Raw genomic sequence first — 144,179 nt, forward strand, 5'->3', positions numbered from 1 at the left:
TTAAAATGATCTTTGCATATATTTGGAAAAATAAAAATACTATTAAAATTTTAAAATACAGTAAAACAATGGGGACAAATAATTAGCATTCTTAAATGCTTACTATATATCAATTTGACTAGGTGAAAGAGGAGATTTTTTTGCCTCAATTGCTACTTAGTCTTAATTACTAAATGAGTATGGCTTCAATCAAAGTGAGCCCTGTCGAAGACCTTAGCTTAAAAAGACCAAGGTCTTCCCCATTGCATCCCATTGCAATTATGTAAAAATGATAGAGAGATAGATAAATATAAATATATAAATATATGAGAGAGAGAGAATTGTGTATACATAGATACAATGATGACATAGAAAGAATGACTTGGGAGTATTATCAAAGGGAATACACTAAGATTTAGGACTGGGAAAAGCTTCTTAAAGAAGATAAATCTTGAGCTACCCCTTGAAGTAAGCCAAGAGAAAGACTTGAAGACGTAGAGCATTGAAAATATAGGGAAATTCAATGAAAATGGACAAAGATAAAATAGCTTGTGCAAGGACCAACAAAGATGTTAGTGTCACCAGATTGAAGAATATATGTAAGAAGACTGGAAAGATAGAAAAAGGACACATTACAGAGGGTTTTAAATGTCAAGCAGAATCACAGACAAGAAAATAGACATGTTAAAGACATGTCACATGTAAAAAATAGAGATACAGTAAGTTCTGCTATAACACTTGTTTTGAAAATACATATACTAGGGAATAACAAGCATAATGCAATTTTTATTGCATTTTACATTACTTTACAGTAACTCACAAGCTGCAATTCCTTCAATATCCATTTCCACAATCAAACTTCACATCTTTTTCAAGATGAGTTGCCATGTTTACTGTGTATCTTTTGGTACAACAGGAACAACAGGAGAGGAGGAAGGTTGGTTTATATCATCCATTTCCTGCCCCTTCTGACAAGGTCTCCCATCCAAGCCTTTGTCAGCCTGGCCCCATGGCAACCAGGGAGAAGGCAGAATAGCAGCCCAAAGCTGCTGATGCTGCCACTATTTATTATAATATTCTTGTATTACTTGACCACAGTTCATGTATAAAACTATGCTACCATATTGTTTCCTAATTTTTTTGTGTGGCCCTGACTCCATTTTTCCATAAGTTTTGTGGTTTGTGTTACACAATTCAGCATAACACAGTGATATTTCAGTAGTTGAGTTCTAATAGTTCTAGCAGAAGTGACGGTGCTATAAATTGTTGTTGTTTTTCAATTGTTTTCAGTTATGTCCAATTCTTTGTGACCCCATATGGGGTTTTCACCGCAAAGAGTAGTTTTGCTATTTCCTTCTTCAGTGGTTTTAAAGCAAACAAAGGCTAAGTGACTAGCATGCAATTAGTGTGGATTTGAAGTAAAATTTGAACATAAGTTGTCCTCTCTCTAGTCACCATACTCTATTCACTGCATCACTTAGCGGCTTTATGTACTATGAATATATTGCTCAAATTTACTATAAAAGCAAACATTCTCTCCCCCACCCACCAAAAAAAAAAAAATCAGCCATTCTCATTTTTCTATCTAAGAATTTTGGAATCAACTTTGATTTTTCCCTCTTCTTGCTGATTGCATCCAATCAATCCTAATGCTTCTTTGCTACTTCAAAAGGCTCTCAGGAATGTGGTACATTTAAAACACATCCATGCCTTTTCATCCTATATAATTCTTGTTGATGTCATTTTATAAATCCCATAAAAAATGGAGAAGATGGAGATGATGACATATAGTGCATGAAAGAAGTCAACTAAAGCATTCCAATTCATGGACTTATTATACTAAGTTTCCTAATCTGAATTACTTATTTTGTATAAAGTGCTAATACTTGATGTCTTCATTATCTCTGATAGGTATTTTCAGCTAAGTTCTCTTTATTTTTGTTAAATCACTTATTTAAAAAAATATGTATGGCATGAAAGCATTGTTTAGAGGAAAGAAAAGAAACCCTTCTAAGTATAATCAATTCTGTGATACCTTCAACTTTCTTTTTTTTTTTTTTTTTTTAAATTTAATAGCCTTTTATTTACAGGATATATACATGGGTAACTTTACAGCATTAACAATTGCCAAACCTCTTGTTCCAATTTTTCATCTCTTACCCCCCCACCCCCTCCCCTAAATGGCAGGATGACCAGTAGATGTTAAATATATTAAAATATAACTTAGATACATAATAAGTATACATGACCAAAACATTATTTTGCTGTACAAAAAGAATCAGACTCTGAATTATTGTACAATTAGCTTGTGAAGGAAATCAAAAATGCAGGTGTGCATAAATATAGGGATTGGGAATTCAATGTAATGGTTTTTAGTCATCCCCCAGAGTTCTTTTTCTGGGTATAGCTGGTTCAGTTCATTACTGCTCCATTAGAAATGATTTGGTTGATCTTGTTGCTGAGGATGGCCTGATCCATCAGAACTGGTCATCATCTAGTATTGTTGTTGAAGTATATAATGATCTCCTGGTCCTGCTCATTTCACTCAGCATCAGTTCGTGTAAGTCTCTCCAGGCCTTTCTGAAATCATCCTGTTGGTCATTTCTTACAGAACAGTAATATTCCATAATTTTCATATACCACAATTTATTCAGCCATTCTCCAACTGATGGACATCCATTCAGTTTCCAGTTTCTAGCCACTACAAAAAGGGCTGCCACAAACATTCGTGCACATACAGGTCCCTTTCCCTTCTTTATAATCTCTTTGGGATATAATCCCAGTAGTAACACTGCTGGATCAAAGGGTATGCACAGTTTGATAACTTTTTGAGCATAGTTCCAAACTACTCTCCAAAATGGTTGGATTCGTTCACAACTCCACCAACAATGCATCAATGTCCCAGTTTTCCCGCATCCCCTCCAACAATCATCATTATTTTTTCCTGTCATCTTAGCCAATCTGACAGGTGTGTAGTGGTATCTTAGAGTTGTCTTAATTTGCATTTCTCTGATTAATAATGACTTGGAGCATCTTTTCATATGACTAGAAATAGTTTCAATTTCTTCATCTGAGAATTGTCTGTTCATATCCTTTGACCATTTTTCAATTGGAGAATGGCTTGATTTTTTATAAATTAGAGTTAATTCTCTATATATTTTGGAAATGAGGCCTTTATCAGAACCTTTGACTGTAAAAATATTTTCCCAGTTTATTGCTTCCCTTCTAATCTTGTCTGCATTAGTTTTGTTTGTACAAAAACTTTTCAGTTTGGTATAATCGAAATTTTCTATTTTGTGATCAGTAATGATCTCTAGTTCTGCTTTGGTCATAAAGACCTTCCCCTTCCACAGGTCTGAGAGGTAAACTATCCTATGTTCCTCTAATTTATTAATAATTTCATTCTTTATGCCTAGGTCATGAACCCATTTTGACCTTATCTTGGTGTACGGCGTTAAGTATGGATCAATGCCTAGTTTCAGCCATATTAGTTTCCAATTTTCCCAGCAATTTTTATCAAACAGTAAGTTCTTATCCCAAAAGCTGGGATCTTTGGGTTTGTCAAAGACTAGGTTGCTATATTTGTTGACTGTTTTATCCCTTGAACCTAATCTATTCCACTGATCAACTAATCTATTCCTTAGCCAATACCAAATAGTTTTGGTAACTGCTGCTCTATAATATAATTTTAGATCTGGTACAGCTAAGCCACCATCATTTGATTTTTTTTTCATTAATTCCCTTGAAATTCTTGACCTTTTGTTTTTCCATATGAACTTTGTTGTTATTTTTTCTAGGTCATTAAAATAGTTTTTTGGGAGTCTGATTGGTATAGCGCTAAATAAATAGATTAGTTTAGGTAATATTGTCATCTTTATTATATTTGCTCGCCCTATCCAAGAGCATTTAATATTTTTCCAATTGGTTAGATCAGACTTAATTTGTGTGAAAAGTGGTCTGTAATTTTGCTCATAAAGTTTCTGATTTTCCCTTGGCAGATAGATTCCTAAATATTTTATATTATCAGTAGTTACTTTAAATGGAATTTCTCTTTGTAACTCTGACTGTTGGATTTTGTTAGTGATATATAAGAATGCTGATGACTTATGTGGGTTTATTTTATAACCAGCAACTTTGCTAAAGTTGTGGATTATTTCTAATAACTTTTTAGCAGAATCTCTGGGGTTCTCTAAGTATACCATCATGTCATCGGCAAAGAGTGATAATTTGGCTTCCTCATTGCCTATTCTTATTCCTTTAATCTCTTTCTCAGCTCTTATTGCTATAGCTAGCGTTTCTAATACAATATTAAATAGTAACGGTGATAGTGGGCAACCTTGTTTCACTCCAGATCTTATTGGGAATGGTTGCAGTTTGTCTCCATTACATATGATGCTTACTGATGGTTTTAAATAGATGCTGCTGATTATTTTAAGGAAAAGTCCATTTATTCCTATACTCTCAAGTGTTTTTAATAGGAATGGATGTTGGATTTTATCAAATGCTTTTTCTGCATCTATTGAGATGATCATATGGTTTTTGTTAATTTGGTTATTAACATGGCCAATTATATTGATAGTTTTCCTAATATTGAACCAGCCCTGCATTCCTGGTATAAATCCTACTTGATCATAGTGTATTATCTTGGAGATGATTTTCTGTAGTCTTTTTGCTAATATCTTATTTAAGATTTTAGCATCAATATTCATTAGGGAGATTGGTCTATAATTTTCTTTCTCTGTTTTCAGCCTACCTGGTTTAGGTATCAGTACCATGTCTGTGTCATAGAAGGAATTTGGTAGGACTCCTTCATTCCCTATTTTATCAAATAATTTATATAGCATTGGGGCCAATTGTTCTTTAAATGTTTGGTAAAATTCACATGTAAATCCATCTGGTCCTGGGGATTTTTTCTTAGGGAGTTGTTTAATTGCCTGTTCTATTTCTTTTTCTGAAATGGGACTATTCAAGCAATTTACTTCCTCCTCTGTTAGTCTGGGAAGTCTATATTTTTGGAGGTAGTCATCCATTTCACTTAGGTTATCAAATTTATTGGCATAAAGTTGAGCAAAATAACTCCTTATTATTTCTCTAATTTCCTCTTCATTGGTGGAAAGTTCTCCCTTTTCATTTTTAAGACTACTAATTTCATTTTCCTCCCTCCTTTTTCTAATCAGATTTACCAAAGGCTTATCTATTTTATTGGCTTTTTCATAGAACCAACTCTTAGTTTTATTAATTAGTTCAATAGTTTTTTTACTTTCAATATTTTTAATTTCTCCTTTTAATTTTAGAATTTCCAATTTAGTATTTGATTGGGGGTTTTTAATTTGGTCTTTTTTTAGTTTTTTTAGTTGCAAGCCCAATTCATTAATCTTTTCTTTCTCTGTTTTATTCAAGTAAGCCTCTAAGGATATAAAATTCCCTCTTATTACCGCTTTGGCTGCATCCCACAAATTTTGGTATGATGTCTCATCATTGTCATTATCTTGAGTGAAATTATTAATTGTATCTATAATTTGCTGCTTCACCCAATCATTCTTTAAGATGAGATTGTTTAGTTTCCAATTACTTTTTGGTCTATTTCCCCCTAACTTTTTGTTGAATGTAGTTTTTATTGCATCATGATCTGAAAAGAAAGCATTTACTATTTCTGCTTTCTTGCATTTAATTTTGAGGTCTTTATGTCCTAATATATGGTCAATTTTTGAATAGGTTCCATGAACTGCTGAGAAGAAAGTATATTCCCTTCTATCTCCATTCAATTTTCTCCAAAGATCCAACATACCTAATTTTTCTAATATTCTATTTACTTCTTTAATTTCTTTCTTATTTGTTTTGTGGTTTGATTTGTCTAATTCTGAGAGTGCAAGGTTGAGATCTCCTACTATTACAGTTTTGTTGTCTATTTCTTCTTGCAACTCTCTTAACTTCTCCTTTAGGAAGTTGAGTGCCATACCACTTGGTGCATATATGTTTAATATTGATATTGCTTCGTTGTTTATGCTACCCTTTAGCAGGATGTAGTTTCCTTCCTTATCTCTTTTAATTAGATCAATTTTTACTTTTGCTTGATCTGAGATAAGGATGGCTACCCCTGCTTTTTTGACTTCACCTGAAGCATAATAGATTTTGCTCCAGCCTTTTACCTTTACTCTATATGTATCCCCCTGCTTTAAATGTGTTTCTTGTAAACAACATATTGTAGGGTTCTGACTTTTGATCCAGTCTGCTATCTGCCTCCTCTTTATGGGGGAGTTCATCCCATTCACATTTACGGTTAGAATTACTAAATCTGTATTTCCTGCCATCCTAATAACCCCAGATTGTGCTTTACTTATTCTTGCCTCCCCCAACCCTCTTTCCCCCTTTTAAACTTATGTACCCCTCTTGTATCACGATACTTATCCTCTTTATAATCCCTCCCTCCCCCCCTTTGAGTCTTTCCCCCTTCCTTCCCTTATTACTCTTTTTCTTTTCCCTTTTCCTCTCCCCCGTTTTTAATGAGGCGAGAGAGAATTTTCTCTAAAACAAATGTCAATTATTTTTCCTTTGAGCCAACTCTGATGAGAGTAAGATTCACACAATGTTCCTCCCCCTCTCTAAATTCCCTCAGATATGATAAGTTTCCTTAGCCTCTTTGTGGGATGTGGTTTCCCTCTTTTTATCCCTCCTTCCCACCTTATTCTGCCATCATCCCTTTTCCATATCTACTTCCCTTTTTTTATGTTATATCAGTACTATCAAATTTTACATGTATTTTTTTTGTATATCCACAACAGAAATACAATTCTCAAGAGTTATTTTTACCTTTTTCTGCATCTCTTGAGTTCTATTCTTGGAGATCAAATTTTTTGTTTAATTCTGGTTTTTTCTTCAGAAACAAATGGAATTCATTTGTTTCATTAAATGTCCATCTTCTTCCCTGGAAGAAAATGCTCAGCTTAGCTGGGTAGTTTATTCTTGGCTGCATCCCAAGTTCTTGTGCCTTTCGGAATATCATATTCCAGGCCCTTCGATACCTTCAACTTTCAAGCAAGAACTAGTAATTGTTGTAGTTTACGTTGGTTTTATTTTAGGAAGGAGATAAAATATCCTTAATATATATCCAAACACTTTAATCGAATGTGAATCTACTCATACTGTTAGCCTAAGAATACAAAAAGGAAAAACCAAATGTGTATTGCTCAAACTATGAATTACAGATGGATGGCTATTAACTTAGCTGATAGAGCCATAGACTTGTTGACTCTACCTCCTCAACATTTGCTGAATCTTCTCCATTCCCTTCCCACTGCCACTAACCTAATTTATATTTTCATCACAACTCCCATGGATTATTACAGGGTTCCATAACTTCTGACTCAGGCATCTGGATCAAATAGGGAAGGACTGAGGTGTTCTCCAGAATGCATTTGTCATTGACTATGTATGTGACCCAGATTCAGCACTAGCAAAAGCTTTAGTCCTTTCTCTGTCCTCAGAAAATATAATATAATAGAGGGGAACACAAAGACACTTAAGAATAAGAGACCCACACACACACACACAGTAGGGTCATATTTGTCTGCAATATCCAGGTATCACTTGACTCACTGTCATTCTCATCTCCTGAAACAAAAACCCCTTCATCCCAATACAAGAGGCCAATTAACAAACACCACCTAGAACTTCTGGTTCTCTCTGATTTATTTCTGTTGAAATTGCTTCCAGTTGTTGCTTCCCACTCCTACAATTCAGCTGCCCTGGTTTGCACAGAGTGATTAGGGACTACTAACAAATTATTATAAGCTCCTGAAGGTTTTTCCTGCCTCCAGTCTCTCTTTACTTCAAGCTAACCATTATATATCAGCCCATATAATCTTGAAACACATTGCTCTAATCATGTCATTACTCTGCTCAAAAACCTTCTATGGCTTCCCATTGCTTACTAAGTAAAGTGCAAATTGCCTTAAATTGGAATACAAAAATATTTTTTCTATAATATGACTCCAAACTTTCTCATTCTTATATCACTATCCTCCAGACATCCTATGTGTTTTCAGTCTATCTTATCTTTGTGAATTTATTCATGCTGTTAGTACTAACTCTGCTGTTAACTTTCTGTGGAATCCTGAGCAAAGTCTCCATTTCTTCATTGGTAAAACACAGTTGATAAAATATTTGCCTTACCCTACTCAAAGAATAAAATTAGACCAAAAAAAAAGTGAGATGCAGAATAGGTCAGTGGATAAAAAACTATCCTTGAAGTCAGAAAAATGTTTTCAAATCCCTTCTATCTCTGAAATATACTGTATGACTATAGACAATTAAGTAACAATGTCACAGAACCCCAGAAACTAAATTGTAGATATATTGCTAGTCTGTATCAATAAATGAAGTTTCCCTCTATCAATGAAATAAAAAGTCTGGACTAAAATAATGTTCCTATTCAGTCATTTCAGTCAAGTCCAAGATTCTTGGGGACCCCACTTGGGATTTTCTTGGCAAAATACAGGAATGGTTTGCCATTTCCTTCTCCAGTTCATTTTACAAATGAGGAACTGAGGCAAACAGGGTTCAATGACTTGTCCAAGATCACACAGTCAGGAAAGCTGGATTTGGACACTGGTTTATGAGTCTCCAGGCCTGGCACTCAATGAGCCACCACCTATCTAGTTCCCCTTCAATGGTAACAATAGTAATAAGAATATGAAATAGATAATATAATTAAAAAGAACTTTTGAAAATTATATAGCATAGAAATATAAGATATTTTACAGATAATTCTGGTTCATTGAATGGAAAGGATTATTGGTAGACCTTTTTAATACAGAGCTTATGCTAATACAGTTTGCTTTCATACCTACTGGGATCCACAAATACAATGAGTGGTATTGAGTGGAGTAAAAAGAACTGTGTGCGTTTGAACCTTATCTCTTTTTGTTTGACAAGAGTAAGTCACTTAATGTCTCTGGGTCTTATCCTTATCCTTATCTAAAGTGAAAGTGCTAGACTAGATACCCCCAGAAGTCCCTTCAAACTCTGAGATTCTATGACCCTCTAATCTCTTCTTACTTCCTTCTCAGTCTATTGAAAATTTTCCTTTTCATTATTCAGGAAGTGTCTCTTTTTTGAAATCTTTCTTACACCCTTCCCTCATCTCATATGGAAGTGATCTTTCCTCCTGGAATTTTTCATAGTGTTTTTATATAAATTTCTTCTCTGCCCTTATTTCTCAATTTATATTATAGTAATTTGCGTTCATACCTTATCTTCATGCTTCTTAAGGGTTAGGACTATTCTGTTTTTAATTATAGCCTATATAAAGCTCTGAATATTTTTATTCCACCTTCTATTCCCATTCATAAATTGGATCCTCAGTCAGATTTGAACTCAAAAAGCTGACTTTCTGGCCCTAAATTCAGCATTTTATTCACTATACTAATAGCTGTACCCTACCCAGGATATAAGAATGAAACTGAGGAGTTATGGTGATTGTTTTCATGCTCAAGCTCCAATTCTGGTGTATTCCTTCTCAAAGTCATTGCCAGTGATTACTGTCCCAATATTATCTTAGCAGTTGATATCTACTTGATATTATAAACAAGCAATTAACATCAATTAACTTTTACAAATGGATATTGATTGAAAAGGTGCCTTTCATTTCCAAGAAGAGGATCAATGACATCACCTGTGACATCTTGTAAATTGGATTTAAATGAAGCAGAGATGCACAAAGTATTCAGCTTTATTTTTTCTTCCTAAGTGATTGAAGTCTAGTAGAAAGACAAAAGTCAGGATGACTGGCAATGGCCCAGAACACACTGGATGAACATGGCATCTTTGTTGTCTGAACAAGCTCTAGAACTCCACAGCACTTGCTTCAGCCACCCTCATGGCCATTGGAACAAACTGTTCTCATCTACCCATTCCACTGGTGGAAGTTTTCACATGCTTCAAGTAGACATATTCCTAAATTGTCAATAGGTTTGAGGCTTGCCAGTTAACCTCAACTTGGCTTAATCTGTTTGCACAGATGGTTTTATTGGCCTCTGTGCATACTACAACTTCTTGGAACTTGGAATCACAGAGTTGTGTGAAAGTGGACATCAAAGGAAAATGAGCAGACCTGAAAAGTACTAGACAAACCCTCATTCTAGAGGTACTAGTTCTCCCTGAACATCTTATATAACCGAACCACCCTCTACCCTCCTTAGCCATGGTCTCTGGAGACAGTGGGCTTTCAGAAGAAAGGAAACTGTCGCTCTTTGTCAAACACTATGTCCTCTGCTGGAGCATATGATTGCTTTTGATCACCTCTCTCAGATCACTATTTCAATAAAGCCTCAGTCACCATATTTCACTCTACTCTCCAAGCATCTTTGCCTCAACAATCACCTTCAGCCTTTCAAATGTCCCACCCAGTTCTTGAACTAAAATCAAATCAATTCTGCCTTTGTTCCTGGATAGGCTCTAATAAGGAGCTCACTACTATCTTCATAACTCCTAACCAAAGTGTTCCTCCTCAGCCAGCACTTAAGGAGACTCTCTTTAGTAAATAAATTGTCCACCCCAGAATATAACCTCCTTGAGGGGAGGTACTATCTCAACTTTTGTATTTATACCTTTTAGTGTTTGTCACACAATAAGCATTTAATAAACGATTTTTTTATTCACTAATTTTCTCTTGCTTCTCCTATTAGCTTGACCACTCCTTCTTCCACATCCACATCCCACCTATACAGAGGCAGGAAAGGTAAACTGGGTACAATATGAGAAAAGTTTAAATGCTAAACTGAGCTTAAATAACAGGGAAGTGACATGGTTAGAATGGCTTCAGAATATAAACCTGGCAGTTGGGTCAAGTATGGATTGGAAGTCAGAGGAGGGAAGAAGAAAGACCAACTAGAAATCTATTATAACAAATGAGAAGTGATAAGAACACAAACTAGGGTGTTGATTTAATCAATAACAAAATGTGAACTCAAAAGAAATTTAAGATGAGAAAAAGTAGGGAACCAAAAGATGACTTGTAGACCTTAATGATAAGAATGAAAGAGAGGTCTGAAAGGATTAGTCTGAGGGGAGAGATAATACGTTATGTTTTAGAGATGTTGTAGTCACTCATATGTATACATTTACATCTCACCTTTTCACTCACCTTATGGTCACCCCAACTTGCCTTCTTTCTGTTCCTCACACACAACATACCATTACTCATCTCTATGCCTTTGTTATATATTCTCCCCTTATTTGAGTCTTTTTGAATGCTACCTTTCTTAAAGTTCAGCTCATATACCTCCTACAGCTCATATACCTTTCCTGATCTCTTATCCTCAGCTGTAATTGTCCTCCATCCTCCCAAAAAACTGTATTTACTTTGAGTATATTTTATATGTGTTATAGTCTATAAATATATGCTACAAGTTAAAAGCAATGAGGAACTCTGAAATAAAAAACTAAATAATATCATCAAAGAATTGCATGATAGGAAAGGAAGATGGACTGACTCCATGGCAAGATGACAGGACAGTCAACCTGCTATAACCTTTGCAAAATCAGGAGAAGCTGAAGAAAAGCTTCAATTGGGGTGAAACTCTAAACCTCTTTTTTTTGCTTGTTTCAATTTTATTTTCAATTCTGTATTCTCCCCTTCTCTTTGTCCACCCAATGAGAAGACAAGAAAAACAAAACTATTACAAACATGTATGGTTGTGCAAAACAAATAACTACATTAGCTTTGGGAAAGGAAGGAAGGAAGGAAACAGAATAAATGTAGATATCAGAAGGAGCACAAGTAGACAGGAAGGGGAAAAAGGAATAGAGGAAGAAAAGAAGGAAGGTGGGGAACTATTAGTGTGGAAGTCAAACATGGTCAAGGTGTTAGTTGGTTTGCTGAACTGATGCATTCCCTCCATTCCCCCTCTTTATTTTTGTTCCAAGAAACTGCTGGCTAGAAAGGAAGGGATATATTTAGAAATGAAAGTAATATTTAAAAAAAAAAACTAAATTAGTTCGAGAAAAGAAGACTTAAAAGGGAACGCAGAACAGAATAAAAAAGAACAGAGTTCAGCAGCTTTGGGCATTATGCTTTCCGCAAAGCTTAGTGAACAATCTACTCTCCCTTTCTATTATATGGGACAGGCAGCCTTCCCACACTGCTTGGTGAGCAATGCCTGCTAAGGCTGAGGAAAGAGAAAAGCCCGCATGATTTTCTACAATTGCTAAATTCTGTCAGCAGATCCTTCCTACAACATTATTACCTATTGCTTAATTAGATGTTATACTTTGCAATCGAGATTTTGAAATGTACATAGTAAGTGTTCAATATTTCTTTAATGTCTTCTAATTTACAAAGGACTTGATATACATTGGGTATTTAGTAATACTACAACATGAAAATAATGTGTATTTATAAATATTTGAAGTTTTTTTTTTATTTCCCCATTCTTTTTTTTTATATCTACAGTGACAAGTATATTATATAAAACCATAATAAAAAATCTTCATTAAGAAGTAGTAACACCAACAAAGCCCAGCAGGAAGAGATAGAGAAAATCTATTTAAAATAAATTTGAACAATTTAAAATACTTAGACATCTATCTGCCAAGGCAAATCTAGAAATGCAATTATAAAACATTTCTTACATAAATAAAGTCAGATCTAAACGATTGAAAAAATATCAATCACTCATAGATAGGCCAAGTCAATATAATAAAAATGACAATTCTGCATAAATAATGTACTTATTCAGTGCCATACGAATAAAACTACCAAAGAAAAACTCTCTGATGGAGCTAGAAAAAATAACAACAAAATTCATCTGGAAGAACAAGAGGTCAAGAATATAAAGGGAATTAATGAAAAAAAAATTACAAGGGAAGGTGGCCTACCACTATCAAATCTCAAACCATATTATAAAGCTGTAATCATCAAAACTATCTGGTACTGGTTAAAAAATAGTGGTAGATAATTGAATAGACTTGATACACAAAGTAACCCAGTATTTTATATAACCAAAGACCCTGGCTTTGGGGATAAAAACTCATTATCAGGCAAAAATTGCTGGGAAAACTAGAAAACAATATAACACAAACTAGGTATAGAGCAATATTTCACACTGTATACCAAATTAAGATCAAAAAGGGTACATGATTTAAACATAAAGGATGATAAATTAGATAAGCATGGAATACCACTTAGACCTATGGGAAGGAAAAGAATTCATGATCAAACAAGTGATAGAGAGCACTACAAAATGTAAAATAGATATTTTTGATGATATTAAAAAGTTTCTGTACAAACAAAACCAATGCAACCAAGATTAGAAAGAAAGCTGGTAAACAATCTTTGCAACAGGTATCTCTGATAAAGGCCTTGATTCTCAAAAATATAGAGAATTGAGACAGAATATAAGCCAATCCCCAATTGACAAATGGTTAAAAGGCAGTTTTCAAATGAAGAAGCCAAAGCTAACAATAGGCATCTGAAGAAGTTCTATAAATCACTTTTGATTAGAGAAATATAAATTTTAAAAAGCTCTGAGATACCTCCTTAGATTGGCCAATATGTCAAAAAAGGAAAGTGATAAATGTTGGCCATAATGTGAGAAAATGGGGATACTAATGCATTGTTGATGGAGTTGTGAATTGAACCAACCATTCTGGAGAACAATTTGGAACTATGCCCAAAGGGCATCCAAATTGTGCATGCCCTTTGATCAGCAACACCACTACTAGGTCTGTATCCCAAAGAGATCAAAGAAAAGGAAAAGGACCTATATGTGCAAAAATATTTATAACAGTCATTTTTGTGGTGGCAAAATATTGGAAATTGAGGGGATATGCATCAGTTGGGGAATGGCTAAACAAGCTATAGTATATGAATGTAATGGAGTACTATTGTGTTATAAGAAATGATGAGCAGCATATCTAAACTATATTAGGTTACTTGCGGTCTTGGAGAGAGAAGAGATGAGAAAGGGAAGGAGAAAAATTTGGAACATAAAGCCTTAGAAACATGATTGTTGAAAGCTATCTTTACATGTATTTGGAAAAATAAAATACTATTGAAAATGTTAAAAAGAAAAGAAATGATAATCAGGGTGGTTTCAAAAAAAACCCTAGAAAGACTTACATGAACTGATGCAAAGTGAAGTAAGTAGAACCAAGAGAACATTGTACACAATAATCTTGCTATTATTATATAATTATAAGATTATATAATGGACCAACTGTGAATGACTCAGCTCTTTTTAGCAACACATTGATCCAAGAAAAGTACAGAGGACTCATGAAGGAAAATGCTATCCATAACCAGATAAAGAACTAATAAATTTGAAATACAGATTGAAGTATTTCTTTCATTTATTTTATTACTTCTTATGGTCCCCCTCCCCACCTTTTGATCTGTTTCTTCTTTTACAATTGCAACTAATATGGAAATATGTTTTATAAAACTATACATATACATATATCAAACGGCCCACCCTCTTCAGAAAAGGGAAGAAAAGAGAATGAAGAAAAATTTGGAAATCAAAATCTTATAAAAATGAATGCAGCTGCATGGTATAGTAGATAGAGTGCCAACCCTGGAGTCAGGAGGACCTGAGTTCAAATTTGACCTCAGACACTTATACTTCCTAGCTGTGTGACCCTGGGCAAGTCACTTAACCCCAATTGCTTCAGAAAAAAAATGCTAAAAATTGTCTTGACATGGAACTAAGGGAAAAATAAAATACTATTTTTAAAAATCCCATTTAGAAATTAACTTTTATTATAATCTAAAAAATTTATCTTCTCTCCCATTCTTTTGTATAGCTTTATTCTGGACTCAAACTGAGATTTCAATTTTTTGTATATTATCCCACGGTAGCTCTTAGGACTTTTGGGGGGGAAAGCAAATGCCCTGAAGACCCTACTCCAGTTATAATTGACTAAAATATTTCTTTTGATATAGTCTATTAGTCTACAGAACTGGATTCAGAAAGCCCAGGTTTCAATGCTGGCACTTATCCTGTATGATCTTGAATAAAGTCAGTTTCCCTATTCCTTACTCATTAGGAAAACTCCTCTTCCATTCAGTATCTTCTGGCTTTCATTACAATTTACTTATAAAATGTAAGGTATAAAATTTTAATCAGACAATTAATTAATCAGTAGTAATAAAGCAGATTAATATCAATACATCTGACATGTACCTTCCCAATTCAGGGATCCATTACATTTTTTGCATCAACCCTTTAAAAAAAGATAGCAGAAAATTAACAACAACAAAAACAAAAATCAGAGTTCAGATCCTAGGGCTCTAGGGTCCAAATAGAGAAGGGTTAAGGATGCTCACCTAATCCTTTTCTCTAAAAAAGCAAACAAAAAAAAAAAATAAGCAGACCTTATGGTGGTCCAACTTCAAAGTGATACCCAGAGGAACTTCAAATACTCTAATGGGCTCTCCCAAAAGTAGCATGAGCTACTTAAGCAAAATAGCATCCAAAATTGGCATCAGTTCCAGTGGGATAAAATCTGAGAGGATTTCCCTCACTACAAGAAGCCAGTTAACTGTTTATCACAAGCCACCAATGACAGAGAGATGAAAAATACAAGATTTTTCATGCAGATATTCAGTCAGTAGGCATTTATCAAATATTTATTATGTTTCAAGCACTATACTAGGCACTAGGGATACAAAGAAAGGCTAAAACATGATCCCTATATTCAAGGAACTCTCATTCTAGTAGGAAGACAGTGTACAAAAAGTCTCCTTCAAAAGATCAGATTTTAGTTGAATCTTTAAAGAATTTAGGGAAGCCAAAAGATGGACGTAAGGCAGGAGGCCTTTCCAGTCATGGAGACAGCTAGTGAAACAGAAGGTAATAAGGGTAAGGAGCATCCCATTTAAAGAACAGTAAGAAGATCAGTATCATTGGATCTTCCTTTGGAGGGACAGAAAGTGTAAGAATGCAGGAAAGGGAGGAAGAAGCCAGGTTGTGAAGGTCTTCAAAATCAAATGTAAGATTTTCTTTTTAATCCAGGGTAAAAAGCCAGTGGAGTTCATTAAATTGGAAAAGAGTGTAATATGGTCAGAATTGCACTTTAGGAAAATCACTTTGGCAGCTGAATGAATGATAGATTAGAGTAAGAAAAGATCTGAAACAAAAGACCAACTATAAGGTTATTTCAATAGTTAAGATGCAAGGTGATAAGGACCTGCACCAGGGCTGCAATATATGAATCAAAAGGTAAGTATATGAGAGCTACTGTGAAGGTGCAGATAAATAAGTAATGAAAGATGTCATATAAAGGTAGCAATGGAAACAGTTTGAAAATTGGGGGTAGAGGTTAGTTGAGTATAAATGAAGAATCAAAAATGTCAAAAAGGTTGCCAGCAGAAACTAGGCATAGACCCATACTTAACACCATACACCAACATAAGATCAAAATGGGTTCATGATCTAGGCACAAAGAATGAGATTATAAATTAATTAGAAGAACATAGGATAGTTTACCTCTCAGACCTGTGGAGGAAGAAGGAATTTGTGAAGAAAGAACAAGAGATCATTATTGATCACAAAATGGAAAATTTCAATTATATTAAGTTAAAAGGCTTTTGTACAAATAAAACTGATGTGGACAGGATTAGAAGGAAAGCAATAAACTGGGAAAACATTTTTACAGCTAAAGGTTCTGATAAAGGCCTCATCTCTGAAATACATAGAGAATTGACTAATTTATTAAAAAATTCAAACCATTCTCCAAACTGATAAATAGTCAAAGGATATAAACAGACAATTTTCAAATGAAGAAACTGAAACTATTCTAGTCATATGAAAAGGTGTTCCAAATCACTGTTGATCAGAGAAATGCAAATTAAGACAACTCTGAGATATCACTACACACCTCTCAGATTGGCTAAGATGACAGGAAAAGATAACAATAAATATTGGAGGGAATGTGGGAAAACTGGGACACTGATGCATTGTTGGTGGAGTTGTGAACAGATCCAACCATTCTGGAGAGCAATCTGGAATTATGCCCAAAAAGTTATCAAACTGTGCATACCCTTTGATCTACCCATGTTACTACTGAGCTTATATCCCCAAGAGATCTTAAAGAAGGGAAGGGGACCTGTATGTGCACGAATGTTTGTGGCAGGTCTCTTTGTAGTGGCTAGAAACTGGAAAACGAATGGATGCCCATCAATTGGAGAATGGATGAATAAATTATGGTATATGAAAATTATAGAATATTATTGTTCTATAAGAAATGACCAGCAGGATGAATACAGAGAGGCTTGGAGAGACCTACATGAACTGAGGCTAAGTGAAATGAGCAGAACCAGAAGATCATTATACACTTCAACAACAATACTACATAATGATCAGTTCTGATGGATGTGGCTCTCTTCAACAATGAGAGGATACAAATCAGTTCCAATTGATCTGTACCAGCCACACCCAAAGAAAGAACACTGGTAAATGAGTATGGACCACAACATAACATTTCCACTCTTTCTGTTACTGTTTGCTTGCATTTTTGTTTTCTTCTCAGATTATTTTTACCTTCTTTCTAAATCCGATCTTTCTTGTGCAACAAGATAACTGTATAAATATGTATACATATATTTCATTTAACATATACTTTAACATTTTTAGCATGTATTGTACTACCTGCCATCTAGGGCAGGGGTTGGGGGAAGGAGGGTTTAAGTTGGAACAGAAGGTTTTACAAGGGTCAATGCTGAAAAATTACCTATGCATATGTTTTGTATATAAAAGCTATAATAAAAATTTAAAAAAAAAAAAGGTTGCTAGCTTGGACAACCGAAAAGAATTGTGTTCTTGGTAACAATCGGGAAAATTCACATGAGAGAATAGTTTAGGGGGAAAGATAAGTGGGCATCCAGTGTAAAATTTATATGAGGAAATTAGTGTTGTGAGACTGAAGCTCAGAAAAGAGGTTACAGCCAGATAAATAAATGTGACAATGTTTTAAACAGAATGATAACTGAACCCATAGGAAATGATGGGATTTTCCAGGTGAGAATATCTAGAGAAAAGAGAATCCAGATCAGTGTCATGTGTGCTACTCATGGTTAGCAAGCAGGAGCTTGATGAAAATCTAGTAATTAAACTGAGGAGTGGTTAGACATGTAGAACTAGGAGATAGGAGTGTTCCAAAAATCTACATTTAAGAGAACATCATGAAGAAGAGATTCAGCAGTGTGAAAGAAAGGATTAAGGAAATGAGGGCTAAGAAAAGGCTATTAGATTTAGCAATTAAGAGATCATTAGTAATTTAAGAAAGAGGGATTTCAGTTGAAAAAAAGATGGAAGCTGGATTGTAGGGGATTGAGAGATAGAGAGAAGAGAAAATGGAGGCACTAATTGTAGATTAGCTTTCTCAAGGGGTTTAGCCTTTATGGGGAGGAAAGATTCAGGATCTCTATCAGGATAGTAGGATCAAAGGAGGGTTTTTTGTTTTTGTTTTGTTTTTGAAGGGTAGGAGAGTTTGTAGGCAGCACAGACACAGCCAGTAGATAGCAAGAGACTGAAGATTGAAGATTAGTGGGAGAGAGGATAATAGAAGGTAAAATCTGCAAGATTAGAAGATAAAAGGTGAATGTAGTGGGATTTCCCTTGGCTAGAAGAAAAGTTACCTCTTCATGTGAGAGAGAGGTGATGGAGGAGGTAGTGAAGGAAAACAAATGAATGACATGAAATGAGGAGAAGAGAAGAAAAAGCTCTCATATCAATTTTGTTCAGTAAAGTATGAGGACTCAACTGAAAGAAGGTGGGGAGGGATGCTATGGGAGTCTGGAAGTGGAATGAAAAGGTTTGGAATGATCACTATATTAGTGGGATAATGAATCAAAGAATTGTCCAAGGATTCCCTTTTCTATAGTGAAGACCCAGATGAGACTATATAACATACATTTGTAGTGAACTTCACATGGCTTTGTGATTTTCTTCAGCTCTTTTCAGCAGCACATGAATAGGCATTTTAGATGTAAATTGTGGGAGTAATCTAATGTTGGGGTTAGGCAAAGCATGATCAGCATTGGGGCAAGAAGGCAAGGGATTTGATTGTAGAGGATAGTATAATATTAAAATCATTCACCAAGAGGTCAAGATAAGAAAGTAAAAATAATGTAGTCAAGATAGGACATGCCAGTTCAATCATTTCAGTTCTGTCTGATTCTTTATGGCCACATTTGGAGTTTTTTGGGGATTAGAGTGGTTTGCCATTTCCTTCTCCAGAGAGCAAAGCAGAAGCAGCAAGTAAATCTGGAGCTGGACACTGGCAAGCAGAGGGGAGAGGGAAATGGGAGCAAAAGAGCAGTTATAATGAGAAGATCATGAAGAGGAATAACTATTGAAGAATGAATCTAGGCAGAGTTTCAGTGGTTGGAGAAAAGTCATTTGAGGAATGAAGGTGATTAGATGATTCTTCCTTGAAATCCAACCTCAGAGTAGAAGGTGATATTCTATCTTGTGAGATGCAGGAGATCTCTTCCCAACAGGCAAAGATATGACCTGAAAGACAGAAGGCAGGAGCTAACATCTGGGAGTGGGGGCTCATCCAAAAATTGCCTCCAGAATACAAGGAAAGAATGGAAGACAAAGTATTAGTTAGAAGCAAGGTATTATTTTCCAAATTCCTATCCCCATGTTCAAATTCTGAACCCTTCTAAATTCACCTGCATTTCCATCATGTGAATGGATATATATGTATATTTATTTATTAGTCATGATCAAGCCCTAGAATTCTGTTATGAGTATCAATAGCATATTACACTTAAAAAAAAAAAAAGGTAAAGGCACATATCAAAATAGAAGCTTGTAATTTCATAATGTTTTGCTTCCCTTCAGTCAGCATGATTGGGAAATGGAGTATCCTACTTAAGTAATGATTGTGGTTAATAGAACTGCCATATTAGCCACTTATGCAAGGAAATATAAAAGATGTAGGGTTGAATCATTATTGAATGCTGGGCTTGGAATTAAGGAAGACCTGAGTTCAAAGTCAGATTCAAACACTCCCTAGCTATATAACTTTAGGCAATTTACTTAATATCCTTCTCAGTTTCCTCACCTGTAAAATGTATACACACACACACACACACATATAATAGCACCTGCTTCCAAGAATGATGGTTGTAGTGAGAATAAAATAAGATAATATTTTTTGTTTTAATTTTATTTTAATAGTATATTATTTTTCCAATTACATGTAAAAATTGTTTTCAATAGTCACTTTTATAAGATTTTTAGTTTCAATTTTTTTTTCTCCATTCCTTCCTTGCTTTCCTTCTCCCCAAGATAGCAAATATGAGACCATATTTGTTTATTTATTTGTTTTTGGCTGAGGCAATTAGGGTTAAGTGACTTACCCAGGATCACACAACTAGGAAGTGTTAAGTATCTATGGCTGCATTTGAACTCAGGTCTTCATAATATTTGTAAAGCATCTACCACAATGCTTGGCCACACACACACACACACACACACACACACACACATATATACACACATAGTGTGTGTGTGTGTGTGTGTGTGTGTATGTGTGTAATAAGGTAATAATAATAATAATATGTATATATATGTATATATACATATTATTATTATTATTAAAGTGCTAGATTTGGAGCTTTATCACCTGCAGAACACTAGACATCTCTTTTTTAAAAGTTTTTTATCTTCAAAATATATGTATACATAGTTTTTAACATTTACTCTTGTAAAACCTTGTGTTCCAAATTTTTTTCTCCCTCTTTCCCCCCCCACCTCTTCCCTTAGATGGAAGTAATCCAACATATGTTAAACATATGCAATCTTTATCAAGGGAATTAATGAAAACAAAAAAAAAAAAGGATGGTGGCTTAGCAGTACCAAACCTAAAACTATATTATAAAACAACAGTCATCAAAACATTTGGTACTGACTAAGAAACAGAGTGGTAGGTCAGTGGAATAGATTAGATACACAAGACACAATAATCAAAACCTATAGCAATCTAGTATTTGATAAACCCCCAAACTCCAGCTTCTGGAATAAGAACTCACTATTTGACAAAAATTGCTGGGAAAACTAGAAAATAATATGTTAGAAACTCAACATAGACCTACATCTCACAATCCATAACAAAATAAGATCAAAATGGATTCATAATTTGGGCATAAAGCATGACACCATAAACAAATTAGGAAAAGAAAAGATAATTTACCATCAGATCTTTTGGAGAAGGGAGGAATTTATGACCAAAGAAGAACTAGAAAACATAATGAAAGGCAAAATGGACAATTTTGATTATATTAAATTTAAAAGTTTTTCACAAACAACATGAAGAGAAACAAGGAATTAAACAAGGAAATTAAAAAGGAAGTACAAAGCTGGGAAAAAGTCTTTACAGCCAGTATTTCTGATAAAGATCTCATTTATAAAAAATATAAAGAATTGTGTCAAATTTATAAAAATACACATCATTCCCAAATTGATAAATTGTCAAAGGATATGAACAATTTTCAGATGATGAAATTAAATCCATTATATGAAAAATGCTCTAAAATGCTTTAAATCACTATTGATTAGAAAAATGCAAATTAAAATAACTCTGAGATACTATCTCACACCTCTCAAATTGGCTAAAATGACAGGAAAAGATAATGATAAATGTTGGAGAGGATGTGGGAAAATTATTGATGGAGTTGTGAACTGATCCAACCATTTTGGAGAGCAATCTGGAACAATGCCCAAAGGGCTATAAAACTGTACCTACCCTTTGACCCAGCAGTGCCATTACTGGGTCTGTATCCCAAAGAAACCATAAAAAGAGGGAAAATGACCCCACATGTGTGAAAATGTTTAGAGCAGCTTTTTTTGTGGTAGCAAAGAATTGGAAAAGGAGTGGACTCATCAATTGGGGAATGGCTAAACAAGTTGTGGTACATGAAGATACTATAAATAAAAAATGATAAACAAACTGATTTTAGAAAGGCCTGAAAAGATTTACATTTACTGATGCTAAGCAAAACAAACAGAACCAGGAATACATTATACACAGTAACAGCAAGAATGTGTGATGATCAATTATAAAAGGCTTGGTTCTTCTCAGTGGTTCAGTGATTCAAAGGAATCCCAATAGACTTTGGAGAGAAAATGCCATTTGCAATCAGAGAAAGAATTAAGAAGACTGAATGTAAATCAACACAAGCTATCTTCATTTCTTTTTTCTGGGTTTATTTGTTTGTTTGTTTTTATCTTTCCCATGGTTTTTCCTGTTTGTTCTGATTTTTCTCTCCCAACATAATTCATGAAACAATGTATATTAAAAATAAATAAACTAAAACAAAAATTGTCTTAATTTGCATTTCTCTGATCATAAATTTAAGTCAATTCTCTATATAATTTAGATATAAAAATTTATTCCCAGTTTATTGCTTTCTTTCTAATCTTGGACTGGACATTTCTTAACATCTTTGAGCCTCAATTTTCTTATCTGTAAAATTAGGTTCTTTTTCATCAAAATACCTTGCAGTAAACAAAATCCAGGTATTGAATATTTCCATTTTTAGTTTCCTTAAAAATTGGAGTTCAGTGCTGGATGCAAATTAAATACCATGGATCTTCAAAATGTTCCTTGTTTCACAATTTTCAAAAAAGAATGAGATCATCAAAGCCTACTTCGTTCATAGAGGAAAGGGGAAAATAGAATAAGGGAATAACCATTTATTGAGTACCTAATATAAGTGAGACATTGTCCAGAGTAACACATTTTAATTTTTTTAAAGAGTGTATTTTTGAGGTTTAAAAGCACTATTTAAAATAACTAACCTGAATAATTACTGCATAAATGCAAATATGAAAAAATCAACCAGAGCAAAAATATGAATACAGGAGATTCTCTAAAATAACTAGTACTCTAGATTCTAGATTCAGTTTAGTTCCTTAGTTTACTTCTTTCGTTCTAATCTTTATTTGCATGTTTGTTTGTTTTTTTAATGAATACCTTAAGTAATAGATTAGAATGATATGAAACAGATCCCACCCTTAAGGAGTTTTTCTCCCTACTTTTATTCTATCCTCAAATCCATCCTCTAGAAGACTATCAAATTGATATCATTTAAGTAAAGGTTTTACTGTATCTTTCTTCTGCTCAAGAAGAGTCTATAATTCCCTATTTGGTTTCATCTCATCTTTCTTGAGAATATATTACTTCTCCTTGTTTCCTACACAGTGATTGGCAAAAGAAAATTGTAACTGCTAGTTGGGGGAATGGGAGAGAAAGAAAAAAAAAGAGTTTGATTTATCCTATGGTTGATTTAGAGCTGTTTTTAGAGAGCAGTAATTCTCAAAGTATGGTCTGGGGACCCTTCGGGGATCATGAGATCATTTTAGGGGGTTCTTGAGGCAAATTATATTGTTATAATAATACTAAGACTGCTGAATTTTCAAACATGATAAATATCAATGGATATAACACATAAAAACAGAAGTTCTTAAAAGGAAAAGATCCTTAATTTCTAAGAGTGTTAAGAGGTTCTGAGATCAAAAAGTCTTAGGACTGTGGTAAGGAGAAAAAAAAAAAAGGCTTCCTTTTAGGACTTTATTTAGATTCTGAGAAACTTTCCTGGAGTCCAGGAGTTTGTCTCTAGCACAATCAGCCACTGGTTTATAACAGTAAAGTAGTACATGGCCTAAATATCTGATTAACTCAGCTCTCCTGAGCTAGCTTCCAGACCAGTGCATGCTATATAGCATTAGAGCAAACAAATTAATATTCACTCAAAGCTTTTTATCTTGGGCTGGGGGAAGTTTATATGTATGAAATGGATTGAAGGCTGGAATAGGATCCATTCCATAGCATAACATGTTATCTCCAAATTCTTATGAATGAAGAGAAAAGGAAAGTTGATGTAGACTTAGCAATTAAAGATGAGGGACAAGTCAAAAATGATCTTGATTTTATTCACCTAAGTGACTGAAAGAACTAAATGAAGAATTTTAAAGGCAGAGTGAGTGAAGTGTAAATGATGAGTTTAATTTTAGACTGTGAAATTTGAAGTATCAAAGACCTATCTCCTTTGAGACAGTAAGTTGACAATGGAACAGGGAGAGATGGTAGAACTGAATATGTTTGTAACTCATCTCAGTAGAGATAATGAGTTCATGCAAGCAAATGAGATCATTCAAATTATAGAGAGTGAATGGTAGAGGAAGGGTAGAGAACCTGGCTTGCTCAGACTAGAGATCAATCAAGTCAATGAAAGGGAAAGCTAAATGCCAAACAACAAGCTAAAAGTTGGGGATACAAAAGCAAGAATGAGATAATTCCTGCCCTACATTAGTTTACATTAAAAGTTTGAGATTGATGGCCTAGAAAGTGTATTTTGGTTTAGAAACTCTAGAAAGTGGTGAGTAGGGCCTTAGGAAAGCAAATTAACACACCCTTTCCTATAGCAAAGACAATAGTGATTTAATTAGGGTTAAAGAACTAAATTGGGGAGGTAGAGACAGGGGCTGAGGCACAATGTTGAAAGCAAAAAGAGGCTTTCTTTAAAGTAAAGCTTTAAAGTGCAGCTTAAATGTACAAGATCTTATGATGAATTTGTTAATAAGGACAGTTCTGACCCCAAGATGTGCTCCAGAGGTATGTTTCCCACAAAAACTGAGGAATAATCAGATAAGTAAAAGCAGGAGAAATATTTCCATAGATGCAGAGGTTAGGGAAAATGCTAGAGAACAGAGTGGATGGCTAACTGTGGAAAGGTGAAGAAAGATTCCTATTCCAAGCATAGGAAACTGTATACAAAGCTATGGAGGGAAAATATAACATAAGATAAAGTAGCTATTTGATTGCTATAGGTTTTTTGCTAACAGACTCTGCATATTATCTTTTTATTCCCTTAGAATATATTATTTTAAATTATAACCATTTGCATACATGTTATCTCCCTACTAGACTATAATAAACTTCCTTAAGGCAGGGACAATGTCTTTTCTAAATGTTGTATTGCTCAGCACCTAACACAAAATTCCATATACAGTAAAGGCTTTCTAAAAAATATTTTATTTGTTTTCATCAGTCAAGATCCAATTTCTCAACCTCCTACCTCAACACCATTCTCTATCGAGCATGCAAGAAAAACAAAACCCACTACAAACATATATAGTCAATTAAATTTCCACTTTGGCATGACCAAGAAAGAATTTGTCTCCTTGTGTATTCTGAATCCTTCACCTCTCTATCAGGATATGAGTAGCATGTTTCATCAATAGTCCTCTGGAATCAAAGTTGGTCATAATATTGATAACAGTTCAGCACAATAGTATTCTAACATATTTACATACCATAATTTATTTATCCATTGATGAACATGTTTATATCATATATATGTATACATATACATACATATTTGTGCTTGCATATATACATATATATTTCTTATATTTCATAACTTGTTCATTCCCCAAATGATGGATACCCATACTTTGCTACCTCAAAAAAAAACTATAAATATTTTTGTACATACTTTGGACTAGACAGCTAGGTAGTTTAAATGTATAGAGTACTAGATCTGGAGTCAGGAGGACTTAAGTTCAAATCTGATCTCAGGCACTTACTAGGGGTGTGACCCTAGGGAAGTCATTTAACGCTGTTCCAGTTTCCTCATCTGTAAAATGAGCTGGAGAAGGAAATGGCAAATTACTCCAGTATTTTTTGCCAAAAACAAAAACAACAAAACAAAAAATGGAGTTATGGACAGGACTGATAGGACTCCACAACAATGAGCAAGACTGATCCCTCCCTTAATCTAGCCTTGCTCTAATTCTCCTTCTTCCCTTCTTTTTTCCTCCTATTTTCCTGTTGAGTGAAATGTATTTCTGTACCCAACTTTTTTTTGTACCCAACTCTTAAGAGTGAGTGAGTGTTTCTGTGTGTGTGTGTGTGTGTGTGTGTGTGTGTGTGTGTATTCTTCCTCCTTTTGACCAGTTCAAATGTGAGGGAAATTAAGGTTGTCAGCTGACTCCCATCCCTCTTCATTTGTTTAGATGTCTACTTGTGCATCTTGATTATGATAAATAATGTTCCCAACTTTCCTCTCCCTCCCCTATATAATATATATAGGATATACTGTAACCTATTTAACATATATAAGACTGTCATCCTGATGTATGCTCTTCATACTCTTTCCTTCCCTTCTTTTCTCAAAATCATCAAAACATAATAGAACCACTCTAGGCTTTGTCTAACTGGGATCACTCTATGAACTTTGATAATGATAGTTCTAAAGGCACACATGTATCAATCATCTCCTCAGATTAGAATGTTAGTGGTTTATTCCTTGTTCAATCTTTTATCATTGTTAATTCATGTTTAACATTTTGTTTCTCTTTACTGTTGTGTTTCAACATTAAAGTTTCTCTGCAACTCTGGTCTTTTCATCAAGAATGCAGGGAAGTCAGGTTATTTTTTACCTTCTGAATCTAATTCTTCTTGTGCAACAAGAGATCTGTATGGTTCTGCACACATATATTGTATCTAGGATATACTATAACACATTTAACATATATAAGACTGCCTGTCATCTAAAAGGGGGTGGAGGGAGGGAAGTGAAAAGTCGGAACAGAAGTGAGTGCAAGGGATAATGTTGTAAAAAATTACCCATGCATATGTACTGCCAATAAAAAGTTACAATTAAAAAAAAAAAAGAATGCAGGGAAGTCTTCTATTTCATTAAAGGACAGATTTCCCTTTGAATGGAAAATGTCATCTGCATTCAGAGAAAGAACTATGTGGATTGAAGCATACTGTTTTCAACTTTTTCTTCTTTTTTTTTTCTTATGGTTTTTCCCTTTTGCTCTGATTTCTCCCAACATGACTCATATGGAAATAAGTTTTTAAAAATGAATATATATATATATATATATATATCCTAAAAAAATTAAATTAAAAAAAAATTTTAAGACCTTTTTCCCTCTATCCCTGAAGGATCATAGTCCATTTTGCTAAGTTATTTTTGGCTATAAGCCCGTATCCTTTGCATTGGAATATTGTATACCAAGTTCTCTGAACATTTATAATAGTGGCTGCTAAATTATTGTTGATTTTTATCTTTCTGTCTGCTTACAGTATTTTTTCTTTTGCCTAGAAGTTGTGCATTTTGGCCATGATATTCCTAGGAATTTCCATTCTAGGCTTTCTTTTTGGAAGTGACCGGTATTTTCTTTTTGTTGTTGTTGTTGTGAGTGACTTTTTATTTATTTTTTTATAATAGCTTTTTATTGATGGAGCATATGCATGGTAATTTTTCTTTTTTTTTTTAATTATAGCTTTTTATTTACAAGATATATGCATGGGTAATTTTTCAGCATTGACAATTGCCAAACCTTCTGTTCCAATTTTTCCCCTCCTTCCCCCCACCCCTTCCCCCAGAAGGCAGGTTGACCAATATATGTTAAATATGTTAAAATATAAGTTAAATACAATATATGTATACATGTCCATACAGTTATTTTGCTGTACAAAAAGAATTGGACTTTGAAATAATGTACAATTAACCTGTGAAGGAAAATGCAGGTAGACAAAAATAAAGGGATTGGGAATTCTATGTAGTGGTTCATAGTCATCTCCCAGAGTTCTTTCTCTGGGTGTAGCTGGTTCAATTCATTATTGCTCCATTGGAACTGATTTGGTTCATCTCATTGCTGAAGATGGCCAAGTCCATCAGAACTGATCATCATATAGTATTGTTGTTGAAGTATATAATGATCTCCTGGTTCTGCTCATTTCACTCAGCATCAGTTCATGTAAGTCTCTCCAAGCCTTTCTGAAATCATCCTGCTGGTCATTTCTTACCAAACAATAATAATATTCCATAATATTCATATAACAATTTATTCAGCCATTCTCCAATTGATGGGCATCGACTCAGTTTCCAGTTTCTGGCCACTATAAAGAGGGCTGCCACAAACATTCAGGCACATACAGGTCCCTTTCCCTTCTTTATGATCTCTTTGGGGTATAAGCCCAGTAGAAACACTGCTGGATCAAAGGGTATGCACAGTTTGATAACTTTTTGAGCATAGTTCCAAATTGCTCTCCAGAATGGTTGGATGTATTCACAATTCCACCAACAATGTATTAGTGTCCCTGTTTTCCTACATCCCCTTCTAACATTCCGCATTATCTTTCCCTGTCAGTCTAGCCAGTCTGTGTAGTGGTATCTCAGAGTTGTCTTAATTTGCATTTCTCTCATTAATAATAGCTTGGAGCATCTTTTCATATGGCTACAAATAGTTTTAATTTCTTTGTCTGAGAATTGTCTGTTCATATTCTTTGACCATTTATCAATTGGAGAATGGCTTGATTTCTTATAAATTAGAGTCATTTCTCTATATATTTTGGAAATGAGGCTTTTATCAGAACCTTTCACTGTAAAAATGTTTTGCATTGGTAATTTTTAAACATTGTCCCTTGCAATCATTTCTGTTCCAACTTTTCCCTTCCTTCCCTCCATCGCCTCCCCTAGATGGCAGGCAGTCTCATACATCTTAAACATGTTAAAGTATATTTTAAATACAATATATGTGTACATATTTATACAGTTCTCTTGTTGCACAAGAAAAATCGGATTTAGAAAAGTAAAAATAAACTGAGAAGAAAAACAAAAATGCAAGCAGTCCACATTCATTTCCCAGTGTTTTTCTCTATTCATCACTGATCAATTGGAACTGAAGTAGATCTTATCATTGCCAAAGATAGCCACTTCCATCGGAATTGATCCTCATATAGTATTGTTATTGAAGTGGTCTCCTGGTTCTGCTCATTTCACTTAGCATCAGTTCACGTAAGTCTCTCCAAACCTCTTTGTATTCATCCTGCTGGTCATTTTTTACAGAACAATAATATTCCATAACATTAATATACCACAATTTACCCAGCCATTCATTGAATGAACATCCATTTAATTTCCAGTTTCTAGCCACTATGAAAAGGGCTGCCACAAACATTTTTGCACATACGGGTCCCTTTCCCTTCTTTAATATTTCTTTGGGATATAAGCCTAATATAACACTGATGGATAACTTTTTGATGATAACTTTCTGAGCATAGTTCCAAATTGCTCTCCAGAATGGTTGGATCCATTCACAACTCCACCAACAATGCATCAGTATCCCAGTTTTCCCACTTCCTCTTTAACATTAATCATTATCTTATCCTGTCATCTTAGCCAATCTGACAGGTGTGTAGTGGTATCTCAGAGTTGTCTTAATTTGTATTTCTCTAATCAATAATGATTTGGAACACTCTTTCATATGAGTAGAAATAGTTTCAATTTCATCATCTGAAAATTGTCTGTTCATATCTGTTGACCATTTATCAACTGGAAAATGGCTTGATTTCTTATAAATTAGAATGACTAGTATTTTCTTTTTATTTCTTCTTTGCTCTCTGATTCTAAGAAATCTGGGCAGTTTTTCTTTAAGATTTAGTACAATTAAATCTATTAATTCCCTTCCTAATTCTTTCTTCCATAGCTCTAATAACTTTTCCATTTTTTTCTTCAAGAACTTTCATTCCATTAGTAAAAACAGTTTAACGCTTGTTTTATTTCTTCCAGGAAGAATTTATGCCCAGGCTATGTTTTGCTCTGATGCATTGCTTCTAAGTATTTTGGAGTCATTCTCTCCATCTATGTTTTTGTCTTGAGTATCTTTATGGTAATAAGCTACCATAATAGCTTATTATGGGTAAGGTTCTTGTTTGTTTGTTTTCCTATTCTTTCAACCTACCTTTTCACTTTCAATGTAATGTTAGGACTGGGCAATATCACACTTCTGGCGGAAAAGTCTGAGCAGGTCTTATCATTACTTTATTGGTATATTATTAAATGTTGTTCATTCCAAGATATTAGAGACAGACTGAAAACCTGCAAGTTTTCAGTACTTTCAAAATGGTTTGATCCAAAAAAAGACTGATTTCTTCACTACGTCACCCTACCTCATCCTACCCACTCTCAGAATTCAGCAAGTTCTTGACCTGGGTTTAGGTCTGTTCAAATATAAAGTTCTATTAAACTTTTTCCGCTATCAGCTAGTTCTATTGGCTCAAAATAGCAGAATTATAAATTTTGCTTCATGTCTGTGTTTCCTATATTGGTTATTCCTCAACATGCTGGTCTTGATGCTAGATCCTACTTTGAAGTTGGAGTCTGAGACACATCATTGGTGTTGCTGGCTATTGAACTTCCTTCTTTTTCTGTATTCTATTCAGGGTCTCTCTACCCAGGAATACCTTTACTGCCTATAGTTTTCCTTCTCCATCTACCCTGTATTTGTGACCTGGAAATAAATAGTTGACCATAAAGCTGCTAGTTGGCTTCTTTTCCCATCATCCTGATATGAGTCTGTGGATACACTAGGGCATGCCTCCTCTTCATTTAGTGTACCTCCCACAATAAAGATTTAATTTATCCTTGTTGAACTGTAATCTCTTCCATATCTCAAAAGTTAGGGGCATGGCATCCCTCCTGATCTGAAAAATCTGTATAAAAATTTTTGACCCTCCCTTCATACCAAAAAAGTCTGAATTTTTTTTCTTTTATAGGAAATTTACAGTACTTTATTATAAAATTTGGTTTGATATTATATAATACTATACACATATTTTATACATTTATGAGTTTCTAAACTTTTTTTCTGTCTCATCTGCTGGCCTTCTCATGTCATCTACAACTTCCATAAAACTCTTAAAAAATACCCATTTAATTTCCTACACTGACCTGCAGTAACAAAACAACAATGGGGAAAGTCACAATGTGGCAGGGATAACTGTATTATCTATTGAAAGAATTTATAGGAAGTCAAGTGTCAGCTCAATGAAGAGAAGAATTTAATAATTAAAACTATGTCAAACTGGAATGGATTGTCCCATGAGGTACTAAATTCCCTACTATAGTAAACTGTTCAATCAAATATTGAGTGACCTTTTGATAAGGATGTCTTTGGAGAAAATGACCTCTAATGTCATTTCTATGATTTTTTTCCTTAGGATTCTTTTCAACAGAAAGATTCTAGATGCAGCATATAGTAGGCTTCTTCAAATTATTTCTTAATAATCTCCACTAGAATTGTACTCTCAAGAGTCATCAAGGCATGGCTTCTCAAAGGCTTTGCCAGAAGAGTATAATTTCCGGCAGATCTTACTAAACTGAAATGCTAACTCTCCACTTTCTAGCTATGGTTCTAGTTGGTTTCACTTTCATGGAATGAAAACTCCTTGCCGACAGGGACTGTCTTTTTTTTTCTTATTTGTATACATAGCGCTTAATACAGTTTTTGGTAAGTAGTAGGTTCTTAGAAAAAGTTTATTGCATTGTTTTGTATTGTGGAATGGCTTGGGTGCCCATTAATGAACTATATATCTGTTATCCAATTACCATCCTAAATCAGGCTTATCTTTCTAACTCTTTCCATCTATCTCTCCTTTTCTGCCTCCCTTCCTTCCTCTTTCTCTTTTCCTCATTTACTTTCATCCTCTCTCTTTCCCTCTCTTCCTTACTTTGTTTCCCTTCTTTTTCTCCCTTCCTTTTTTTCCTTCTCTTCTTCCCTTCTCTCTTTCCTCCTTCCATCCCTCCCTTCCTTTCTATCTTCCTCTCTCCTCTCTTCTTTTTGCCCTTCTTCCTTCTCTCCTTTCCTTCTTAATTCTTCCTTTTGTCTCCCTTTCTCCCTCCCTCCTTTCCTTCCTTGAAGTATTAAGTATTTATAAACTTTTAATTTTGAAATTAAATATCTTTAAATGGACATTTTCATATTATAATAGAACAATAAAAGAAGATTGCACATGAACTAGAGAGTTCCATTGTATATATATTTCAAGAATAATAAATTCAGGATGTAGTTTTCTAAACTGTTCTGTTTGTCTATGTTTCCTTCTAGGATGAAGCTATTTAGAAACAAATTCAGTTAAGCCTAGTAAAATCTTTCATAGAACCTTAAATAAAATGCACTAATTTTAGCCAATTTAATTTTAGGATACTCATATTCAATAAGCAAATAAAAGATATTATCCTCATCCCTATCTTTACAAGTAGGCAAAACTTAACCTGGCAATCAGCACTTTGCCCCAGGATGCAGAATTTAGAGGATAGTATAGATTCACAGCCCTTTCTTAAAAAAAAAAAAAAAAAAAAAAGTAACTCTCTGCTCTCAGTTTCCCCATCCCAGCTACATACAGGCTCTAGTTTACTCAGAATTTCCCCAATTCTCCTATAGACATACCAATTAGTTAAACATTTAATTAATTCTTACTACTGCATATCAAGCCTTGTGCTAGGCTTTAGGAAGACAATGTAGGAGAGTCAGGACCATCCAACTGAAACTATCCAAAGTTTGTCTGAAGTCACCAATGATCTCTCAATTGCATTTTTAAAATGTTTTAACATTATTATTTTTTTTAATTTTGAATTCCAAATTCTTTCTCTCCCTCTCATCCCTCCTCCACCCATTAAGAAGGCAAGCAATAAGATATCAGTTATACGAGGTCATGCAAAGCAAATCCAATGATTTCTCAATCATCACATCTAATTGCTTTTTCCTCACTATTCATCCTTTTGACCTCTCTGAAACATTTAATAATGTCAGTTATCCTTTTCTCATGCATATAGGTTTGCCAGATGTAGCACTCTCCTGGCTCTACTCCTATCTATCACACCACTCCTTCTCAGTATTCTTTTTGGGATCTTCCTCCAGGTCACACCCACTAACCTTGGGTGTTTATCCCCAAACTTCAGTCTCCTATCAAGTCAAGTCAACAAGCATTTATTAAGTCCATAATATATATCTGGAACTTTGCTAAGTACTAGGGATACAAAGAAAAGGAAAATAGGTTTCTTACCTCAAGAAACTCACAGTCTAATAGAGAAGGCAATGTGCAAAAACTATGCACAAACAAACTACATACATGATAAACTGGAGATAATCAACTGAGGGAAGACATTGGAATTAACTGAGATCAGGAAAGGCTTCCTTTAAAAGGTTGAACTTTGACTAGGACATTCCAGACAGAGGGGACAGCCAGTAAATAATACTGGGAATAAGGAAATAAAAATTTCTTGTTCAAAGATCTCAAAGTATGTGGGGGTTGAGGAGAGGAAAGTATAAGAAGCCTAGAAAAATAGAAGGGGTTGTAAGGTTCTTATATTTGATTCTGGAGGTAATAAGGAGTCCTTATTACCCCAAATGGGGTCATGAAGAGTCAGGCAGGACTAAAAAAAAATGAGTGAACAAATTTGTTGAATAAGAAGATGACAAGATCACTTTAACTAGATCAATTTGATAAATAATTGAAAGATAGATTCAAGCAAGGATAGCCTCAAGGCAGGAAGGCCAATCAGTAGGTTATTGCAATAGCTCAGAGATGAGCTGTATAAGAGGACCCAAATCAGAGCCATGAGGACCACCTCAGGTCAACAGATGTAATCTAAAGGAAGATGCAGCAAAGGAGGCCGAGGACTGGTCAGATCCATAGAAAAAGAGCCAAGAGAGATTAGAGTCATTAAAACTTAGAGAAAAGAGGGATGAGTGATCAATACGCCAAAACTACAGAAAAGTCTAGAAAGACGAGGACTGAGAAAAGGCCTTTACATTTGGCAATTAAGAGATCACTGATAACTTTAGAGATAAATAATTCACGTGGATGATGATGCTGGAAGCCAAGTTTCAGAAGATTTAGAATCTAGAGAGAGGTAATAAAGTAGAATTGTAGACTATGGTCTCAAGGAAATTAGCCATTAAAGACAGGAAAGAGATATAGAATGATAGCTAGCAGGGTTGGAAAGATGAAATGATGATGGTTTTCCAAGGATGAAAATACATGGGTATGATTATAGGCAACAAGTATTCAGGAAGTAAATAGGGAGAGAAGGAAAATATGAGTATTAATGGTAGAAAATGTACTCTGTTAGAGAAACAGGATGGAATAAGTCACATGTAGAGGAGTTTATCTTGGCAAGGAAAAGGGCCACCTCTTCATATGAGACAGTGGTGAAGATGGAGATAATGGAGGAAGGCATCTGAGTGAGGTAAGACATTTTGAATTAATTGTCACCTCCAAACCCTTCCCTCTTTTCAAATTTCCTATTACTATTGAGGGTATCACAGTATTCCCAATCACCCATTCTCATAAATTCAGTATTAATGCCTCCTCACTCACACTCATCCCATATCCATTCTGTTTCCAAGTCTTTTCATTTCTACCCCAAAGACATGACTTGTTTACTTCATTCATCTCTACTCAGCTGCCACTTTGTGGCAGGCCCTTATCACCTCATGTTTGGACTATCACAATATGATTATAATTGGTCTCTTGGTATTGAGTTTCTTCCCCACTCTAATCCATTCTCTCTTAGCTGAAAAAAATGATTTGCCTAAAGTGCAGTTCAGATCATGTCACTATCCCTGAAACTCAATAAATTTCAGTAGCTCCCTATTATATCTAGATTTAAATAAAAAATCCTCTGTCCTTTAATCTGGCCCCTTCTTACCTTTCTAGTCTTTTATACTTTATGTCCCTAAGAAGACCCTCTGACCTAGCAATACTAGCTTTCTTGTTTCTTAAACAGAACAATCTCTCCTCCTTTTCCATTTTCTTTCACTGGCTATCTCCATGCTCCATGCCCACCTTCCTCATCTTTACTTTCTGACTTCCCTGACTTCCTTTAAGACTTTGCTTAAATAGACTGATTTCAGAAAAGCCTGGAAAAACTTACATGAACTGATGCTGAGTGAAGTGAGCAGGATCAGGAGAACATTGTACACAGTAATAGCAAGATTATGTGGTGATCAACTGTGTTAGACTTAGCTTTTCTCAGCAATGTGGTGATCCAAGACAATTCCAATAGACTTCTGATAGAAAATACTATCTGCATCCAGAGAGAGAGCTGTGGAGACTGAATGTGGATGGAAACATTTTTACCTTTTTATTTCATTTATTTATTTATTTATTGAATTTTGGTGGTGGTGTTTGTTTGCTTGCTTTTTCTTTCTGGTGGTTTTTTTCCTTTTGGTTCTGATTTTTCTTACTCAACATGACAAATATTGAAAGAACTATTTAAGGCCTTAGGTTAAAAAGACCACTTCATCCAGGGTCACCTCAAATCATCCTGATCTATATCTGACCACTGGACTCAGAAGACTCTGGAGGAGAAAGTGAAGCAGGAGATCTTTCTTTCACAACTCTTTCTCACTTAAATCCAATTCACTTTCATGTCATGGCTTCACTTCCCTGATGTCATGTTCCTCTTCAAGAACAAAGGATAAATGATAATAATAACAAGGAGGCTCAGGCTTTAGAAACATCACTATGTTGAGTTGCTGGTCTGAGACAGCTTAAGACAACAGTTTTGGACCTTCCACACTCACCCACCTACTCCTCCCCTTTACCCCACATTGTCCTCACATGCAGTATGATATAATGAAAAAACTTCTGATTCTGGAGGAAAAGGACTTGGAATTACATTTGACACTTACTACCTGTTTTGTTGTTGTTCGATCATTCATTCATGTCCAACTCTTTGTGACTGCATGGGTCATAACATACCTGATCCTTGTATCCTCCACTATCTCTCAAAGTTTCATGTTCACTGTTTCCATGATACTTTCTATGCCTATTATCTTCTGCATTTCTTTTTTAATCTTTCCCAACATTAGGGTCTTTTCCAATGAGTCTTCATTTTCTTAGTATGTAGCCAAAGTATTTAAGTTCAGCTTCAGTATTTAACCTCTAGTGAATAGTCTGAATTCGTTTGTTTAAATATCGATTGGTTTGATCTCCTTGCTGTCCAAGGGACTCTTAAATTTGAAAGTGTCAATTTTGTGGCATTCAGCTTTCCTTATAGTCCAACTCTCAGTCATACTTTGCTATTGGAAAAAACAGATTTGACTAAATGGACCTTTGTCAGCAAAGTGATCTCAGGTTTTTTCGTATACTGTTCAAATTTGCCATGGTTTTCCTTCTAAAGAGTTCTAAGCTGTGAGGACCTGGCCTGAAGTGATTTTATTGGATAAAAAGGTTTCTGGGACATTATGGGAAGGTACAGAGGAATATAGATTAGTGGGAAATGAAGAAGACACTGTGCTAGGTCACAAGTATAGCAGACAGCTCCTGTCCCCAGCGAGTTTATTCAACTAAAGGAATCCAATATATTTGAAGACAAATAAGCACAGGTTATATTCAAAATTTATGCTCAATGATGGGGAGTAGGTATGACACTTACAACTGGAACATAAGAAAAGGCCTTTTGAAGGAGAAAGACCTTAGACTGAACTTTGTACCAAAATTAGAAATGCTTTCAAAATTCTAAGGTATCTTAATAGAGGAGGCGGCTAGTTGGTGTAGTGGATAGAGCACCAGCCCTTTAGTCAGGAGGACCTCAGTTCAAATTTAACTTCAGACACTTAACACTTCCTAGCTGTGTGACCCCAGGTAAGTCACTTAACCCCAATTGCCTCAGCAAAAAAAAAAAAAAAAAAAAAAAAAAAAAAAAAAAAAAAAAAAAAAAAAAAAGAACTAGTATTGGTGAATATCTTAGTAGAAAGTAAGCTCCTTTATGTAAGGTATAAGGTATTGTCTCACTTCTATTGTTGTGTCTTCAGTGCCTATTAAAACTCTTAGCAAATAATAAATACTTATAAGAGGTATTATTTTCTTTAGGATTAGGCTTCCTTAGAGAAATTTAAGAAAATTTGACAGACTTAAAGCTAATCTGCTACTACAAGTGGTGAAAAGAAAGTTGTTTTACTCTGGAAATCCATATGTTATTTTACTTTAGTAATGGAGTTAAATGATATGCCTATTAGAGGGACCTGAAAATCCTAGCACTTCTATCCTTTGAGTTCCATTCTCACCATTTTAATTTATCTTTCCCTTCATTAATAGTTTCAATTTTCTGTTACAATGATCACAAAAACCTTTCAACAACACTAAAATTTGCTTTATAATACCTTACTCATCCCAAAAATATTTGTTGAACATCTATGTATGGTACCATCTTGAGGTGATGCTAAAGACGTCACAAATCATTAAAATATAATTCCAGTCATTTTAGAGCTTAGGATCTAGTGGAGAAAGATAGGATCAGAACTCAGCATTGTACAGAGAGGGAAGAGCTTTGAATTTGGATTTATAACCAGAATTTAGATCTTGCCACTGATACTTATTAGCTGTGTGGCTATGGATAAATCACTTCCCTTTCCCAAAGTTTCAGTTTCCTTACTGATGAAAGGGGAAAAACAATACAAAATGTCCCAAAAAGTATGAGAGCAGTTTCAACTTTAATAATTGATTAAGACATAATTGTTATTCAATTATTAAAGCTTAAAACTGTTCTAATACTCTTGGGAGACCCTCTACTTACTTCATAGAGTTGTTGCAATGAAAGTATTTGAATAAATTTTAAAATGTTATATAAATATTAGCACCTACCATATACACAAATAACAATCATGGAGAAAAAGGAGATTGGTACCCTAAACATATAAGAGTAAAATGCTTTGGGAGATTAGAGGAGAATTAATTTCTGATGTGCTTTAGTATTTGATTTTAGACAACGCACTTAAACTCTGTCTGCTTTAGTTTCCTCAACTACAAAATGAGGATTGTAAGAGCACCTACTTCCCAAGGTTGTTTTGATGCTCAAAAGAGATAACTAAAATGCTTACTACACTGTGCCTGACATATGGTAGGTGCTATATAAGTCCTATTATTATCTTTATCATTTTTGCTTCTAGATACAATTGAATGATGCAGTGCATGGCTCTGGATCTGACATCAGGAAGACCTGTGTTCAGATCCAGTCTCAAATACTATGTGACTCTGGGCAAGTCTATTAATCCATGTGCCTCAATTTCTTCAATTTTCAAAATGAAGGTGATAATAATAGCATCTGCTTCCCCAAGTTGTTGTAAGATTAAATGAGATAATATGTTTAAAGGGCTTAACACAGTGTCTGGTTTCTAGTAATTATTTAATAATTGCTTATTTTCTTCCTTCCTTATAGGTTGGGATGGGGAGTGAAAGAGAAATGAATCAGGGAAGATTTCATGTAGAAGACTGATACCAAATTACTTAGTTTAAGGATCATTCATTTACTTTCTGCATCTAAATCACTAAAAAAAAATGTTTAGTGCTTTTCTCTTTTTATCAGTTCATTCCTGGTAGGTCTCTAGAGGTATTATGATATAGCGAACAAGACACAATTGTCTCTGCTACAAAGATAAATATATAGACAGATAAGATAAAAAGATAGAGGGTAGATAGATAGAAAGACAAAAAAAGAGAAAATAAGAGAGAGAAAAAGGAAAGGAAAGGAAGGAAGGAAGGGAGAGGAATAATACAAATAATCTGAGTTTTTATGCCACTGCTCTTCTTATGCTAGGGACAGGAACTTGGATTCCATGAATCTTTCTCTTGAGCTTCACAAATAAGTTGCATATAAAACTACTACTTGCCTCTGCCCCAAGGTAATCATTAGTGGGTCCAGAGGGAGTAGAGGAGTAGGCTGTTTACATGCATGGACTTTCTGCCTCATAGGACCCAGGTCAGCTCTCTGTTTTATACTCTTTCTGGATTTCTCAGAAAAGGGAAAAAGGGAAAGAGACTGATTCTTCAACAAAACCTCTTTTTTATAGGCTTGGTAGGAAGCAATGATTCAGACCCAGACCCACAACAATCAGAGCCAAACAATAAATTACTATTAAGATGAAATATGACCAGGTCACACCATGCATAAGAAGTTCCATGGATTGCTTCCCTTTTCCTTCTAATATAAAATACAAACTGATCACAGTCTAGCTCTAGCCTACTTTTCCAGGCTTCATGAACTCTTATGCACAGTCCAACTAGTCTGTTTTTATTGAAACAGTGGCCAATCGGGCGCCCCTGGGTTGAGGCTATAGAGGAAGGCAACCTAAGCCAATCCTTTACATTTGCTTGTCATCTCAGTTTGCCCTGGATTCATTGCTCTTGGGTTGCCTGACTTCTCAATAAAGGAAATAAATTTTCAAATTTTCATATTCACTGGCTTTTTACCTTCACCATGGCTTCCTCTGGGAAAGTTGTTACTCATTCACTTGTTATATTATAGGAGTAATACAGGAATGTAATTATAGGAGTAGTTATGGACTAGTTATGATCTAGAGGTTTAGCTGGAAGTTGGACTAATTGAGACTAATCCAGGATTGTAGAGGGCCCTGACCAGCCATTATTCCAGCATGTTGTATGCCTCTCTCTTCATCCATCCACCCACTAGGGCCACATCTTGTCATCTCAAAAGCTGCCTGAAAGATACCCACCAAGGATAAGCTGTTTTTTTTCTTTTATCATGTTATGATTTTTTTTTTTTTAAATCTACAAGGTATCATTGGTCCTCAGATTTTCTAATTCAGTAACCAATTGGGAGCTGCAAAAAGGGGTGGAATAGGGTAAAGAAAACTCAACCTATCAATAAGTCATTCATAAGGGATAAAGTAGAGTATATCTGTACCTGCTGGGGGAAAGGGAAGAAGGGAGTCTTTCATATACATGACCTTGCATATTTAACATCTCACAGAGACTATCCTCCATACCTGGAATGCACTCCCTTCTCATTTCCACATTTTAGAATCCTTAGATCCCTTCAAACTCAGTTTATGGACTGTTTCTTAAGCTCTTTCTTGAGATCCTCATTGTTCAGTGCCACTACTTCCAATTTGTTTTGCACTCTATTAACTTTTAAAATATATTTTGTATTTATTTATACATTTATGTGTTTTTTTCTTTCAATAGAATATAAGCCCCTTGAGGGTAAAGACTTGCTTTTTTATTATCTGGATTTCTGGCCTAATTCAACGAGTAGAATATATAAACATAAATCAATTAATATTTATTGTCTTTTATGTGATAGCTTGTGCTAAGACAAAATGAGGCAAAAGGCAGTCCCTGCCCCCAAGGTACTCATATACTAATGGAGAAGAGAACATAAAAAGACATAAAAACAAACCATATACTGGATAAATGAGAAGTAGCTAGGAAAAGTGGGGTTTGTTTCTTAATAATGATAAATTCTTATCATTTCAATGAATGAAAACTAAGAAGATTTATTCATCCTTAAAGAGGGTTGTTTACATCTCCCTTAGAAGATGTAATTAAGCTCCAAAATGTTCAATCATCTTGCAACCCCATCCAGTTGGTCAGGTTAATGCCAAGTATTCTAGTTGGATTAAATAACCTCTAAAATTCTTCCAAGTTCTAAATTTTTGATCTTATGATTAGATGACTTCTAAAATCCTTTTCCGATCTTGATTTCCATAATGATTTGAGTATAGACCAGTGAATTCTTGATTTTAAAAATTATTTCATTTTTTTAGAAATTAAAAGCAGCCCAACAATCTAAATACAAAATTCTCTTTTTGTATTTTAGTTAAAATAGACTCTTATTAGGAAAAATCAAATAGGATCATACTGTAGGAGATATATAATACAGGATATCCCCAAAGCTTTAGTGCAATTTTAAACTAATAGAGATATTAAAGCTTAAACTTATACTAAGAGCTTTGGGACAACATGCATAAATAAAAGGAATTAAATGTAGTTTCTAAGCAGTTATGTGGAAAAGTAGATGTAGGGCAGGAATCTGAAGTCAGGAAGATCTGGATTCAGAACCTGCCTCGGACACTTTACTAGCTGTGTGACTGGCCAAGTCACTTAATTGCTGTCTGCCTTAGTTCCTCATCTACAAAATGGACATAACAACACCCCCTATCTCCTAAAGTTTTGTGAGGATAAATGAGATAATATATGTAAAATACTTTTCAATCCTTAAAGAAGTACTATTTACATAAATGTTAGTATTAGCTTATTTTATAAGTTGGAGAAAGTATTTAACATATTACCAAAGTTACTTAAATTTATAAAAACAGATAGTTAAAATACAGAGAATTCAGTGTAACAACCATTCATATTACTCCCAATAATTTTGAATACAGAAAACAACAATATGCTTTAATCTTTTAACAAAGATCTACCTCCTGATTAGAAGACAGCAAAAACTAATGGTTTTAAATATTTTTGCTTTTATAAAAATGATCAGGAAAGAAAATCCAAAGTAGACTTCTTGAAAATATACTTGTTTCAAAGACACCCACTATTCAAGTTATTATTTTGAATTATTTTATGCTTGATTTTCATACATTAAAATGTTTTAAGTTAATCTAATCATTCCTCCAAAGTGAGGTATACTTTTGTACAGAACATAAAAATGCCAACAATCTATAAATATGACCAGGGTAAGTGTAACAATTATTAAAAGGAAACTACAGTATAATTTTGCAATTCACTTTGTTGTATAAAATGTCTGAGATGAATTTACACTGAATTTCCCTCCCATTAGAATGTGAGTTTCTTGAGGGTAGGGACTGTGTTTTTGCCTTTCTTTATATCCCCAGAGCTTTGAACAGTGCCTGGCTTATAAGAAGTCCTTAATAAATACTTGTTGATTGATGTGTTTATGTTGTAGCTCCATATAACTTTCCCATTCTTTCCAATCACCCCTGGCCCTGAGATACATTTAAAAAAAAAAAAAAAAAAAAAAAAAGTTCAGTTGCCTCTCTGACTCTTCATTGCATTATTATTTTGAACTAAAAAAAGTTTTAAATACATATTATCAATCTGCTAAAGAATTAAGTTTCTGTCAAGTCATGGCATTGGCACCAGGTCTGTGAAATGAAATGTGTCTTGCTAAACTAGTAATGATAGGGGGCCACTCCCACAGACTTACTTTATGGGATGTACTCAATGAGTAGAGCCACCTCCCTCAAGATGCTTTTATTGAGGCTACCCTGGTTTACATTCCTTCCTCCTGTTCTCAATTTCATTAGTTGAACAAACTAGAAAATTTTAAGTTGCTGTAATAATACTTTTACACTTAACGCCATTCCTTTCATTTGGAGAACTCAAAAAACCTTTAAATGCATCAACTGTATTAAACCTAGATACAGTCTCCTGAGCAAATAAGCATCACCCAGCTGATTCACATCTGCAGAGCCACTGTTCCACACCCACTCCTCTTGAAAAAGTAGCCTTTTTATTTAAAGTGAACATAACACCAGAGCAATGAAGATGGAGCAAACTCTATACTTTAAAAATATTTCATTGACATTTCACTGGCATTACTGTCTGGGCTTCTTTTTCTCCAAAATTAATAGCTAACATTTACTTATGTGGCATTTCACTTTTAGTTTTGCAAATCATTTAACATATATTATTTCATTTGATCTTCATAACAATACTGGGAGATAGGTGCAATTATAATCTCTAATTTACATAGAAGGAAACTGAGTCTCAGAGGGATTAAATGACTTGCACAGCTAATTAGTACATGAGACAGGATTTAAAGCTAGGCCTACCTGACTTTAACTCTTTGACTTTACCCACTACCTTGGGACTAAAACATACACAACAGCCATCCAACATCAAGTATTGCAATGAGGCTAAAGAAATTAGAAACTGGACAAAGACAGTGGGAATTACAGGTAGATTCAGAAGTCCTTCCCCTACTTCTTATCCCTAACTCTCAAACAGGAATTGAGCCTTCCATTACCATTTTCAAATTAGGCTGAACAGTTTTTGTTTTTTTTTTAAAAAGGCAACATATATAACAGAACAATACAATCATATATCTAACTTGTTTCCACAGTTCCTCTCCTTCATTTAATACTTTCTCAAACCTTTCCCCTTTTTACTTTGGTAGGAACTGCTTTTAAATCTTCCTTTCTGATTCTACAAGTATGGAAGATAAGTTATTTGTAACAAGTACTCATAGATAAGTACTTGATTTGATCCACTGTGTATAGAAGCAATTGCTTCAATCTTTTAAATTTCTCCACAGTTGGGTTGTGGGTGTGCAAAGTCAAAAATGTAATTGTCCCAGCCTGTAAGGAATTTGAAAGATTGTTTTATATTAGCAAATCCTTTGTTAACTTAAGTAATACCTAAGTTCAAATATTGAAACTCCTATCCAGATGTTAGAAAAGGCAGGTCAGATGAAGAAAAACTAAAAGGGAAATTATTAAATTGCCAACTTTGGGTGGCAAGGGGGATGTGGAGATGGGATGCTTTAAAAAAAATTATGCTTAGCACTCTGACACATAGTGGGTACATAGTTGCTTCTTAATTGGGATAGAATATTAGGTGAATGTCAGTATTCTTTTCCCAAACTGACACGTTCATAGAATATCCTTGAAGTGAAACATCCAGGTGTATGAGCAAGAGATCCACAAATACATTTAAATAACATGATTTGCAAGTGTTTACCTAAGACAGTAAAGTTTCCTCTCAGGCATTTACCAATTTAACATTGTATTATTGTTCCCTTTGGGTTATCATTTAAAATTTTTTTCTCCAGTGTTTTTCTGTTATGCTACTTAAGAGTGTCAAAAATCTAGAAGACATTGTAACTGCCCAGAAGAGTTCACAATCTGGTATCTAAACTCTCCTAAAAAGATTATTTTTCGTAAGAAATTATCTGGGGAAATGAATAAATTCCCAGACGAGACCCGGATCAGAAGTTTTCTCTCCAACCTCCGAGAGCCGAGGTGGATAGGTGAATTGTGGGTGGACTGGTCTGAGAGTTACTGTCATGCAAATTTGAGCTGATTAAAGGAATATTTAGTATTGGAGAGTTCTATAGGGCTGGGAGAACAGCAAGGAGGGGGCTGTCCATTGGATTGGGAGTAGGTGTAAATTAAGAATGCCTTGACCAAGAATTTCTAGAGCCGGGGAGGGACAGGGCAAGATAATATAGGATCACAGATTCAACCTTGGAACTAGGGAACTTAGAGAACCCCGTTCATATTACACAGAGGAGGAAACTGAGACCCAGAGTGACTCGATCCAAGGTCGGCAACGACCTTGGCCGGCAGAGACGGGATTCAAATTCAGGTCCCTGGCCTCTAACAGACCCGGAGCTTCCACTCACTCTTCCCCATCCTAGGAACCAAAAGGAAGGATCCTCTGAAGGTAACCGGGTAGCGAGTGTGCGTGTTGAGTGCGTGGGGAAGAGAGAAGGGTAGAGTGGGATACAGGATCCCGAGGGGGAAGGGAGTGGGCAGAAAGTTGGCACGTGGGTTGTAAAAAAGGCAGAATGAATGAGAGGGTGAGAGGTCCATCTTCGGGGCCATCTGGGCAATGGGTGACTAGGGGTGTCCCGAGGGGAGTCTGGGAGGAGGCGGGAAGTTGAGCATCTCCCGGGCGGCCTCCGCCTCGGCCGCCCCCGGCCCGTGCTGCTGTTCCCGGGGCGACGGCGGCGGCGCTGCTGCTCTCGATCTCCCCGGTTGGTTGCCTCCCTGCTCTTGGCTTGCTTTCTCCCTCCCTTCTTCCCTCCCTCCCTCCCTCCCTTGCTCGCTGCCTGCCTCCCTCCCTCCCACCCTTCTCTCTCTCTCCTCTCTCTCCTCCCTCTCTCTCGTCTCTCCTCTCGCTCGCTCGCCCTCTCTCTCCCTCTCCTGCCTCGCTCGTTCGCTCACTCACTCGCTCGCTCTCGGGCCCCCCATGCGGATGTGACATTTCACGCCGCCGCCATTTTGAGAGGGAGCTGAGCCGCCGGAGGTGCGTCTGCTGCTCTGTCCGGACAGGAGGCGGAGGCCGCAAGGCGGAGAGCGCGGCGCAGCCGCCGCCGGATCCGCCGCCGCACCGATCCCGGGGCCCGAGTCCGGCCCGAGGCAGCCCCGCGCTCAGACCGCCCCTCTAAGGCCGAGGCCGAGGCTGAGGCCGAGGCCGCGCCGCTCGCCAGCCAGCCAGCCTGACCAGCCTGCCGCCCGCCGGGGCCAGCTCGCCCCGAGCCGCCGCCGCCGCCGCCCAGATTCAGGCGGCCGCCGTGAGGGGGCTCGTAGGCCCGCGCCCCCCGCCCGGCTTACATAAATCCGGGGCCGGCCACAGAGCGGGGGCGGGCCCCGGCGGGAGGGACGGAGGCAGGCGCGGGAGGGAAGCCCGTCTCGGCCCGGCCCGCCGGCCTCTCCCCCGCCTCGGCCGCCGCTCCCCCGCCTCGGCGCCGAGATTGGGCGAATAGCGAGCAAATACGTGCGCGTCTCCCTGCCCTCGCCACAGCCGCCACCGCCGCCAACCCCGGCCTCTGCCCTCCCTGCAGCCGCCGCCGCTCCCTGCCCGCCGCCGCCGCCAGGCCCGGCCGGAGCCTACGAAGACGACGAGGAGGAGGAGGCCGCCTCGACGCCGCCGCCGCCGCCCAGGCTCCTCGCTGCTCCCCGCTTCCCGGGCCCGCAGTCCCGGTTCCTGGCAGCAGGCGAGGCCCAGGCCGCGGCCGACATGAACCACCAGCAGCAGCAGCAGAAAGCGGGGGAGCAGCAGCTGAGCGAGCCGGAAGACATGGAGATGGAAGGTGAGCCGCGTTTGGGGGCGGCCGGGCCGGGGGTGCCTTGCGTGTGAGTGTGAATGTGTCTGAGACAAGAGTGGTAGAGATGGCTCAGGAGGGTGTTTGTTTTCCCCGGGGCCCGGTGGAGTGCGGGGACCCAGGGCTGCCCTGCTGCCGCCGCGCCGCCGCCGCCCAGTGTTTTGGGTAGGCCCGCCGGCCCGCCCACTCTCCCTCCCGGGCCCGCGTGGGGGGGGTGGGGTGGGGGGACGCCGCTTCCTCCAGGTCCCTTTCATTGTATGGGGGAGCCTAGGGAGCCACGCGAGATGCTCGCCATCTTTAATCGGGGCACGGAACCGGACGGCGCCTGCCCGCCAGCACACATTCCCCCGCCGCCCGGCCCCGATTGCACTTCTTGGCAGCCCACCTCCGGCCACCTTCCTAGGTTCCGAAAAGTGGGGGCCGGGGCCGGGAGCCCCAGCCCAGGGAGAGGCTGCCCAGTCATGCAGCGGAGCTGGGGGGGAGGGGAGGGCTGGGCAGGGCAGGGCCGTGTTGTGGTGGAGAGAGGAGGGGACATGGGGCACCACGGACTGGGGACGATGCCCGGCCCGAGAGCGCAGGGGCTCTCTGGTTTGCGGTCAAACTTGTGCGGCTGGAGGATTTGCTGCTGTGCCCAGACTACCGCTTCCTCAACTGGGGACTTTGAGTAACTGAATTGGGGGTGGCTTCGCTAGGAATTTGGGCTAGGAAGGTTTTTTTTTTTTTTTTTTTTTTTTTTTTTTTTTGGCAGTTGTGGGTGCATTGTTTATCTCCTTGTAATTATTCCTCCTTTGCTGACCCTTTTTAAAAGGAAACTGTCTAGGAGTTCCCCAATAGCTTATTTTTGTTTTACGGAAAAACATTTATCACCATGTCTTATCCTTTACGCAACTGGAACAAGAAGTTGTAAAGTGTAAGTTATCCTCAAGTCAAAAAAAAAACTTAAGTGGTCTTGTCAAAGATATTTGTTGTTTGGTTTCAGCAGTATTCTTATAGTTAGGGTTAGCAAAGTGCTTCCTATATTTGAGAGAGAAATATATACATTTTTTCCTCACTGTGTCTGTGTGTATGTATTATGTGTGTATTCTTGATGAAAGATGCTAAAAAACTGGCTCACTTTTTGAATTACATGAGCCATAGCATTGAAGATATGCAGTGAAATATAAATGTAGAAAGGCTGTTTCAACCAAAAAGTACATATACAATTTAATTTCTAGAACTTTCAGCTTTTTTTTAACCTACCTGCTCTTTTGAGGCCTTGAAGCTTTTTCGTTAATATGAGGCACAAATAGAATCCACTTAAGTGTTTGAAACCATATTAATCTGGTCACACGTGGTAGCTGGGCATGCCTCAGAAGCTGTCTGTGGAACATCGTGCCAAACCTGTTTTAAAAGTGGCTTATTTTTCTGTACTTGTGAAACATATACTGTTTTCTTTTGGTGTGAAGTTTGGTTGTGGGCTTAAATCAACATAAAATTAATATATTATAAATTTCCTTTTCACATATGTAAGTTTGTCAATCAATTCTATTTGAAAGAAATTTGTTTTTTGACATGGCAGTTTTTAAAATGAAAAATACTTTGAAAACAATGAGTCTTTTTCAAAAACGCTAAAGGTGGGTTTAAATGAAATTTGAATTTTAGTAACATTGGACTAAAAGCAAAATCTAAACAAGATGTAGTGATACTAGTTTGATAAAAATGGAAGAAATAAACTTTTAGTTTCTGGAACTTTAATAATTTGTGGTAACTTGGTGATAATTAGATGTTCAAGTGAAACTAGTCTTTTCAGGTTTTAAAGAAATAAGCTATTTAAGTTATTTGGCTGCATTGATGACAGTAATGAATGAAGCAAGGGCTGTGGAAGAGGACGAGGTGACCAATTTAATTGTGCCCAAAATGTTATCTTAGGGTAGACATCATGTTGATTGTACCATATTTAAGAGAGAACATTTCATTGAGTACTTGAACAGTAAATGACTTAATGCCATTTTGTGTCAAGGAGCTTGTTCTAAAAAGTTGGTACTTGAGTTTACTTTTCAAGTGCTACTTTTTAACTTTGCTTGTAAGAAAACCAAAATGCTGTCATGTGATGTGGAATTACATCATTAATAGCTGTCAAATTCAAAGACATAGTCTTTAGAAGTTGGTTGGTGTCTTGTTGATAAATATCTCTGGAATGAAATTCCAGTATTTTTTTTTTCTTTTTTTTTCCTTAGTTTTTTCTTAAAAAAAAAAAAAACTCTTTAGTACTCTTAAAAAACTCTTAAGTACTCTTAAAGAGTTTTTTTTTTTTTTTAAGAAAAAGTAGTCAAGACTTTTTTTCTTTTTCTAGAGTACATTACACTACTGTTTACTTAATCTAAAAAAAGAGGAAGGTTCTCCAGGAATAATATAAAAATAATATAAAAAGCAACTAATCAGACATGGAATCCAAATACTCTGCCTCTTCCCCTCCTACTACTAAGGTTGTTTAGGGGAAAGTCAGCCTTTAAAAAAAACTTCTGTAAATTGCAGTATCATACTTGGATCATCTACTCACAGGGTTTTGTTTTTAAGAATTTGCTGTATAAAATGTAAAATATCCTGTATTAGTTTGGACTTTGCAATCTTTTCTTCAAAAAAGGAATGTTAGAGTTCACAAATCAAAAATTAACCAAAATATTGACCGATAAATGTCTGTTTTTTAAATTCAAAAGAAATAAATATGGTTTAAAATTAACTCTATTCCAGTTCCATAAAATGTACTTGATAGAACTTTTTGCTGAAATTTTTGAAGACTGATGCCTTTTGGGGGCCTACAGTTATCATAAAACATCCTCAGATATGTAGATAGAAATTAATTTTATTTTTATTTGAGAAAAATTAAGCCATTTATTCAGACAATAACATTCTCAGCACTTAAACTTTATCCATTTTTATATATGTTGGCTTGTAGGTACTTAGGAAATGGTGTCATCAAGTCTGTTAAGAAAAAATCACAACTTTATTATAGGCTTAAATTTAAATTGTGAAAAGTTGCCTTTTGAGAGTTTTTCCAAGTTGTGTATATGGGAGGGGGAAAAGATAGATTCATAGGATAATAGATTTAGAAATGGAAAAAACCTTACAGATTACCTCATTAAAATCTCTTAATTTCCCAGTTAAAACTGAGGCCCCAAGAGTTAGACAAGTTATTTTAAGTTGTGGGTAAACAAAGTTAGAATTGGGACTCAAGTCTTCTGACTTTAAAGCTGACACTTTCCATTCTACTATTCTTGTAGCCTTTCTAAAGATGGTCTGATATAAGATGCTATTAGTGGTATATTATTAAAATTTATGTTTGTTATCCTTGTAAAGAGGAGTCTTCTAGGGAGAGAAGGGTCAAAGATGAGATAGGTTGGTTGGTTATTTATTTCTTATCAGTAGGAAAGCATAGCCATCCCTTTTAATTGTAACATGTTTCATAGAATTGGATTTTTGATTATTTAGAAATTTAACTTAATGTTTCTTAGTTATCAACCTAAAGTGTGGATGGGTTTTTCCATTGTTTATGCTATCACTATAAAAGTAATTAGAATTTCTTCCAGAGGATAAAGAGTAACAGGTGGAGCATGGTGGAAGTTCTTGTAGGTCTTATATTTGGGAATTCGGTTATACTAATTAGTTCCTTCTACTACTATCTACTATCATAGAAGTACTGTGACAGTATTTCTCTGAAGGAGAAAACAAAGCTTTGAAAGGAGCATTATCCCTTAGTACTTTTGGCATGGAGTTTAGAAATGATTTTGTCAATTTGTCAACTTTCATTCTTCCCTAGGGTATTTTGGCAATCGTTTGTTAAAATTTTTCATAAATAAAATAATTCTATCTTCTTGTCTGAAACAAATTTTATTCCTCCTCTGTCTTCCCCAGTTTGTATTTTTTAAATTTCTTAGCGTTTTTTTGGGGGGAGGAACTCGGTTTATGGTGGGGCAGATCATTCTTGTTGTTTCATCATTCTTATTTCATCCTGGCAATTCCAATAATTGTGTCTTATTTCTTGTACTACAACATGTTTTTTGCTTTAACTTAAATAATTTCCTCTCATTTGTTCATGCTAGTCTCATCTCTTTATTAATAACAAATTAATAATTTGTTATAAACAGACTGATAGGGAAATTACAAATTGCAGGGAGTCCAGAAAATATTTAACATCTACACTGTTTCTTAGTCTTTTAAATGTCCATAGTAAAGCTTTTCTCTTTCAGCAGTGCTCCCTCATTTTTGATCTAGTAAAAATATATGATAAAAACCCAAACCTGACTATAAGAAGTGTGCAAGGAATTAGTAATAAGCTTCCATAGGCACTTGTGCTGAATTTCAGTTTCCTAATAGTCAATCATTAAATTCCTTCATTGCTGACTTTGGAACTGTGGAAGGAAATATGAAAGGTTTTGTTTATGTTTCAACTATCTTGTTTTATGGAGATGTCTTTTTGGTAAAACCAGATTGTACTACATAGCCAAAGTATTTTGCCATGGATTTAGTTATATTGTGAATCTATTATCCCAAAATCTTACCTTTTCATTGTAACAAGGATTCATTGATTCTAATATGAATGTTAGGCCTCTCATACTTGGTAAATTTCTGAAATGTCAAGCAAATTCACCAGTTCATTGTAAAAACTTAGGGTCATTTTAGATTCCTCGTGCTCTTTCAGTCAGTTCTAGTGTCTTACATGTTCTTTTTTTCTGAAGTACCTATACCTTCCTTTCTTTTCCTGGCACCTCAACTTATAGTCCCTTCTCTCTAACCTATAGAATCTTAACAAGGGGCCATGATTTAAAAAAAAAAAAAAAAGTTCATAATTTTCAATATAATTGATTTCCATTGTAATTTTGTCTAGAAATGTGATTCAGAGAGTGTCCATAGGCTTCACCTGCCAGAGGAATCCATAGCACAAAAATCCGTATTCTAATATATCTCTGACATAATCACAAAATAAATCTTATGTAACTCGCCTTTTGCCCTCCCTACTCTGAAGTCTGAAATTTTAGAAAGGCATATGAAATCAAATACTTTTTAACCTGGCGTGAATCCTTTAACAATTTATTTCTAACATTTCCTTTCAGCATTATCTTGTACTTTTCTTCAATTACGCTTGTGTTTTTATCAAACTGCTTTACTAACTTATTCATATGTACCATCCCTTCCCTGTATTTCCCTTTCCATATCTTAGTTCATGGTGTGATGTATCAGTCAATAGATGTACTTTTCCAGGAATATTTATTTACATGCCTTTATAAAAAACCTGTCCTCCAGATTAAGTCCTTCTAAACCTTCTTTAATCTTGCCTTATCCCATCCTCTACCCTTGAAGAAAAAGATCTTTATTCTCTTCAACTAATAAGAGATCATACCTTTAGAGGATTAATTCAGCTCTCCCATTTTACAGATGAGAAAATTGCCATATTGGAAGTAACTAAATCCATAGAGGAGAGGGACTTGGTCCAAGATCACATAAGTTATAGAGTAAGGTCCCAGGGCTCCAAGTTCTGTACTTTTCTCTGTATTGTATTTAAGCAATACAGTATAATGAGAAGAGTTTTGGATATGGAGCAAAAAAAAAAATGTTTAATCCCAACACTGCTGTTTTAACTAATTAGCATTACCTTTATTTATGGAATCTCAAGCAGGTTAAGCCTTCCCATAAAATGAATGCAGATTGTGATAGTTTTGGGTACCACTTTAGAGCACTTAAAAACAACAAAAAAGAAAAAAATTAATTAATTAAAAATTAATTCAATCTTTGAGTTCTTATAACACCCACCATAGTTTTTTTTTTCCTTTCAATTATGTGCTCAGTAATGTCAGGTTTCTACTAGGCGTGACCTATGCATGACATTTAACCTTCTGGGTCTTTGTTTCTTGTCCCTTACCTGAAAGTGGATAATTTCTGCAAACCTTTTTAGCTTTTATTCTTAGTGAATTGAGTTAGGTAGTGAAAATAAGATTAAGATTTTATATAGATAAAGCATTTTTAGGCAGTTAAGTGTAAGGCGAATGTTTTTTGTCATAGATGTCAAATTAGGATTGGGGGGGGATGTCCCTCTACAATTTGAAGACTGGTTAGTCCAATTTATTGGTCTTTTTTTAAAATGAAGTCTAACATCAGATTTCCCAAAGTTCTAATCGCCCCAAATTTCCTATTTAGTAAAATTGCCATATGGTTTTTAAAGCTGTAAGTCACCTCTGTTTTGTTATTGTTTCACTATTATGGAATAGGTAACATGTAGCTTGTGTATCTGAAGTGACATCTAGTACACACCTCCTACCACTAGGATGACAAATTTGTAACAAGGTAATTCTTGTCACTCTACAGTTGCAGTGTTGAATATAAAATTGTGGGTTGTTTCCCCAAATTAACTAATTTGTATAGTAATATAGGAGTAGGGAAGTGGGAGGAATTTTTAAATTGTACTCATTATCTTTGATTTGTATATATGAATGGTTTATATTTATCTTGTATTTGCTTGTATTATTTTGCTTGAATTTACTTTGAGGTTGAAAGAAGCCTACTTCTTTTGTAGTTTCAAAGTTTTATATTTAAAGACCCTAGAAATTTTCTTGTCTGACCTTTTCAATTTTATGGTTGAGGAAACTTAACACTGAAAGTGTTAAGTGAACTTTTTTGAGTGAACTTTCAAGGTCACACAGATGTAGCAAATATCAGTCAGGATTGAAACCCATGTTTTCTGACTCCAAATCTAGTGATTCTTTCTGCATCACCACATTTGATTAAGTTTTTGTTGATTGTAATTGTGTTGGAAGCAATTTTTTAAAAACGGTATTGCTAATTAAATAATTTTAACATCTGACACATGATATTGTGTAATATTTTAGGGTTTACAAATCTTGTTTTCAACCAATCTATAACTTCAAACTAGTATTGAAGTAAAATAATAAAAGTAAAGCTTGAATAGACGTAAGCAAAAAAAGCCTTTTAATTGTGTAATGACTTTTGCAGTAAGACTACATCCAATAGTTATAAATTTAAACTATTTAATTCCTAGTACAGATTTATTTTGTAAAGTAAAAGATCTGAATAATACAGTGAATTAAGTTTGTTTTCTGATAACAGAAAACTGGCTGGTCAGTCTTTGATTAAATTTGACTTAACCTTTATTCAATTGGGCTAGTGAATTTGAATTTCGAATTGGAGGCAGAATGTTTTAGGATAAAACATTGGGCTTGTCAAGAAGATTTATAAGCTGTAGGATCCTGCGTAAGTCACTTAACTTCTTTGAGGGTCATTTTACTAATTTGTAAAATGTGAGTGATGATCCCTACTTCACAGGATTGTTTTAAGGATCAAATGAGCTGTAATATATGTAAAATAATTTACCAACCTTAAAATGTCATCTATTGAAGAAGATAGCATCTATGACTAGACTTAGTTCGTAGTATTTTCATATAATGCCAACTTTAATTTATTTATAGGTCTCTTTGAATTATTTTATTTCTATTTTAACATTCATTTTAAAAAAAAATCACTTCCAAATTCCCTCTCTACAGCTTCCCTCTCCCCCCAATTGAGAAGGCAAGTAATGTGATTACAATTATGTTTGTGAAGTCTTGGGAAATGTTTCTATTATTCACCATGTAGACTTGCCCATGGCTTCCATTTTTTCCCTTAACTTTTAGATTATTATTTTTATTAATAGAATAACAAATTGTATTTATTATGCAACTAGGGGCAGCATAGGTGGTATAGTGGATAGGGCACCAACCCTGAAGTCAGGAGGACCCTAGTTGAAGTGTGGCTTCAGACACTTAACACTTCCTAGCTGTGTGACCCTGGGCAAGTCACTTAATCCCAATTGCCTCAGCAAAAAAAAGAATAACAAATCTCAGAAGGAACAGTAAGTAGGAGGAAGATGTGGATTTGGAGTTCTGTCTTCTAACTCATAGACCTGGTTCATATGGAACAGGGGTTTGTGATGAATTTGCATATTTTCCCCCCCACTAACCTCTAACTGAAATTTAGCATTTCCTTCCATAATGAACATAGGCAACAGATAAAAGTTATATTAGCCTTCACTTGACTGCCACAGGGGTCTATGCTTTCCCCCCCCCAAAAAAAACAAACAAACAAAAAAAAAAACTTAGTGCTGATGGATTTTAATTGGGATACTGAGAGATTTTTTGCAAGGACAAATTTATATCCAAGAGATAGATGACAAATTGAAGAGCAAAATTTAAAGATGAATAAATACATCATTAAAACCTTTATGAATGAGTCTGTAGTATTTTTTTTTTTGTCTTTAGTTTTTAATTTTCAGAAAGCAAACTTCCATTGTTTCCAAGTGCCTTCATTTGAGTTTTTGACCTTGAAAAAGTATTTCTGGAAAAATAATTTGGAACTATGACCTAAAATTCATTAAACCACTTGTTTTTTACCCTTTGACATAGTGATACTCTAATGATAATCCCATTAGGCTCCAAAGGGAAGAAAGAAAAGGACATATGTCGTGCAGTTCCTTTTTTTTTTTTTTTTTTTTTTAAAGCAGAAAACTGAAAAACAAGGAGGTGATCATCAATTAGAAAGATAGAACAAAAGTGGCATATGGGTGTAGTGGATTATTGGTGTACTGTGAACTCGATAGTGGGTGGCATAGTGGCCTGGAATCAGGACTCAAATTACTATCTTTGTGATTTGGGAAAGTCATTTAACCCTGTTTGCTTGAGTTCCTTATCCGTAAATTGAGTTGGAGAAGGAAATGGCAAACCATACCTCTAATGAGGCCATGAACACAAATGAAAAATTGAAAACAACAAAAATGATGAAGACAAAAACATGGCCAGATTTTTATATCCTGATGTTGAGTAAAGTAAGCAGTAAGTAAGCACTTTATAAAGTACAACTGTTGTCGCCATTCAGCCTTTGATAAAAGCCTGTTACCTGTCTCCTGACCAGAGAGGTGATAGACTCAGAATGCAGAAAGAGATATAAATATATATATTTTTAAAAAAAGATCTATTATATAGATTCTTTTTTTTTTTTTTTTTTTTTTTTTTTTTTTACTAGATGTTTGGTTTGTTTTTGTTTTTTTTGTTTCTGTTTTTAAGGGACATTAGAGAAGATAGTATTGATCCTACATCACACTCTACAGGGCCTGCCTCCCCTCCCCCACTGCCCCACTTCTAACAAGGATCAATGTGGCATTCAAAATGCAGCACGGAAAAATTATTATATATTTAAAGGGAAAAGAAGGATATATGTAATAGACCTTTGCAGTTTTTAATATCACCAGTCTTTTTTGTTCTTTTGTGTTCGGAAATTTTATTGAGTGTTCGTAATTTTTTTAAAAGTGTATGTGTGGGGGCAGCTAGTTGGGGCAGTAGATAGAGCACCAGCCCTGAAGTCAGGAGGACCCTAGTTCAAATCTGGCCTCAGACACTTAACACTTCCTGGCTGTGTGACCCTGGGCAAGTTAACCCCAATTGCCTCAGCAAAAAAAAAAAAAAAAAAAAAAAAATTAGCCAGTGGATTGCCTTACCGTGGGTGTAACACAAGGACCTCACGGCTGTGGTGATGCACTCTACCCTCTGGTCCCAGAAAGGTGACCTGTTTTTATTTGAACTAAATTATATTCATAAGAGATGAGCAGTCATGATGGTAGAACAAACATCTTTAAGTTCTTTTATTTTGATTCGTCAAGGTTAAAAAAAAAAAGCATGTGACTGAGAGATGCTATCTTTTGTTATCTTTATATATACAAAAAGTATGTATGATTCAGGGGACAGTTTAGTGGCATAGTAGCTAGATTACCAATCCTGGAGTGAGGAACATGTGGCCACAGACACTAGCTGCATAAGTCGGGGGCAAATTGCTTAATTATGATTGGTTCATCACATGCTTTGTATATATAAAATGGTTCATAACCAAAGCAAATTGGGTACTACCTAGTATATACTATATTATGTGATGTTAGTGCCTTGGGAAGATAAGAAATTAAATGTTCCATGTTAAAAAAAAAATAGGCTGATTTATTTATTTCCTTTCCTATCTCCTTGGATATGTGTAAGTAAAAGTATACTTAAAACATAAACATTTTTTATTTTCAATCTTAATGTTGGGCACTAATAGATATTTTTGAAAATGATATGTATAAATTTATAGTTAATTTTCTGAAAACTTGCATAGAATAACTCAAGTTGATTTGAGGTTGAATTTTACACAGATATTAATCATATGATAGATCTGCCCTCGAAGAATAATGATAGACAGAATTGGGTATTCTAGAATTTTAAATCTAGTGAATATATAGTAATGTTGGTTTTTCCTTTTTCTCCTGAACTTCCTTTTACTTATGGATTTCCCTAAAGATTTCTCCTAAGGCCCTTAAACATGTTCTTCCTTAAAGGAAAGGTTTGCACATAATACTTTTACATTCTTCAGTCTTTATATGAAGGATGTGTGTTTCATTCAAACTGCAATTTGAGTTCAGTTGCTATTTAATGTTACATTATTTTATTTTATGTATGTTTCATTCTTTTGATTACTTTTGTCTCATCTGCATCATTTGACTATCTCCATTTCTTATTTCTTTATGACATTTATGTACCACATTTTGTTTATAGGATTTTTTTAGGAGGTTTTTCTGCTACCATAAAGTGCAGCTAGAAATATTTTCTTATATTTGGAAACTTTTCTTGACTCCTAACTTTCCATTATATACCTGTTTGCAACTTCAACCAACAATGGGGCTTTGTCTTTTAACATCTTTGCTAGTTTGAATGTAAGGTGACAGTGTTTTAATAAACATTAATCTTATTAGTGATTTGAAGTACTTTTACATGCTTGTTTATAGTAATTTGAATTTATTCAAAAAACTTTACATGAAACTTTTCATGTTTTGTTTTGTTTTTGACTGCTGGGGAATGGCTCTTGGTTTTCTTCATTCTCTATGATCTCACCTACACTATTCAGTGAATAATCAAAACTATATTTCCAATCTTGATCATTCCTCAGTGCCTTTCATATTTTTGGTTGCCTCCTAACACCTAAATTGGAGCACATTTAAAACAACTCATTTGCTCCTCTCTGCCTCCTTTCATTGCTATCATTCTAATTCAGCCCTTTTCCTTACCATTTATCTAATTGCCTCTTCATTAGTCTCCTTTCTTGGCTATCTCTCCTTTATTGCCTAAACTCTGGTCTGTTCTTAATCACTTAATGGGCATTGCCACAAGCTGAGACCTTAACTTAAAAAGGCCAAGGTCTCCCACTGCATCCTGGACCATTACCAATCATTCTCATCTAGATCTTGCCACTGGGATCCAAATGTCTCTGAGGAGAAAGTGAGACTGGTGACTTTGGCTCAGGGCTCACTTAAATCCAATTCATTTGCAAGTCATGGTATCACCTTCCTGATGTCATAGCCCCCTTTAAACAATCAATTTTCAGTATATCCTTTATATAGATTCCAAAGATTTTCTTAATGTACTTCTTTGATTACTTTGCTTTCCCAAGACTTTGATATGCTTTATCCATGGAATAAAAGGCAAAACTCTTCTTTTATCCTCAGCAATCTGTTTCCAAACTGCTTTTGCCAGGCTGCCCTTCTTACTCAAGTCTCCTTATTGTACTTATTAATGCCACAGCTAAACCATTTTACTGGCTTCCAACCTACCTTTTCCAACTTACATATATTTAAAGATATACTCCCTTTAGCTTTTGAAATCTTTAGATAAGCTCAAATGACACCTGCAATTTTCCCTTAGGTCTCTTAATATCTCAACCAATTAGGGTACCTCTCCTTGCCCAACCATTCCTACTTTTTTTTTTTAACATCTTATCTATACACTAAAGCAGGGGTCCTCAAACTAAGGCCTGCCGGCCAGATGCGGCCCCTGAGGACAATTATCCCTCTCACCCAGGGCTATGAAGTTTCTTTATTTAAAGGCCCACAAAACAGAGTTTTTGTTTTTACTATAGTCTCGCCCTCCAATAGTCTAAGGGACAGTGAACTGGTCCCCTATTTAAAAAATTTGAGGACCCCTGCACTAAAGCTTAAAATTGCACTAAGACTTTTGGTACACTGTATATGCTTAATTTTTAAAAATTTAAATTTTCTTTATTTAGCTTTTTAATAAGTCATAGAATGTTTACATTAGATCATTTCTAATACAGATTTTTGAAATTCTATACAGATTTTTGAATTATGAACTATATGGGTATTATAAGTAGATTGTTATTACAAGCATCTTAGTTTTAGCAGAAATTATTTGCTAACTCTTGACATGTTCAAGAGAAAAAAACCTGATACCAAATTGACCTGGCAAAGCTGAGGATCATTAGTGACAGTAACTTGCTATCTAGTGTGTTGTGTGCAGATTTACAAAATATTGTGCAATTTAGACATGTGTGCCAAGGAAATTTATCAACAGGTAGAATTTTTTTTAACATTATTATTTGACTGTGTCTTCAGCATTAGCAGGAAAAGCTAATTTTTTTCACAATTTTAGGAAATTTGAGCAAAGCAGCAATTTATTCAATGTCCAATTAATAATTATGGATTTGGAGATCCAGATACAGTAACTATTCACTTATGCAGTTAATGTCTCCTTTAGAACCAGAAGTTGGTGTCAAAATAATTCCAGTTTATTTTATTAGGGGTTAAATAAACTTCTGAATGTTTTTTTGGAAATGAGGCAATGTAGTTCAAGCCCCTTACCCTATTGATCTTGGGGCAACTCTGCCCTGTTAAGAACGAGGTTGGCTCAATTTTTAAAGACCCCATTCCATCTCTGAAACTTGAATGATTTGCTTTTTGTAAATTATTAAAAACTTACCTATAGTAAATACAAAAGTTCAAACATCCAAATAAAATTGTGCTTCGAACATTAGTCTATTTATAAATCTATAATTGAATTTTTTTTTTTTTACCACGAAGCATTTGCTCCTGTGATAAAAAGAATGACTCTGTATATAACAAAACATTTATAGAAGTATTTTCTAGCATTAAAGAACTGGTAATAAAAATAATCATTGTTTGGGGAATAGTTAAACAAGTTGAGGGTTTGAACTTAAAGGGTATTTTCCTCATTTGGTAAAAAACTCAACGTGATGAATCAGTCAGCATGCACTTATTGAGTATTCTGTCTTAGGCTCTGTGGTAGACACTGGGGATACAAATACAAGAAATAAAACATTTTATGCAAGAGTTTAATTAAGTTAAGAATAAAGATAAACATGAATAGAGGATGTAAGGATTGAAGCTAGACCTGTGTCTTCACGGATATAGAGAATTCCTAGTTCTGAGAAAACTCAAATACAGATGGACATTCTTCAACTTAACATTCATAAATTGCTTAGAGCACTTTGAGGTTCACTGTTTTGCCTAGGATCATATACCCAGGATATGTTAGTCTGGCTAGGACTAATTCTGTATATCATAGTGTCTCAGTACTATGTGTATATATACAAATTGTTTATTACACACACGGACACCACTGTTAGGAGGTAGGGTATCTAGCAGTCAAAAAAGACTTTGTGTAGAGGGGTGCTTGACCTGCATTTTGGGAAGAGACAAAAGAGGAAGGAGAACATTTTTCATGTATGATATACAAAGATGTGGAAAGAGTAGAGTCAATGTTGAGGATACAGACTTTGAAGTCAGGGAAATCTATCTTCAGTATGGGGAAGAAGAGTAGAGAATGAGATGTTTCCAGAGCATCCAGTTTGACACATCCAATAGACATTTTGGTGGTTTGAGACTTAAAGGGGAATCTTGTCTGTGTGAGACTCAAGATAATTAAATTGATAAGAGCTGATAAGGTTACTTCTAGAGTGTAGAAAAAGGGGGAGGTAGTACCCAAGACTGAACTCTAAAGATATGACAGCGGAGGGAATGATTTTGATGAAGAGGATATTGAGAGAGATTGAGAATAGGGAGCCATGGAGAAAACCAGGAGACAGTAATTCCAATAGTCCAAAGAAGATGTGTGTCTACAAGGAGGCAGTGGTCAACAGTATCATGTTTCTGAAAGGTCTAGAAACAAGAAAACTGAAAAAATCCATAAAGAGCAGTTTCAGATCTATTACAAAGGTGAGGAAATGAGTAAGAGGAGAGAAAGTGATGTCAACTGGCTTTGGCTCAGAAAGGAAGGAAGATTATAAGATAGCTTGAGGTTAGTGGTTAGTGGTGTAAGGTCTAATGAAGTGTTTTTTTTTTTTGTTTGTTTTTAATATGGATTAGTACAAAAGACTTAGATATGTTTGTATACTATAGGGAAGAGACCAGTAGAGAAAGAGAGATTGGAAATTAGAGGGGAAGCAAAAGGGGTTTGCCAAAGGTTTTGAGAGGAGACTTGGGGAAAGAGAAAAATTTGTCAAAACATATAAACCTGTTTCCTCAAAAAAGTCACAGCTTAAAGAGGAGGAATAGGAGTGAAACAACCAATTCGGAATAAAAAGATTCCTGCATTGAAGGCTCTATTAAGGTTGATGTAAATATGTTGGCAGAGTTGAGCACTAATGCAAGGTTAAAGTAAAATTGGACAGGGAAAATGGTACATACACCATGCCTAAAACAATCTAAATGGTAAAGAACAACAATGTTGAATAAAACTGTGATGACCAAAGATTTAAAAACTTATAAGTGTGTATATTATCACTAACAATGTAATAACAAAATCATCCTATTTTTGTGAAGACATTTGTTGCACATGTAAGATTTCAGAGGGAAATAATTAACTATAGTTGAGCCAGGTAGTTTGTTGTATTTGATAACTGCAGTGGACCAGTTATCACTCGTATTGTTACTAATGGCCTAATAGCTTCTCATCCTAGGGAATTCATGAAAAATGCTATCCTGATAGAATGCAGATCGAAGTATATTATTTTTCACTTCCTTTATTGTTTTCCTGGATTTGGAGGCCTTGGGATCTTGGGGGAGGGGAGAGATATGCTAGATAGGGGGTGGCTGTGCCTGATTTTACATGTATCATCTATGTCACATTGCTTATTAAGAAGGGAGAAAGGAGGAAGAAGAGTTGGGGAACTCAAAAAAATAAAAGTTAAAAATATTTACATGCAATTGGAGAAAATAAAATTATTCCAAAAAAATAAAATAAAAATAAAAAGGCATTTGGAATATTTGCATTTGAATCCCGATCAGCTTTGTTCGGACTTTTATTCAAAATGTTTTGGGGGATAAGGGCCTTCTTGGTATTGCATAGCCATATAAGAGCTTGCCATTGCTTGGTTTTGTACTAGTTTTAAAATAATACATTGAAATTCAGTTGTAACTGCTCTTTCCCTTTTATCCCCTCAGTCTTTTCTATAGCATTTGCCACTTAATACTGTCTATTCTGTGCTCTGGCTGAGACTCCCATCCCATAATCATTTTGTCTTCTATATTCCCAGAGCCCAGTGCAGTGCTTGTTACATACTAAATAACTTAAATGCTTTTTAATGTTTATGATTTATCTTTATCTTCTCAGTCCATTTCATCTACTCTGGACTTAATTTTTTTTTTCAGACTCAACCCTGAAAAGGACAATTCACCATTTTTGTAGTTTCCTATCTACTGTACTTAAGTCCCTTTTTAACATTTTGTTCTCCATGAGCTGAAAATCTTCATTTCTGTGAGTGATCTCCATTGTCAGTTTCCTCTAGTCCTGAAAAGGGAAAAAAAAAAATTTAGATAAAACTATTTTGCCTACTAAATTGTTTTCCAAGTTTGAGGTGGGATTCCCTATCATTTCTCACTTTCCCTTTCTGCAGCCCTGCTCTCCAAACTTGGAACACTTGACCTAGCCTCTTTGTTTAAGAGTGAGTACGTCTGATTTTCTTGCTCCATTCTCTTCTCTCCCCAGTGCATCAGAATTTTGCATCAGTTGGAAAGTCATTTATTAAAAATTGAGGGCTAACCTAATTTTTGATAACTTTTTCATCAATTTTAGTTTTAAAGTTTGTGTGGGAATCAGATAATTTTATTTTATTTTATTTTTTTTAATTTTTATTTTTTTTTTTTATTTAATAGCCTTTTATTTACAGGATATATGCATGGGTAACTTTACAGCATTAACAATTGCCAAACCTCTTGTTCCAATTTTTCACCTCTTACCCCCCCACCCCCTCCCCTAGATGGCAGGATGACCAGTAGATGTTAAATATATTAAAATATAAATTAGATACACAATAAGTATACATGACCAAAACGTTATTTTGCTGTACAAAAAGAATCAGACTCTGAAATATTGTACAATTAGTTTGTGAAGGAAATCAAAAATGCAGGTGTGCATAAATATAGGGATTGGGAATTCAATGTAATGGTTTTTAGTCATCTCCCAGAGTTCTTTTTCTGGGCATAGCTGGTTCAGTTCATTACTGCTCCATTAGAAATGATTTGGTTGATCTCGTTGCTGAGGATGGCCTGGTCCATCAGAACTGGTCATCATATAGTATTGTTGTTGAAGTATATAATGATCTCCTGGTCCTGCTCATTTCACTCAGCATCAGTTCCTGTAAGTCTCTCCAGGCCTTTCAGAATCAGATAATTTTAATTTCATTCTTTTTGTATATAATTTCAAGCATTCTGCAGATTTTCTTAATTGTATATAATTTGGAAGACATGTTTTGTTAACAATCTTTAATAAACTTTTACAACATTCATGTTTTAAACAATTATCTTTCATATTTTAAAAATCATAATGGAAAAGAATGCCATTTCAAAGGGATAGTAGAGTAATGATGGCTAATAAGTCTATGTAACATTTCTTCTTTTTTTTTTTTTTTTTTTTTTTTTTTTGCTGAGGCAGTTGGAGTTGCAGTGACTTGGCCAGGATCACACAGCTAGGAAGTGTCAAGTGTCTGATATTAGATTTGAACTTTGGTCCTCCTGACTTAGTCCTGGTACTTTATCATTGCACCACCTAGCTGTTCCTATATAACATTTCTAATCAGGTATTTATTTGCAAGATAATTTTAAAATCCATATCACGTAGGTTCTGGATTAAAATATATGAATTTTTATGCAAACTTTACGTGCTTGACATGGTATATATGCTCTTTAGTATATCAATGCCATAGTGGTTTAAACTCATACATTCTACTACAAAAAAATTTCAATTTGACAAACATTTTACAGAGTCTCAGGTCATCTTACCTAATTTATATTCAAACAGTTCTAGTCTAAGATCTCTGACAAGTGTTTATTAAACTTCCGCACTCAGAGTATACAAGTCACTGTATTAGAATAATTTGAAATACTTAAGTTGTCATTAATTTGGTTTTAACTGAAAAAGTTGAATCAGTAGGGTTTTGCTTGAGCCATAGGAGACAAAATTATTGCTTGAAAGTTCCTTTTAAAAAACTGAAAATTGCAATCAGGCAGATTTGGATATCATAGCTTTATTTTGTTTAAAATGTCATAATCTGCTTTCCTTCACTATCAGAAAACTAAATGTCAGTTCTTTAGCCCTTACAGATTAGAAGTGTGACTTTTAGTTATGGTATAGAACTAGAAGAGAATATGGTGTTAAAATAGTCTATCAAATGTGAAATTGCTTTGAAAATGAAAACACTACAGATTTAGTATGGGTATTTCACAGTATACTGTTTATTACATTGTAACCTGTCTTGAGGAAACAGTAGCAATAGGCATTCCTGTTCACTCCCATTCACTTCAAATAACCTCTCCATGCATTCTAAATCTCAGGTATGCCTTGGTTATTTTGCATCTAAGAAATAATTGGAGTCTATAATAGTACATTTCAAATCTGCACAATAGTTTAGTCAATTCAGAAACATTTGTTAAGCATCTACTGTGTACTAGTTATTGGGAACAAAGAAATGAAACTGTACTCTTATCAAGAGAGATAATAGTATATAATAAGTACATGTAAAATAAGGAGTTTTTTATGAGGAAAAAAGCCAGAAGCTTGAAAATTAGGTAAGGCTTCATTGTGGACGGTGGCACTTGTGTTTTAGCTTCAAATTTTTTGTTTTTATTATATTTCCATATTGGTCTTGCTGTGAAAGAAAAATCTAAACAAAAGGGAAAAAAACACAAGAAACAAAAAGCAAACAGAAAAAAAAAGATGAAAAGAGTATGCACTGATTCACATTCAGTCTCCAGTTCTGGCATTTTCTATCCCACCTATATTGGAATTGCCTTGGATCACCATATTGCTCTGAAGAATCAAGTCTGTAATAGTTGATCATCACATAAGTCTTGCTGTTACTATGTACAGTGTTCTCTTGGTTCTAATCCCTTCATTCAGTATCAGTTCAGGCCTTTTTGAAATCTGCCTGCTTATCATTTCTTATAGGACAATATTCTATTACATTCATACATCATAATTTATTTTAGCCATTTCCAATTGATGGGGCATCCATTCAATTTCTAATTCCTTGCCATTACAGTAAGAGCTGCCACAAACATTTTTGCACATGAGTCCTTTTTCCCTCTTTTATGATCTCTGAGATACAGAACCATTAGTGACATTGCAGAATCAAAAGGGAATAGCTCCAATAGCTCCAAAATTTTCAACTGAGTTTTGAAGAAAAGAAGGCAAAGAATTGAACTAAACTTGGGACTAAAGTCCCAGGACATAGAGGTGAAAGAATATTCTGCATAATAATCAGGAACAGTAGGACAGCTGGCCTGACTGTATTGCCAAGGAAAGTAATATGACCTCCCTACAGAGGTAGGAGTCAAGTTATCAAGGGCCTTCCATGTGAAACAGAGGAGTTTAGATTTGATCCTAGAGTTAGTAGGGACCACTGGAGCTCCTTGAACCCAGCATGCAGTTTCATGATCAGAACTGTGCATTGGAATACTAATTTTGTAGTGTGAGAAGGATGAATTGGAGAAAAGAAAAACTTAAGGGAGACTTAACTAGGAAAATATTCCAATGATTCAGATAAGAGGTGAATGCCTAGGATAGTCTTCATGTGAATGGAGAAGAGATGGGTAACATCTGGCATTTTATTATTAGATGTGGCTTGCATGAAGTGACTCAAGGGTTGCCAACATGGGTAACTAGAAGGATTAGAGTGCCCACAGGAGTATTAGGAAGTTTGGTAAATAAGTCAGTTTTGAGGAATAATAATTGTCTTTTGAACATTTTGAGTCTGAGATGTCTTAAATCAATTAGGCAATTTATAATGATGGGATTACAAAGAGAATTGGGGCCTGATTATCTGTAAGAATTATCTTCAAAGACATGTCCACGGAACCCATAGGCACTTGTGAGATCAAGTGAAATGCTATAGGGAGAACAGAGAAGCAAGAGCCTAGGCCAGAGCTTTGCACTCTTTAGTAGGCTTATGAAGAGCTACCAAAGGAAATTGAGGAGCGAATAGATGCAGCTGAGAAGAACTAAGAGGGAGTAGAGTCATAAAACCCCAGATATTTAGTGGTACATCAAAGAATTCAAGAAGAATGCAGATTGAGAAGTCATTAGATATGGTACAAATCAATAGTAACTTTAGAAGAGCAGCTTAAATTGAATGAAGAGGTCAGAAAACAGATTGCAGAAGTGAGAAGTGGAATGGGTCACAGATATAGAGCAGTTTCAAATGAGAAGCAGGGAAAGAAATAATTGGTACCCATCTAGTGAAGCACTCCTTATGCTTCATAGAGGATGGAGGGAGGATAGGACTTGAAAATGTAACTTAAGCAGGAATAACGAACAGAGGAATAGGAGATCTAAGACCAAAGAAAATATAGGATAATATGTCCATATATTTCCAAGGAACTGAGTCGTGCAAATTATTTAGGTCCTATGGCTAGAGGGAGAAGGCTATTCGGTCAACAACAGTTGCCAAAACAGCATTCTTCTAAATTTTATGTAATTGACATGGTATAAAAAGTGAGAAATTTTCTCTATCTCAGAATCATGCCTCTTGGAAAGAGGGCATTGTATACTTATGTACATAAAACACTACCTTCTTAAATCTCCTGGTGACTTGGACCTGTCCTAGAATTCTGGCTTAGAACTGGTCTTTTCTTGAACTTGTCTTGTCATTAGAACCAAATAATTGAGTATGAATTGAAGAAAGGGACCTGCCTTCTCTATGACCTTTTCACAGGTTTTTTTTTTTTCTCTTTTCCTTTTCCCTCTTTTTTTTTTTTTTAAACACTAGTCCTAGACTAGTTAATCACAGCAGAAAACTCAGGTATTGGCATTTGAAATAGTGTTAATAACTTCCAGGCATTCAGTGAAGTTCAGATCAACTTAACTATATTAGCGCCTAATCTTGTTCACAGGATTAGCACAAGAAGCTTTCGTTATAGCTATATTGGCAACATTCTCTTTATTTCTTAAAACTGCCAGAAAACAAAATGAGGATAATTTGGGGACAAGTTTGGCTTTTTCTATTTGATCTTTAATGTTTTTAATTTCTTCATAGCTTTTCTTTTTTCCAGAGCCACACTTGAAAAAAGACAATTCAGTAACACTAAATCACACATCTATTGTATCTGGTAGTAGATACAATATTCTACACCCATAGTTCTTCCATCTCGGGTTTACCATGTTTTATCAAATTTAAAAGTAAGGGTGTTTTTTTTGTTTATGTTCACTTTTGTTACATTCATTTCTGAATATATCTTCCCTCCCTAGGAAGTAATCTTTTTATAACAAAGATTTTAAAAATGAGGAAATAAAAATAGTTCTTCAAAGAAAATGAACACATCTATCAAATCTTGACAGTTCATGCAATGTGCTGCAACCCTAAATGTGTTGCACCTCTTCCCTCACCCCCTGCAGACAGGAAGTAAGTATATTTTGTCATCTTTGGGGCCAAGTTTGATCATTACAATTATATAGGGCTCAAACTTTTATTATTGCTTTTTCCTTTCATATTATAGTAGTCATAATGTAAATATAATTTTCAGATATTGTTTACTTCATTCTACACCTCTTCATATATATAAATCTTGCACCTTCTGAACTTGTCTTTAAAATGTTAGTTTGTTAGTGTATCCATATTCATCTCTTTAGTTAACTTTCCCTTTTTCAATAGAATTGTTTACTTTTATTTCTTCGGAATTTGAGATTTGTCATTTCATTTTTCCTTAGAACTCTCTCTCTCTCTCTCTCTCTCTCTCTCTCTCTCTCTCTTGTTTTCAAAACTTGCATGGATAATTTTTCAACAATTGACTCTTACAAAATCTTGTGTTCCAAATTTTCCTTCCTTCCCCCAACTCCCTCCCCAGATGGCAAATAATCCAATATATGTTAAATCCAATATATGTAAACATATTTATGCAATACTCTTGCTGCATAAGAAAAGTCAGATCAAAAAGAGAAATGAGAAAGAAAACAAAATGCAAGCAAACGACAAAAAGAATGAGAATGCTATAGTTGTGATCCACATTCAATTTCCAAAGTCCTCTTTCTGGGTGTAGATCATTGGAACTAGACTCAATCATCTTATTGTTGAAGAGAGCCATGTCCATCAGAATTGATCATTGCATAATCTTGTTGCATCATATAATGATCTGGTTCTGCTCATTTCACTTAGCATCAGTTCATGGAGGTTTCTCTAGGCCTCTCTGCAGTCATCCTGCTGATCATTTCTTATAGAACAATAATATTCCATAACATTCATATAATATAACTTACTCAGCCATTCTCCAACTGATAGGCACACCTCTCAGTTTCCAGTTTCTTGCCACTACAAAAAGGGCTGCTACAAACATTTTTGCACATATGGGTCCCTTTCCCTTCTTTAAGATCTCTAGGATATAAGCCCAGTAGAAGCACTGCTGGATCAAAGGATATATACACAGTTTGATAACTTTTTGCGCATAGTTACAAATTGCTCTCGAGAATGACTGGATCTGTTCACAATTGCATCAACAATGTGTTGGTGTCCCAATTTTCCTACATTCCCTCCAACACTTGTCATTATTTTTTCCTGTCATCTTGGCCAATTTGACAGGTGTGTAGTGGTATCTCAGAGATGTCTTAATTTGCATTTCTCTGATCAATAATGATTTAGAGCACCTTTTCATATGACTAGAAATGGTTTGAATTTCCTCATCCAAAAATTGCCTGTACAGATTCGTTGACCATTTATCACTTGGAGAATGGCTTGAATTCTTATAAATTTGAGTGAATTCTCTATATTTTAGAAACGAGGCCTTTATCAGAACCCTTAAATGGAACAATGTTTTCCCAATTTATTCCTAGAAGTCTAAGAAGTTTGTAAAAGTCTAAGATGCATGTCAGACTATGCTTCACTTTCCCTTTTTATCATATCAAAAAAAAAAGTTTGAATTAGATACCATTACATTGAGAAGTAATGCTTTGAAGTTTGGGACATTTTGAGCAGAGAACTCTGAATAACAATTAAAGGCAGATATTCTTTACTTTGGACTAAAGCAATATCTGGTGACTATATTCCCCTACTTTGAAAATTCAGGGTGTTTGTTTTTGTGGCATAAATATTTTCCTTTAAAATAAAGCTTTACTCTGCAAAATTAAAAATTATCAAATTATATGGAGATGAATAAATTATACATTTTTCTTTGCTCCTTAATCCGCTAGTGATTTTCAAAATCTGAATTAGTGATAATACTATCATTTCCATAGCAATAGACAGATCTTCTTGCATGAGTTAGTAGTTCTGTACTTATGACATCACAAATGGAAGCTAGTGGGAAGAGAAAGCCTGAGCATCTTCAATAATAGTGGAGGAAATACAGATCTTAAACTGGCCAAGTATAGGCCTTTTGTGTATGTGTTATATCTACTCCAGAGTAAAAGCTCTTCTTTAAAAAGGTACTTTGTGCTTTTCTTATGTGTATGTCTTTATATATTCATATATTATTGCAAATAATTTTTTCCCCAAATAATTTCACCTTGATAATTGAGAGCATTTCCTGCTTAATATTTGAGTCTTCTGGATTTGTTTTGACACTCTAATTGGTTTGTTTCATGTTCCACAGAAATAGGACCTGTCTGTGACTTAATATTATAGGCAGGATTTTATAAAGATTTTATGATAGGGTTTACATATGAACTTTTGATTTATCAACTAACTCAAAAGGTATTATAATTGTTAGGGTTGTGATATTTCTAAGTTGAATATTAACAAAATCAGGAAACCAATTTTTATCTGAGTTTGAGCTAATCAGCCATAATTAAAAATTAAAATTAAAAATTTTAAATTAAAATTAAATTTTTAAAGATTAAAAAGTGGAAATCATTTAAATTATTAATTAGCATAGATATATTTGTTAAATGTCAAATTTAAAATTATTCTTTTTGAAAGAATATTGTATACACAAGACATTTCTAGAATCTGAGAACATAAATCATATTTTGTTGGGTTTTTTGTTCATAAAATTTTCTATATTTTAATCATTAGTTTTCTGGCTGAACCATCAGGCATCATTTGTTATTGTGTTTTCTACTCAAGTACTCAAACCTACTCAATACTTGCTATAGATTCAGGTCACAGTTAAAACTCAGCAATTATATGGAAACTTCTAGTAATATACTTGGTTGGGTAGTACAGACTAACCACTAGGACCAAACATCATTATCTTAAGGGCAACTCACATCACATTCAGATGATTTTGGAGCAGTTTCATCAATGATCTGTGTTATCTGTTTCTATAGCAGAAATTTCGTGTCTGGCAAGTATATATGAATATCATCCGTTAAATAAGAGACATATAATGGATAATGGAAATAACTTAATTATTAACATCTCGGTAAACTTTCCTGTAACATTTGCATATTCATTTATTTTCCTTGAAGTTTTTGTTATGCTGTATCAATAAATTCTTTTTGGTTTTGTAATAAATGAATGGACAATGTGTGGTAAACGGGAAACATGAATCTATAATTTATAATGAAGAGTTACTTGGGCCCTGAGAATGCACCAGCCATTCTCAGACATTATTTAAATCCAAATTTTCCAATTTCCATGCCACGTCTCCCTTTACCTCACCAGAGTTTTCTTAGAGGATATTTGGAGATATATTTTGGAAAGGTTAGTTGTGACTAGTCTTTGAATAATAGGCTATGGTTTTATAATTTTATAATTAATACATTTATCAAGCATTAACATCTTCCTAAAGATAACATTTCTGTTTGATCTTCTGTCTGATCTTTGGCATTAAACAATAGGGTGGTTCAAAACAGGAGTCTTCAGGCAGGTAGACTATTCAGGAGACTATAATAGTAATCCAGCTATCCAGCCATCTCATTATAAGGGCCAAGACTGTGGTTAACACTAAACAGAAAATCCGAAATAGATTCTAGTCTGTGATCTGGCATTTACTGTCTATGTAAAAAATCACCTTATTCTGTGGGGGATTTCTCATGTTTAAAATTAGAATTGGAATTTTATTATATTTAAGGTTCTACCTTTAAATTCCATTATTTTTAATAGTTGCATGTGAGACTATTGTAGAGAACTTAACTTCTGTTACAGAGATAGTAGATGAAGGGAGATAGCCCTTGTAGAAGAAAAGGAGTAAGACATTTTGTTAAGAGCTTTATGATGTTTTGTCATCCAAATATGTTAGACTATGGTGGACATTTCCAAGTCTAGCTAATAGAGACCAGACTGGAAGGTAAAAGTTAATGATATTTAAGATTCCATAAAAATCACAGCTACAGCTAGAAGGGGCCCAGTGTATTCTCAATTTTTTACAGTGGGAAAAGAGGTTAAGTAAATTACCCAAGGTCACACAGGTAGTAGAGGCTAAATTTAAGCATCCATTGAATCCAGTCAGTGGTCTTTACACAGTTTTCTGAAAATTATAGTATGAACTAGCACAGAAAAGAGAATTCTACAACAATAAAATTACACACCTTTAATCTAAGAGCTGCTTAAATTATAAATTAAGATAAACTTTTCTTTTTAGTAAATCTGTTGTGTATAAAGCCTGCGTGCAGCCTACAATTGCTGTTACTTTTCAATTCATACACATTTTCTAACTTCCAAAAATTACAGATACTTGTTTCCAAAATAAAAACCATTTTAATGATATAGTCTACAAAAGATTGTCAATTTGTAGCTCACTTATTTTGGTGAAGATTAGTCTCTATGACTTTGTATTTCGTAGTTCTAGGAGTTGAAAACAGTGCAATATAAGTGCAATGAAAGCAGTGCTAACAGGTAGGGAAGAGCCCTTCTGTAGCATGCCATACTTATTGAGTGAAGTTGTTAAGACTGAGAAAGAAGCATCAGATTAAAAGTAGTGACTTGGAATGATAAGGTCAAAACTACTTACTAGGATTTATAGAATAATATGAAATAGTGGGATATTTGTATATTGCTTTATACATGGTAGCTATTTTGTTATTAGAAGAGCAAGAAAATAATGTAGCAAAAAGCGGTCTGGTCAGAAAGTATCAGTGGAAGCTGGGCAAAAAGATACTTAATCATGGAGGTGGTCCAGAATGTCAAGGGGCCATGAGGAGTAGGGATACCCATAAGAGGATTTTTTTATTTTTGTTTTAAGCAGGTTTTTAATAGCCTTGGAAAGAGCATTTTCCAATTTTTCAGGTGATAGAAGCAAACTGTCTCCTAATAGGTTAAGTGACCTGGTTATGAGGAGTAGAGAGAGGGAGTGAATGTAGATCAGTGTATCAGAAAATTTGTTTATGAAAATCCCATTCCTGTTGCTCTTTGACATTCCTTCAGAAAGACATAGATTGAAATTTCATTCTTAATTTTTACCCAACATGGTATTATTTTCTAATTAATCAGAAGCTGGCTTTTTGGTACACAATCTCGTAGCACTCACAGGTCAGAATTACCTTGTCTAAAAACTCACAGATTTCAATCTGGGTAAGTTGCCTATACTAGGTTTGATGACTTTGTGATTATCACAAGCTAATAATTGTCAGAGAAAGTATTTAACTCCATGTTTTCCTGATTCCTAAGTTCACTGATTTATAGAAAATAGCCTGTTGCCAATTCTACTTTATTAATCTTTCTATAGCTAGAATGCTCAAATATACTTCATTCAGCCCTTAAGAAATCTGTGCTTTCATCAGCTATCCCTGTTGGTCTTTGTGTTGATAAGTGTCAAATTTTCTAATCTTATTATTGAGTCTTACAGCTTAAGAAAATTTTTATCCCTTGACTTTTATACCCAGTCTCTGTATTGCTACCACACAACAATGAGAAGCCAGGATGGTAGCTTTTATTGTAAGATAACTATGTGAATACAGTTAAATGTGTTGAATGTGAAGAGATCCAATGATTTGAATAGTTTTTTTTTTTTTTTTCAAAACTAAAATATAGTTTTAAATCTTAATCCTTTCGTTGAAAGCATCCTGAACTGAAAATGACATCTGACATCTAATAACAGCCTTGGCATTAACTCACTAAAGCTAAATCATTCAACTTCTGTAGCCCTCAGTTTTCCTGGTAAAATGACAAGATTTTTTCTTTTCCCCTAACCTTAGCTGTCTAATTTTATGGGATTTCCTATCACAGGAGTCACAGGCTCAAATTGAGACTTAACATTGAAAACCTAAATAAGTCAGCTAAAAAACAAGTCATTGAAAAGATTCTGCAAAAGAATGATGCTGAAAGTACACAAATTTCAGAATGCAATTAGATTTGTTTCTAGGCTATATGTTAACAACTAAAAAGGAGAAAACTAATGATCTGAAAGTTAATTTTTAAAAAACTAAGATATGCAAGAAGGGTATTGAAAGTTAAAAATAAATTGGAAACCAAAAAACTTAGAGAAATGATTAAACTAAGTTTTCTGTGAAGACTAAGAAAATCGACGAACTGATCAAAAAATTCATGTTAGAAAAATAGAAATTCACAAGGCAAAATCATGACCAAACCAGAAGAAATAAAAATAATAAAACTAAAACTATGCATAGTAGATTCTTTTAATAAAACTAAGAACACAAAAAAATCTATACCCTCAGAAAATGCCCATATGACCAAAAACAAAAATAGAACTCACTGTGAAAGAAATGGTTAAAGAACTAATAAGTACAATTACTACATAAATTCCCAAGAACTATGGTTACTACAAAACTTCTTTAATGAGACATGTAGTCACAGAATTTGCACAAGGGAAAATAAGGCCAAGGAGAACAATCTCATTTTAAAATTTAAAATTGTATCCCATTAAATACATCAATTTCTTATTTCTTATTGTCTTATTTCTGAAATGTCATGAAATCAATCATCGATTTAGAGCTGAATGGTACAAGGTACCTGAGAGGCAATTCAATCTGAATTGAATCCCCTAATTTTGTCATTAAGGAAATTGAGGCACAGACTAGGTAAGTGATCTGGATGGTAACTGGATGACACAAGTAGCATCTGATAGAGCTGGAATTTTAACACTGGTCCTCTGATTCCAAATATAATAGTCTTATCACCATTGTTTTCTTTGTATACAAGGTGAGAGTGATAAAGTTTTCAAAACTTCCTTAAATTCCTTCTGTTTACATACATACCTTAGAAGAAAGTTGTGTATTGATATAACATAATCTAATTGTTTTGTTATGTGGATGCATTGTTGGTATGAAAGGCATTTCAAATGCATTTTTGAACATCTTTCACTATCTTTTTTAAACACCTATCATATATATATGTATATTAATTCAAAGACTACAATACCTTCATTTATATTAAAGTTGTAAGGATAATTGCAACTTGGAAAATATGATAGTCTGTAATGTGAAATTGAGGAAACTTTGTGTGGTTTTTTGTGAAAGTAGAATTTTTTTTTCTTTTGATGCCAGAAAGTCACCTAAGAAGCTAAGCTGGCAAGCCTGCATTAAAGTGATGCTGTCCGTGGTGCTGAATGTCATTTGCTTTTTGAATCATCTTCAAAGTGCATGGCAGAGACAGATAATGAATGAATATATCTAATTTTAAACGACTTGTATATTTTATACATAATAATGGAATATTAAATTTACAACTGAAATTTTTGTTTGAGAAACTATTTGACATTCTTAATGAAATGTTTATACAATTAATAGGCAAAGTAGATCCCAAAAAATAAAAAGATAAAACTATAGAACAGTAAGGATGGATGCAGATGTTGTGAATTCAAATGAAATGTAGCCTGAGGAGGCTTCATGTCAGTTTCTGAGCTTGTTCAGCTGTTGATAGGAATTTTAGTCTTGGAGTTTTTTGAAATTCACACTTTTAAATTCACAAATGAAAATTTTCACTTGTAGTACTTTCATTTGTTAATCAATCTAGGACACTTCATCTGAAAATATATTCATTGGGCAACAAATTTAAGCAGCACCTAAAATCTCCATTCCTTTCTACCCCAACTCCAATAAAAACAAAGTATGAAGATAAAAGCATATTACTTTTTATTATACACACATATATATACATACACATATAGTCATGAATTAGATGTCCAATAAAATATAGTGATATTATGGTACTCTCTGGGCATAAGATATGGGCAAATGGTAATACAAGTGTTTAAAACCCTTGTTGGTTAAAAAAATAAAAATAAAACACTATGGTATCATATTTGAAAGTTAAACATGACATGTATATATCAGATAGAAACAGTGCTACTTTTGTGACCATGGGCAAGTTTATTTACCTATTTGAGCATCAATTTCTTCATGTAAAAAGAAATGTTATCTGTCTACTCTGCCTCACTTTAAGGGCAGTAAATAAAATGTTGAGCCTGGAGTCAAGAAAACTCGACTTCCTGTTCTAGTCCTAGTCACTTAAGCTTGTTTACCTAACATCATTATCCATAAAATGAGCTGGGAGAAGGAAATGACGTACTACTTCAGTATCTCTGCCAAGAATATCTCAAATGAAGTAACAAAAAAATGGCACTTAATACCTGACTCATTTTATTGTCAGACTATGTCAAATAGACTAATCTAAAATAACATATAGAAACATATCAACATTATGTTATATTATTACTACTTGGAATTGTTGGAATATACGGGAGAGTTATGGAATAAATGGGAGCCACCTGACAGTGGCTACTGAAGATCCAACCCAGAACGGATCTCCTCTTGTGAGAGGATGATACAAGGAGACTGAAAGGCAATTGCTGTTTTCTGACCTCTCTGAGACACCATTGCATTGTTGGAGCTCTTTCCTCTTCCGTCTGCATCCAATTTATCTCATTTCCCAGTCCTCAACCCTTGTGTCGGCAAAGGCTGCCTTGCAACTCCTTCAGATGTTATGATCCATAGCTGTGGAGGCTCTTGGAGAATTGACCTGTCCCTTAACATGGAATATTTATAGGCATTCAGTTTAATGAATTAGTATTTTTCCTCCATTTTTCATTGATATTTTATATTCTCAGTGTACCCTTGTTTCTTGAAACGGTGGTGATATCATAAAGAGTTACCTTTGGGGTCTGGAAAAGCAAATCTCTGATGCTGTGCAAATCACTTAACTAACTAGACCATTAAAACTAGAAGTTTTTAACCAACTTTTTAGAAGACAGTTTCTTCACTGGGGACCTCAAGTCCTGTCTTTATTCTTTAAAAAAAAAAAAAAAAAAAAAAAAAAGCCCATTTACTTCAGACATTCCTTTAGATTTACTTTAATTTACTTAAGATTACTTGAAAATTTTGTGGGTTTTTTTTTGCCATTAGTAAATATATCAATAAGTAAAGTTTCAGATAGTACTCTTTATGTATATGAAGATTTTTAAACTGTTGCCCCAGATATAGAATATATTCCCCTCTTTCCCAAAATAATTTAATTATTTTAATTAATAAGTGTGAGTGTGGATATTTTCCTTTAAAATTGGTTCTTAAGGATTTTGTGTATGTCATGGACTCCTTTGGCAATCAGGTTACATTTATTGTACTAAGAAGTACAATGTTTTTACATGTATGCAATAATCATTGGTATTTTCACAGAATTCAGGTTAGAATTTCTATTTTTAGTAGTGTATCCTTATGCTAGTTTACTGAATGTGTTTGTTATCCATAGACATAGTTTTCTATTCAAAATAATGATGGTTAATTGGTATATACTTGGCAAATATGAGAGGGATTCTAATATTTTTTTAAATGAAGCATTCAGATGATCAATAGGAAGAATTTTAAAATGTATTTGTTAAAACTTTTTAACTGCATTTTTATTATGTACATTTATGGTCTCCAAAAAAAGTAGTTACATATAAGCTTCATTATGGAATTGTTTATAAAGTGAAGACATAAGTTAAAATATTGAGTTTCTTTTTCCCCCTTTTAAAAGCTGGAGATACAGATGATCCACCAAGAATTACACAAAATCCTGTCATCAATGGGAATGTAGCAATGGCCGATGGACATAACAACACAGAGGAAGATATGGAGGATGGTAAGTAGATTTGTAAAGGTGATTTATCATTATTTACACTTCTTTAGAGTTTCTTTATAGTATTTTTTTTTTTTTTTTTTTTTTTTTTTTTTTTTGCAGTCTGGCCTAAAAAGCAATGGCATATTGTGGTTTGAATTGCAAAGTAGCTTATGAATGCTGTTTGTTGAGTTGACTTAAGTTTGGGAATATTTAAAATTATAGCAGTTTATTATATATTCATGCCTGCAACTTTCCATCCACTCTTAGGAACAAGATTGTAGGCTCAAAATGAGAAGCATAGACTAGCTCTTTTTGAGTAGCATAAGTTCCTAGATCTCTTGAGCTTGCTTGGTTTTTCCATTGTGTTCTAATAATACACTAGAGTATGGGTGATTAGTTACTATTTATTCTTTAACGGCAATAGTTCATAGGTGTAAAGTCAGTGTTGGATGGTCTCCATTTTTACACATCTCTAAATAGAAGGGCAGGTTTCTTCTCAAGATATCATAGTTATAGAAAAATAAATTTTGAAACAAATTAGTACAGTAAAATCAGTGGCACAATTTAATGTTGAAGCAAATATAATGAATTCATATCATTTGAATACCACTTTCCTCTTTCACTTTTTTCTTTCATTAAAAAAAAAAAAAAAAAACAATGACTTTGTTTAGTTTGGCTACCTCTGATGAATTAATTTAAAAGGAAAAAGGAAAAGACAAAAGAACTTGCCAAAGCCAAAAAGATACCAGCCAGTAATAATTTTGTGCAGTCCCTGGAATCTTTACAGTGTAATATGAAACCATGTTCTGTCAAAAACAAGTCCATCAATCCTCATGAGGGTTGTGTCCTTCCCAGGGGAGTAACGGGGCAGTTGAAAGAAACCATCAGTCACGGGCTGCATCACCAGAAGGACTGCTGTTCAGACCTCCTGCCAAAAGTTCAGCCTTCATGAGAAACTGCAGCAGTAGTTGAGAGTTCTCTCACAGTGCGGTTTATCCCCTGTCAGCTGACTGAGGCAATATCTGAGGAAGGTAAAAAGGCGTGGTCTAAATCCCGCTGCTTTATTACCTGTGGAGTGCACTTACAATCCTGTGTAGAAAAGGACAATTGTGTGGGTATGGTTTTTTTTTTTTTTTTAATTGGTTGGATTTTTGGTGTTTTTCTTTCACCAGAAATGCCAAAAGAGACTTTTTACAAAAAGCATCCAGGAAGCTGGTCTAAATAACCAGTTTTTATTATGAAGATATAGATGCAGGAGCAAGGAGAGCACTCCACTCTAGTTTGTTATATTTTAGAATGATTGTATGCTAAACAGTTTTGTAGCACTAGAATAAGGGAGGAAACAACAGACGTGGAATACCTTTATGTCTAACTTAAACAATCTAGGAGTATTTCTAGGGCGTAATGGAATTTCAATAAAAGTGACTAAATAGTTAGAATTACATTGCTTTTTTTTTTTTTAATAGGAGCTAGAGATGAAACAGCTGAAACTACTGTCCTCAATTGGCAGTGAAGTGTTTTGAATCAAATATCTTTTTTGTGTGTTGTTTTAAGATGGGTGTTTTTTTTTTGTTTGTTTGTTTGTTTGTTTTTTTGGTGGGTAGAACCTTTGAGATGAGGTCAGGAATTGAAAGATAATAATGTGATATCATGTCAGCCATGGAGTTTGGGCCGATTTGATCTCCAAGATTCCTTCCAGTTGTAACATTTGAAATGATTCTTTTGAGAGTTTGCAAAAGGTTACTTATAGCTTAACCCATTTCTTTTCTTTATTTTTAGTGTATAATATATTTAAGAAGTTTTGTAATAGAGATTATTACTTGGATGGGTTTGGGGTAGAAGCTTGAATAGAACTACATATGAAATAAAAAGAATTGGTGAATAGAATTTATTCCAAATTAACAAAGGATTGTTGGTATCGATCATTACCAGGACTTGACAGTGGTCTTTTTGAGCAGATCATCAAGAGTTCAAACTTGAATTTATATTGGGATGAAATTGACACTACATAATGTGCTATAAATGTGCAATGAAAAAAATGTAAAGATTTAGCTAAAGAGGAAAAGATGGTGCTTTGTCCCCATTATTGTAAAGTAAAAGAAATACATTTAGTTTTATCTTCATAGTGATTATTCTTTCACATTCTTTTTTCTTGTTTGGGACAGATTATGCCTATGTATACCAAGAATCCTGTTAGTGTAAATATACCGTAGTATTTCTTGTTGTTTCTTTTTAAAAGAGTTGGAATAGAAATGATGATCAGATTTTTTTTCATGGAATAGTGTAGAAAAAAAGTAAACCTTTGTTTTGAAAACAACATGAAGCAGATGGCACAATGGATAACTTTTTTACCTCAGTTTCCTTATCTCCTGAGAATAATATTAGCATTTATTTCCAAGGGTTGGCTAGGAGGGTAAAATGTTTTATAAAGTGCTTTGCAAATCTTAAGGAACTATGTAAATATTGAAGTAGTAGGGGGGAAATGGAGCTGGTTAAGAATTTCTTGAATGCCTACAATGTGCTCCTTTTCATGCTAAGCACTTAGAATGCAAACGTGCAAAAACCATGTCTTGCCCTCAAGGATCTCACAGTCTAATGGGGGAGGCAACATACTAGCAACTATGTATAAATAAGATATATATGGGATAAATTTGTCCAAGGGAGGTGAGTGCAACTAGCATTAATGGGAAAAGTTTTTTTCAATGAGGTGTTTCTTATCTGAGATCTGAAGAATCCAGGAGCTTAAGGGAAAGTATTCTAGGTATGGGGACAAGTAATGTAGTATTTTATCCTGTTTAGTAATTAGGACAATGGCAGGGTGACCTTTCTTTTTTTTTCTTTTTGGTAAGGATAGCTTTAATGGAGGCTTGAGTGGGAAGAGACTTGATGACCAGAAAGTTGAAATAGTCCAGGCATTAGAACTAAGTTGTATCCCCAGTGAATTATTGTAAACCTCAAATGATTATTCTAATAATACCCATATGCTTTTCAATTTTTAAAGATTCAGTATTAGTAACAAAATAGCCATTTAGTTATTACAAGTGACTGATTTGCAAAACTGAGAGCAATCTAGATTTTTTATTCCAATTGTTTTGAATTAACATTGCACACATGTAATGTGAATTTCCATTGTAGACCATGTGTTAAAATTCCTTTTTGGATTGCATATTGCAGTATTTTCTCCAGTAAAAAAGACAGTACCATTTAACCTAGAAAAACAATCTGTTTAACAGTTGAAAAAGAAGGAAAGGGGGATGATTTACATGCTTAATACAGGTGTAAATATACTTAACTTTAAGGCAAAAGCCATCAGTGAGAGTCTCTAAGGTTTAATTTGATTTTCTTTAAAATCAGGAGTAAGTATTTTGGTCCAAATATATGCTTTATTTCTTGAAGCCTCAGTATGGTTAGTGAGTCTTATTCTTAATACCATAAAGACTTCCAAGTAGTAGGAAAAGCAAACTCATTCTCAGGGAGTTTATGGCTTAGAAGTAAGTACTACCTAATAAAATGGATTTCTTACTCTTCCTTACTTTTCTTTCCCTTCTACTTTGTTCCTGAGGTTGTAGATATAACTACAAGGGATGCCTATTACATTATATATGCAGTTGGGTTTTTTAATTTAAGTCTTTCTTCCAACAAGTTAAATTTAGGAACATATTTCACAAAAAAAAAAAAAAAAAGTAAAATGCACAAATTTAGAGAGTCCACCCCTTAATGTCATGTTGTCATATTGGTCTCTTCAAGAATGAGGGAACACCAGCCAAAACAGCTAAGGTGTGTTTCCAGATTTGGACATGAAAGGAATCATCATAGTGGTGTCTTGCAGGCCCAGTTGTTAGAATAGGTTTTGAGTCTGCCTTTTTATAGTTATGCTTTTTAGCAATAGATGTTGAATAATCTTTCCTGTAGTTTTCAATTGTTAAAATAGAAAAACCACCACAAACTAAATCAGTAAGATAAATAATGATAATTTGGGATTGTTGCTAATATTTCCTATTAAATTACAACAGAGCTCAGAAACAAGTTAGTTATCTAGTCACATTTATAGAATACCTACAATGTACAAAACAATACAAAAAGCATATTACTATTTGAATTGTGAATTTAAATTTGAATGCTACTCTTTTCTGAAAGGGCTTTTGAATTTTAAGTGCTAAGAATTACATACAACGTTTAGAGCAGATAGGGGGATGTTCCTTAGTTTTGATTAATTTCTCAGCCTCATCTATTGATACTCCCATTGTATTGAAATTTTGCAAAGTGCTATAATGTCATCACTTTTGAAAGCTTTGTAGCCTATTCCAACAACAACAACAACAACAAAAACACTAGTTTGTAAGATTTATTCCAACTTGGCCTCTTTAGAAACTGATTCATATCTGTTCAGGGAAAAAAGTATGAGAAGAAGGCTCTTACTCCTCAAAATTTCTTGTATAGTTGTTTTTTAGTTTTTTGTTTTGCTGAGGCAATGGGGGTTGTGACTTGCCCAGGGTCACAGCTAGGAAGTTTTTAGTGTCTTGAGTACAGACTTGAACTCGGGTCCTCCTGACACCAGGGTTGATTCTCTATCCACTGTGCCCCCTAGTTGCTCTGCTTATATAGGTGTTGAGAGGGAAGAAATAGCAAAATATCTGTGGCAAAAGAGTACTACCCTTTTGTGAGTACTGATGGACATGTTTTCTCAAGCTCAAATTCAAGTGCCAGCAAACTTTGAAAATAAATTAGTAGGAAATTGGTTATTTTCCTTGCTGATTTTCTATGGTGCACCCTAATCACTTCTTCAAACAGTTCATGAGTTGCTGCATTTCATCATTGTCTGACTTGGTTACTTAACATAAAAAAATTAAATATTTCAATCTTCGTGCTTCTCTGCCAGTGTTGTTCCATAGGCTATATATTTTGCATTCCAGAGATTTTGATTGCTGTGCCTAAGGAAGGTAGAGTGGATTGATCCAAGAGTTTTACAAAGCATATTTTTTACTGTCACTTGTCCTGAAGACATCAAAATTGGTTTGAAGCTAAAGAAGACACAAACCTGCTGTTCAGCATTGATACTAAGTAGTGTTTTTATTAAGATATTTATCAAAATTATTATCCAAATGCTTATAAGGAATAAGCGTACTTTAGTTTCAGTACTGATAATGCAAATTATAAATGCCAAATTGAAATCATAAATTTTTTGTTCAGTCATCAGAATATTGTCTAGAAGTATAAAATCAACTTTTCAACTCTTTTTAATTATTTATTTATTTTTTGAAAGATAATTACAACTTTTTATTGACAGAAACCATGCCTGGGTAATTTTTTACATTATCCCTTGCACTCACTTCTGTTCCAACTTTTCCCCTCCCTTCCCTCCACTCCCTCCCCCAAATGGCAAGCAACTTTTCAACTCTCAAAGAAGGTATTTAAATATGTTTGAGATGATAGTGGTAAATTTTTAAAAATTCAACCTTTAAAGCCAAGGTTTTTCTTTTAAGAAAATACTAAAAGAAATTCCCTAAGTAATTCTACATTTCCACCATCTTTTAATAGTCTGATATCTAAAGTATTTTTAAAATGGATTATTCTGGCCATAAGAGAAAATCTGAGGAAACCCGATTTCACAGTAGTTTTTGTTGGGAAAGATGATTTTTTTAAATCCAAAATTGGACAAAAAAGTCTATATGCTTTCCCTTCCGTCCCCCATTCTCCCCCAACCTGAAATTTTCAGGTTTAGTAACCATTAACCAGGTGGGAAAAAGGAAACTACATCCTTTTCATTAGAACACCAAAAAAATGTATACAGCAAAAAAAAAAAAAAATCTTTTAAAAATGCTTTTAAACCTAAAGTCAGTTTTTCTTCCCTTTATGTACATCTAGCTATTAATGCCAGTTGCTTGGCTGTATTTTTAATGTTTAAAGATCTTCCTTTATTAGAAGCATGGTACTGGTTGAAAACATTTGTACTTATTTACCTAGAGGTGATTAATGCTTCTTAACTAGCTGGAAAACCACTCATTCACTACCTCCTCTAAATCCTTTTATAAACCAGAAAACAGTTGATCTGTCTACTTCAGCTTTTTTCCCAGCTCCTTGCATATAGATTCCATTTTCCTAATTTTAAAGATTGTCATTTTTTTCTTTCACTCTTTGATATGGACTGCCAATTAATTAAGAGTAGAATCTTTCCTTTCCACCAGATAGAAATTCTAAATAGTATGGGTAATTGAGTTCAATAAGGAACTATTCATTGTCCTTGAAATTGATGACTGATAACCCTAACCCTAAACATGCAGATACTTTCTGTCATTACTTCAATTTCTACTCTTCACCATTTCCATTTTCAGATTTCATGAGTACATATTCACTAATCTGTTATATAGTGGTTGGGACTCGATTGATACTCAAAATTATTGTGCTTCATATTAATCAATAATGGGTTGGCCAGTGAATTTCCAACAAATAGGTTGAGTTTGTATTTCTGGTATTTTTTATTGTCTAGAAATATATCTATAAAATTGAAGAATATTTTTAGCTTTTAATATTCATATGTGCTCTGATACCCTGACCATTTTTCTTACAGATACCAGCTGGCGTTCAGAAGCAACCTTTCAGTTTACAGTTGAACGTTTCAGCAGGCTGAGTGAGTCAGTCCTTAGTCCTCCATGTTTTGTACGGAATCTTCCATGGAAGATCATGGTGATGCCACGATTTTATCCAGACAGACCACACCAAAAAAGCGTAGGATTCTTTCTCCAATGCAATGCTGAATCTGACTCCACGTAAGATATTAATATTATGACAATATGAACCCACAAATAGTAATGCTAATTAAAATTTCAGATCTGATAGATTTAATACAAGGACTTTTTCCCCTTTTGGAAAATGTGAAAGTAATTTCTCTTTACTTCTTCCATTTACCATATTTTTGTATTCTTATGAAGTTTTAACTAATTATGTTATTTTCAGTCCTCAGTTCATAAATCAATTAATTGCTCTCATGTAAGCATTTGGCTTATTCCTATCATTGCTAGCCCCTCCTATGAGTTTGTCATGTAGGTTGCTGTATACATTTAGCATCATTATATTTACTTAATATCTTCTGAGTGGAGACCACTTTACGAATCAACAGTGCTAACTTGTCCCATATGTTATTTTTTACATATCTTTATAATTTTTATATATAAATATTTTTTGCAAATGTAGATAAAAGACATCTACATTTTTAAGAACCAAGACTCGAAGAAAAGCTGAAAGGTATTTAGGAAACCATCAAGATGAAATTTCTAGAGACATTAACCAACTTGCCTTAAAGTGATCCAACTATGTAGTGATAGACCTGGGGCTTGTCTTTGCTTCTCATTGCCAAACCTGAGCCTTTGCTAGGATACAACTGGGTCTCTATCTGCCTTTTGATGTTTGGGAGTATCTTCCTTGTCCCCTCTTGTGTTGAAAATGTTCATTCAGTTCCCAAACTAAACAAGGGCCTTAATTAGTGCCTTAGAGATGTTTTAATCTGACCCCCTTGGTTGTATAAATAAGGAAATATATTAGAATAATAAAATAATAATATAATAAAAGCTCTATTTCAAAGTTCCTAAGCTTGGACAAGTCGTCCACTTTTCTTGTTCTTGTGCCCATAACGTGAACAAAAATGGTATGTTTAAATTAAAAGTATAGAAAATACTATTTTTTGGAGAATATATATTAATGTCATTGTTTTTCTGGTCAGGAAAGAAACAATTGGTGTATAACCCTGCAGAAGAAAACTGTAACACATAATCTCATTTTTCTTTCATAAATCTTATAAACACAAGTATTGCCTTCCAAATTGCTTTGCACTATTTTTTATTGTCATTTGTCCTGAGAATGCCAAATTTGGTTTGACTAATTTTGCTTTTAACTAGTTTTCACACTTTTCTAAAGAAGATTTTGAAGATTAAATAAGAAAAAAGTGTGTTGATCTTTTTAATCATTAATAAAGGTGCAGTATAGTGTTCTGGATTTCTGAGAACTTAACTCTGCTTTTTTGAGTACTATTGTGACTATGGCAAGTCCCTTCATCTTTCTCAAACTTAGTTTTCTCATCTATAAAATAAGGTACTACAATTCGAACAATTTAATGCCAAAATTTTATAGCTCAACGTTTTTGTCACTTTTTAAAAAAACATGAAATTATGGCATATAATATCGGCTCATGATTAGTAAGAATTAAATGTTGGGGTTTGGGGTTGCATTTCTCTTAGTTGAATTCAATATTTTGTTCTCAAGTAAACAATCAAGTAAACAAACACATTTTTTTTAAAAAAGCTTTTTTCTTAGGTTTCCACTATTCACTTTTCTTTGAAATCTTGAAGCCTATAATGTGCTTATCTTTTTTATGTGGTTTACAAATTGTCATGTAATCAATGTTAAATTGCCATTCAGCTACCTTGTTCTTTTTTTTTTTTTTTAAATCATTACTAGATAAGTTATAATTATTTTTGGAATATTATTTTGTGAAAGAGGGACAGATTCAGAGTCTGGGACACTTGGGTTCAAGTTTCCTTTCCTCTCTTGTTACATTCTGGCTTCCTGACTTTAGTAAAGTTCTTTGACCTCTCAGTGTTCCAGGTAACTTTCTTTCTTTCTTTCTTTTTTTTTTTTTTTTTTAATTTTTATTGACAGAGCCCATGCCTGGGTAATTTTTTTTTTTTTTTTTTTTTTTTTTTTTCCCCCCTTTCCCTTGCACTCACTTCTGTTCTGACTTTTCCCCTCCTTCCCTTCACCCCCTCCCCCAGATGGCAAGCAGTCCTATAAAAGTTAAATAGTTCCAGGTAACTTTCTAAAGTTGCTGACCCTACATTGGGTGAGAGAACTTCCTGATCAGGAACTCCCTATATTAATGAAAACATATGTCCAATTTAAAAACAAAACAAAACAAACCATGAATAATAGATACTGCTCTTTTTGTCCCCACCCAAAATTGATATTTTGAAAATGCTGGATCACAGCTAATTATACAAATTTAGTTGTTTTTGGCAAAAGCAACTCCTTACCAAAGAAAATTTAAAAAGTAAAACTTTAAAAAGCATTTTTTGCCTTTCAAACAGTTGATTAATTGATAAATATATGAAGTATGTGGTGATGTCATCAAATGAACCTATCAGATAGTTAAAAAAAAAAATATATATATATATGTTTTTTGAAAACAGGTCATGGTCTTGTCATGCACAAGCTGTGCTGAAGATAATAAATTACAAAGATGATGAAAAATCATTCAGCCGCCGCATCAGTCACTTATTCTTTCATAAAGAAAATGATTGGGGATTTTCCAATTTCATGGCATGGAGTGTAAGTTAACAGTGTACTTTTAGTATATTTTACAGTTGGATTTTTTAAGTTATTTCAATAATTTGCTGCATGATTCTGATTCATAAAATTATTCTGGATGCTGATGTGGTCAAATTCCTTACTGATTTTACATGTTTTGCTTGCATTTACAATATTATAGGTCAAGACAGACCAGTAGCTAATATTTACAACAGGAAAACAAAAACAGCTGAGATCATAAATTATCATTATTGCTATCTTTAACTTGTTGGTTAATGTCTATACATTCTTAGAATAATTCTTGAAATGTCTAGTGGGTTTTATACCTTGCTCAGTGCATTGAATATTAAAATGTTGCAAAAATAAAAACCAAAAACAGGATTGCTGAAGCTTCACCAAGATGTGACTGAAAGGGGTAAAGGATACTAGTTATTGTTCAAATAAGTATTCAGTGAATGAAGCAGTTCTTATTTAGAAGGAACTTGCATGTCAATATTATTACTGTTGTCATTTGGAAAGAATTTAAGTACTTGATAATTACTATTTTTTCCAGTAATAAACATAATTGAGTAAATATGATCTTGTTATGTCTTATACAGATTCAGCAGTCTTTTTTCTATTTTGTAGGAAGTTACTGATCCTGAAAAAGGATTTATAGAAGATGACAAGGTTACTTTTGAAGTCTATGTACAGGCAGATGCTCCCCATGGAGTTGCGTAAGTTTTTCCTCTTTAGTGTTTCCTTTAGTTTTGCAAGGGTCAGTGTTGAAAAATTATCCATGCATAATGTTTTGAAAATAAAAAGCTATAATAATTTTAAAAATATAAAGAACACACACACACACACACACACACACAAAAGTTTCCTGTAATTATCAACCGTCAGCACATTTTAAGCAGGAGCTAGATTTTTAAAACTTTTTACTACCTTTGTTTTAGGGACTGTTGATTTCATTGCTATATAGCTATATATCCTTCAACTCAGATCACAATTCTGTGACTCAGCAGACATCTTTTGTAGCATTTTAGTGGCTTTATGCTCCACATTTAGTTAGTCCATTCCTTGAATATCAATCCGTTGAAAAGTCTATACTTAATAAATTTTTTATTTTGGTGTTGGACCTATGTATTTTCTGTGTAGCCATAGCCATCAGAAATTCCACCTCGGGCCTCCATGAAACATTGTAGCTTCAAAGGAAAATGGTCATTTATTTACTAATAACAGAGGCTCCTCTTGGGTAAATAGACTCTCATATAAAGTATGAGAATGAGAGAGCATAAATGCCTTGTACTTTGTTACCCATAATTTTCTTAAATTAAACAAAATCATCAAAATATAAATTTGCCTCCTATATTAGACCATGTCCTTACACAAATAATTAAATAACATAGATAAGTCCTTTCTCTCTTTTCTTTTACACCTAGAAGTACATGACAACAAAACATAGTTCTAAAGACCTTCCTCCAGTGTCATATATCTTACCCATGTTAAGATCAAAGAAAATTCTCCAATAAATACACAACAATAACTTTTCCAGTGTTCCTATACTTATTATTGTTGGGTAAAATGCTTAGCTTGATGGGTGTCTCATTCATCATTCAAATAAACCAGGCATTCCCTTTTGCTGGTGTTCTCCCAATACTTTTTATGGATGACATTGTATTGAGGATATCAAGTCTTTGTTTCCTCAATAAAACAATAAATCACTCATATGAAAACTTAGATGGATGAAGGATCTCTTTTTAAGCTATGGCTTGGAGTTGTGTATGTTCATTAACATGTTGATCTTGGGAAGCCACTGGAGGTGCACAATAAGTTTTGCCCTCATCACAAAATAATAGAGAAAGGTAAGACTGCATTACATTTGGAAAATTATTTCAACATTGCCAAGCTGTTTACTTATACAGATTTCTCTTAGTAGAAATCAGGGAACACTAATGGCGCATTAGAGGTGGATGGCGCATGTTAAATAGATTGTGGAATATTTCCAAAAAATGACATTCAAAAGGAAATAGTACAGAAGGTATTCAGGAAATGTTTGATTGCGTTGTTTATATAGCAATAGAAGATAAATAAGATTAATTGTTGAGACTATTAGAATGTTATTAGATGAGGGCCTCTGATATGTTCAGTAAATCCACTATGGAGGATATATGAGAGGGCTCACACAGGAAAGATTTATAGAGTGCTTTAAGAGTTGCCAAGTATTTTAAAGATACATTACTTTGATGATCAAGATCCTCATAATCTTGCTGAATTGACGAAAAGGAAAACTAGAAATAAGTATGATATTTGCCATGTATTATAGGTAATAACAAATTCAAAACTTTGTAGATTCCAAATTTCAAAAAATATATGCCCCCTTTTTGGAAGACTATGGAATATGAAGATGTGAAAACGTTAATGTGCATTGTAGGAGATTACCCATATTTATGAGTAACTATAAGTATTAATCTCATACCATTGGTATTTGGAAAGTTATTATTTCATATTTCAAGCTAAGTAATTACCACAAGAAGCTTATTCAAATAGTGGTTTTTATACCATAAAGAAAATAAAATTAAAAACTTGATCAGCCAGCAATTAACTCTTTTCTCCAGCCCTTCTCTATATACTTTAATCCTCCACAAATGAAAATTGTATGAAATGATGGTATGATACAGTTATCACCAGTTTAAAAATCTTCAACACATCCTGCTTCATCGCATTTACAGGCCAACAGGTTTATCCTTATCCTAGAACTTTGTAAAGTAAATTTTTAACTTGATGTTTGCAAAATTTTATTTTTGAATATTTTGATAACTTCAAAATATAATTGGTTTCCTTTGTAATATTCTTTTGAGAAGGAAGTTCATTGATATTATCAGGCTCTCAAAGGAATTCATGATTTAAAATTCTTTCTTTAAAATAACCTCACAACAATGCAAACTTTACTGAATTATTAACATTTAAGACTCAGTCATGCTTGCATCATCTTAATAGAAAAGGAAATTAATTAAGAGTATCCTTTTGTTTATCGAGTAAAAAATACTTTTACTTTGTCTTTTGGTTGAATTTAAAGGGAAAAAAAGTTATTTGTTTTTAAACCAATAATTCTTTTGGTTGACTTTCAATACCTGTCTTCTGTTCATGGATTTTATTCCTTCCTGACAGGAAACCATCAGCTTTTATTCTGTATTCAAAATACTCCTCTTCACTTTTAGGATTCAGTTCTGTTTTGATTTCATCTCCTCAATATTAGGTAATGTGGTATATGTAGATTAAACATCTATCTTTACCAATACAGATCAGCACCTATGAAGCTGCAGTTTTTCAAAGGGGTAGTAATTTAGGTTAGGTGGTTTGCCCAGTACTGTCTGTGTCAGAGGTGGGACTTAAGCCAGATTTTCATGATGATGAAGTCAGATCTCTATTTGTCATAGTAGAATTTTATCTGTGGTATAGGGCATGTGTTGTCATGTATTTTTCCTTAGTTACAATGTAGCTGCCTTTATCCATCAATTGTCTCAAACTTTTAAAATAATACCATCAATTTCCGTGGCAGCAGGCTGGGATTAGAGGTTTGGTCTCACTATAAACCTTTGTGTTTGATTTCATTAATATACTGTTCAGATACATGGGTCAGTAGTAAATTTCATGACTAATAATTACTCAGGTTTCTATCATTTTAACATGATATAAATCACTCTTCTTTCCATCATCTTATGCAGTAGGTAGGTTTTATGAGATTGGTGTGTGTATATATGTTTGATTTTATGATAGTTAATATGAGGGTAAAACACATACATACAAGTTATGTGTTTAATTAACACTTAACCTAAAACTATTTTAGGTGGGATTCCAAGAAGCATACGGGATATGTTGGTTTAAAGAACCAGGGAGCAACTTGTTACATGAACAGTTTGTTACAAACTTTATTTTTCACAAATCAACTACGCAAGGTAAAGTGTATCATATTTTTCCTTCCATTTCTTTTTGTCTTGAACTTTTTCTCTTAGCACTATACTCAGGAAAATCCTTTTTAGTAGACTGTTGCCTTTTATTATGATTTAGTTTTACAATCCATGCCTCTCCCTATTGTTTTTATTTGTTCTTGTTAATCACACAGGTGATTAAAACATAGCTGCATTGAATATGATTTAATTTTACAATCCATGCCTCTATTTCCAGCTTTCTATTTTAGGAATAAAATATGTTACCTTTGCATATTAATGTGTTTAAACATTTAATTTATAAAATTTAGTCTGGGAGACAAAATTTTTCTTATTAACAAGAGGCATATAAATATACCTTCTCATTTGGATGAGGTAATCAAAACGAAGTGACTTGCCCAGAGTAACACAGCTCATAGGTATCAAGTGTCTGAGGGAGAGATTGGCAGGAACTCCTGACTTCAAGGATCAGTACTCTATCCACTGCACCACCTCATTGCCCCAAGTAGACTTCTTTGTCTTTCCCTCTCCCCACATTTAAATGCATTTTGGCATATATTTCAACATGTTCTGGATTCAAATGGTTCCATTTTTAAACTTGGACTAGTAGGAGCCAACCATGTTTGTTTTGGCATGATCTGAAAATGAATAACATTTTTGAAAATGTGAATATTGCTTTTAAAATGTTAGGTTTTGAGCACCAGCCCTGAAGTCAGTAGGATCTGTGTTCAAAATATGGTCTCAGATACCTAACACTTCCTAGCTGTGTGACTCTGGGTAAGTCACTTCACTCCGATTGCCTTAAATTTTTACACATATAGGATTTGTTTTTTTGTTTTTTGTTTTTTGTTTTTTTTGTTTTTGAGATGTCTCAATTACATATAAATGAGAAGGGTTATATTTAAAATAGAAATAGAAATTGTCTCACAGAAGGAAGGAGAGTAAAAAAATATATTTTTATAATAAATGATTCTTTTTTTTTAGGCTGTATACATGATGCCAACAGAAGGTGATGACTCATCAAAAAGTGTTCCTTTAGCATTACAAAGAGTGTTTTATGAATTACAACACAGTGACAAACCAGTAGGAACAAAAAAGCTAACAAAATCATTTGGGTAAGTATGAAGAAGCAAAATTCTTTCTTCCACTTTCAAGTGGAAATTTTTCTTTAAAATTGATTTAGGCATCCATGTGATGCTACATTAAAAAATCTCCAGTTTAAAAACAATACACAACTGGTTTTCTTCCTCAAAATGGAATAGTGAGACATAGAAATGAATAAAATAGGGTACTTTCCTGAGAATAAAGGAGCTGTTTGAAAGTTTATTTTCAAAATATGTTGGAAAAGATCAAAGGAATTAGTCTCATTTTGTTAGGCCTATATATCACAATATAACATAAGAGGAACTTGATGCTACTTAATAAAAACTCCCCATCAATGATTTGCCTAAATCCCCATCAGTTTTTATGCCTAAAAACTTTGAACAAAAAAAATTTCAGAAGAAAAAACATACTAATTGATGTGTGAACAACAGAAAAGCAACATATCTAGACATAAACATTTTTGAACAAATTTGAGATTGGTCAATAGATAATAACCATGTCTTTCCAGTAATAAGTTGAAATGCAAAAAAATCAGGATGTTACCATTCATACATACAAAATTTAGTACCAATAGGACTGGAGAAATAATAGATTGATGGTAAATTTTAAATTACTTTAGTCTTTTGGAAAGCAGTAGTCAGAGCTGCAAAAATACTCATATCTGGGATGATCTTTACATGGGGTTATTATTGATCTAAGAAGCGATGTCTAGACAGTTTCATAGCATCATTTATAGTGTCAAAAGCTGAATAATCTAACTGATGATGTATAGCTCAATTGCAACATACCACAATATATGATTTGAAATATGCCACCTTTTTAAAACCCAAGTGAGTAACTATGAGTGTTCCTTTGTATATATTATCCCCCAGTGCTATGGAGCACACCCTCCTCGCCTTCACTTATAGAGTCCTTCCTTCAAAGCACTTGTCAGGTCCCACTGTTTTCATAAAGGCTTTTCACAACCCCCTTAATAATTTATTTTTTATACACTTTAAATTACTTGTGTGAATGTTGCATCCTACTTGGTAAAAAGTATAAGCACCAAGAGAACATGATCTTGGCATTATGCCCTGTACATAGCAAGTGCTTAGTAAATGTTGGTTGAATTTGTTGAAAATTTATGTAATTTGGTACACAATGAAAAAGGAATCAAAACAGGACATTTGCAAATTTTAAGAATGTTAATATAAAGTTCAGAAGATGATTACTTTTAAAACATACAAAAAATAGAGGGAGTGTTCCATTTAATTTATAACATTCTATATCCTGACAGAGGATCTGTCAGCTTTTAGTTTACTATCTTTTACCATTTTCTCACAGGTTTACAATATCAACATTCCCACTGATTGCTCACTTTCTCCCCTGTAATTCAGGTGCCAAATCTTGTCAAATTAATCTCAGAAAATTGCCACCTGGAACTTGATATTTTTATTCTGAATTTAGTAATCACAAAGAAAAATCTCACTTGCTTATAGTATGGAGTAGTGGATAGAAAGTGTTTGGCTTTAGAGTCAGGGAGATAATACTTCTCATTTTGACATGATTATGCTCTAAAAACACCATGCAAACATCAGCTGACTTGATCATTGATAGAAATCAGTGGATTTCTATATTAGAAATTCTTTAACACCTCTCTCCCATGCTGTTATGGTCATATGTCATGGATTATCTCCATTTCACATACCCCAAAAATTTATTGGCTGTAAAAATATTTCTATATATAGTAAGTAAATGTTTCTATAGATTTTAGAATCTAATCACTGGGTGAAAGAGTCTGAACAATTTTATAACTCTTATATGTTGCCATCCCACTTTTCAAAAAAGATTTAATTTAAAAATTTTTTGGGGCGGGATCCTAAATTACTTTTATTTACATATACATACATATAATACATGAAATAATTTAGTTTGTTTTTAATACATATTGTTTTATGAATTGTATGGAGAGAAAAATTGGCAAAAACATCAGAAAAATCAGATAAAGCAAAGAAAAAATAGATCTTATTAAAAGAAATAAGAAGGAAAAGTACATCTTGATAAAGGGTATCATAATGAAGAAGTGGTAGAGTAGTTAAATTCCTAGAGAAGATTTTAAGCCAGTTACAGGAAAAAAACTCTTCTAATAGGGGACATCAAACTTCCCCTCTCAGAATTGGACAAATCTAACCACAAAATAAACGAGAAGGAAACCAGGGAGGTTAATAGAATCCTAAAAGTAGTTAGATATGATAGACCTCTGCAGAAAATTGAATAGGGACAGAAAGGAATACACCTTTTTCTGGGTTGTAAATGGCACAAAAATTGACCATTTTATTAAGATATAAAAACCTCAGTCAAATGCAAAAAGGCAGAAATAGTGCTTCTTTTCAGACCACAATGCAATAAAAATTACATTCAGTAAAGGGCCCGGGAAAGACTAAAACCAATTGGAGAATAAATAATCTAATTCTAAAGAATGAGTCAGACAACAAATCACTGAAATAATCCATGATTTCATCCAAGAAAATGACAATGAGACAACATACCAAAACATATGGAATGCAGCCAAGGCAGTTCTTAGAAGAAATTTTATATCTCCAAATAGCTATATAAATAAAATGAATTAGGCATGCAACTTAAAAAGTTAGAAAAAGGACAAATTAAAAACCTTCAATTAAATACCAAATTAGAAATTTTGAAACTCAAAGAAGAGATTAATAAAAGAGAAACTAAGAAAAATATTGAACTAATAAACAAAACTAATAAAATAGATAAATCTAAAAAATATATACATATAAATAAAATTTATATAAATCTCTAAAATCCAAAAAATTAACAAATAGATAAATTAACAAATAGATAAATAAGGTCAATTTGTTCAGAAAAAGGAAAGGAAACAAACACCAGTATTAAAAATGAAAGGGAAGAACTTGCTACTAACAAAAAAAAAAAAAAAAAAAAATGATTAGTTTTGTCCAAAACTCTGGCAACAAGTTTAACAATCTAATCAAAATGGATGAATGTTTACAAAAATATAAAGTCAGTTTAAGAGAAGTGGAAATAAATACTTGGTCCCATTTTAGAAAAAGAAACTGAACAGTGAACTTCTCAAGAAAATATCTGCAGGGCCAGATGGATTCATTACTGTGTAAATTATTTGGGAAAATAGGTAAAGGAGTACTACCAAATTCCTTTTGTGACACAAATATGGCACTGATAATCTAAACCAGGAAGGACCAAAACAGAAAGAAAATTACAGACCAATCTTCCTAATGAATATTGATGCTAAAATTTTTTTTAATTTTTAATTTTTACCCATGCCAGGGTAATTTTTTACAACATTATCCCTTGCACTCACTTCTGTTCCGATTTTTCCCCCTCTCTCCCTTCACTCCCTCCCCTAGATGGCAAGCAGTCCTATATATGTTAAATATGTCGCAGTATGTCCTAGATACAATATATGTGTGCAGAACCAAACAATTCTCTTGTTGCACAGGGTGAATTGGATTCAGAAGGTAAAAATAACCCAGGAAGAAAAACAAAAATGCAAACAGTTTACATTCATTTTCCAGTGTTCTTCTAAAACTTAGGATTTATACCAGGAATTCATTTACAAACTCAAAGGTAGTTTCGGGTGTTTCTGTTTCTTTATATCTCTTAAATTATTTTTTGTGCACCAATATCATCATGGTGATTTTTGAATTAGAATAGATTATATCCATAGAAATTATTTTAAAGCTATATAGGCTCTAAATTTCTTATAGATTTCTAGCATCTCAACTAGAATATTTTCAAAACAGAATTTGGACATTAAATAGACTAATAATGTGTTTTATTCCCAGAAAAATAATGCATTTAAACATTCCAGCTTTGTAAAAGTATACTTGGTCATCTTTTCGACCTAAATATCACTCAGTTGTACATAAATTGTACATAGTTATTTAATGCAACTGAGATAATTGAGATAAATTGATCATTTCTCTGATTCTTTTAGTAGTGACAGTATAGCTACCATTTTCCCCGGAGTTTAGCTGTATCAGGCCCCATATCAGCCAAAACTTGAATTCTACTTACAATTTAAATTGTTAAATGGAAATGCAGAAGCAGACTTGGAATCCTTGGCTTAGAGGTTTCTTTCTGCTTCCTCACTTGTCTGCACATTCACGAGCCACTTTGTCCTCATTGGCCAAGATTTCTTTATTTCTTAACAATAAAGATACTGGTTTGGACTAGGGTACCTTTATAGCTTTTAAAACATTTCTATAAAATAATTTTTTTTCTCTTTTAAAAGATGGGAAACTTTAGACAGCTTCATGCAACATGATGTCCAAGAACTATGTCGAGTGGTAAGTTTACTCTTAATTATGTAAAATAGGTTTTTAAGAAAAGAATGAGGTAAATTTTATTGCTTAATAAGAAGTTAAGGTGTATATGCAATCTCCTTGTTCAATAAGGCATGACATTAAATCAGATTGGTTAAAATCAGTATGTTAATCTAGTACAATTAGGTCTAATGTCTCTTTACAGCAGCAAATTTTTGCTATTCTCCAAGGTCCCTTCTATGACTACTGCTAAGCTCCATCCTATGTATAAACGAATATTTGTTTTACATTTATTTGCTTCAAACTAGAGACAAACCATTTCCTTGCTAGGAAGGAAGACTAGTCTTTTGTTGGAATGATAAACAGTAAAGTATTTGTTAAAAAAAAAAAAAATAAGAATTGGAACTTGTATGTATACTTGAAGGGGAAATTTAACTACAGCCAATAAGTTTAACGTAAAATTAATGCAAATTTAGTGTGTAATGAGAACATATATATAGAGTTATAGTGAGCAGGTTTAATTAAATGTGCTCGATAGGAATCACTGCAACACTATTTTGTCTTTTAAATACCATAATAATTGGCTTCTCTCTTTATAATATGTGGGTCTCCCATTTCAATATCACACACAGGAAATGACTTGGAAATTAAAGGGAAAAAAGGAAGATAATATTTAAAAGCTTAGATATAGATGAATTTATTAAACTCTGGAAATTTTCTTCATAAGGAACGCATGCTTAAAGATTGGCTTTTTGTGGCTTAATATAACTTTTACAGCATGTAACTCTCAATGTTTTCTGTGACACCTCACTCCTAGGAAGATCATTTTAATTGTCTGGTTCTTTTTTCTTGCTAGCAACAGTATAAGTACATTTTTCCTGTAGCCTAACTGTATTAGCCCCAACATAAGCTAAAATCAAGTTCTGTTTCTCTTTATTTCAAAGCTTACAAATTAAGTCTACTTTCTTGTTCTGAGGACTGCTACACAACTATTTCACCTCTTAAGAGGTCATTATCTTTATATATGCTATGGTTAGTTTGTTTTGCAATAGAAGTAGCTAGAAAATTAGTAAGAACACTGGATTTGGGCTCAGAGGACCTGTGTTCAAACATAGGTTCTCTGTTCACTACTTCTGTGTTATTTTAAATTGTCATTGTAACATGAGCCAGTTTTCTCATCTATTTGCAAAATGAGTGAGTTTTGACTATTGCTTTCTCCAGTTCCTTCAGTTCTTTAATCTGTGACCTATATAATTTGATATGATTATTACATGGTAGAATAAGGAAGGATGATATGAGCTATATGATTGTTAAAATTAAAAAAGTTGTAAAACTCTCTTTCAGTTGCTTGATAATGTGGAGAATAAAATGAAAGGAACGTGTGTAGAAGGCACCATACCTAAATTATTTAGAGGCAAGATGGTGGTATGTAAATGTTCACTAAATTATTTTGAAAGAAGTATTTTAATATTGTTGAGTACTTTTAGTAAAGCTACATATTAAGTCAATTTTTATATATATATTTTTTAGTCCTATATCCAGTGCAAAGATGTGGACTATCGATCTGATCGGAGAGAAGATTATTATGATATCCAGCTAAGTATAAAGGGGAAAAAGAATAGTAAGTTTCACATACATAATAAGATGTTGTTTAATTAAGTCTTGAGTGAAATTTTATATTTAAGTGTATTTGTGATTTCCATTTAGCATGTTTTGATTGATTATAATAGTATAATGAATTGTAATTCTAGAGGGGGGATGACAAGTCAAGATTATGATTTTATTAAACATTTTGCCATTGTTGAATTCATTAAAATTGACTGATAATGCTTGTAATAACCACACTTTATTAAAAATATTCTTCATCTTTTCTTAGTATTTGAGTCCTTCATAGATTATGTGGCAGTAGAACAGCTAGATGGTGACAACAAATATGATGCTGGAGAGCATGGCTTGCAGGTACTTGGGAATTTTGTAACAGTATCTCTTAATTCATCGATAGTGGTATATTTCTGGCATCTACTTTAATTTTTAAATTTTAAACTCATTGTCAGTTAATCCCAGAACCAGATCTTTATGTAGAACAAAACTTAAGGATACACCTAAATTTAGTGAATTTTTGGCTTTGCAATTGAATTATAAATAATTTATATCACATTTTAAGATAAGACCATACAGCTGGGTTAATAAAAAGAAAATTTCCAATTTATATGACGGTAGTTTGGTTATTAAGAGATAATAAATACCTCATGTACATTTCTTCTTAATTTATCAGGAAGCTGAAAAAGGTGTGAAATTCCTCACATTGCCACCAGTGTTACATCTACAACTCATGAGATTTATGTATGACCCACAGACGGACCAAAATATCAAGATAAATGATAGGTAATATATAACTTTTTAGTTGATAAAAATTTTCCTGCATAATTTTTTTTTATACCATTCTTTAAGAAACACTTTGATTTACACATTAGTCTATAGCCTTAGCTAGTTTATATATTATATATATGTGTGTAAATGTTAGTCCAACACTCGAGATTTAAGATAGATTGAAAATTATACTCAAATATTCACAACCTGAGAGATGTCCCTTCAGCCCTACTAAAGCATAATTGATATATATATATATATATATTTATATTTTATCAAATTTGTCATTCCTCATTGATTGCATCTATCATATCTAATATATTAGAGAATCTTAGCCATATTACAAAAATAACCTTGTATAAAATTCATCCTTCTTGTACCAGACTGTTTACATTCCTTAAAAATAATTTTGATATAGAAAATAACAGTGCAGATATTCTCACTTGTACAACTTCTGCTCAGTCTTATTTGAAATAATGCATTTCCTTGTGATTTGAGGGGAAAGGTACAAATGTAATTGGGTAAACATAAACAAGTACCTGTTCATGATAGTTCTTTTCTGCTGTTTATTTAAATGATTCTAATAATAAGTTTATTAGTAACCATTATGTATACTCTCTGTGCAAATAATGCAAAGAGAAAGGATAGGGTCTTGTTTGTATAAATGTTTATTGTGAGGATTAGATTAGTAATATTTTTCTTCAAAAGACTTAATTATGCTTCTAAATTGGTTGTTACTCATTTTTCACAAAAATTTTTTAAAAAATCTTTACAGATATGGCTTAATTAAAAGTTGTGCAATTACTGGCTATTTTCTTTAAAAATTGCTACTACATGTAATTTGCTAAATCAAATTTTAAATATTGCCTTGAATGATGGAATCAAACCTAGTAAAGAAACTCTATGAAGGTTTCTCAAAAACTGTTTTCATTTGTATTTTTTCCATTTTCTCTGGTTCTTTGTGTTCATGTCACTTTAAAGCATGATATGTTTCAAGTACAGTATTTGTCAAAGTGTAATACATAGACCCTTAGTTGTTGTGTTCAGTATGAAAAAGGATTTTGTTAAATCTCTGTGCTAATGAATCATTTAATAATCTTCAAAGGAGGTCTCTGTTAGCTTTCCTTTTCATTGTTACCTTGTAGTTTGAATCCTTTCTCAAATCCTTTGGGATTACTGGGATAGGTATCCACTTGCCTCCGTTAGGATCTATGATTGAGGACATTTTAAAAACAAAATAATATTTGGCTTGGGACATGAAGGGAGTGTTCAGGAGAGGTTTTATTCTCTGAAAATCACCTGAATTAGAACTTGAAAGGCATTGTAAAAGTAGGAAATGGCTGTTTAGTACAGCACAACTATCAAAACTTTTGATATTTCCCCATTCATTGAACATAAGGTCATTTTCCCTAGCCACGTCACACACACATTGATTCTTTGGTCTTGCATTCATGCATTGATCTTGCCATCCTTTCCCTAAAAAACAGTTCGGTTTTTTAAAAGTTTTAGCATTGCTTTAGGCTGCTGGAATGTGACCACACAACCTGATAGGTATTGCAATCCATTGCTAGCATGGACTGTGAAGCAGGAAGGACAAGATGGAATAGCTGGATACTATGGTTTCATTATATTGTTTGAAAATTTTTTCAGTTTCCAGAAAATCAGCAACAGTTCTATGCACAGTAAGTAGAAAAATTACCATTCAACAGTCAATATCAATTATGTCATCTCTTTTTGTTAACCATGTCATGACTTCCTTCCATTAACATGGCTAATTAAGAATTTTTTTTTTTTTACTAGTAATTTCCCAAGTACTTCATACATCTATGAAAGCTGTTTCTTTTTTCTCTTTTAATAGGTTCGAGTTTCCTGAACAGTTACCACTTGATGAATTTTTGCAAAAAACTGATCCCAAGGATCCTGCAAATTATATTCTTCATGCAGTACTAGTACATAGTGGAGATAATCATGGTGGACATTATGTGGTTTACCTAAACCCTAGAGGGGATGGCAAAGTAAGTAGCTAAAGTTATTAAAATCCAGCAAAACCTGGAATATAGTCACCCCTTTTAAAAATAAATAATTTTGAGTTTTACCGACAAATGTTTCCTTCTTCTATTAAATTAAATTGTTATGTTACTTGTTTTAACACTTAAGATTTTCTTTTTAAGATAAGATACTAATTTTTTTATAGCCACCTGTTTTAGGGCATTTAGCAAGTATTTTTGATCTGGTGAGTTTCTCCTATAATTATTTTTAGAGAAAGAATATTCTAAATGTCATTGGGGAAGCACCCTTAGTTAGAAATTTAGTTATGAGATTTCTAGCTTAACATGTCTAATTTTGAGACACTGTTAATATATATCATCTCCTTTGATCTTCAATAAGCCCGAATTAGGCAGGGCAAATTTATTACTCTTGCACATTTAACGGAGATAAGGCTTCAAAGAGTTTTAGTGGGTTGACCAAGATCATATGGGTATAGTAGGACTTGAACTCTCTTCAAATTCCTGATCTGTTTTCTATTATGTCATATTGGGAGCTTTCTATTGGAGCAATTATATAGTAAAACTAGTAGAAGTTTTAGTCTTAGAAGGACCCATTACCCCCTCTGCTCTTTGAGTTAATGTGTGATTCTAGGATGGAAATTGTTTTCATGTATTTAGAACCTGTGGTCATCAGTGGAACAGAATTGTTGGAGAAAATAGTTTTTGTTGATTTCTATTAAAACTTTAGAAGGAACTAGTGACTGCGTAATATCACATTTGTCAAAGATAGGAAGAAAAGAGGATTTATTAAAAGGACTACCTTGTCTCGGGCACAGCTAATTTCTGTGTTCACAATTGGGCAAACTGACACAAAGAGGTTAAATGATTTGCCCAGGAAGAGAATGAGGCCAAATTCCTGATTCCAGCCCCAGACCTGCATTTCCATGGCCCTGCCTAGCGGCCTCTCTTTTAGACTAGGCACACAAAGAATACAACAATTCTGTCACTTACTGAGTTTACATTTTAAAATGTGGGTTGGTTTATATATATGTTTAAATAAACAATGTCCATTTTGTTTACAGTGGTGTAAATTTGATGACGATGTTGTGTCAAGGTGTACAAAGGAAGAAGCAATTGAGCATAATTACGGAGGTCATGATGATGACTTATCAGTTCGGCATTGTACAAATGCTTATATGTTAGTTTATATCAGGGAATCAAAACTGAGTAAGTATATAATTTGTTATTTTTATTGTATACTTCTTTTCCTTGATTATTTGAAATTATTACCACCTTCATTTTAGATCCATTCTTTCCCCAACATCCTTTCAATCAAAGAATAGGAAAAAAAAGGCTAGACATAGAATTGAGTAAAAACAATCAACAGAATTATCAAGTCGTTTAAATTTCTTTTGTACTGATTTATAGTTATTCTCTATTGGGGGAGGGGGGAGAGACAATTTTTTTTTTAACTTTGAAAATAGCTTTTTAAAAGATTCTTTCATGGTTTTTTAGTAATCAGAGCACTCTTAAAGGAGAATGGAAAAAGCCCAATTACTCATCAGATTATAAAGATACAAAACCAACTTGTTCAAGTGGAAGATTAGTTAAATTAAGCATGTGACTAAATCTTTTTTCAGCTTTTATTTTCTTGATTTCATGACACAAAGTAATTTTTCGGGCAACAGATTAGACTATATAAATAACAATTGAAAAGTGATTTATTAGATTAGCATACTCACTTCAGAGCAGTAGAATTGAATCACTTAAAATTTTTAAACTAAATCCCAGTTATTTCTGCAGGTGAAGTTTTGCAAGCTGTCACTGATCATGATATTCCTCAACAATTGGTAGAACGCTTACAAGAAGAAAAAAGAATAGAGGCTCAAAAGAGGAAGGAGCGACAGGAAGCCCATCTCTATATGCAAGTGCAGGTCAGCTTCCAAACCAAGGAGGACACAAAGTCCTTATTTGACTATTAGATGAGACAGGTATAAAAGCATGGGTAAAAAGCATGAATCCCTATGAATGTTCAAACTTTAGGAGTAATAAATGATAAATGAGAAAGAAAATCGGCATAGTTCTGAACAATGTTTGGAGCCATTTTTCTCATTTTTATTAGTAGTATTTTTTGAATATTTGTCTGCCTAGCATTAGAGTAGGAACTAAAAATACAAAAGAAGATTGATTTTCACTAATAGAAAACTTGTTGAACAAGATCATATGCAGGTGATTAATGATTCATGCCCACCCACTTATACACCCATGCCACTTATACAAAAAGCCATATGGAAGATCTCAGGATCTCCCTTTCCATTTTTCTCTTGTAAAGTTCTTTTCTCCCTTCCCCTTGTGCTCAGAAGTCTAAATGGGATGAAGAGTTAACTCTGGCTTTTCTTTTCTTTTTTTTTTTTCTTCCCCATAGACTACTTCTCTCCCTCCTCCTCCCAGACCTCAAGTTGGTTCTATTGATAGTGTTTCCAAGTACTATTATTTCATATCACTACCACTACCACTTTACTAAACCTGTTAGGTTCCTGTATTGAAATATCCAGGGTAGTTTGAGCTTAATTTTTGTTCCCCACAAAAGTCCAAATCTTGGGTCTATCGATCCTTTTTGGATGGGTTTTTTTTTGTTGTTTGTTTGTTTTTGTTATTTGTACTTGAACTATTAGCTGTTTGCATTTTACAACAGACTAGGAAGGAAGAAGAAACTGATAGCAACATTGAAAAAGGAACAGGATCTTACACATTCAAATTTCTATTCTACTGAAGGAAAAACAAATAAAAAATTTTATCTAGAAAATAGGTGACAATGATATAGTGGCTTTAAATATCTTTTTTTATTTTCATAGTATATTATAATGAATATGTATGTGTTAAGCAAATGTGAAAATAATATGGTATCCTGATTCTTTCAGAAAAGTGTTACTTTTCTTTTAATGGAATTTTTGAGCTAGAATTTTCACTTTTGTGTGTGAATAAATGATTTATAATAAAATTCTGTCATAGTAACTAATAACAGTAAAGCTATACATGCTTGTTTATATTTATATTTTCGCTATAATTTTTTACTTGAACCTAGCTGTAATCAAGCAAAATGACTTTATTCATAAAGGTTGTTTGGTAGATTTCCTATAGATTTTTTTTTTTACTCAGTTTCACACATCAATGCATATTTCCAGATAGTGACCGAGGACCAGTTTTGTGGGCACCAAGGCAATGATATGTATGATGAAGAAAAAGTAAAATATACAGTCTTCAAAGTATTAAAAAATTCCTCATTAGCTGAGTTTGTACAGAATCTTTCTCAAACAATGGTAAGTTTGTTTTGTTAAATGATTTCTTATAACATTGCTGAATTCATAAGTTGGGGACAATCTTCTTAACTTTTAATCAGAAAATTGGATTCAATTTATATGTTAGGGGATGGAATGTCATTTTGTTTTTATGAATGTCACTAGATACACTGAAAAACCTTTGTTACTTCCTTGTCACCTATTATTTAAAGTGCTGGAAATATTTTTCTTATACGATTGGTTAAAAAAAATCCATTAGAGATAAAATTGCAGAGAATAAATGAAATGAAATTGTTCAAAGGAATGCAATTCTCTGCATTGAATAGCTTAGCTTTTTTTTTTTTTCTTCAATAAAATTTTTTATTGATAAATTGTTTTTATACTACCTACATTTCCCCTGTGACCCTCTCCCTTCAGGAGACAAGTTAATTAAAGAGAGTGATACCTATTAATCACTACCTCAGGAGTTAATATTTTTTCTTTAATTTTAATGGTATTATTATTCCAGTTACATGTAAAAGATAATTTTGAACATTGTTATAAGTTGAGTTCAAATTTTTTCCTTCCTCTCTTACCTCCTGCCCCCTCCCCTCCCAAGACAGCAAGCAATCTGATAAAGGTTATGATACATGTACAGTCATTTTCATATTTCCATATGAGTTGTGTTGGGAACAGAAAATAAAAATGAAAGGGAAAAAACCACACACACACACACACACACACACACAGGCAAAAATCACCCGCAATTAGTCTCCATAGTTCTATATCTTGATGTGGATGACATTGGGATAAAATTTTGTCTTGGGTCAGTGTATCGCTGAGAAGAGCTAACTTTATAATAGTTCATTATCACACGATCTTGCTGTTATTGTGTACAGTGTTCTTCTGGTTCTGCTCATTTTATTCGGCATAAGTTTATTTAAATCATCAATTTATTCAATCATCAATAAAGTTTTTCTGAAACCATTCTGCTTACCATTACTTATTAGCACAATAATATTTTTTTTATATTCATATACCACAAATTGTTCAGTCCTTCCCCAATTGATGGGGATTTTACTTAGATTTACTTAGAATCTGATAAGCTAATAAAGACCACTTTGGGACTCTTTCTAAATTGAGGTCCAGTATTCTAACCATTATACCCTTTACTTTATTGGTTATTTTATGTTTTGTTTAGGGATTTCCGCAGGATCAGATTCGATTATGGCCCATGCAGGCAAGGAGTAATGGAACAAAACGACCAGCAATGTTAGATAATGAAGCAGATGGCAATAAAACAGTAAGTATTATATGTATCATTAGGGGGTTCTTCAATATATGGGATCACATCTCCATTTTATGAATGTAATTTTTTGCTACCAAATTCAGTGCTTGTTTCTTTGTTTCTTCCAAATAAGATGATTGAACTCAGTGACAATGAAAATCCATGGACGATATTCCTTGAAACAGTAGATCCTGAGATGGCTGCTAGTGGGGCAACATTACCGAAGTTTGACAAAGATCGTAAGTGCTTTTTAAAAATAAAAACCTCTTACAATGATCTAAGAACAATGTCAGTTCAGTGATCCCTAATGGGTTTTTCTTGTGTCCTGTTAAACCACTTGTAAATAGTATTTAGGGGAAGAAAGGAGTTAAGTGACAATTCCATGCATGAGATTGAGCAGAAAAAAGATGAGACTCTCGATGTATACATAAAAGTGAACCAAGGATATAGATGTTGAAGGTCCCTCCTTGTAGCATACAGATTTAGAGCATTGTTTTTTTTTTTTAGCTTTTTGTATATTATGTTAAACATTTTAGAATACATAATTCAATACATAAAATCAAAAGTCAAGCCCCCTTTCCTCCCCCCACTCCCCCCCCCAAAAAAAAAAAAGATGTTAATTATCTGGTACATGTTTTAAAAGAAACCATATACTTCTAGTGATGAACTTAGAATATCATATAGCTAGATCAGTCATAGATGACATAGATGTTAGATATAGTCTTTGACAATAGATGGTCTTTAAGTGATATTTTCTTTGGTCATAACAGTCTGTGAAATAAAGTTTAAAAGAGCTTTTGTAAAACTATAAAGAAGTTGACAGAATCCTCCAAACAAAATTAATCTGTACATAGGTGGGAATAAAGGAGGATGGTTGGAAAAAATAACGTTCAAATTTGAGAAACCTCACAAGCCTCATTTTTTAATAGTGTAGTAATAAATAATATATTATATTATTCATTGTTCATAAGCATGTGTTAGCTACTTACTATGTAGTAAGTGTGCTAAGTAAGGACTAGAGATATAAAACCCCTGCCCTTAATAAAGCATATCCTAATAGTGTAAACATCCATTAGTTGGTGAATGTAAGATATTTAGAAAATAGATGGAGACAATTTAAAAGTAGAAGGCATTAATTAGCAGCGGAGAGGTGGGGGGAATACCAAGAAAGGCCTGCTGCAGAATCTAAAAGGAATCCAAGGAAATTAAAAAGCAGGAATGAGGGAACATAGAGATGAGAGACAGAAAGTCATATTTGACAAACCTAAGAGTAGACCCCTATACCTATATATCATAAGAGTACATAAAAGGGTATAAACTGTAAAAAGTTTGGAGAGATAGGAGGAGCCAGATAATTTAATTTGCTTTAGCTATCCTCTGGTTGATGAATACCCACTTTGTTTTCAGCTCTTGGCTACAGCAAAAAAGTAAATGGCTTCATCTCTATCCCTTTCCTAGAGAGCCACCTTAGATAATTATTATTTGTTACAAAGAATGGGAAAAAAATCAGTATAACTGATAAAAAAGATGTGAAGTATATTACATTTTTGGATTTATTTAATTTTGTAACATTCAATTTCCTTTTTGGGGATATTTACATTGTTATGGCATTTTTATTTATTTATATTTTGGTTCCACATAGTTCATTCTGCATCAGTTCATATAAATCTTTTAATTTTTCTCTATGTTAATCATGTTTGTCATTTAAATGTAAAATATATGATTTAGAGGTAAGGTTTTGAACATGTTGGAAGATTACTCTGAACAGAAATGCTATGTGTTGAGAAAATATAGATGATTTCTTTTGGATTTAATGTTTACATCTGATACATTTTATAAATACTTAAGTGTCCCTAATATATTACAGAATATTGGGCCTAGTCTCATTTATACAGCCTGCTAGTTGCTACACTGTTGACATAAGTTAAAGACTTCAGGGCCATATGCCTGCCATTGTGAGGTAGGACTTCAGTAGAAGTTTATCTGTTCCAGTACTTACAGATTGCATCAAGTCACACAGTTTAAAGAAGAACCTATATTTGATCTAGAATAATGATATTTCATCATCTTTACTCCAGTGTAAATATATCATGATAAATAAACTTCAAAAATTGATTAAGGTAACTAATTCATTTAATCTAAATCCAACATAATAATTTTAGCCCTGGCATTAATAGCTTCTTAATAATACTAATCAATTTTGAATAAAAAAATAAATGATCTTTAATTATTTTTAAACTTAATATGTTTTTGATTTTTAATATGGAGAGAGTGAGGGTCTGATATGTATAACAAAAAATATGTTTTTCAATTTACAGATGATGTAATGCTGTTCCTGAAGATGTATGATCCCAAAACACGGAGTTTGAATTATTGTGGACATATCTATACTCCTATATCCTGTAAAATTCGTAAGTCTTTACGTAAGCTTTTCTCTTATAATCTAGAATTTTGTTACTTAAAATTTCAGTATATTACATTGTGATGTGTTGTTATGCATATTTTCTTTTCTTTGTTAGGCGATTTGCTCCCAGTTATGTGTGAAAGAGCAGGATTTTCCCAAGAAACTAACCTTATCCTCTATGAGGTTTGGATTGTTTATGTTTTCAATGTTTACAACATTGTTGTAGTTCTAAAGTTCAAGTGTTAAATTGTAGTTCTGTTTCATTTGTTCATCATGTTTAGTATTAAATTGTGTAAAATTGTGACAATTTCAAACTTGTATTTATAGTCATAATGTGTGAAAGATTTAGCATCACATTAATTTTATACCTATTTTGCATTCAGATTTTGTGATTATAAAGTTGTGTCCTATTGAAGAAAGTTAATGTCATGCATTGTATTAGATTTCTTACACAGAATACATAAAATACTTTGTTGTTGATTTTATGTTATCTTTTCCCATAGGAAGTTAAACCGAATTTAACAGAGAGAATTCAGGATTATGATGTGTCTCTTGATAAAGCACTCGATGAACTAATGGATGGTGACATCATAGTGTTTCAGAAGTATGTATTTTTTTTTTTTGAAAAAGCTTTTTATTTTTCAAAACATATGCATATGATAATTCAACGTAAACCCTTGCAAAACTTTGTTCCAATTTTTCCTCCCTTTCCCCACTCCTTCCCCAGATGGCAAGTACTCCAATATATGTTAAACACGGTAGAGATGTATGTTAAATCCTATATATGCAGAAGTATGCATTTTTTGAAGGGTTTAATTATGACCAAATTGAACTGGTTGGTAAACTTTTTCATAATGAATGGTAGGAATTTGTTACATGAAATTAAAACTTTTTTTTTTGTTAAATATAGCTGACTCTTAAGGGCTCTTAATAATGCTCTGGAAGGGGGGGCGGGGGGGGAAGCATTGGGACTAGGATCCCCATGATAGAATTTTGGGGTTATAGTCCATTATAGATCAAAGATCTGCTATTTGCTGCCATGGTATATCTTTTCCTTTCTGGACTACTTCTATAAAATGAGCATATACAATTAGAGGGTCCTCAGGATCCTTTCTAGCAATAGTCTGTGTAAGCATTAAGTAAAGAACTGTAATATTCTAGTCATCAGATTTTCAAATTAATTTTGGTTAACTTTCTTGCAAAGATTAAACTGAGACTAATCCATTCATATGCCTCTAGAGGTGGATCTGTCTTGTGTCAGATCATTTTTTAAATTCTAGTTTTTAGTCTTCTAATACACAAAACATAACATTTAAATACCAATACAATATAGATTCTTTAATGTATAATTTTCTATCACATTAGGTTTTTTTCATTGAAAATATCTTTTGAAAAAACATTAGTGTAATTTGTATTAAATGATTTCTTCTATTGTGTATTTTTAAGTAGTTAATAACTTAGGTTTTTGTTTTCAGAGATGACCCAGAAAATGATAACAGTGAACTACCAACTGCAAAGGAATATTTCAGAGACTTGTATCACCGTGTGGATGTCATTTTCTGTGATAAAACTATTCCCAATGATCCTGGATTTGTTGTTACTTTGTCAAATAGGATGAATTATTTTCAGGTATTTTTAATAAATTGCAATTTTTGTTTCCCAAGCTATCGAAAAAAAAATTTTCTCCTTCAGTTTTGTTAAAACAATTTCCTTGGTAAATAGTCTGCAAGAAATCGCTTAGTCTTTTAGTTTTAATTGGATCATTTTGGGATACTCAAAACACACATTAAATTTTATTAAGAAATTTTTCCCATAATGTACTTTATATATTCTTTCACTTTTTTTCCTTTCTTAATTGAAATGTTCCCACAGAAACAATGTATGCCTTATCTCTCCCCAACAAAATAATAAGCTTTTGTTGCTTTTTCTTAACACTCTTCATATCTTTGTATCCCAAAATCTACCCTTAATATGGGAAGTTGTCAGAAGTATATGTGTACACATCACAATATAATGTCAGCTGTTGGGGTGCAGGTGATTTCTTCAGATTTATTTCTACCCACATAGCTTTGCCATCTTGGAACTAGATAGTAGAAACAGAATTTGGAATATCCTTACATATACCCATTAAAACATTCCTTCTTAAAGCAGTTGTTCAATATAAATTCCAGTGGGTGACATTTAAATTGATTTTTTTTTTTTCATTTTCTCAAGTATTAGTAGTAGTAGTAATCTCTAATAACCATAATTAGAATATTGGAGTAGTATTAAAAGTTAGTATTTCATAAGCAAATGTTGTATTCACTTTTTTGGTAAACTAAAATATTTGTGAAAAAAATTATTGAATGAATATTATTTCAGTATATCAAGGATTTAATCTTGATCTTCACATTTTTACAAATGGCAAAACTGCAATGACTCAAATTATCTCCAATAATGATGAATTGGTAAAAAAGCTAAAAACCACTTTTGCTTGGTCAGATTCTATCCATATTCATATGGTTTTGAATATTTACCAAGAAAACTGGTAATGTTGATAATTTAGAATTATTTATCTTAATCTAATTTGGGACATAGTTTGTCATCGCCACCATTTCCTTTTCTTAGGTTGCAAAGACAGTTGCACAGAGGCTAAATACAGATCCAATGCTACTTCAGTTTTTCAAGTCCCAAGGGTAAGATGTATTTATGGAAATCTGTGTTATTTTGCCTGATATTTCTTTGTGCTTTCTCTGATATAGTGAAACCTGCTTAAATAAGTTAGTCTTTTTTTTTTTTTTCCCTCCATTGTCCCATACCAAGCAACTCCTCCTTCAGTTGGCATTCCATTGCTTCCTATTATTGCGGTGGGTTGGCCCAAGGAAAGAGTAGGAGGTTTTGTATTTTAATATTTTGCAGTCACTGATTTGAAAAACTGAAGGGTGACTGGTTGCAGAGTGTGTATTAGCTGGAAGATGGTGATCATGTGAAACTTGTTGAATGGGAAGAAAAGAGCTTTTTCAGGCAATTAGCCTGAAATGTAAAGGAGTAAGTCAAAGTATAATTTTTAAGGATGCTTGTTTTATTTGCAGTTTCAGTTATAAGATTTCAGAATATTAAATTTTAAAGAGAATTTAGCATATATCCATATCTAAATATTACATTTGTGGCAATATTTGCAATGGTGTAACAATTTTTTCAGTCTGATTTTTTTTTTTTTTTTTTTTAAACATCATTATCATAATCCGGTGGTTTAGGTAATTCCAACTCTCACTTCCAAATGGTAGATCCTGAATTGCATACCTAAGATTAAAGGGATAGTGACTTGCTTCTTTATGTACAGCCATATGTCTAGAATGTAGGTATAAATAAATTATATTTATATACTCTTTTTTTGTGTAGTTATAGGGATGGCCCAGGTAATCCTCTTAGACATAATTATGAAGGTACTTTAAGAGATCTCCTGCAGTTCTTTAAACCCAGACAACCCAAGAAACTTTACTACCAGCAGGTAGGAAGCCAAATTATTTATAATTGTAATAACAATCATCACAAAAAGGGTGGGAGAAGAGTACATGTGGATATATATTTAAATTGTGTTTCTTTTTCCTAGCTGAAAATGAAAATAACAGATTTCGAAAATCGGAGGAGTTTTAAATGCATTTGGCTAAACAGTCAATTTAGGGAAGAGGTAAGCAAAGTAACATTTGTAATATGATCTAATGATAAACTCCCTCAGAAAAGTTTCGTTCTTATTGTTAGGGAACTTTTATACCCCTACATTTAATTATTTCCAATTATATTCCCTCTATCTCCCTCCCCTCCCCCATCTTAATCTGATCTTTTCCTGTGCACTGAGGAAATAATTTTTCATATGAAGGAACAAATTCCCCCTATAGAACAGTACCATTTTCACTGTATGTATGAAAAGAACAAGGTATATAACATTGGTTAATGTAATTGTAGAATAAACATTGGTTTTTATTTTTAATTGTGGAATACTTTGTAAATATTTTCCTTCTACCCAGGCTTTATGACACTCTGGATTAAAAACAAGTTGTATTTTCCCCTAATTTGCTAGTAAAATTGTGGTTATAGCATTTAGTGAGCTCAAATGCAATTAGTAAACATAATTGTAGTAAATTTAAAAATGTAACATTATTATTTGAAGAAAGCATACTTGCACATTTGGAATAATTTATTACCAAACAATTATGTATGTTCGGATGAATAAAGTGACAGATTTTATATATCTTTCCTCTAAAACTTAGCTGTGGAATTTGGCTTCTGAGTTGGCCTCAAGGTGTATAGCAGGATTTCTCCATTTGGGACATGATATTTACCTAAAATTTAAAATTTTAAGCTTTAAAGTTATTCTGTTACATTTTTAATGTCAGATTATCTTAATATATATCAAATAGCACTCTTTTATTTCAGTTGGGTATGCAGATGAGAGAAATAGATGGATAAATAGAAGATGAAATATTTTGCATTATACACACCTTAGAAAAATGTGATAGTGTTTATTATTGCACATTGGAACATTCCAAAAGTTTTTAGTTAAAATAAAAACTTTTATTCTCCAGATTTTATTTTAATCAGTAGGTTTTCAGAACACCCAGACATTTCTAAAAGTGACATTTAGAAATAAAACTACTAATTAGTCATTTTGAACATGACATTTTCCATACCTTGTGTCAGACCTGAGAGTATTATTGAAGATGTCTTATACTGTGAAAATTATGTTTTGTTGATAGGTCTCCTTACTCTGATAGTCTGAGATTCCAGATAATTGCACAACTTTTCTTTACCACTTTGTGAAAGATAAATACTGTGTACCTCACAAGGTTGCTTTTTTTAAAATGTTGCAAAAAATGGCCTATAGTAATAGGCAATAATGTATTGCAGTGTAGATCATAATAGCTCATCCATACTTAACTATATAGTGTCATAATTTGCTAGAGAAGAAACAAGGTGCGGATTATCTAGTCCTATGATAAGATTTTTTTTTTAGTTAGCTTGGAAATTTCAGGCCACAAATAATTTGTGGTAGTACAGCAATGACCACTAATCCAAGGATTTCCAGTTTGCATGTGATCTGCTATAGCTCTTTCTTTTCTTATCACCCTTGAGAATTTGCCCACTTCCACATGAAGGTGAGACATTGGAAAACTTGATGGGAAAAAAAAAAAGCCATTTTCTAAACAGTTTAATTCTTTTACTACTTAGGAAATAACACTATATCCAGACAAACATGGCTGTGTCCGGGACCTGTTAGAAGAATGTAAAAAGGCTGTAGAACTATGCGAGAAAGCATCAGGGAAACTTAGGTAAGCATTTCTGGAAAATAGTTGTGGAAAGTGTAAAGGAAATAAAATGAAATGTTGGTATTCTATCTACATGATCAATAAATATCAAGTAGGAAAAAAAAGTCCCTATTATATTATCTTTGCTGCTGTTGAGGAAAATCAGGGTTAAGTTACTTGTCTAGGATCTAAACAGCTAGTAAGTGTCAGATGTCTGAGGTCATATTAAATTAAGGTCCTCCTAACTGCAGAGCAGGTGCTCTGTCCACTGTGTCACCAGTTGCTTGAATCCAATAACAAGGCAGAGTGAGGCAGATAGGAGGAGAACCAGGGTGAGGGATACTTAGAGAGAGGAAGTGTACTGTCAAAGGCTCTAAGAGGTCAAAGATGGAGGATTTAGATAAGATCACTAGATTTGACAACTAATTGTAAGTTAGTAATTTTGAGAGCAGCTTTAGTGAAAGACTGAGAAGAAAGTGATAACAGAAAAGAAATGGAGGTACATTTCTTCTCTTCTGACCTTTTAAAGGAGTTTAGCTCCAAAAAGGCATGTGGGATGATGGTTAAGAAGAAGGGAAAGGTAAGGATCAAGTGAGATTCTTTTCCAGGATAAGGGAAAGCTTGGGGATGACAGTGGGAGCAATCTGATGGAATGACACTTTTTTGAATAAATAGAGAATAGCCTTGGTTAGCAGTGAAATCACTTCATGAGACAAGGGTTAAAGAAGAAAAATTGACAGGCTACATCTGAGTGATGGATGATAAAGAAGAAGGAAAAAGATAAATCTGTAAAGATAGATGATAAGGAAGAAGTTCACAGCAAATGGCCTCAATTTTTTCTATAAAATATGAGGTAAGATTTTCATCTGACACAGTGGGAAGGAGAACTCCATGGGATATATCAGGAAAATAAGAAAAGGTAGAATAGTGAGTTGATATAAAGTAAAATTTTGTCTAGGAGCAGTGAGGTCCCAGTTGAAGTTCTCAAGAATCTAGTCGAATCATTGGGATTTTTTTTTTTTTTTATTTTTTATTCTTTATTCAGTAGTAGGCATGAAGGTAACAGAATATGGGAGTAATAGTAATAGGAGAGATATCATAAGGAATCTGGGGATTGAAAAGAGGAGATGTTTCTACATTCCAGAATGATAGCTAAAATGAAAGCAACAAATCTCCTGTTCCTTCAAGTGTTTTTTCAGAATTTAATCAACAAAAAAATTGATTATTTTGAATTTAAGTCCTCCCCTTTTGTATCCTTGCCCAACATAATTTCAACCTTAATGACAGCTTTTCTTGAAATATGAAATTCTTTTAATTCAGGTGTTGTTTTTACAATTTTTTTTTCTTTATATAAGGAAATTAGTATTCATTTCATTATCTTTCCCTCTCACAAATTTCTTGTAAATTTTTTCCAATAAGAGTTTTTTTCCTGACCTCACCACTTTCCACTATTAAGAAGGAAAAACCTCCTTTGACATTTCAGGCAACATAATTGTTGACTTGGTTAAATGATCTAATCCATAAAGTGAATCCAATTAGATAAAGTTGGAATAAGTAAGTTCAGAAAAGCACCCCTAGTTGAAGTAGTAATTTAATCTAAGCATTCGTTTTTGTAAGAAAATGGTTTTTTGGTTTGGTTTGGTTTGGTTTGGTTTTTGCATTAATTGTTTTTACTCATTTCCTATTTTTAAGGCTGCTAGAAATTGTAAGCTACAAAATTATTGGTGTCCATCAGGAAGATGAGTTGTTAGAATGTTTATCACCTGCAACAAGTCGAACATTTCGAATAGAGGTGAGTAAATCAGAGATTTAGAACTGAAAGGAATTTTTCTTCTTTGCAAGGAAGTTGGCTGGTTATGATCAAAGCTGATTTGTTATGAACTAGCATTTGTTAATTAGAATGTAAAATTGGCTCCTAAGTTTTCCTTAATTTTTTTTTAAATGTTAAATTTTTACTGAAAAATAGATTTCTCATTTATGGGGGAATGGGTTCTAGAGACTTCTGCAAATGATGAACTCTTAACAAAAAATGTCTTAGAGTGTTCTTTCCAATGACATGATTTTTTAAAGTCCTGATTATTTCCAGGACAAAGACTCATTAGGTACTAGTCATTTTCAAAGCTTGCTCATGTTAACTTATTTCCTGACAGAAAGATAATAAGACTCAGTCAGTTGGTCAGCAAACATTTATTAAGTGCTTAGTATGTGCCTTGCTTTTATTACTAGGGTTACAAGAAAAATAAAAGACAGCTCATGCTGCTTTAATCCTGCTGCTAGGAGAAAACAAACTATCTACAGGATAAATTGGACATGATCTATAGAAGGAGGGCAACAAGCTTAAGCGGAGTTAGGAAAGGCTTCTTGTAGATCAGATCTGATACTTGTTAAGAAGCCAGGAAATTTCAGGCATAGGATACAGCTAATGATTTCTGGAATCAGGAGAGAAGAATGGTTGTCGTGTGCAAGACTCAAAAAAGAGGCCATTCCACTAAGTCAGAGTATGGCAGTGTTTATGTTTTAAGAAAATCAGAAAAGTTTGGAGGGTGCCAGATTATGAAGGACTTTTAGTATCAAGCAAAAGGCTCTTTTTGATCCTAGAGGCCCTAAGGAGACACTAGAGTTTATTGAATGAAGGGAGGCAGAACTACGTGGCTAGACCTGCACTTTTGTCTGTCTGCCTCTCTGTTAAGACTTTGGTATCATCCTTTATTGGTCCTCTGGAATCATGGTTGGTCACAATTCTTAAAGCTTTCAAAGTTGTGTTTTTGCATCCTTTTTTAACAAGGTTGGTGTAGTAGTTTAAATTGTACTCACTTCACACTGCATTATTTCATACAAATCTTTCCTAGTTTCTCTGAAACCATTGGTTAAGTATATTAGAATTGTGGTTTTATATTGAAGGTAATTTTAGTCTTTATTCTTCATATATATATAAAATGCAGTTTAGAAATTACTTGAGAACAAAAAAAAGTCTTGGTATTTGTTAGTGTATTAATTGTAAATCTGCCTATTTCTGTCTTCTAAATTGTTTATCAGAACTGCTCATGATCAGAATATTTAATTTGACTACAGGAAATACCCTTGGACCAGGTAGATATAGATAAAGAAAATGAGATGCTAATCACAGTGGCTCATTTCCACAAAGAGGTCTTTGGAACTTTTGGTATACCATTTTTGCTCAGGATACACCAGGTAAGTCACTTTTTAAGATTGCCCTGCTCTTCTTGATTACTAGATTAATTAATTCTTTTGTTCAATTTTTAATCCATCAGCATTTTAATATCTTAATATCTCCCAAAGCAGGTCAATTTAGGACACACTGATTCAGTGTTTGGCTAATCATTTGTAATATATTTATTCCCTGATTTACTTTTGTTTAAAAACTTATAATAACTGTAGTCAGTTTTTTTAAAACTGGGAAAAACTTGCATGACATGGGGTACTGCAAAGAATTAACTTTTAATGTATTTTTATTTTAAGTGTAATTATTTTTACATTTTAATGTAATATATGTAGCTCATTTGAAAAGTTTTAGTTTTAGATATAATTTGTCTATCTTTTAATGCATTTAATATTGTTAATTAAATATATTTAATCATTTATAGGGTGAACATTTCAGAGAAGTGATGAAACGAATTCAGACAATGCTAGATATCCAGGAAAAAGAGTTTGAGAAGGTAAGAATTTACATTAGACCTGCAGGAGGAGGTAAAGATCATTTTTATATAAACTTATTAGTGATCTATAATGTTAATTATTGTTAGAGATGCTATAAAGTTATTCCTGATGTAAATGTGTTGCTTTCTCTAGCACAGCTAATCAAATTATTCTTACATACTGGTATTTCTTTTAGTGTGAATTAAGAGTTCTTGATAAAATGTCAGCCACCTAGATGGGGGACCCCATCCTCATATTCATGAAATTCCTGGATTGTAGAGTGAATGGGATAGGAGAGTTTCCCTGCCAGGAACCTTGCCAATAGGTCCTTATCTCTGTCTCCCCACACTCAAATTAATTCTCCTCCCTTTCCCCCCACTCATGAAAAAAAAACCCACTATACCTCTCCTTCTTGATTTGCTTTCATTATTACTAAAGGATATCTTAATCTGTATATATGAGAAACCCCAGTATATTTCTGGAGATGAGATTATTTTTATCTCCACAGCAGTCACATTATGCCTCTATTCAGATTTGAAAAGACTTCTGTTTTGTTTTTATTTTTTTTGTGTGTGTGTGTGTTTTTTTATTTTTTATTTTTAAGTTTAAATTTGCCATTGTAATGATGGGTCGGCACCAGTACATAAATGAAGATGAATATGAAGTCAATTTGAAAGATTTTGAGGCTCAGCCGGGTAAGTGCCTTAACATTTAGTTTTAGACCATTGTTTCTTATCCAAGTGTAAGAAAAGCTTAGGTGGCAGGAAAATTTTTTTTTTAATTTATTGCTATTTAAATGAAATTTTATAAGAAATACTTTATTTAGATAGATTATGCCACCAAATGTTTAGAACCATTCTCAGAACCAGTTACACTATGTATCAGTGTCCAAAAGAAAATATTTCTAACCTTTAAGTATTTGCCTATTATTATTCACTTTGATAGTGACTAATAAGAAATATTTGAATTATAATTTAAATAGAGGGGAGGGAGCGATGTATAAACTAGTCTTTTGATTTTATAAGCCAAGAGAACTCTCATCATTGTGTTCAGGTATAAATTATCAGTTCTAAAAGATGTTTTCCTTTTTTTCCCCCTAGGTAACATGTCTCATCCCAGGCCTTGGCTGGGGCTTGACCATTTCAATAAAGCCCCAAAGAGAAGTCGCTACACTTACCTTGAAAAGGCTATTAAAATTCATAACTGACTTACTTAACCAGTTTGTTCAAGGCAAGGGACAATACGTGTGTGTGTGCACCTTTTTAACAACAGTAGAACTTTGGTACACGTGCACTATATCTGAAGTCTTCAGCAAGAGGATTTGCTGCTGATGTTAATTTTATTTTGTTGAGGCTGTTCAGTTTGGCTTCTCTGTATCTATTGACTGCCCTTTTTGAGCAAAATGAAGGTGTTTTTATAAAGCTTGGATGCCAATGAGAGTTATTTTATGGTAAACGTAATGCAAGGCAATTGTCAGCATAACGGGGGAAGAGTTTAGTAGGACAATTGATATTGGCAAAAAATGTGTCTGTAGTATGTTTATAGATGGCATAAGCTGACTGGCTGCTCTTCTCGGTATGGTTTCCTTCACCAACCCTGCAGCAAGTAAGTCTTATGTTTAGACTCACAACTGATTTATTTCCTTCAGTTATACTTTAAATGACCTTTTGTGCATTTGTAAATGCAAAAGAAAAAGAACTCACAACATCAATAAATAGAGATCTCTACTTCATTGTGTACATTGTTGGCACTTATTCGGGATTTATGTCTCCTCCAGCTGCATAGGATCTTTTTAATAAAACTAGTTTTGATTTATTTAGTTCAGCCACTACTTTGCTGCCCATTTTGCAGAGTGGGTGCACTGAATAAAACCCAGACATTTGGGTCTTTTTAATAAATTAAAAACACTGTTAAATACAATTAAGGTTTACTATTTTGCCTATTGGCAAATTTAATGACATCAGAAGTTGGGAAAAGCAGGTTGAAAGGATTATAAATATAGTTTCATTTAAATGGGAACAGATGGAAGAAACAAAGAAAATAGCCTTTTAGCACAGAGGGCATGCTCACTAGTGTTTAGTAAGCTATTGACTTTGTAAAAAAAAGAAAATAAAACAAAAAACAAAAAAAAAAGAAAAACAAAAAAGGGAAAAAATAAGAAAAAAGAACATGAAATTGTATATTTAATGAATGAACATGTACAATTTAACACTTGGAGGTTAATTTTGTTGGGTGAGTCTGCAAGTGAATTTCACTGATGTTGATATTCATTGTGTGTAGTTTTATTTCAGTCCCAGACTGTTTCCTTTTATTTTGGAGCTAATGCCAGCGTGTCTAGTTTTGAGTGCAGTAAAAATAGAATCAGCAAATCACATTTATTTTTCATTCTTTTCCAGTATTTTTTTTTTTTTTTTTTTTTTTTTTTTTTTTTTTGTTTCTGTAGCAGCAGTGTACAACAACTCTTCCTGTATATTGCCTTTTTGCTGGAAAATGTTGTATGTTGAATAAAATTTTCTATAAAAATTTTACTTCAGTGAGTGACGTGGAAGTTGAGGAAGATTTCTACTCTCCCTGGAAGTACAGTTTGGGAAACCTTTTCATTTATAACAAGGTTTTACTAAGATGTATTTTTTTTTTTATTTCAGTATTGCCAATGTATAATCTTGGGTTTTGGCCTCTAACTAGTCGCATTCGAGCTTAAGAAATAAAAGGTTTTCCAGCAGGGAACCGTGTATAAATACAATGACTGGAAATATTCTTTAAATACTTTTTAAGGTATTATAATCTGTGGGATCCATAGTTTTTGGAGTAGATTGGCTCCACTTGCCTTGTTCAAAATTCTGTTATCCACATACCCCAAATGTGGTTTTTATAAAGGTATGTGATGAAATCTGTACTTTGCAATTATGATCTTTTTCTGGACTTCCACTGTAATGTGTATGCCTTCATAACCCAAAAGCTGCCTTCAAAATCAATGAATAGATAGTACTAATGGGAAGTATCAGTACCACAGACTTTCACCCTTCTTATCCCTGAAAATTAGTTGTAGAAATGATAGTAAAAATAATTCATCAATACTTTTTGTCTTTCAACTTCTAAAGGATTTTTTTAGAGGAAGAAGGGGTTAAGTACAATCTTGGAGGGTAACAGAAACCTGCCACTCTCCTAAGGATATTAAATGACTTTTTACAAAGAATTTTTGGTAATGTTTACATTTGTGTGATGCATTTAATTATTCCTTTGCTTCCAGTCAAGGAAATCAAAGACAACAGTGCTTCTGAATTTTAAATTGAGTGAAACGTGGTTTTCTAATTATGAAATATAAGGAACTTCTTTAATGATGGCATTAATGGCTTATATTAAACCATTGAAGTGAATACCACCTTCTTTACTATGTATTGGATCCTAGTGATGTACTAGGCCCTCTATGGGCAATCGGGATAATAGTTTTATAAAATGTTATAGATTCACTTGAAATCATTGGAGTAAATAACTGGGTGGAGTACGTTCTGTTTAATTCTTGGGATATTGTGAAGCCATGGCTCATTTTAGCAGCCACAGTATTGTGATAACATGCCTTTGATAGCAAACTGACATACTTATAGGTGTGTTTTTGTTTTTTTAACCAAAGTATGCAGCAACTCAATGAATCTTAAACTATGTTATCCTCTTTACAAGTAAAAAATCTTAAAAATATTTCTTAGCAGTGAGTTTAACCTAGCCTTTGAAACGGATGGGTGCTGTTGTCAGATATGCCTCAGCACAGCAAGGAAGTAGGAGGATAAAGTCTTTCTATCCAACTGTATTCTGTTTGGTGAGAACTAAACAATGTGACATCTTTCTAATGTGTTTTTCCCCCCTCAGGCTTTATAATACCAAGAACAAGTTTATTTTGTGAATCTTATATAATGAAATTTCCTGGCATGCTTATCATCATGGAATTCAGCATTCATGCCAAAAAAAAAGATCAAACAATTCTACCGTTCATCTTCTGTTGCTTCATCTGAATAATTGATTAAAACCCTGTTTTCACTTAGACATTTTCATTCTATCTCAAAAATCTGTCTTTGTCACAAGGGACTAATTTTAATACCAGTTTTTCCACTAGCTTCTTGAAAAGATTTGAGTGAGGTCACATGTTTACACAAGTTATCCTCTGCAACCCCAAGGTTTGTTAAAAGTGTGCCAGGGGCCTCTTACACTCAGGGAGAGATCACCTGATGGCATAACCCCACCCCCACCCCCAAAACCTGCCGGCATCTAGCCACGCCAGAGGCAGTGAGTACCTCTGGAAAGTAGGCAGGGAACAGGGAAGGGAAGTGGTCTCCCACTTCAATGGTAGTTGGCAGGCAGAAAGTAGTGTCCTGGCTGTATCAGCAGAGCACAAGCTCCAATAGATCCTACCAAGCTGGAAAGACATTAAATAAGGCTGCCATGGTATACTGCACAACTGTTATCTAAGCATTTTTAGCTAATTGAATTATCTGGCTAATTTAAGAGAGGCTTTTCACCATGAGTGGTGACAATTCTCAAAGGACATAATACTAAATTGTACAATTTTGGATTTCATTGAAGGGAATAGTAACATCCAGTTCTTGAAGCATTGTATCAAATGTGTATTGTAAGGGTTTTTTAAAGTTGACTTTCTAACAAATTTTATTCTTGGTCACCTAGAATATTTTTATCCAGTTGTCCAATATGTCATGAAACCTTCATGCAAATGTATTAAATTATGTAATAGACCATTGGAGAATTTAAAGCAAGTCATCTTCAAGGTGGCACTGTCAGCTCAATGACAATCTTGGGTAAAGGAAAATATCTGTACCAATTGACTCAAGTAATTTGTTATCCACTGATTCTTACACCTTTGATTCTTACAAGATTGAAATACTTAAATATGTTTTAACAACATAACTTGTTTGGCTTTTGCCTCCTTACTACTTTTTTTTGGGAAGGAGGTAGATTATAAATCTTAAAAATACCTTGTTTGGTTTATTGTATGTTTGACAGACTTGGTAGCTTTCTTCTAAATTAAAAGTTTTTGAGTGATACTTAAGTTTTCCATCAGTAGAAGTCTTTAAAATTATGCTTTGTTGATTTCTTGTCTCTGTCCCCTTCCTTAAGAAAATGAAAGGTTTGCTTTTGTTTTTTTTTAAGTCAAGAAAAAGTAAAATTAGAAAATCATTTCTTCCAGTGGTTTTAAGTAGTAAAAGGAAGGAAAGAAAACACTTGAACACATCTCCTATATTTTGTGCCCTTTCCTCTTGGTACTTAGAGAGAAAAGTGGGACCATTTAATTCAAGTACTAAAATACCAATATTAATATTAAAATAACAATAAAATAGTGATAATACCTCAAAGGTGATCATTTCCAAACAGAAAACGCCGGATAAAGTCAGTTGACAGAGGAAAGATGCATTTACCAATATGAGAAGTTGACTGGTATATTAGCCCCTCCTGTGAGTTTTAAGGTGCTTAAATGTACCAACAAAAACATGTTTGAGAGCTAGTCAAGATTTGAAACGAGGAAATGTGAGGCATGGAATATGAAAACAATATAGTGATAATTTCTAAGAAGATGCATTAGAAAGCCTGATCAAACTGAATCTTGAAATAGTTTATAATGTTTGGGTACAAAATCATACAAGATTGTAGCTGCTGTTAGAAATAGAAAGAAGTTGTAGGTATATCCCACTCTTAAGTATATCCAGACAGAAATGATTCATTTCACTAGAATCCAGCAAGCTAGGTTAGGTAACTTGTGTTCAGCACAGTGAAGTTCAGGGTTTTGTCCAACTTGAGAACAAGCAATATTCATTTACTTGCTAATTTTAATGTCTTGCATGTAATAGACACTCAGTTATGAAGATTTTCCTAAATCTGTATTTGAAATATATTCATTTCACAGATATAAATCAGGATATATTTCTATATATTGCACATGAGGCTTGGTTCTTCTAAACTACTTCCCTAAATATTTCTCTCTTTAGCTTCATACAATATTAGGTCTTTTTTTTTTTTTTTTTTTTTTTTTCCACTTTCTATATCCAGAGCACTAGCACTATGTCCCAAGCTAGGTAGGCACTTGGGAGAAGCAAAGTTTAGATAGATGTTAGACTCTCATCTTTCTAAAGATTGCAAAGGGAGGAAAGTGAGACCAGAGCACAGGTTTAGTGCTCCAGACCAATACTGGAATGTAGTGGTGAAACCTCCCCCTATTTCCATACCTCCACCTAGAAAATAATTGAAAAGATTAAGGCATAAAAGAGGAGGCAAGGTTAAGGTTCAAGGTGTCAATAGAAGAGCACAGTCCTGTAGTGGATGTTCATTCTTTCTGATAACAGTGTCAAGAGAAAGGCCATATACTACTACTGAAGGTGGCCAGTGGGTTGTGGAGGGATCCAGGTTCTCAGGATTACAAAATGTCAAGTGTGAGGAATAGATTTGTGGATTAAAAAGAATACTGAGGAATACATTAATTAAAATAATTAAAAATTAGAGCATTAGTTTTAAAAATTAAAAACCTGGCAAGAAAAATGTCAAGTACAATTAAGTACAAGTTAAGTACAAGAAAAAGCCTAGAAAGATCTTGTCGGGGTAATCCAGTGAGTTGGAGTGGAAGTTTGCTGGGGTGCTAGATGCTAGCCACTCTTCATATCGTCTTCTGAGCAAGGAATTTGATGGCCTATTTAATTGATTACTCTTGTTTACTTTGAAGATAAGTGACTTGAGAGAAATGGTATGGAGGGCAGGTTCGAGACTTAGCCTTTATGTGAAGCCCTCAAGGGAAGAAAGAGCCAAATGTAGATATGTAAAAGTAAAGTTTCTTTTTGTTTTGTTTTAGAATAGAGTTCAGGGAGCTCTAATTGTCCTGTATCTGCAAAGGTCGGATGGATTTCAGTTGGATCAGGGTAAGACAGGCAGTCTCCTCCAGTCCAACATAGGGCTTGACATAGGCCAAACCCCCCTTTCAGATTCAGGATTGAAATCGAGACAAATGGATTGAGAAATTGTGTAGAAAATTGCTGTGGAATTAGCTAAGAAACTGATTATTTTTAAATTGACAAGTAATGGCTTGAAGAGGCTAATTACAATCGGATTAAATATATAATTCATGAGGAAAAAAAAAGTTTCACACTTTGTCTAGCAGCCTTTAGGATCAAGATGGAAAACATTTTAAGATGTATGTTGTACTGGTGGCAGTGAAGTTGTTCGCCACTAGATGGGAGTAAAATGGCACCTCTCTCCTTTGGTTCTGTGGCTGAAATTCCAAGGGCTCATCCTTCTGTCATTGGTCTTACGAATGAAAAACCTAGCTCTTCCCCAAACTACTTTTTAAAAATAGCTTTATATTTTTTAAAGCATTTTCACATTGTCCAAGAACCTCCATTTGGCAATCAAGAAAAAGCTTCCTAGGATGATAAATTTCAACTTAGAACTTCCAAATTCCAGCTCCTATGTCGAAAACAAAACCTAGAAATGGGAACTGGTAGAACTTGGATCCAACTCAATACCAGAAGTGATTTGCCTGAAGCATCACAGCTACTATTGCCAGAGCCAGGATTAGAAGTCAAATCTTTTAGGGACCTTGGACCTATGTCTTAGCTTTTATTTTTCCCCTGCACAAAACTGCTAAGAAGCGAGGATATAGATATCAATCCTCATATGACAGAAGTGGGGATCAATATTTCTCCTCAGAGATTTTGGCAGCTGTTTTCTAAATCCTACCGTTAAAATATGTCCCAAATACAGTGTAATGTTGAGAATAGGGCAATTGAAAGAGGAGAACCTCTTCTGAGCCTAATTTAGACTTGTGATATGTGCTGTTCAAGCTGCTGGCAGTAAACATTGTGAAAATGGGTTAAACATTTTGAAGATGTGATAGGAATTGGTCAACAAGCTTTTACTAAAGGAGCCTCTTATGTGCCAGGCACTGTGCTGGATATTGGGAGTATCGATACAAAGAATGAAAAATGGGGAGATAGCCTATAGAAAGACCTAAGCCTATGGGAACTATAAAAAGCTTTGGAAAAGGAAGTTTCATTTATAGAATCTTGGATTTCAGGTTTACAATGGAATAGGATCTTGGAAGTCACAAAATGGAAAATTGGGGGGAGATTGGAATGATTTCACTCCCAGAATTATAGTGAAGACTTAGGGATGGAATTTGTTGTGTCCTTGGATGCTACATATAACTAGTTGAAAAGCAATCGTGTTCCTTTTGACATCAGAGCCTCATAGCTCTAATGGATTAAAAAACTGAAGGGGCCTCAGATTATCAGTCCAGTGGCCTCATTTTTACAGGGTCCAGGGTCACTAGGTTTGAGAAAACAACCAGGATTTAAATGAAGTTATTTTGACTCCAAGCCCAGCATCATTGGCATTGCACTAAAGCTATAGTTTTTCACCTACCTGTTTTGCAAAATGACTTCACAAAAATCTCAACTTTCTCTATGACTTGACTTGGAAACTTCCGATTTCCTAAGTTACCAAGAGAAACTGCCAAAACTATGACTTTAAAAAAAAAAAAAATTGAGACCCTCTGCTCTGAAGGTGTGTTTTGAGTTGTGAACTAGCTCCGTCAAGACTCTAGACATGGGTCTTCTGGTAAAGGGGACCACAAGTACCATCTACTAGAGGAAGAGAGTTTACCCACGGCAATAGCTAACAGTGGGAAGGCCTGTGATGGACTGCCACCTGCGGAAGCCAATATCTACAGATAACACAGGAAAACTAAAGGGACTACAACAGCATGACCTCAGAAAGGAGCCACGCCAGGGGTCCTTCCTGGAGCCCTGCTCGGGGCATGGCTGTAAGCAACTGAGATTGTTCAAGCCTTGGGAAGAGAGGCTTGCTCATTTATATTACTCTTTTCTATGAGTAGATCATTGGTTTCCATGAACTCCTAAATAAATCTGTTCCATGTTTTGAGTTTTGTGAGCCTGTGTACTTATAAAGGGAGTTCTTGATATCATGGGAATGGGATGCTAGAGAGGAGGAAAGGGTGAAATACTGATGTTCCCAAATCGTCTACTCTGGGGGTAATAAGCTCATTAAATCGAAAATTTCTCCAAGATGTGGTTGGATCTTTCATATAGGAATGGAGTCTCAGACACAGTTAAACCAACCTAGAACTAGATAAGGATGTCAGCCTTCCTTTTTTCAACCCTCCCCTTATGTTTTCGTTCATCAGAATTTACTTTGGTGCTCATTTAATGCCAGTATAATTTATTTGGAAAAACAAGCAGCATGATCTGGCTCTGGCAATACACCCTTAAGGGTGATCCCACCAATCTGATGTAATTATTTGACTCTGAACTTATTGTGGTTTATTATGCAGAAGAGAAATCGGAGGAAAGAATGGAAACATTAAATGCTTGCTATATGCTAGACACCATGATAGGTGCAGGAGATACAAAAAAGGCCAAAGCTCATAATCTAGGGAGAGACAACATAGTCATAAATATGAGTAAACAGGGAAGGCACTAGAATTAAGAGGAAGTGGGACACTGGGAAAGACTTTCTGTAAATGGTGAACACAGATACTCAATACTAAGATCAAAATAGAATTCTTGGGAGAGGACAATGACTGGAGCAGAACAGAGGAATACATATAGAACTTGAAGCTTAGAAATATCTTCATGCTATTGGATTGTAAATGGGTCCAGAGAAATTAAGCAATTTGCCTTTGATCAGACTGATAGATGGGACTCCTAAGATACAGGGCTGGCCATATTAATGTCCTTTCAGTAAAATCCAGTGGCTCCTTGCCTTTAAGATCAGAATCTTGTTTGGCTTTTAAAGCCCTAGTATGTATATGTGTGTATACACATATGTATGCACAGTTATGATCTAAAATTGGATAGGAAGATGTACCAAGAGTCTAAGGATAAATCTGACTCGTTCTGAAAGGAAGGATGAGGTCTTTAGGACTTTTACCTTTTAGTTCATTCACATTGATTTCTTCCCTCCTCGCCCAAACTCCAAGTCAAACGACCCTAGAATTCTAGACTTGAAAGTGCCTCCAGAGATCTCACAAAACCCTGTAGAAATTTTTTTTTGGATGACCCATAACCAAGTTCATCTAAGGGATATTTGGCTTTAAAAGAGGATATTTTCATTTATCACAAATCTAGATTTGGAAGGGATATCCTGATCCAGGAAAACAAAACATTGCATGTCACTTTAGGGAAATCATTTACTATGTGGGCTTTTCAATATCATACAAAGATTTAGAAGAGTTAGAAGGAACCTGTCTTACAGATTAAAAAACTGAAGCCTGGCGGGGGGGAGGGTGGGAAGGGACAGTGGATAGAGCACCAGCCCTAAAGTTAGGAAGACCCGAGTTCAAATGTAATTTCAGACACTTAACACTTCCTAATTGGGTGAATCTGGGCAAGTCACTTAGCCCCAATTGCTTCAGCTAAGGCAGAAAATGAAGCCTGGGAAAGTTCTAAGGACATGGAAAAAATTATCCAGACAAAAGTGAAGTTTTAATCTAGCTCTTACAATTCCAGAGCTAATGTCCATTCCAATCCTTTCAGTGGAAGAAGAAAATTGGAAATGGGGGAATGGATTTTATAGGTGTTCCCTTAAATAATAATTGGGGGGAGGGGGGTGTTGGTCAGTAACTTTTGGCTTTTGGAATAGCCAATTCCTAGAAGCTGAGAAATATAGCTGACATGTGAGTCCCTTGCTTCCAACTTATCAATCCCTATCTCAACTATGAATCAGAATAAAAAAGGCCAGAAATAATAAATTACTGATAAAAAGTTAATCCTCAGGCTAGCCCAGCTTACAGGATAAAAAGCAAACATCTTATTTTCTCTCCCCCATCCTCACCCAATTAAGCCTCTGGTATCAAAGAGATCATTCTTTCCCTCATAGTAGAGTCCTTTGGGGAAAGAGCCCTTCTTATATCCAAGTCAATTTCTGCTTTCTCTTAAAAATAACTTCTTATTCTGACCTTGAGCAAAAAATACATTTCTGTACAAAAGCGCAACAGAAAAAGAATTCTGTGTAAAATCTTGAATCCTCATTGCATACTCTTTTTTTTTTTTTTTTTTTTTAAAGTATAGAACAAAAACTGCCCTCCATTTCTATGTTTCTTTCTGAAGTTCCTTCTGTTCTCTTCTGGGCATTTAAGAACATCGCAGTAACCCTTTTTTGCATCACATCATTATTAGTAACCTTTTTTTTTTATTCCCCCCCCCCTTTCAATAAAAAGAAGAAAAAAAGGGGATTGAACCTCTGTAAAATAAACATCAAGTAAAACATTCACACAGTGGCCATGGACAGAATTATATGCTTCTGTACCTTGTATGCATTTCTTCTTTATCAGAATCTAGGTCTGAATCCTTGTTCAGCTATTTACTACCCGTGCAACCTCAGGAAAGTTTTAATTCCATAAACCTGTTACTTCATGTAGACCTCACCTCCTTAAATCGTGATTTGTGATTTCCTCATGTTTTCCATGAATGTGGGGATTTGTATATTATTTTTAGGGCAAAAAGGGGTCAAGAGTGGGAAAAGTTTTAAGAAGTCTCGATCTATATAATGAAAGAACTGAACTAGATGACAATTCTAAATTGACAGTTTTAGAGAACATGTTGCACTTGGATCCATTCCTGAGTCTTTCTTCTTATCTACACACCAACAACCTCCTCTGCCCAAGATACCTTTAATCTTGCAGCCCTCTTCTAATGGGGGGACCACTATTTCATGAAGATCCTGGTGTTATTCAGTCATTTCATTCACGTCCAACTCTTTGTGACCCCATTTGGAGTCACAAAGATACTGAAATAATTTTCCATTTCCAGCTCATTTTACAAATAAGGAGACTGAGGCAAAAGGGGTTAAATGATTTGCTAGTAAGTATTTTAGGCCAGATTTGAATATGAGAAGATTAATCTTCTTAACTCTAGACTGCTATAGACAGCAACACCATCCTCCCCATCTCTTAGGGTCAGAACCTAGGAGCCATCCTGGATTCATCACTCTCTCTCTTCTCCCTTCCCCCATATCCAAGCATTGCTAGGACCTGCTGATTGCATTTTTGCAGCATCTCTCCAATCAGCCTCTTCTCCTGACATTGCCAGCACTCTCATAAAGGTCCTTGTTATCTTCTTATGGCAATGACCTGCTGAGGGTTCTGCTTGCCTTAAGATTCCCACCATTCCAATCCATCCTCCAGTCATCAAAGTGATTTTTTCCCCCTAAAACCCAAGTATGTACATGTTACTCTACCAGGGGCTATCTATTACCTCCAAGAGCAAATGCAAAATGCTTTTTTGGGTATTCAAAACTCTTAGTAATCTCTCCCTCCCCCCAATCTTTCCAGTCTTCTTACACTTTATTCCCTGACACACACTCTTTGGTCCAGTGACCCTGGCAACCTGGCTGCTCCAAACAAGATACTTTATTTCTAGGTAGCCTAACTTCCATTCCTTCTTTGAAGAGACTACTGAGGTGAAATGTCTCATACACTGACAACTTCAATAATTGTATTGATTAGTTTTGTTGAATTGATTTTCTTCTCCCTTCCCTTTCTCTTTTTAAATTTGTAGTTAAAAGAGAGAGGAAATAAATATAGTAGAAAATGAAAGTATTATTTAAAAACATTTCAATAAAAATTAGAAACTATATATTGCACTCTCATCATGCCCATTTTTTGTTATGCTTCTTCAATGACCCATGATGTCAATTTTTTTTTAATTAAAGCTTTTATTTTCAAAATAATTTGGATGAGCATTTTGTAAATAAATGGATTATTTTCAACATTTACCCTTACAAAATCTTGTGTTCTAATTTTTCCCTCCCTTCCCCTCACTCCTTTCCCTAGACACCAAGTAATCCTATATATGTTAAACATGAGCAATTCTTCTATACATATTTCCACACTTATCATGGTGTACAGGAAAAATCAGACCAAAAAGGGAAAAAAATGAGAAAGAAAGCAGAATGCAAAAAAACATCAAAAAGCGAAAATGCTATGTTGTTGTCCACACTCAATCCCCACAATCCTCTTTCTGGGTGCAGATGTCTCTCTTTATCACAAGATCATTGGAATTGGCCCACATCACATGATGTCAATTCTTTCTTTCTCTAATTTTTGCTGAGGCAATTGGAGTTAAGTGACTTGCCCAGGGTCACTCAGCCAGGAAGTGTGAAGTGTCTGAGACTAAATTTGAATTTAGATCCTCCTGACTTCAGAGCTGGTGATCTATCCACAGTAACACCTAGCTATCCCTATGTTGTCAATTCTTAAGAAAGTATGATTTAAATTTTTTTTATTGTGAATACCAACAAGCAAAAGTTTCATTATGAAATGCATAAAATGAGAATTGTATATGAAAATATGAACTTTGGTTACACTTTTTAAAAGTACCTTTAACAAGTTAGTAAAAAAGTCATCCCATTTGTGTCCCCTTCTAAACTTTTTTCCTGTGTATCTTTGTTTATTGGTATTCTTTTCTTTTTGGGGAGAGGAGAGAAATAAGGGAGGATATCCTATTTACCTTTTTCCCAAAAAGAAGTCCTCCCTTATAACAAATACGTTTGTTTTTTTAGCAAACTATGTCAATGTATTGACCATACTTGAAAATAAATCATTCTGCACTTCTAGTTCATCATTTCTCTGCCAAGAGGTAGGAAACATGCTTCAGAAATCATGTCTAGCCATTGCTCATATTTTTTAAGTCTTTCAAAGTTATTTTATTTACATTATAATCATAATGTAACTTGTTCTCCTTGTTCTGTTTATTTAATTCTGCACATTTATACAAGTCTTCTCAAGTTTGTCTGACTTCTTCATATTTACCATTTCTTACAGAATAATAATAGTCTATTACATTCATAGACCATAATTTGTTCAGACATTCCTCAGTCTATTGAAAGTCACTTTGTTTCCAGTTCTTTCCTACAATAAAAAGTGTTGCTATAGATAGTTGGGTACTTTTGGTCCTTTCTCATTATCTTTGGCCAAACACAATGATCTACTTTGTTTCAAGAAGTTTGTGGTCATTAAAAGTAGTGCACACACATATCACAAATATGTTCCAAATGGGTACATGGCCTAGATATAAAAAGTTTTATCATAAATAAATTAGAGGATCAGAAAAGGAGATAATCTTCACAACTATTGATAGAATTCTTGATCAAACAAGACATAGAAATGATCACAAAATATATACAGATACAAACATACAAGAAAAACAGTTATTTACCAGTAGACAAAGATCAAAGATATTGTGGGCAATTTTCAAAAGAAGAAATGTAGGGTGATTATAACCATAGAAAAAATGTTCATATTATAAATAATAGGAGAAGTCAAATTAAAATAATTACAATTTTTTACCTCAGGTTAGAGAGGATGGCAAAAAAGGGAAATTACAGTTATTGAAGGGATGATAGGGGAGAAAGCACCTTAATACCCTGTTGATGTCACTGTGAATTGTTTCAATCATTCTGGAAAGCAATTTGTAACTAAAACTCACTAAACATTTGACAAAATAATATCACTGTTAGGCCTATGGCCCAAAGAGATCGAGTCAGGTCATTCAATAAACATTTACTAAACAGCTAGTATATGCTAGACATGCTAAAGGCTGGGATACAAAGAGGCAAAATCATTCCCTGCTTTCAACAAGCACCCAACTTTTTAGGGGAGATAATATGCAAATAAGCTATGTAGTCAGGATAAATTGGAAATAAACAAAAGAGGAAAAACACTAGAATTACGGGAGATCAAGGACAACTCCCTATGGCAAATGGGATTTTACCTGAGATTTGAAGGAAGCCGGGAAGTTCTTGAGGAGGAAGAGAATTCCAGGCATAGGGGCAGCTAGTAAAAGTGCCCGAGTTGAAAGCTGCACTGTCTTGGTTGAGAAATAAAAAGGTAAGTGTTACTGAGGAGTAAGGTGAAAGGAGGAGGTAGGGGAGGTTGTAAAGGGCTTGAATGCCAGAGGTGATGGGGAGCCACTGGCGTGTACTGAATAAGGAAAATGGAATGGGTGAAAAGACCCATATAGATAAAAATATTTATAGTAGCACTTTATTGCTGAGGCAAAAAAAAAAAAAAAAAAAAAAAAAACCTAGAAATAAAGCAGGTATTTATCAGTTGATAAATGGCTGAATGAATGAATGAATGACTGAACAACATGTAGTATATGAAAGTAATGTTACTGCAACATAAGAAATGGTGGATAAATATGAAGACTTCAAAGAAATTTGGTAAGATTTGTATGAAACTATGACTAATAAAATTAGCAGAATCATGAAAATAGTTATACAATGATTTTAAAATTGTCAAGGAAAACAACTTTTAATTTGTTCTAAAAAATCCAGTGCCAGAATCATAATTCTATAAGAATGATGATGAAGTATGCTTCCTACTTCTTGAGAGGTGGTGATCTAGAAATATAGAATAAAGCATACATCTTCAGACATGACCAATGTATTTATTTTTCTTTAATGACCTTTTTTTTTTTTTATTACAAAGTAATGTTGGGTACTTTCTGCAGGAAAATAGACAGGGAATGGGACATAGGAAGGGGGGAGAATGATAAAAGAGAGGGATATTGGGGCAGGGAGAGATCAATACCAAAATACTTTTGAGGAGGAACAGGGTGAAAGGAGAGAGAGAGAGAGAGAGAATAAATGGGGGGGGGGGAGGGGGAGGAGGAGGGATATAATTAGCAGTAGTAATCGTAAAAAAAATTTTGAAGCAAGTTTCTCTGATAAGATCTCATTTCTCAAACATAGAGGAAACAATCAAATTTATAAAAAATAAGAGCCATAGTACTGCCCAACTTAAAAAAAAAAAAAAAAATAAGAGCCATGCTCCAATTGCTAAATGATCAAAAGATATGATCAATTCCCAAAGGGCTATAAATTCATGCATATTCTTTGACCTAACACCACCACTACTAGGCATAAATACCAAGAGATTTGGGGGAAGAAAGGGAGGAGGGAATGACTTATATGTACAAAAAATATTCATAGCAGTTTTTTTCTTAGGGAAAAAAAAAAGGAAATTGAGGGGTTGCTCATTAGTTGAGGAATGGCTCAATAAACTGCGGTATATGTTTGGGATGGAATATAATTGTTATATGGGAAATAACGAGCAGGATTTTTTCGAGGAAAAAAAAATTAGAGTCCTCCATGAACTCAAGCAAAGTGAAATATATTATATACAAAGTAATAGCAATGTTCTGGGATAACCAGCTGTAAATGACTTTGCTATTTTCAGTACTACATCATTCATACAATTACTATGAAAGATTTATAATGAAAAGTCCTATCCATACCAAATAAGGAACTGATTGTCTCTGAATACAGATCAAAGCATTCCCTCTTTCTCTATTTCTTTCTTTTTAACTTAATTTTTCTTGAGGGCTTTTATTTTCATTAGGGTGGGAGATTTATGTGGGAGATCTATGTTTTCTTTCACAATTTGGCTTTTATTGAAATGTTTTGCACAACATCACGTGTGTGCTTTTTAATTATGGGTTTGGATAAGGGAGAGAATCTAGAATTCAAAAAAATGTAAAAAAACACAAATGTAAAAATGTTTTGAATGTAACTGATGAAAATGTTAAGTAAATAAAATAAAACAAAACAAAAAACTAAGTAATGCTGGGCCGAGGAAGGAAAGTAGAAGAAAGTGAATACACAGAAAAGAGTAAAAGGAGATTCAGGAATATTTGAACTCAAATCCAGCTTCAAACACTTACTAGCTGTGTGACCAGTTACTTAATCTTGTTTGCCTCAGTTTTCTCCTGTGTAAAATCAGCTGGAGAAGGAAATGGCAAACCACTGCAGTATCTTTAGAAGAAAATACCAAATGGGGTCACAAACAGTTGAACATGACTGAAATAACTGAACAACTATATGTGTGTGTATGTGTGTGTCTGTGTGTGTGTGTGTGTATTTAAATCTCATCTGGTTTCTATTTTGCTATCAATTTGGAAGGAAATCAAGCCTTATATATATAGCTTGGGACAATCCTTTCTCAAGAAGAAATAGTGATCAGGAACTCAGTTTGAATGTAAAAATTATTTCCCATAATATTTAAGGGAGTAGATAAATATAATTTTAGCCTGGTTTACCCTCTTTCTGAGGAGAGCAGAGTGGAGGCCTTTGGCCCCAATTTCCTGAATCAAAGTCTCTCTTGGAGAAAAATGGGGGGAAGAAACTTGACATAATTATTCATGTCTTCCTGCAGGCCACCTCTACTCAGACATGTGGAAACACACCTAAACTACATGGACAAAACAACACACGCCACTACCCCTTCTACAAATATTTTTTAAAAGATTTTTTGTTTGTGCCAACTTATAAAAATATTGTAAAAGGTGAGAATCATAGAGTGGGATACAGTGTTTAAATTTTGAATTTAATACCAGAGTGTTAAAACTTCACAATGTTCACATAAAGTTTTAAAGTTTTTCTTTGGCTTTAGAGAGGTGGGGGATCATGGATGGTGACTATTGTATATGTTGAAATGTTGCACTGATTTGTTTTACTAAATTTCTTTTCTCCCTCTTTCCTTTTGATGCTTTTTAAAGGATTGTATCTGAGTAGGAGATGAGGAAGGTGAGAAATGAAGGTGAAATCAAAACCAAAGCTATATAATTATTATTTAATTCAATTTTAATTTTTTTATTTTTCTCTTTCCTAAAGCCTTTCCCTAAAACAAAAGAAAATTTAAAAAAATTTCCTTTAAGTTAAATAATCAAATTTTCTTTTTAATTCATTCATCCAAAAAATAATTTACTGGAATTATTATAGTCATAGGACAAAATTCAAAGGATAGAAATGAAAATAAATGCAAATATTTTTTAAAAATCATTGGATGGCAAATTAGGAAATTTAGGTTCTCAATATTATACCGTGTCTTATTAGTTGTGGAACCTCAGGCTAATCAAGTAGTCAGTTTCCTCATTTGTAAGTAAGAATGATACCTGCTCTTATATTTCATGGTTGCAAGCAGAATAATGGCTATAGAAAACATTTGTTGTGAGAAGAAAACAAAATAATGGCTATGGAAGACTTTGTGGCTATTAAATATTATGTAAACATATGAACACAATTATAAAACACTTTTACACAAAGTCAGATCTAAACAATTAGAAAAAATATTAATTATAGACCAAGCCAATATAATAAAAATGACATTTCTACCTTTATTAATTTATTTATTCAGTGCCATGCCAATCAAATTACCAAAACTTATTTTATAGATCTAGGAAAAATATTAACACTGGAAGAATGAAAGACCAAGAATATCAAAGGACTCAATAATCTGAAACTGTACTACAAAAGGCAATCTGGAAAACAGTTTGGTATTGACTGAGAAACAGAATGGTAGATCAGAATAAATTAGGTATACAATACACAGTTGTAAATGACTAAAGTAATCTTGTGTTTGATAAGCCCAAAGATCAAGCTTTTGTGATAAGAACTTCCTGTTTGACCAAAAATGCTGGGAAAACTGGAAAATAGTTTGGCAAAAACTAGGCACAGAACATCTCACATTGTGTACTAAGATAAAAGTCAAAATGTGTATATGATTTAGACATAAAGAGTGATAGCAAAAGCAAATGATGGAAGCATGGAAAATTTTACCTGTCAGATCTATAGAATTTATGACCAAACATCAGGATAGAAAGGATCACAGGAAGTAAAATAAATAGTATTGAGTATATTAAATGAAAAAGATTTTGCCCAAACAAAACCTATGTAGCCAAAATTAGAAGGAAAATAAGAAACTGGAGGAAGTTGGTTTTTTTTGTTTTTTTTTTTTGGCAACAAATTTCTCTAATAAAGACCTCATTTATTTTTTTTTTTCCTCAGTGGTATTTTATTTTTCTAAATACATGTAAAGATAGCTTTCAACAATCAATTTTAGTAAAAGGTGAAAAATGTATACAATCTGAAGAATAACCAAAGTATTCAACAATCACTTTAATGTAATTATTTTAATGGGTATCTTTTAAAATTTTTCTTTACATTCAGAAAGAGAAGAAACAAAGACTGAAATTTTTTTCAGTGATTCCTGATCACTGCTAAGCTATTGTTATGACCATAGGTACACTGAATTAGAAATATCTATTTATTTACTCTTTCCTTAAATGAACCCTAATGATAAATTTTCATAATTTTATGACTTTTTCTTCTTCTTCTTCTTCTTCTTCTTCTTCTTCTTCTTCTTCTTCTTCTTCTTCTTCTTCTTCTTCTTCTTCTTCTTCTTCTTCTTCTTCTTCTTCTTCTTCTTCTTTCTCCTCTTCCTCTTCCTCTTCCTCTTCTTTTTCTTCTTCTTCTCCTTCTCCTTATTCTTCTACATCCGTTTTTGTAAGACTTACTGTGCCAAATTTTTCTCCTTCCCTCTCTTACCTCCTCCCTCCCCAAGACAGCAAGTGCTGTGATAAGGTTAAATATGTACAATTATTTTAAACATATTTTTATATTTGTTGTGTTGTGTCTTGAAAAATTAGAACAAAAGGGAAAAAAAAAACATGAGAAACAAACAACAAAATGTGAAAATACTATGCTTCAATCCATATTGTCTCCATAGTTCTCTCTCTCTGGATGCAGATAGCATTTTCCATTCCAGGTCTATTGGAGTTGCCTTTAATTACCATATTGTTAAAAACAGCCAAATCCATCACAATTGATCATCACCTAATCTTATTACTACGTATAATGTTCTCCTGGTTCTGCTCACTTCACTCAGCATCAGTTCATGGAAGTCTTTCCAGGCTTTTCTGAAATCACCTTGCTTATCATTTCCATCACATTTCATCACAGTTTTTAGAAGAAGAAATCAAAATCGTCTATAGTCACATGAAAAAATGCTCTAAATCACTATTGAATAGAGAAATGCCAAACAAAACCACTCTGAGGTACCACCTCACACTTGTTAGATTGACTAATGTAACAGAAAAGGAAAGATTAAAAATGTTGAGTTGGTTTGAAAAAATTGGGACACTAATGCACTTTTGCTGGAGTTGTGAACTGATCAACCATTCTGGAGAACAATTTAGAATTATTCCCAAAGATCTGTTAAACTGAGTCTATCTTTTAACTCAGAAATATCATTACTAGGTTTGTACCCTAAAGATTTCAAAAGAAAAGGAAAAGGACTTATATCCAAAGTATTTATTTTGGCTCCTTTTATAATGGTAAAGAATTGGAAATTGAGGGGACACCTATAAGTTTGGGAATGTTTGAATAAGTTATGGTATATGTTTGTGATGAAATACTATTATGCTATAAGAAATGATAAGCAAGATGTTCCAGAAAAATCTGGAAAGTCTTATATGAATTGATGCAAAATGCAGTGAGTAGAACCAGGAGAACACTGGACACAGTAACAGCAATATTTTACAATGATCAATTGAGAATGATTTAGCAATTCTTATCAATATGATGATTCAAGACAGTTCAAAGGACCTTCTTAGGATCTATCTATCTAGTTCTAGATAGAATTAGAGAAGTCTGAGCCCAGATCGAAACATAATTTTTTCTTTATTTTTCTTGCTTTTTTGACAATATGGCTAATATTAAAAATAAGCTTGTCATAATTTCATATGTATGATTACTGTCATATTTCTTGCCTTCTTAATGTGGTGGGAGGGTGTTGAGGGAAGAGGAAGGAAAAAAATTCAGAACTCAGAATTTTTAAAAAATGATTATTAAAAATAAAAAAAATGAAAATTACATTTAGAAAAATATTCTGAGCAAGATATGACTATAGATAACAACTAAAAACAGACACACTTGCTATTTTCTCCCTTGTTAAGTGAAGTTGTTTCAAATGATCTCTAAACTTCTTTCTATCTCTGACATTCCATGAATCCATTTGTTTCATCTCCTCTCTACTCACCTTATAAAGGTTTAGATAAAGAAAAAACAATTTTGGGAAAGACCTGGGAGACATCAAAACCTGAGATGATCCAGGTCAGTTCCAAAGATCTTGTAATGGAGAGAGTCATTTACACCCAGAGAGAGGACTATGGGGACTGAGTGTGGATCCCACTATAGTATTTTCACTCTTTTCTGTTGTTGTTTGCTTGTATTTTGTTTTCTTTCTCATTTTTTTTCCTTTTTGACTTGATTTTTCTTATGCAGCAAGATAATTGTATAAATATATTGGATTTAACATATTTTTGACATGTTTAACATATATTGGATTACTTGCTATCTACGGAAATGGGTAGGAAGAAAGAGAGAACATTTGAAGCACAAGGTTTTGCAACAGTTATTGTTGAAAAATTATCCATATATATATTTTTGAAAATAAAAAACTTTACTAAAAAATAAAAAGTATCATAGAGAAACCAGTTAGTACTAGTTTATTTCTGTTCTCTCTCTTCCTCCTGAAAACAATTTACCTACTTCCTCTCATGGCCCACAATATCACACAAGAGAATGTGGCATAGTGGAAATGGCTCCAGTCTGAAAGTCAGGCAGCATAATCAGGAGAACATTGCACATGGTAACCACAAGATAACATGATGATCAACTATGATAGACTTGGCTTTTCTCAATAATGTGGTGATCTAAGACAATTCCAATAGACTTGGGATGGAAAATGCCATCCACATCCAGAAAAAGGGAAAATTATGGAAACATACTATTTTCATCTTTTTTGTTGTTTATTTGCTTTTTTGCTTACTCGTGGTTTTTCCCCTTTTGGTTTGATTTCTTGCACAAGATGATTAAAATGGAAACCTATATCAGATTGCTTGCTGTCTTGCAGTAAGGAAGGGAAGGAGAAAAATTTAGAATACAAAGTTTTATATATATATATATATATATATATATATATATATATATATATATATATATATAGCTTTTTATTTACAAGTTATATGCATGTGTAATTTTACAGCATTGACAATTGCCAAACCTTTTGTTCTAATTTTTCCTCTCCTTTCCCCCACCCCCTCCCCCAGATGGCCGGTTGACCAATACATGTTAAATATGTTAAGGTATAAATTAAATACAATATTTGTATATGTGTCCAAACAGTTATTTTGCTGTCCAAAAAGAGTCGGACTTTGAAAATAGTGTACAATTAGCCTGTGAAGGAAATCAAAAATGCAGGCGGACAAAAATAGAGGGATTGGGAATTCTATGTAGTGGTAGAACACAAAGTTTTACAAAAATGTATGTTGAAAGTTATCTTTACATATATTTGGAAAAATACTATCAAGAAAAAAAAACAGGCTGTTTTCTCTTATGCTTTCCTGCAAAAAAGTATGTCTCATCAAAATAGCATTCTTCTCTTCCTGATGCCTACTTAAATATTGAAGCTGTAAAGGATTTTAAAGGTTATTTAGTCCAATCCTGGCTCTCTTATTTTACAGAAACAGGCAATGTAGCCTAGCCAAGGAAGTCACGCAATTAAGTAGTGACCCAATGCTCTATTTTGGAAGCCTGTTTCTTTTGCTTCCCACCTCTGTGGCTCTGAATAAATCACTTTGCTTCCTCAGTTTCTTCATCTATCAAATGAAAGAGTTTAACTAGATTACAGGATCATAGAATCTGGGCTAGAAGGAACTTTAGGAGTAATCCAGTCCAGCCCTTTTGTTTTATATTCAAGTGATTTTACCTTGGCACCTAGAATTTCCAGAGTGGAAACCATTTGGGTGATAGTTCCTCACCATGGCAACCTACAGCCTCTTTGCTTATAGGTCTTCAAGTCACCACACCTAGGCCCCCATTTCCATGACATCTCTCTCCTAAGGTTCTATCTCATCCCCATGTCTACTGTTCTACTGCTCCACCACCACTTCTTCTAGGGAGAAACTGGATATGTGATAATCATAATAGCTTGTATTCATGGAACACTTTATATATGATGTTTTATTTGATTTTAACCAACTCCCCTTTCTGAACTCTTGTGATCTAGCCACTTTGGTCTTCCTTCTCTCCCAGAAAGGTTGCATTCCATCTCCATCTCTTTGTAAAGACAAAGGCCATCCTCATGCCTGGGATGTATTCCCTCTTCTCTCTACTTCATAGAATCTCCCCTTTCCTTCAAGATAGTGCAGCTCAAGGCTGACTTCAGAAAAACCTGAAAAGCCTTACATGAACTGATGCCGAATGAAGTGAGCAGAACCAGAACACTGTACACAGTAACTGCAAGATTATGTGATGAGCAACTGTGATAGACTTAGCTCTTCTCAGCAACATATTGATCCAAGAGAATTCCAAAAGAATTGGAATAGAAAATGCCATTCCCCTCCAGAATAAGAACTTTGGAAAGTCAATGCAGATGAAAGCATAAGATTTTCATCCTTTTTTGTCTGCTTTTTCTTTCTCATGGTTTTCTCCTTTTGTTCAAATTTTTCTTTCACAACATTATTAAAATGATAACATATTTAAAATGACCATACATATATAACCAAAGCAGATTGCTTGCTGTCTTGAGGAAGGGAGAGGTAGGGGAGGGAGGAAGAAAAAATTTGAAATTCAAAATCTTACTAAAATTAATGTTGAAAATTATTTTTACATGTAAGTGGAAAAATAAAATACTATTGAAATAAAAAAGATTTGCTGCTCAAATATCTTTATATAGAGCTTTTCCTATTCATCCCAACTGCTAGTGCCCTCTCCCTAATTATATATTTGTATTTATTCTCTTTATATTATTGTGAGCATATATATATATATATATATATATATATATATATTCTAACTTCATCTTTCCCTTAATTTTTTGCACTTTTGTACCCAGTATCTAGCACATACTAAGTATGTAGGAAATGCTTATTAACGTATTGATTGATCCTTACAACAAGCCTGTGAGACAGTTGTTTCAAGTACACAGTACTTGATGACTGATTTTTTTTTTTTATAGATGACTGAACTGAAGTTCAGGAGGCAATTTCTCAAGGGTCACATGACTAGGATCTAAACAAGTCCAATCCAACAAGTATTTACTCAATGTCTACTAAGTGTTGGTATAGAGAAATGGAGGACCGAACACAAACAAATAGATGGAATAAAGAAAAGCTTCTCTTAGGGAGCTATTAGTTGAGCTGATCATTTCAATTATAGGTAAAGTCATGGAGACAGGAAATGGGATACTAAGTCTGGGGGAATAGTAAATAGATTGATATAGATGGAACAGGAACTGCATGAAAGTGATTGATGGGGAATGTCTGGGAAATAGACTAGAACTTAGGGATTTTAAATGGCAGACTTACTAGATGCTATTTCAACCTGAAAGTGATAGGGATCCATTGAAGACTTGAGCTGGGAGGGACATGGTCAGGAATATTATTTTGGCAGCTTTGTGGAAGATAGACTGGAGGCTTAGAGATTAAAGGAAGTCAGTTGCGGTCCGAAGAGGACCAAAATGATATCAATATGTTACAGTCAAGTTAGTATGACTGTAGCTGATTAGACCAATATGAACTCAAAATGCTCTTCCACAGGTCTGATACAAATAATTCATGGGAACATTATTTTGGAGTGGATTCTCTAACTTTGTGCATCTTATGTTTCTTCTGAACTAATTCAATTCTGCTTTGCTCACAGAGAACAAAACCTTCTCTGATGAGGGCACCCCATGCTGGGCAGTCCTATACCAGTATCCCCCATGTCATAAAATCAATTCTAGAGAGACTTTGAAAGTGTCCTTGTATCACTTTATTTGACCACCATCAGTGCTTGTCCTATGTAAGTTCTCCATAAAATAGACTCTATGGGAAGTGTACATTCGAACAATGTGGCCAGCTGAACGGAGTTGTGCTCTCTGTAGCAGAGTTTGAATGCTTGGCATTAGCTCCCACTGTTGTCCCGCTTCAATCTAGTGACTGGAGATAGAGGTAAGACTAGACTCTCTGGGCACTGTCCAGATGGATGACTGAGGCATTTTGTGGGCACAGGGAGGTGTTAGTAGCACACTATAGGGAAACCCAACACACCTGGCCCTTTTTCCTTTTTGAGTTGCCAGATACTGTTAGCCATGAAGATATAATCTAGGAATTTTCATTAAAGCCTACTGGAGTCTCTTCAGTGTCATTGTACATAGATCATTCCCCTTGGGGAGTTATGATACAGAATGTCTAAGACCATCCCAACATTTGACCCCCCTAGGCTGTAGGATCACAGCATCATTTAGAGCAAAAAAGGTCCCTAGGCTCCATGTAACACAAAACCCTGTATTTTGTGGTTAAAGAAATGAAGGACCAAAGAGTTTGGGATTTATCCAAAGTCACCCAGAAAGTGACCAAAACAGAATTTGAAATGATATCCTCTGACTTCAAACCCAACTCTCTTTCCACTATACTTCAATGTTTGTCCTAGATTTTAGAAATTGGTCTCACTCTTTGCCTCATTCCCTGTAAGGGAGCTTAGAGATCTCCTAGTTCAACCCCTCTGTTTTAGAGATGAAAGCAATGAGGCTGAGAGAAGTGAAATTACTTGCCTTAGCTTACACAGGTAGCAATTAACACAACCAGAATTCATAGATCTTAGAAATAAAAGAGATCATAAAGTTCTTCCAGTTCAGCCCTCTCATTTTACAGATAAGGAAACTGAGCTCTAGAGAGGAAGAATAACCATCCAAGGTGACACAACTAGGAAGGTCCTCTGCACCCTGATACAGCATTGTTCTTACATTACTAGTGGCAAAATTGAAACCTAAACCCAAATCTCCTGCATCCTCATCTAGGGGGGTAAACTACTTTATGATATTGTTTCTTTGCATATGCCTAGAAGCTGATCATCCCTCTAAAGTCCTATTCCTGGAAGGCTTGAATCCCTAGACGACTGTGCCAGTTGCCTCCTATGCATGAACCAGGCTTGTTCTAAGAAGCACTTCTGTCACTGAGCTAGGAGACAGATGACAAAGCAAGGCCCAAACTGGAATGAGATAACCTTTTCTTGGCCAGGACTCTAAAATCTCTGCTTTGTGGTTTATTTTATTTGTTGATAATCAGCCAAGGTTGAGGTGATAGAATTTGCTTCTCACCAGCTTAACTCTAGAGAAAAGTAGAAGGGGGAAGAAGAGGTAGAGACAAAGAACCGCAAAGGTAGGGAGTGTGCAATTTCAATCAGGAAGCATTTCCTTCTCTGGCCCTCTTTCTCTCCCCCCCCCCCCATTTCCATTAATTAGCTAATGCATCTAAAGTGCTTTGGGGTTGAGAATCTAAAGCTAGATCCATTTCCCAAGATGTCTCTGGTTGCCTCAGCTGCTATAGTTCTACAGCCCTACTTATCCTGAAACTCAGTCACATAGGTTTTTATTTACCACCACCCCCCGAGGGTCTCCCCTTGCCTTTTTATCAAATAAAACAGCTCTCTCACTCCCAGGTGATTCGTTTCACTTGATAACTGCCCTAACTGGAGCATATGAATATGGGAAAGGAGTCAGGGATTGGGGGTAGCAATAGAAACATTAGAGGAAGAAGTGTGGAACCTGGAAGAGGAAGAGAGAATTGCCCAGAAGAGTTGGGTAGGATCACTTTTTCACAAAAGATTGATGGACTCAAATACAGAATCAGATTTTTTTTTCAGACATAATCTAATGGGAAAATTTGCTTTGTTTGGTAATGCATATACTATAAAACCTTTTTCTTTTTCCTTTTTCTCACTTAGGGGAATTAGGAGTGAGAAAGTGACAGGAAATAGAAATTGGATAGCAAAAGGAGAAAAAAGAAAGGAAAGAAAGAAAAAGAAAAGAAAAGAGAGTAATTGAGGCATTTTTTTCTAATGAAAAAAGAAGATCCAGAAAGAAGCATAGACAAACAAAGCAGGACATCTTTGAATGCCTCCCGTTGAATTTATATAACACAAAAAGCAAACTATTCAGTAGAGATCAGCAGTTTCATATACAATTCTTTTTTTTTTCCTATTCTTTGAATACTGAGATGCCAGATTTATTTAGTAAGTTCAGAATTTTTGAAATGGAAGGGAGGAAAGAGCATACTTTGTGATGGTAAAAAAAAAAAAAAACTTGGAAACAAAATAAATGCTCATGGATTGGGGAATCACTAAACAAATATTAATGGAATGGAATATTATTGCACTGTAAAAAAAATGACAAATAAGAGGAATTCAGAGAAACATGAGATTTGCACAAAGTGATGCTAAATGAACAAACACAATCAAAATAAAAATGTGGTGTGCAAGATCACAATGATGCAATCCTCCCAAAAGTATTAAAAGACAACTGAATTCAAATGAATTACAATGAACAACCTGTGTTCCAGAACACAGAAGATAAAACACACTCCCTCAGGACATGAAGGGGGCTGAGATACTTCCAGCTATGTGACCCTAAGCAAAATAATGGATCTTTGTGTGTCCCAGTTTTCTTAATTGTGAAAATAGGGATTTTACTAGTGCCAAATTCAAAGGATTATTGTAAAAATCATAAAGAAAAAATATTTGCAGGTAATTCAAATAAATTTGGGATGGAAAATATCAGTTACATCTTGGGAATGAACTATAGAGACTGAATGTGGATCGAAGCATAGTATTTTCACTTTTTTATTTGTTTCTCTGGTTTTTTTTTTCCCTTTTGGTTCCTTTAGTTTTTTGCACAAAATGACAAGTATGGGAATATGTTTAAAAGGATTGCACATATATTATATAAGAATGCTTGCTGAAATAACTATATGGACATGTATACATATATTGTATTTAACATATACTTTAATATATTTAACATGTATTGGTCTATCTGCCATCTGGGGGAATGGGTAGGGGGAAGGAGGGGAAAAATTGGAACAAAAGGTTTTGCAACTATGAATGCTGAAAAATTACCCATGCATATATCTTGTAAATAAAAAGCTACAATAAAAAAAATTAAACTATCAAAAAAAAAAAAAGAATGCTTAATGTTTGGGAGAGGGAAGGAGGGAGAAAATTTGGAACACAAAGTTTTACAAAAATGAATGCTGAAAGCTATCTTTATATGTATTTGGAAAAATAAAATACTATCAAGAAAAAAAAGAATGTTAAGAAATAATATTTGTTAATCCACAACTTTAGCAAAGTTGCAGAATACAAAATAAACCCACATAAGTCATCAGCATTCTTATATATCACTAACAAAATCCAATAGTCAAAGTTACAAAAAGAAATTCCATTTAAAGTAACTACTGATAGTATAAAATACTTAGGAATCTATCTGTCAAGGGAAAATCAGAAACTTTATGAGCAAAATTATAAAACATTTTTCACACAAATTAAGTCTGATCTAACCAATTGGAAAAATATTAAATGCTCTTGGATAGGGCGAGCAAATATAATAAAGACGATAATACTACTTAAACTAATCTATTTGTTTAGTGCTAAACCAATCAGACTCCCAAAAAACTATTTTAATGACCTAGAAAAAAATAACAACAAAGTTCATATGGAAAAACAAAAGTCAAGAATTTCAAGGAAATTAATGAAAAAAAATTAGACGAAGGTGGCCTAGCTGAACCAGATCTAAAATTATATTATAAAGCAGCAGTTACCAAAACCATTTGGTATTGGCTAAGAAATAGATTAGTTGATCAGTGGAATAGGTTAGGTTCAAAGGACAAAACAGCCAATAACTTTAATACTCTAATGTCTGACAAATCTAAAGACCCCAGCTTTTGGGATAAGAACTCACTGTTTGACAAAAATTACTGGGAAAATTGGAAATTAGTATGGCAGAAACTAGGCATTGACCCACACTTAACACCATACACCAAGATAAGGTCCAAATGGGTTCATGAGGTAGGCATAAGTAATGAGATTATAAATAAATTAGAGGAACACAGGATAGTTTACCTCTCAGACCTGTGGAAGAGGAAGGAATTTATGACCAAAGAAGAACTAGAGATCATTACTGATCACAAAATAGAAAATTTCGATTATACCAAACTGAAAAGTTTTTGTACAAACAAAACTAATGCAGACAAGATTAGAAGGGAAGCAATAAACTGGGAAAACATTTTTACAGTCAAAGGTTCTGATAAAGGCCTCATTTACAAAATATATAGAGAATTGACTCTAATTTATAAGAAATCAAGCCATTCTCCAAAAGATAAATGGTCAAAGGATATGAACAGACAATTCTCAGACGAAGAAATTGAAACTATTTCTAGCCATGTGAAAAAATGCTCAAGTCATTATCAATCAGAGAAATGCAAATTAAGACAACTCTGAGATACCACTACACACCTGTCAGACTGGCTAAAATGACAGGGAAAGATAATGCGGAATGTTGGAGGAGATGTGGGAAAACAGGGACACTAATACATTGTTGGTGGAATTGTGAATACATCCAACCATTCTGGAGAGCAATTTGGAATTATACTCAAAAAGTTATCAAATTGTGCATACCCTTTGATCCAGCAGTGTTACTACTGGGCTTATATTCCAAAGAGATTTTAAAGAAGGGAAAGGGACCTGTATGTGCAAGAATGTAGTGGCCAGAAACTGGAAACTGAGTAGATGCCCATCAATTGGAGAATGGGTGAATAAATTGTGGTATATGAATATTATGGAATATTATTTTTCGGTAAGAAATGACCAACAGGATGATTTCAGAAAAGCCTGGAGAGACTTACACGAACTGATGCTGAGTGAAATGAGAAAGGCC

General features: G+C 34.1%; 1 protein-coding gene across 4 annotated transcripts; it reads left to right on the forward strand.

The window, feature by feature from the left end:
• The first annotated feature begins 44,472 nt into the window (after window positions 1–44,472).
• On the forward strand, window positions 44,473–116,732 carry USP7 (ubiquitin specific peptidase 7). Of its 4 annotated transcripts, none has more exons than XM_031944751.1 (31): window positions 44,473–45,385; window positions 75,587–75,691; window positions 82,239–82,437; window positions 84,850–84,988; window positions 85,595–85,683; window positions 88,800–88,908; window positions 89,884–90,014; window positions 94,277–94,331; window positions 95,652–95,732; window positions 95,838–95,928; window positions 96,184–96,266; window positions 96,583–96,692; window positions 98,536–98,692; window positions 99,748–99,892; window positions 100,469–100,599; window positions 101,851–101,985; window positions 103,145–103,246; window positions 103,365–103,470; window positions 105,550–105,654; window positions 105,751–105,818; window positions 106,139–106,239; window positions 107,111–107,264; window positions 108,243–108,310; window positions 109,017–109,125; window positions 109,228–109,305; window positions 110,844–110,944; window positions 112,613–112,712; window positions 113,993–114,112; window positions 114,526–114,597; window positions 115,182–115,272; window positions 115,678–116,732. In XM_031944751.1, the coding sequence occupies exons 1-31, from the start codon at window positions 45,313–45,315 to the stop codon at window positions 115,782–115,784; spliced, it is 3,315 nt and encodes a 1,104-aa protein (XP_031800611.1). In that variant the 5' UTR covers window positions 44,473–45,312; the 3' UTR covers window positions 115,785–116,732. The 4 variants fall into 4 exon arrangements, with proteins under 4 accessions (XP_031800611.1, XP_031800615.1, XP_031800621.1 ...); XM_031944755.1 differs by having other exon boundaries at window positions 105,550–105,642; XM_031944761.1 differs by lacking the exon at window positions 44,473–45,385 and adding an exon at window positions 67,914–68,160.
• The last annotated feature ends 27,447 nt before the right edge of the window (window positions 116,733–144,179 follow it).

The sequence above is a fragment of the Sarcophilus harrisii genome, chromosome 1 (genome assembly GCF_902635505.1).
Source record: "Sarcophilus harrisii chromosome 1, mSarHar1.11, whole genome shotgun sequence".
Taxonomy (NCBI): Eukaryota; Metazoa; Chordata; class Mammalia; order Dasyuromorphia; family Dasyuridae; genus Sarcophilus; species Sarcophilus harrisii.

Coding starts and splice junctions, on each gene's coding strand:
- USP7 (XM_031944751.1), top strand. CDS start 45,313: ATGAACCACCAGCAGCAGCAGCAGAAAGCGGGGGAGCAGCAGCTGAGC. Junction 100,600..101,850: donor ATCTCTATATGCAAGTGCAG/GTCAGCTTCCAA, acceptor GCATATTTCCAG/ATAGTGACCGAGGACCAGTT. Junction 107,265..108,242: donor ATAGGATGAATTATTTTCAG/GTATTTTTAATA, acceptor TCCTTTTCTTAG/GTTGCAAAGACAGTTGCACA.